At 49.8% G+C, this 144,179-nt stretch overlaps 4 protein-coding genes and 1 long non-coding RNA gene across 5 annotated transcripts in view; 4 read left to right on the forward strand and 1 right to left on the reverse strand.

Annotated features, from left to right (window-relative positions):
* The first annotated feature begins 19,185 nt into the window (after positions 1-19,185).
* LOC122371253 (homeobox protein EMX1-like) lies at positions 19,186-71,304 on the forward strand. Its single transcript, XM_043347428.1, has 3 exons — positions 19,186-19,860; positions 49,505-49,677; positions 68,646-71,304. Exons 1-3 carry the CDS (start codon positions 19,278-19,280, stop codon positions 68,862-68,864), a joined length of 975 nt encoding a protein of 324 aa, XP_043203363.1. The 5' UTR covers positions 19,186-19,277; the 3' UTR covers positions 68,865-71,304.
* An 8,081-nt stretch (positions 71,305-79,385) lies between these two features.
* On the reverse strand, positions 79,386-105,492 carry LOC122371255 (kinesin-like protein KIF9). The gene is made up of 10 exons (XM_043347430.1): positions 104,888-105,492; positions 104,409-104,584; positions 104,122-104,215; positions 103,481-103,663; positions 102,623-102,811; positions 102,090-102,206; positions 91,212-91,312; positions 88,667-88,811; positions 81,744-81,920; positions 79,386-80,837 (listed from the first exon to the last, which is right to left on the reverse strand). The coding sequence occupies exons 1-10, from the start codon at positions 105,119-105,121 to the stop codon at positions 79,758-79,760; spliced, it is 2,496 nt and encodes an 831-aa protein (XP_043203365.1). The 5' UTR covers positions 105,122-105,492; the 3' UTR covers positions 79,386-79,757.
* Positions 92,708-94,750, forward strand: LOC122371256. Its single transcript, XR_006254699.1, has 2 exons — positions 92,708-92,942; positions 94,635-94,750. It is a non-coding gene; the product is annotated as an uncharacterized LOC122371256 (long non-coding RNA).
* Positions 105,493-119,941: 14,449 nt separating the features above from the next.
* Positions 119,942-120,587, forward strand: LOC122371252 (T-cell acute lymphocytic leukemia protein 1-like). The gene has a single exon (XM_043347427.1). The coding sequence runs from the start codon at positions 119,942-119,944 to the stop codon at positions 120,419-120,421; it is 480 nt and encodes a 159-aa protein (XP_043203362.1). The 3' UTR covers positions 120,422-120,587.
* Positions 120,588-131,220: 10,633 nt separating this feature from the next.
* The window catches only part of LOC122371254, a gene marked incomplete at its 3' end in the record, with an annotated part of 13,607 nt that continues 648 nt past the window's right edge, over positions 131,221-144,179 (forward strand). The window contains exons 1-4 of the mRNA XM_043347429.1: positions 131,221-132,980; positions 133,236-133,483; positions 134,028-135,921; positions 136,335-137,182. Coding sequence (XP_043203364.1) covers positions 131,221-132,980; positions 133,236-133,483; positions 134,028-135,921; positions 136,335-137,182 — 4,750 coding nt within the window. The remainder of the gene's footprint in view (positions 132,981-133,235; positions 133,484-134,027; positions 135,922-136,334; positions 137,183-144,179) is intronic.

Consider the following 144,179-nt stretch of genomic DNA (forward strand, 5'->3'; position numbering starts at 1 on the left):
TCAGCCCGTGCAGGCCTGTGAGCACCGTCCGCCACCGTTTAGGCCACCCCGCCCAGCCGAGACCAGGCGTCAGGTCGGATTTAGGACCGGGGCACGATGTTCTGAAGACCCGCCCAGTAGCTGTCAGCAGTATGAGCGGCCCGCCACCCATCCAGTCCGAGCTGAGAGTACAGAGGGTCCACCCAGGCAGTCCACCACCCATCGAAATAATTCGTGCTAAGGGTACAGATAATTCGCTCAGCAGTTTGCTTCTTTTCCAGTCACAACTAATTGAAGCGAACTTAGACTTCCCGTCTCCCGTCTCTCGTCTCCCGTCTCCCGTTCTTCACTACCCGTCTCCCGTCAAAAGGCCATGCAGCCCGTGCCAACAGAAAATCAGCACCACGCCGCGTGCCCCGGGGCGCAAATAAAACTTGTCGAATTATGCAAATCACAAGCGTGCGTCTATAACATCAGTTAAGGCTTGTATTGTTAGCCTTCTAGGTGTAGTGTTATTCGCCGGCCATTTATTTCTGCCTGGCTCTGGACGGCTCATGTGCTTATTATGGACATTATGAGGTCATATATCTGGAAGGATTGTAACTAGCGGGTGAGGGGCGACGAGGCGCTCGCCGGTCGCCACCCACCGCACGCCGTCGGTAGTGTGAACAGCACTGGTCACCGCCAAATGCCGACCAAACGCACCGCAAACTCGGCTTTAATAACTGGCAAGGGGGTGAAGAAAACAGGTCAGACTCTGTAGGGAGAAAATCATTGCGGGTCAGCCTTGTTATAAGAAGGGTGCCTGACGGTAGTATCCGGTTCTAACATGGGCGGAGTGGATTGCGAGCATTTGGGTGATGATGCTCTCATGTAGGTGGACACTTATGCAGTAATGTGATTACCATGGGGTTGATGGAGACACAGTGTGCACCGCGCTGCCCACCTCCACGTCTTCACTCGAACTGAGATAATGGGTTGAGGTCAGTACGGGCCGTTATGATAACCCGGCCGTTAGTGCCGTAACCACCTCGGTGCGAACGACCGACAGTTTGTAGTCACCTGAACGGCCCGTGATTACATACAGCAGGACGGATATGGGTGGGCTCTTATCCAGTCTTTGAAGGGGGGGCTGTGGACCACGCTTGTGGGCCCCCACCGACCAACGTTTTCCAGTGATGATTAGTTCGTCAGTCCGTCAATTCTCACCTTCAGACTGTCAAACTAATGCAGCCTGCACTAGTCTGCAGTACTATATTCATTGCCCCGTCCTTCAAATTCAACTGTCCTGTCAAAACGCAGTCTGCTCAAGCTACTATCGCTTAATGGCTGCAAGAAGTGTTACTGGGTCCTACTGTCACTTGAAAAACATGAGTTTCTCGATGATTTATTTCATTTACAAATCACACGATGTTTGATTTGACTTCATTAACTGCAGTGTTTCGAGGAGATACTTAAGTGATAATGTAGCTACCAACCAATGTCCAGCCTATTTGTGATCGACAGATAAACATATCTAAGGCCAGCAAACTTTTATCAGTCACGCAAATAAGCACTGCAGACAAATTCAAACATAAACTGGCTCCGGACCACCCACTAAGCAGCAGACAGTTCAAACAGAAAATAATGATTGACGTTCAAACAGCTGCAGAAAAACGTATTTTTACCTTCAGTTGATGACTTTGTTACCGAGTCCCAAGCTCCAGGAAACTTTTCCCCATCATTTCACTTCACGAGCCGCGCCGGCTGTCTTCAATACACTAAACCATGTGATTTGAAAGACGCCGTCCACAATTACAACAGTCTGAGAAACACATCAGCTGCCGAATGCCTTGTAATTTTGTCGGCTGATATCCTTGAGCCTGCATGCAAGCGTCATGGTCAGCGCTTTTTGACTGGTACGGAATCGCTAGCGTGTCACTCATGGTTCGATTGGACCTCACGTGTTGTGTGGAAATCTATCCACATATTCGTGTTACTAGATCGTGTTTCTATTCTGCTAAAGGACACAAATAAGGCGTTGTTTCCATTACCATTTAGACACCCACGTGGTCAATAGAAGCGACTCTGTCACAATAAACCAGTCACGCTATCTTTGGTAATCAACAGGCGTACTTATGCCTCCAATGGGCCCCCTGTGAAGCGGTGGAGTCTGTAGACAGTGTCGCCAGGTGCGCTGAGGTCACAGCCAGGTCATTACGAACAGTGGGACCGTGACGGCTGCTGTGATTGGACAATACCGACACCGGCGCTCTCTGCGCCCCCCGCTGTGTTCAGTCCAGGGGTCACAGTCCAATAGAGTTGTCCACTCCGCCGGCTTCTCTGGGCCACCGCGAAGAGGGGGTCGGCTGCCACCCCCGCCGTCATCCATTACCACTGTGCGCTGGTGCGGCACAGGGCGGTGGGAGGGCCGACCCCGGTCAGATGGGCAGACCCAGCCGCCCGCAGTCACCCAGCAGGCAGCCTTTATTCGCGCGCCCAGTATTTGGCCAAGGTGGTCGCCGGAACAATGGGCCACCATTCAGTCGCGGACTGGCCAGTTTTGGCTCTGTCCGGGAGTGAGATATGCTCAGGGAGCCCCCACTGTGCGGGGGTGAGAGTGGGGACGGCGCGGGCGGGATCTATCTGGGCTCACCGCCAGTGTTGTATCTGTGGATTCTCCAGTTCGCTCTGGCACGCTCCACCATCTTGTATAGAACTAATGGAGCAGAGCCACAGTGCCCCGTTGTCCGGCATGGTGACCACCCTTTGTTGGATAAAAATGTGTCTCTGGTGGACCTCCAGTGTAACTATCTGACTGTGGCTGTGAGTCTCAACGACTGCGGTCGGCCCCCGGTGTGGTCCTACCGTCACCGCGGCCCCCCTCACCGTCAGCCGCCGTGCTGGCCGCTCCTGTCCGCCGGAGCCGACGTCCAGCTCAGTCGTCCCGGTCTGTCGGCACACAGCGACCCTCCCGTCACACACGCTGACGAATCACTCTGAGAACGCGACTTTGATGAAACGAATGATCGGTGAATGTGCTTTATTTTGCCGGGTTTAGTAGTGGGCCTTCATTTGTCATGTGGGTCTCGTTGGTGGCCGTATTTGGGCAGATCCACAGCATCCGCAGCATTGAGGAGAGTCCCAATCCATTCAGCGGAGTGGATGGACCTCACCCAAGTAAGGCAGGTATGCCAGCGACGTGCGCCGTGACTCGGGAGAAACCAGTGGCTGACGGGCTGCTGCCGTTCGGCTGGTCGGACAGGCCCGAATCGACGCAATTCAAGGAGCTTTGCCAGCAGGGAGAACGGCTATACCTATGACAAAAGTACCCAGTTAAAATGAATTGATAATGCGAGTTTGTAAGCCTCGATCTCTTTAAACAATAAAACTGCGATACGATTAGTTTTGATAGCCGCACAGATTGAATGCATTGTCCTGCAATGGCCCTATGATTGGTACGGTAAACAGGACAAAATGGAATAGCCGATATCATGTAAACCGTGACTGATCCGTACTCTCGCCCAGCGCACTATGCTGTCGCCTAAAGTGAGCGACGATGTGTTGTAATGGCGAATTCAAACCGGTCATAAAGGTGCACAGTGATGAGGCGTCGTCCTATGACACTCCCCAGCCCACCAGCGAACCCCCAGAACGGCGTCCACCGCAATGACATCTCATTTGCCCGCCTGTCGTATGTCGATTGGACAAATTTACAGCTGAGGAATCGGACGGAGGTGGGTGTCTCGTACTCAGTGACCCGGCTGGCCAGCCACAACCGTCTGGCACGGACACAGAAGGTCTCTGCTGCCTACGGGAGGGGCATTCTGCCTGGAAACAGGCAGGTCTTACTCCACTCGGAGGACAGTTCCGGCAGGGTTCTAGTTCTTAGATAGGTCGGGGACTTCCAAACAGGACGAGAGTCATTTATGACGCGAATAAACGAGCATAAAACACGTTTGTCACGGGTCGATTTGGCGCGCTGATTTTCAGTGGCCCCTATCCGGGGACGATTGCACACCCCAAACGGTTCTATTGTCATCGGGAAGTCAGGAGGGGGCTGCAACGATAGCTCATCGTTGTCTGATGGTGGTCGCCACTCAGCGAAAGGGGTCTCTGCCCTCAGCTGAACAGAGAATTGGGGTGCCAGAGGATATAGTAAAGGGGGGTGGGATAGGATAGGAGATGAAAGGGTTGGAGATGAGAGGGTAGGAGAGGAGAAGAGCAGCGAGGAGAGGAGAGGAGAGGAGAGGAGAGGAGAGGAGAGGAGAAGAGAGGAGAGGAGAGGAGAGGAGAGGAGAGGAGAGGAGAGGAGAGGAGAGGAGAGGAGAGGAGAGGAGAGGAGAGGAGAGGAGAGGAGAGGAGAGGAGAGGAGAGGAGAGGAGAGGAGAGGAGAGGAGAGGAGAGGAGAGGAGAGGAGAGGAGAAGAGAGGAAAGGAAGGAGAAGAAGGAGGGTAAGATTACCATAGACAGAAGAATTACATAATTGCCATTTTCACAACGGGTTATCTGGTGAACGCACCAAACTTGACGAAGTCTGCACTTGTCTCTTTATGCACATTGTTGGGGGGAGTTGGGGAGTTCGAGGCCCCAGCAGTCTTAATAAACTACATATTTGTGATCAATGGACTGACAGTTGGAATGGTATGCTCCGTTTTTCTGTTTGTACATTGAAACGGCATAATCAAGAGTGACAGAATGGTTAAGGAAAGCTATCATCAATTGAGCCGCACTTCAATTTCCGCAACCATCATTTGTCGTCGAAACATTAAAAATCTGTCTACCAAATTAATTGGTCCTTGAAACTTGATGCCTATTTTTCACATACTTGCTGTGACAAATTACTGAATAGCATTTTTTCCCAAGGTAAGCTGAATTATAACCTATTTGGAAATTGGAATTCACGGGTAGACTCACCCTGACTGTCGTCATTTTTAAGTGTGCTCGATTGAAGTACATTGTGTTGGGCTCCCGATTGACAAGCAACTCTAAATGATCACGTCACCGGGGTCTGGCGGCGGCTTATCACATCTGCTCTGAGTGACAGCGGCGGGATACTCATCAGACCAGCTGAGGACGATAAAAATTAGCATAAGGCTGCCAAATAGTATTGAGTGCTGGAGGAATGTCGCGAATGCGCTGAAAACATGTTTCTGTTGGTAAAATGCTAGAATATCGCCAATCCTGGTGTGCCTTCCAACCATAAGAGATTAAACTTTCACTGTTCAATGCTGTTCAAAAGGCAAAAGCATTTTTTGGGAGTACAAAATGCGCATAAAATGCATTTGCTAGTCCCTCACATTTATGTTTTGCAAGTACCAAGGCAAATATTTTCTCAATGTACATGGGAACACATCGGGGCATCGGCTGGCTATAAGCAAATTACAAAAGCTGCTGGAAAAATATCTGCATCGTGCTCAAGAACATAGATCAATCAATAACCATTCGTCCTAGCCAAATTTCTGTATCGCCTGGTCCAGTTCCCTTTAGTTTGCCCTTTAGTGTCCCATTATGACAATGTGTTTGCGCTCGCTCGTGCGCGGATTGTGGATCGATGCGTTGTTTTCAGGATCGGCTGGCCTCGTTCGCCGTGCCATACCGACCCCTGGAGGTGGGGTTAGTCGGCGCGCGTGAACGACCGGCCAAATCGCGCCACTGTTTTCCAATTCCCGCTAAATTGGCACCCACTTTGTTATGCAAAACACATAGCCTGGCACCGGCCGCTTTAATGGGTTTGTTTTACCTGTGTCGGAATTGTACAATTACCGCAGTGACGCGGCCAGGTCGGCTCGGACATTCCACCGGCACGGCAGGTGGCAAACAGGCACCTTCCCTGATCTCCAGTGTCAGAGAGGAGCGCGAGCCTTCCCGAGATTTGTTTTGGAGACCGCCGATCGGAGGGGGGGGGGGGGCTCACACCTCGCACCGTGTCACATGCGACACATACCGCGCATTGCCGCTGTTAGGGCTCGCCTGATTGGTCTTTTTCCCATAGGTGGGCACTGGTGGGGAGGTAGATCGTCCCCGATTGCCGCACTGCTGGTTCGACAGAGCGAGACAGCCCGTCGCGGTCCGTGCCGTGGGGAGGGAATACCTCACATGTCAGGGAGGGGGGGGGGGATAGGGGACTACAGAACGTCAACAGGGCTCGTCAAAGAGGCAATAAGCCCACGGATGTGATAGAGGTGTGTGATGTTTACATGATAATGAAATTGGACAATTTCTTAACGGCTTCAGAGTAGTTCGAATGATTTAATGCTACCAAGTTATACAAGAGGGGTCTGGTAACTGATATACGTAGGAAAAGGGGAAGGGGATATGTTGTCTTCTTTGGTATGGCAAGCTGAAGCGGTGAATGCTAATTGCTATCATAATGTATGTAGTAAGAATTAGGATTCATTCATCATATTGAAACATATTGTTTCAATGAAAACTCGCGAAATGCAAGTTTTCATTGAAGTCTATTTATTTGCTGTTGCATGGCTAACATCGGGACTTCTTTAAAACTTGATAAAATTATCTAATCCATTGGCAGATGCTTGGATCAAGAAGTAGGGCGAACACTCAACAACGGGGTATTCACTGGCGTGATCCAAAAAGGCAGTCTTTGAGACTGCGCAGGCATACATCAAAAAGTTTCTCCATATTATAAAACTTCTCGGATTAAAATATTTCTTTCCTTATGCAGGGTTCAAGACAAGGCTTTCCTGATAGAAGCTGTTTTCTATAGCCGTCTTTTTCTAAAAGGGGAAAAGTTTTATTCTAAAAGGGGAAACTGGTCGATTTCGGGCAGAGGCGGATCCAGCTCAGAGTTTTTTTTTTGGGGGGGGGGCAAACCATAACAATTTATCGATTCTTTCCATGCATCGTCCATAGGCGTAATGTTAAAATTATTCCGTTGGGGGGGGGGGGCAAATGCCCATTTTGCCCCCCCCCCCTGGATCCGCCACTGATTTCGGGTGCTGATAGGAGTGGAAGTGGCATTTCCTGAAGCATGTTAAGACACCTCAACTTTTTCAATGTTTTTTTTGCAAAATATTTTGATGCATTTCCTTTCGCGTGATTGAGTGAGCAACAGTTATTGTGACGAAGCTCAAGACCGTTTCAAATAATGTCTCGGTCCTAGCATTGACCACGCTGGATCCCATCAGTACTCACTGGACCGCGTCGAGTCTTTATCAGACTCTCACCTCGGTATCGCACACTCGCCAGTGAACGCTGACAGTACCGGAACATCCTCCTCAGTCCTCACTCCCTCCTCCCGCCCCTCGGTCCCTCTCTCCTCTCCCGCGGCTGTATCCATCTCATCCGACGCATCGAGCGCGTCTCTCCGCTGCCTCACCACGGGACACGAGATCACACGGACCAGCCATAAGACGCACAGCGGGGCGGCGACATTATGAAACATGCCATGACTATCAATTTGTCTTCATTCAGACGCGGAATTCAATTAAGCGCGTCGTGTCGGCTCGGCCGGGCCCCGATTGAGACGTGTTCCGTTAGGGCGGCGCGGCTCTCCAATAACTGCATTATGATGCGGCGCTGGCCGAGTTAACACGGCGTGATTGAGCGGCTTGTTTTGGAGTGTCGGCGGCGACGATAATTGATTGAGATCTCGGAGCGCGCCGGTCGCAGGTCGACCAGAATGGGAATGAGGCAATTAGATGTGGGCTGGCGGCGAGCCCCGGCAGAGACAGACTTTCTCGTGGAGATCAGGGAGGCTGTGTGACTGAACAAGTGAGAAACTGGAGAACATTGCCGACATTGCTGGGTGCACCTAGAGGCACCTGGGGATCTATGGCGTTCGCTGAGGATGGGACAAAGTAGCCGAGGACTGAGACGGTAGCTGAAGACAAGCGGAGGAGATGCTAAATTCAGATCAGAATGGATGAAGAGGGCTGAAAACGGATGAGGATATATACGTAAAACGAGGGAGAGTGGATGAGTACAGAGAAAAGTAAGAAGAGAAGAGTTAGACATTTTGTTTTTCTCGCAGACAATGACAATACAATACAATGATACAGACAATGACAATGTGGTCTCATTTATTTTGTTATTGTATTGTCATTGTCTGTGAGAAACACAAGAGTACATAGAAACGATTGAAGCAATTGAGGACAACAACATGACTTTGAGCTTGGAGGTTTTTTATTTTGGCTCAGAATGGCAGATGCTCAAGGTGACAAAAAATGATGTGCACTTAGCGTTGCAAGGTGCCTAAGGGCGACTTGTGACGAATATAAAATAAATACCTACAAAACCGAGTTTTTTAACAATATTCTTCTATGAAAAGTGCTCGGCTCGTTAATTAGTTAAAATAAATATAACTCGGCTTTTTCGACAAAGCCGAGTTATAAATATTCTTCTACATGTAAATAATACTTCCTCCAAGATGCTTCCTCCAGGCAACAAACGCAAGGCGTCGTGCGCGTCGAGGTGAAAGCGAGGTTCGTGTCGGCCGAGATTGGCAAGAACGGGCTGAATGTGCGCATACGCTGACCAGACAGATTGCGTTTACTACGTGCGGCTTATTCCGGCCGCGGATAATTACATTCTTTGTGTTTGGAGCGAGCCGTGCAAACATATCGGCCAAGTGCCAGTCCGATCATCTGATATAGGCAACATGCAATAAGGAGCATTTTACCGGCCGATATGCGTCGGCCGGCCCCGGCACGCTATGCTGGCCGTAATTTGCAGCCCTTAGGGCGTGTACTACATGATTTGATGATTCTGCACGAATAATCGATCATAAGCCATCCAAAAGCACCCTTTCGACGCTGCAGCCTGTCACGAAGGGCGCAATCAAACGCAGATAGCGTCGCGGCGAAAAAGCGATCGCTGAGGAGTCGTAATAGAAAGAGCGCTCGGGTGACGTGACAATGCCGGCTGGTGACACCTTGTGACGGGTCACGTGACACCCTGTGATGGGTCACGTGACGGCGGTGACGGACAGTGTCGCGCTGATACGGCGCCGGCCGGCGGTAAATGTGTCACCTCGTCATCACCAGTCACCGCTAGCTGTCAACACAGACCGGCCGAAATATCTACCGCGCTCCTTCCAGCATATAGAACGCTCGACATACCTGCTTACTGCACTCCTCCCCAATCACTCAGATGGTGGAACAATCCGCCGCCGCGCCCACACACTGTGGCAACACGCTAATTAGTGGAAGCTAAAAAGATTGTCCTGAAGACATGGTAAAGATCATTGGTTCCCTGCAGATTGCACATATCAGTCTGTAGTGATTGTGGGCTTCATTAAAGATACCTATGTCAATTTTTCTTTTGCCATAAGTCGTGTTTGCCCACATAAATGAATATTTTTTTTTACAAGGTATGCTATTTGAATACAAATGCACCACGTCATTTAAACCTGATCGAAGTTTTCCTGAATCTGAGTTTTGACACTTACCACTCAAACAGGCTGGCTTTTGTTTCTCTATTCACGAATCCAGAGGCCTCTGTATCCCTCTTTAGACAGGAGCTCTAATCTGAGATCGTTTATATCAGACAGCGGACCTTCTGAAAAGAACGGGACGCTGGTGGAGGGGGCTCACGTGCCGCCCGGCGGCTTCTTCACAGGGTTATACCAATATGGCGGCTGCCGAGCGAGCCATCCATGCTCAACTCCAGGCGCGGATACAAGGGGGGGGGCCATGGCCCCCCCCCCCCCTTGGCCGATTTTTTTTCAAAAATAAAATAAAAAGTTAAAAAGCTGAAAAGGGGGCCTCCTGAAAATAAAGTGGCCGAAATCCGAAAAATGTTGCCTGAACAGCTAGATAAGCTCAATAGACGCAGTTTTTTTTTTGGGGGGGGGGGGGCAACAAGTGGGAAGATGGGGCCTCCAACAGGTGGGATTATGTGGGCCTCCTGGTTTCTAATGGCCCCTCCCTTGGAGATTTTCTGGATCCGCCCCTGCTCAACTCAGCGCAGAGTATCTGCAGGATCAGGCCCGCATCCGATCCCAGTGCTGGCCAGATGACCTAATAATTACCGCCCCGTCAGCTGTGAATGGAGATTGGCACGCAACGTCGCGTGAGGAGAAGCCGTCAATGAAATAAAATATCCGTGCCCATACATAGCGCTGACTCAAAACGAGGCACGTTTAGGAGCATAAAGACCAGCATTACCGGTAAAAAAGAAACATGTCATCGATTACCGTCAAGGTCTGCATCGTGACAGAGCTTATCTGTGGCTTCCCAGTGCGTAGCAATAACATTATCTGGTGGTGTTTTTTTTTTGGGGGGGGGGAGGGCGGAGGCTTTCAGAGCGTTCATTTCTCATGTTCTGTCATACCTTATATACAGTCAGGTTTTCGCAAATTTGTAAAAATAGCAACGCGTCTTGTGTGCCTATTTGCCTATTCGGGCTATTTTGCTTTACAAAGTTAGCAAATATCAGCTATTGACGAAGCAACATTCTTGCATCGTTCTGGGGTAAAGTGGTAGTGATATTTTTCCTTTTTTCGTCTCGCGCTACTTGGTTTAAAAAGAAAATTATCGATTGGTTGACTGACTGTAAGTACCAGAGAAGAGGATGAATTACAATAAATCTCATTATAACGATACGCCTTGTTTAATACAAAAATCAGCTGGCCCTATTTAATGCCAAAGTTGTTAAAAGAGTTCACAAACGAAAATACTAAAGATATTCCAATGACCATTTAAATCTTCGCTGTATGTATAGGTATTCTATCTATCTATCATTATCTATTGTATTTAAAATCGTCGAGAAATAGTGGTTAAAATGCATCCGAGAACAGACGCCAGCCCAATGAATCATCAACAGCCGTTCATGAATTTATTGTTGCTTTATTCTGCAATCTTGCTTTAAACTGTATAAGTAATGTTGCTTAAGTTCCGTATGGCTATCGAAAAAGAATGGTTGACACATGCAAACATCAACCTATTTATTTTGAAGGATTATGCACACAAACTGAGGGCTATAGAAGGAACCAGACAGCCCCAATATATCTGAAATATGAGGCCTCTTTGAGTCGCAAGTAGTGCTAACATGTTGGGCAAGCCTCGAACAAGGCACAGTTATCAGGCAAGGAGGATGGATCACCTAGAGGCGCATGTACAAAGGCGGTAACCCCAAAACTTGCCGACAACAGATCGAAAATGTAAATTCAAATTTAGCGCGTCATTCTGGTGCTATCGTAATGTGAAATCGGGCCGGCCATGGACGGGTCGCCGGCGGTTGGTCGGCTGCACGTGTTCCCGAGTGTCGTACATGGGCGGCGGCGGCGGCGAAGCAGCTTGAACAGCTTGTGGTGGTCATCTGGCCAGCGGTGATTGGCCGAGCGGACACCGAGGAGGGGCGCAGCGTCACACGGAGATCGTCTCGGCGGCAGGAATTGATGACGACACCATGAGCATGGCAGTGTTCACAGCCGAGCCGCTCACCAGCACCAGGGCTCGGATCAGCGATCACCACTGTCAACAGCAGCACAGCAGGCACCCGTCACCGATCACCACTGACAGCACAACAGGGGTAGGGTCCTTCCAAAATGGCAGCCGACCAGCAAACGTGCATACCATTAAGGAGAGATGAAACTTTCTTATTCTGTGCTCCACGGGAGGGGTCGAATCTGTCCCCTTCCGTTTTTTTTTCGCCAATAGTTTCTTAACACCATGAGCAGCAGCGTCAATCTTTCAGTACCTTATCAGCATTAATTTGACGTGTTCCCTGAAAATTGAAACGAAATCTATCAGAAAGCCTTTGAGAACGTTATGTTTAGTTATGTCATTTCACGCCATTTTCGCTTCAAAACTGCAAAAACTCCAACACCTCCAATCCAACATCTTCAGTATTAACCCGCGCCGTTAGGGGGGGTGGGTGTCTGAACACCCCCTTCTAACTCGGCTCCTGGGTCACGTAGCGACACGCGGTAAGCGGCAATCGAAAGAACGTCCAAAATAAGGACGAAAACACTTCGGTCATTTTTTGGGTCAGGTCAAAGGTCAGGTCACCAGAGGTCACCAAAGGTCAAATGTCCACTATTTCAACATTTTGGAAACTGCCAACGGCTATCTCGGGAACCGATAGAGCTACAGCGCCGCGGAAAAGCGCATTCGATAGCCCTTTTACAGACCTTTCTGAGTAATGTTCTCAGATTTGACCTCAGGTCAACGGTTTAGCCTCCAGGGGGCAAAAACTCCAAAAATAGTCGTTTTTACGAAAAACGTTTTTTCGGCAATAACTTTTGACTCAAAAGAGTCATGACATTACTTTTGCCACCATCGTGTTCCTCTCGTCCAGACGCGTCGAATGAACTATAATTTGACCTTGAAAGGTCAACTTGAAAATTTGACCTCAGGTCAAGGTCATGACCTGACCGGAAAAGGTCATGTTGCATATCAGTCGATCCGCAACGTCGAGCCGAACACATCTAAGGCGTTTTCAGCGCTCTAGCACGTCTCTATCAGAAGTTATTAGCGAAAAACTGTTAGATTCTGTTCGTGACCTGAGATGACCTGGGGGACATAACGAGGGGTCACAGTTGCCATTTTCCGGTTCAGTGAGTCCATTTTACCTACATCTCGATGTTTGAGAGTGTCTAGAATAACGTTCGTGCAAAACAGACGCTTTTCAATTTTCTCCCATTGACTTATAATGGAGAGGTCGCAAAATTGACCTGACCTTAGGTAACCGATATCAAAATTCCGAGATAAACATTTTATAGATAATGTTGCTCTAATCAATTGCTGAAAGTTTCAAGGCAATCGATCAATCGGTATAGCTATGACGAGCATTCTTATTTTTTCTGAGGTGAGGTCACTTGGCGTGACCTGGTGACCTGACCTAAGGTGACCTGGGTCTGAAATTTTCACAACATGTGCGGGAAAAGATGCACAAACAGGTGTGCCAAAAACGGCGGCGCTCCGCGCCGCCGTTTTTGAGATATCTGCGAATAACCGCAGGGAGGGGTGTTCAAACACCCCCCCGGCCCGGCGCGGGTTAAGGAGTATTAAGGAGTCAAGGCGTAACAAGAAAAAAAAAATTGCACGTAATTTTCCTTTATCGCTCAAATCATTGTCTCGTTATTTTTAAAGCTTGGATTTTGGCCCCAAATAAAAAAACTGTTTTTTCGGATAATCGTTACATCAATCCAAAATCTGAGTTAATTAAAACAGAATAGTACATTCGAAAAACACGGTGTGTGTACCGACATTCCAATTTCTAGAAGAGTCGGTTCAAAATGTAGGTGTTATTCAAATTTTAGTGACTTCACGACACACAATCTTTTAGGTTTTTTTTTTTTAACTTCGGGAACTTTTACAAGAATAAAAATAGCACAATTCTATTTGCTGCATCAGATAGGCACCCGTTTTGTCTAAAAACAATCGCAAAATTTGACTTCACAGTTCACTTGACCTGACTGACCTTGACATAGCTTTGACCTGAGATTCATCCAAATATGGTCAATATCACTAACAGGGTAGGTCCATTGAGTTCTATGCATAAAATTACCGGTAAAACCTGAGTCGCACGCATCCTGTTCCGTAGCTCGTCTTTGGTGATAGATTCAAGTCTGCTTGCTTGAGATCCAGTGATATCATAAATCCTCACTTATTTTTGTCAACGCAGAAATACTAAAGATGCACTTATTGTAATTCACAGAAGCTCTGTTTTAGTACTTTGATGTGATTCATAATTCATGGTTTTGTGGCACTTTTGACATGAAACACTGAAACGCTTGGTTTCAAATGTTTTGCATGGTAGGATCCACTCGAAACAGAGATGCATGCTCTTGGTTTATTGTCAGATCATAAGAGCCATAGATCCAGGACCTGTACTTTTCACGCGGGATCCTGTGGGAAAATAGATCCCTAGCATGCAACTTGCTTCGAGATCCACTAAAATTATAGATCCATTACTCGGTTCCATCCACAATGCACATGTCTGGTGTCGACACCAGCTAACGAATATTGTATTCTTGAACATTTATTTTTTTGAGGTTTTTCTACTCAGTTGCTTAGAAAAAGTTGAAATTGTAAACATAACTCGCAAATTCATTGAAATTTTAGAGGACCTAACTTAATTAACCCGCGCATGACGGAGGGAAGGGTGGGCTCTACGGAGCCCCTCCTGTTTTTTTTAGCAATATCTCCTAAACCATTTGACAAATCAACACGAAAATTGCGGTAATTTCAGCGGCATCAATTTGACATCTTGTGGCAAAATTTAAACTTTCTAGCTATCATGATCGACCAGAAATGACGTCAGAGTAACGTCATGGCGGCCAATTTTGATGAAAACATTGAACCACGGCAAACACTCTCAAAAGCTCAGTTTTAAAGCTAGATCCAATTTCTCTGCATGAGTTGGCTTCGAATACACGTAGCTATCAAACTGTTATCTCGAAATTTGAAAATTTGAAATCTTTTAGAAAATATACAGGATGTCTCAAAAGTTTGTTGACACGTACCAGCCTTGCTTTTTCGTCAATATTTCTCAATCAACAAGGAATTCAATGACAAAATTTTGCATGGGCATTGATAACACCCATCCTCAAGCAATGTTATTGTTTCCAAATGCATTCCGCCCTTCAAGAGCTCACAAAAAATACCTCTGACCATTAAAGGGACAGTATCACCATTTTGATGAAATTTGACATTGCATAGGCCCCACCTTTCTGGTCCGGGAACTGAAGACCGATCCTCGAAGCTCCACACCGTTATCCCGCTATCGCCGCTCAAAGTACAAAAGGTGTACTACACTTTGAATCGTGCTTCACTATCTTCACTGTTTAAATGTTTGCGCCATTTTGAATTGACCGCCAGTAATAAAACTTTTACCCTGGTCATTTCATCAAATTTTATAAAGCCAAAACGTTTTTCGCACTTATTCATCACCGTTAAATTCATTAAATAGTCGTAGGCAATTTCCGCTGTTTCCTTCGGATTCTAGCGGCTCAACAAAGGAATTCCTCCAGCTTGAATCACAATCTCCCTCCAATGTATGACGTTTATCACGTGATTGTCACATGATATTTTCTCCCATTGTCAATTGTCACGTCCAATTGTCACTCCCTCCAATTGTCACGTGATATTTTTATAGGCAAACCTAAGGCTACCTCTCCCTAAGGACAACTCAATCAGAAGAACGACCGCGTAAGCGTAGCGTCAATAATGTATTATCTGCGCCAGTTCTGTAGTAATTTTGCATGCTTCCAAACTGGCGGCCATGCTTGTATAGTGGTGGTTCGCTCATGAAAATGAATCATGAAAATGAAATGTGGTTGCAATATTTTTCACGGAGTTCGGTCCTCAAACTATGTTTTTCTGATTCAGAAAAATAAGAAATGCTAGTAAAAAAAAAATCAGCTACATACATTGATTTTTTTTTTTCGATGATACTGTCCCTTTAAGGTCAAGCATGAAAATGGATGTCGCAAAATGCCGGTTGTGAAACTCTCCGTTTTAGAAGTAATTAGAATGATAATGTCGAAACTGAAACATGACAAACTGTCGACAAGGATAGGTACAACATGATGATCATCCACAACATAAGTGCATGGCATTTTGGAAGGACAAAACCATGCGAGAATATCAGCGTTTTGGACGACTAGCTGGTGCGACAGCCGACATGTGTGCCGGAAAGCAGCTGAAAACGCGCTCAGAACTATTAAATATTGGCAAGAATCGCAATCAAGAACTTTACTAATGATCTGGAATTGTATGTTATCATCGAACTTCATTTCAAATTATAGCAAAGCACAAAAGATCAGCGAAGTATTCCTTCTTTAGTATTCGACTTTAGTATTTAAGACCAATTAGTATTCACATTTCAGTATGATTCTCAAGCACAAGCGCAACTAACTACCTAATAGTCGCGTGAAGGTCGCTCTGTCCTTAAAACTTGTCTATGTCCTTTTGCTATTTGTCCGGTGCTTGAATGCAGAAGAGATAAGGTGCTCTTTATATCATTCATCTTCCCATAATCTGGACAAAACGATTAGCACGGAATTTCTTAAAACTTTTGTGGAAGCCTGGAGTATGTTGTCGCCTGGATCCCAGGCAGGTAAGAACGAGCGCGAATATTCCCTCCTTCGAGAAAACACCAGTGAATTTATTTTGCTCTACCTTTCCTTTGTAGAACGGCAGGCTTCAGCCAAAAAAAAAAAAAATGACGAGTTGCAGAAACTTGTTACATTTGCAACCAATAAACCCCCTTTTCTTAATCCCCATCTTTAATATTGATATAGAATCACTAAAATTGTGCCGGGTAAAAATATTATTTGGGTCCACCTGCTTTGGAAATTTGGTGTTTATAGTGCCATAAGGGCCGATCGCCAAGGGGAGGAAGTCAAGTCTACCTTGACAGTCGTTGTGCGACTCTTTGGTTAGTGGGGGTGGTTGGTTGGGGGGGGGGGGTGAGGTGGAGATATTGCAACACACATATGATGAAACAGAGGGGAGTCTCTGTAGTTTTCACATCTAAGGCTATTTGAAAGTTTTCCCTCCCTTTCAGAGCTATATCATGACCTTAGATGACCTCAGGTCAACGAAATACAGAAACCGGAACACATGTCGCTTGGACGCTTGGTGAGGTTAGCACAACCTGAAAGCTTGAATGAAATTGATGTAGAACTCTAGATTTTACAACAAAATAAGGCTGATTTTGGTGCTATTTTGACAATGTAGGTACCGGTTTCCGTGATCTGTTGACCTGACCTGAAGTCATTTATACTTGCAATTTTCAGGATATGTGTTAAAAAGAGGTTCCACAGTGTTTTGAAAAGTTATTGGTGCTACGTCCCACCGTTTTGCGTTATCTGCGAAAAAAAACTTAATTATTCACATTCTCATAAATAATTCGAATTTACCCTGACACTGTACAGTTATTTTTTCGTAGGCGGCGGAACGGGGAGGGCACCGGGGCACCGTGCCCCCTTTGATTTTGGCATTTTAACATTAGCCCTATGGGCGTTCCATGGAAAGAATGGGACCAAAATTCGGCAGTGCCCCCTTAATTGAAGGTGTTCCGCCGCTACTGTTTTTTTTTTTTGTGAACTGGTGACCTTAACTGGAAAGACTGGGACTTGGAATTTTCAGGAAATGTGCCAAAAGGATGCTTTATAGAATGGGTACGTCATATTAGTCGGTGCTATGTGCCGTCGCTGTTTTTTTTTTTTGCTTTTTACGAAAAGCCTTAGGGAAAGTTGCACCACCTCGGCCCTGGCCTGGCGAGGGCTAGTGCTCTTCCCTCCATCAGTATTTTGACATTCATATTTTACGACTTCAGGGTGGCCGCGACCAGTTTTTCTTATTTAAGTGACGCATCGGTTATGTGTTTGCAATATGTAATTTTTCCATATTGGCATGGTCAATGAAGTGACCAAGCTGCACAAAAACAATTATTTCTGTCATGGATCTGTAGTATTTTTGTCGTGCAAAATCGCTGGCGGATTCAAAAAGGCAGTCTTGGATGCTGGGGAGGGGGTGGTAGGAGCATGCTTACCACTAAAAATGTGTCTCCAAATTCAAAAAAAAAAAAAAAACTCATCGGATTTCGATTTTCTACGCAGTCCTGTGCAGTTTAAAACAAACTTTTCATTTTAAAAGTTGTTTAGTTTTCGGTTTATTCCCGAAAATTCGCAAATCTTCGTCGATTTCGGGCGCTGCGGGTGGATAAGGGGTGGAGGTGGGGCATTTTACCCAAATGCCTTTCCTTGGATACGCCATTGTGCAAAATGATCTTGCAGTGGGTCTCGGCCTGTAACTTTTCTGGATCCGCCTCTATGGTGCACTGCACTTTGAAAAAGCCAGTCAACAGACAAACATACTCGAAAACCGATGCAATGGAAAATGTAAAATAAGTGGATATTTGGACGACTTCAGCCTTTATGTAACACTCTAACTTACTGATTATGTTTTTCGTCATGCTGCAAAGAAATTCAATATAAATATGCAATCGACATTCGACTGGCACCTCGATGCCTAAAATAGCGTGCAATGCTCTCTCGATGAAATTAGTGCCGCCATAATGCAATAAGCCTATTAGAGGATGAAATACGCCCACAAAATCGAAGTTACAAGACTGCGTCTTATCATTTGTCTTGGTACACACACGTATCATTGCAGACGGCATATTGTTCATACGCTTACGTAGCAAATTAACGTCTTTGTCGCTGCTGATCGAGAGGAAAAATGATAAAAAGACATGCTCTGTTTCAACAGAGCCAAACCCTGTTTAACACTGAGCATTGAAAGCTCTGTTCACAACAACATATCAATATTTTGATCTGTAACTGATGTGAGGGTTTTATTTCGGAGGTCTGTTTGTATCTGTTTACATGTATTCCTGCAAAGCGTGATATAAACGTCAATCTTTGACCAGGGAACACCTCAGTAATTCGGTCTTTGTGGCTTGCATGCTTGTTACCCTCCGATGTTGGTGTCTCTGGTAACAGTTTGAGACATGTCTCTTATCAAATCCGCAAGATATTACATGTAGCCACTAAAACCACCTTGTTTGTATGTGTTCAATGTATGGCTAATTTTTAAACGACGAGCCGCTTTCGCGATAATGAATGATGCTTGTTAGCCTTCCTGTTAGATTGGAGTATATCTGTCGTAACTGACATCTAATATCTGTTACTGGTGATAACACCCGAGAAGCAATTGTGGTAACATATTTCCACCTATTCATTCACGCTAAAATAGCAGCTGTGAGTCCAATTTCGCAGGAGAGACGGCCGTTTTCCATTCCTATGCGGTGCGCACTGAACAGCGACCTATTGTGACAGTCGCCCGCATCAGACACAGCCAGAAAAACACGACTTATTTGCGTGGCGGCGGCTGTCGGCCTGACAGCCACCTGTTAGCCACCAGAGACTTTGTCATCGTGCTTTGACGCCCGGAAAGCCACTGTCCATCCCGGCTGCGCAGCCACGGCCGCTTTTTAGGTCTTTGATATCCCTAATTAAATAATTCGTTAAGCTCATTAGTGGTTTGTCGTCGGGCGCGGATACTTGAAGTGCATAGAATAGCTGGTAATAAGGCATTGTGGATGACATTATTCCGCTCTTTGACACGCACCAATCAGCGCGCCCCATTACAGGCCTGTTAGGGACGACACTGGCCGGCTCCGCCAATGGCTGCGCTCGACTGGCTATCATGGCCGCTGGAGCGGCGACTCGTCGTCCGGGGGGCGGGGCGTGCTGGTACGGCGCGCGGCCGCCGGGCGGCGCTGGCGGCCGGCGCCGGCCCCGCAGAGCCGCTCGGGCCGCTGTCGGCGGCAGAGCTCCGCGCAGGCAGTGCTGGCGGCGGCGGCAGTGCAGTGAAGGCGGCGGCGCGCGCGGCCCGCGTATGGTGCGCTGTAGCATGATGCCCGTCGCGTCCGGCCCTGGCGTGCCGGCTCCGCGGCCCAAGCTGGGCTTCTCGATCGACTCTCTGGTGGGTGAGGGCGCCGACTCGGCCCGCGCCGGCGGCCAGTCGGCCAGTCCGGGCCCGGCGCCGGCCAGCCCGGAGCCGCGCAGAAAGGAACGCTCTCCGCCCCGGGAGCGGCGTGACTCTCAGCCGGCCCAGGTGGCCGAGGCGCCAGAGACAGCGTTTGACCTGGCGCCCGACACGGACATGCTGCAGCAGCGGCTGGCGCACGAGCGCGCCCTGCACGAGCGGTTACTGGCGCACGGCCTGGGCGGCGGCCCGCTGGGCGCCTTCGGGCCGCTGGCGCCGCTGGCGCGGCTGCCACTCGCCGACCCGCGCTACATGAAGCTGGCGCAGCTACGAGGGGAACTAGCGCTGAGCCGGGCCGGCGGCGGCGTGCCGGCAGGCCTGCCCGGCCTGCTCTCTCACCCGCCGGCCGCTCCACCGGCGCCCTCCGAGATGCCGCTCTACCCGTGGCTCATGTCCCGCCACGGGAGAGTCTTTCCCGGACGCTATGCTCCAGGTGAGTCTGCTTGTCGGTGGTCTCGTGGCCATGCAGCATGTGGTCCAGTGGTTCTGTGTTCTCAAGATCCCGTCGTTGTGTGATGATATGGTCGCGTAGTCTCGTGGTCTTTGTGATGTTTGCAGCATCTTTAATGGGTCACTTGGTCTCATTGTCCCGTACCAATGGACCCATGGTCTCATTGGCCTTGTCTTTGTGTCCTGGACCAGGTTCTATAATCTCGTGGTCCGCCGCCACCGCCGCTCGGCCGGCCGGTGCCGCTGTGTCTACCGCGGCCCGTGAATGCCGGCCCGCCGCCAGCCCCGCCCAAAGTAACCCGTCCGTCCGCCCCAGCGAACTCGTCCCGTGAGGCTGTAGTGGCGTCGTTCTATGACTGTCGTCCTAACATGTACGTACAGAGCATGGTGTGACCTTAGCTGACCTAGCCGGCAGTGAAATTGTTAAACCATCCAGAAAGGTGAGCTAATAATGACTGTGGCAGTTATAGCGTTATCTCAACTCTCGGCAGCTGATTCTCGTTCGATTAGGTCGTCTTGTTATGGTTTCTAGCGTTATGTTGATAAACAGACACTCGTATCAGTATGCTGTGATTGGTCAGTGGGCAATGGTCATTAGGTATGTGGATCCCAAAGGACATTGGATCCTCATTCCTCAGTGGGGACGATGATCTGTTGGTTATTTCGGCACTTTGGGTACAGGGTGTTGTTGATATTGAATCTTGATAAGACCAGAAATCCGTTGGTCATTGCTTGAGGTGGTCACAGATCCACTGCTTCCTCCGTGTGGGACTTCCTCCGTAAGGAGGTCACACAAATTTGCCGGTCATTAGGTGACCTGGCCTTCATTGCAATTGGCCTTCAAACCAATTAGGTGCTTAGTAAGGTGGTCACAGAACATTGGATCACTCCGCGAAGGCTGGGTAACTAGCTTGATGCTGGGGAGAAAGCATAGATCCAATGGGAGATCGGTGATGGTAGCAAACATGCTTTGGTGCTCCGGAAAGCTGCTACAGTGTTGTTTATTGCTTGAAAGGGACTGGCAATGTATTGTTCATATCATGGGCATCGCAGTCATAGTTATGGGTCGATGAGGGAGGTTAGAGGTAGTCGCAGTTTCACTGGTCAGCGATCACGTCTTGAAGTTGCAAATGTGTTGGCCGTTAAATATGGTGATTATTTCCCAGGTCAACTGAGGTCACTTTTAGGGATGCACAGGTCCATATATGGTCATAGGTCCACGTGATATGGTCACCGATTGGGTGATCTCTCCAACAGTTCACATCTCCATTCTCCCAGAAATAGCAGGTCTACATTGGTCAACATTGGTCTGTATTGGTCAACACGTAGGTAAGGTAGCTACAGACATTTCGGTAAAAAACTGATTTGCCCTGATCTAGCCCTTGGTCAATACGTGAGGTAGTCACCGATCCATTGGTCAATACGTGAGGTGAGGTAGTCACCGATCCATTGGTCAATACGTGAGGTAGTCGCCGATCCATTGGTCAATACGTGAGGTAGTCGCCGATCCATTGGTCAATACGTGAGGTAGTCGCCGATCCATTGGTCAATACGTGAGGTAGTCACCGATCCAAAGGTCAATACGTGAGGTAGTCACCGATCCATTGGTCAAAACGTGGGGTAGACACAGACTTATTGGTCCGTCTCAGTGACGTCATGGACCTCCACTGGTAGCCCTGTGAGGCTTCAGAGGTCACCGTGAGGTCACCGTGAAGGACCCCCAGGTCCATTGGCCACCCGCTGAGGAGCTGACAGGTCAATCGGCCACTCTGGGACGGTGAACCCCGAAATAGCGTCACCCATTTGAGTTACGTCTTGGCCCGGTTTAATGCCGAGCCGGGTCGATGCAGGGTGCTTCGGAACGGAGCCAGTTCGCTGAAAGCCGGTGCCGGTTCCGAAAAGTACTTAGCTGTGACGGCACCTGATGAACGGGGCACTGAAGTCGTTCACCTGTCTGCCGGCGATGAGCCCGCTCCCAGCCACCCGGCGGCGGTGCCGGTCGATCGTGGCCGGCGGCGGTACAACAACAGAGCAGCACTGAGCAACACAATAACCAAGAGCGCGGCACACAGCTCAGCACAGTCACTAGAGACCATAACACAGCTCAGAACAGCGCCCAGACACCATAACACAGCACAACATAGATACCAGTGACCATAACACAGCTCAACGCAGTAGCCAGATAACATAACACAGCTCATCACAGCTACCAGAGACCATAACACAGCTCAGCACACCTACCAGATGCCTGAACACAGCTTAGCACAGCTACCAGACACCATAACACATCTCAGCACAGCGACCAGACACCAGAACACAGCTCAGCACAGCTACCAGAGACCACAACACAGCTCAGCACAGCGACCAGACACCATAACACAGCTAAGTTGGCTCCCAGCCACCACAACACAGCTCAGCACAGCGACCAGACACCAGAACACAGCTCAGCGCAGTGGCCAGAGATCACAACACAGCTCAGCACAGCGAGCAGACACCATAGCTCAGCACAGCACAGCTACCAGAAACCACAATCAGCGTTCGATGACGTGGACGACGAGATACACGCAGCACAACGACCAGCAACCAGAGCGCACTACACATCGACCGATAACAAGACACAGCACATCGACCAACGACCACAACAACTAACAAGTGGTACAATAGCGCACAGATGGCCGCTCCCAGCAATAGTTACAGCACATCAACAACAAAAATGACACCACATCGCAGAACCAACTCAGCAACAAAGCACAGCGACCGACGTCCGACAAGCAACAACAGTTTCATATGAATTAGCATAGCACAACTTTCGAGCACAACACACAAAACAGCCACAATCGATCACAGCCCACATCACACGGGCAGAGTGACCTTTGGCCACAATTATACACAGAATGTAATCAAAAATTTCGACCCAGGCCCAACAGCACACAGCACAGTAGCTTATTTGACGATCGCCTAGCATACAGATGAACGTCATCGCTGGGTCCTTATGCAGCGTTTAGTTCATTTATGCAGATTAGTGTCACATTGTTCGCCGCTAAAACTCTCCTCGTGTGCCACTTTTAGCCCTGCCAGTTGTCTATGGTCGACATATATGACTAACGACTGGTCACTGGATCAATGTGGCAGAGTATCGAATGGAACGCCGGCCTTATGACCTCTACGTAATTGCTCTATGCAATTAGATCTACAAAAAGTGATAATAGAATAGAAGTATGTACAAGCGCCGTGCCACTCCGAAGGCCACCTGGTGCTTCCCATCATCATAGGACAGTCTTCAGATGCCGCTTGGCAGTTTGGAGCTTCCTCTTCCATCTGTTGTCTTGCATTTCACATCTGGCTTTCCATTTCCAAACTGGCGACAACTATCAGACACATCTGATTTCCCTGTTCCATATGGTAGCTCCTCGGTCCCATCTGGCAGCTCCCCGTCCCCATCTGGCAGCCCTCCGTCCTGGGAGTGCGGGGCCCTGTTTCACCGGTGATAGCAGCACGCTGCTTTTACACGTGTCAAATTGGGTTTCCATGGAAACATCAACAGGCCCATTGCTCCAACACTACCACAAGTGTGACGTCAGCTCGCGCAATTTGATAGCAGCGTGGTAGCAGCGTCCCGTGAAACACCGCCCCGGCCCCGGCTAACCGGCCGACCGGGGATGAGAGACGGGCCGATTCATGGGTCGATTTGTCGGTCCGCGTCAGACCCGGCCGGTCCGTCATCTATGCGGCGTGCTTGGAGTGACCATCAGCCAACGTCGCTTCAATGCCGCCGCCGGCGGCCGGGCGCCGCTCGTGCATTGTTGCAGGACTGTGAGTGATGCCGCGCGACGCCGCCGCCGACCGCCGACAGGGGTCCCCGGCTCCTCCCCGTCGCTCTGATAGTCATAGTTCGTAGTCATAGGCAGGTTTGATGACCCCACGATCAGCGGCGACAGACTATTCAGGCGTCTGAACAGCCTACAGGAGCCGCCGAGGCTGGTAGAGTGTAATGTAATCGGCAGGCCATCATATTATCATATTCATCCGACAGCGCTGAGGTCTTTATTTGGATCCGGAGCTGATGTAGAGCGAGAGAGGGCTATATCGAGCCTGGCCGCCGTTGTCCTTCCTGGTGGTTACCAGATAGGCACGCGTCCACTATAGGTAACTGGCTGTAACTGGCCCACTGGGTGAAAATGGCTGTATGGCTCATCCAGTATCTGAGTAACTGTGTGTATTTGTGTATCTTACTTGCCGAACAACTGTGCGTCTGAGGCATCGTATGATCGGCCGCATATCCTTAGTTAATTTTAAGCATTTCAGTGGATGGTGCCTGGTGGATGAAATGCTGTAATCGAGACATCGCTATGATACCTATAGTGATGTCTGACATCAGCCGCGTGTGATGTGGCGACACCTGACGTCGACCGGCGGTGCCGCGTTCGGAAGCTGCGCGCGTCGACTCTGAAGCGCCTTTTTTGCGTACCTCCGCCGTGAGACGCATTGACAGACGGTGACACTAGTGACAGGCTGTCAATGGACTGTCAACACGGCTGTCCACCGCCAACCCGTAGCGGTATGTCGGCTGAGATAGCGGGCAAAAGAAGAGGTCAAACTCAGGTCACACCGTGGTGTGTTTCGGGATCACGCAGCCTCATTTCAGAGGTGCCTTGGGTACTCGCGGTGTCTCAACATTTTCAGGGACAAACTATCCAGCTAGTCGGACCTGTGATGACCTTCATAACCCGAAATAGTCCTTTCACCACCAAATCGAAAAACAGCCAGCTGCAAACTGTGACGGAAATACCCGGTCTGCTGAACCGTTTCTCTTAGAAATAACCGCCAACTGAACCGCTGGAGAGGGCCGCTGCCGCCCTCGCCTTTACCGCAACCCCCTTTCATCCACATCCCGAGTGGTTGCGTACGCACGGTACGTACAGTGCGTGATGCACGGCACGGGTATGAATGGTGATGACGTCTTTGGTTCAACGGGGCGGCAAGCTCTGTAGGAATCATTGCACGATAGTGGGATGTTCGGCTCAAGTCTGGGAGACGGGTGTGATGCAAAACTTGTCTTAGGGAAGGAAGCGAGCGGCAAATACATACACAGCTGAGCTCATAGCTCTCAGCAGGTACTTGCATTATAAAAAGTATACCGTATCCATAGGACTGCTATCAGCCACCCATATAAAATGCAGAACTCCGAAACACAAACTTTTCAACTTCCTACAAAGTCCCTGTCTCGTCCACCAAGACCGAGACTAGCGAACGCTGCAGCTATTTGTCACTTTGTCAGATTTGCTCCACGATTGTTGAGCACGGTCGCTTGAAACGTCAGAGTCTTTGTTACCAAACATTATATTTCTTACCTGACAGCAAATGGAAGTGAATGAAAATTTATTACTGGGCGTGGGTCTAGCCTTATAATGAGTTGAATGACTTCCAATTTCCTTCCAATTATGGTACGTGTCCACCACAACTGGCCAAGATTCAGTGCATTCCGAGAACAAACAATGGCTTTGCAAGAAACTGGCAACGATGTCTTCATCTGGTACTCAGTATGTTCAAAGCACTTTGTATATTTGAACAGTTTGGGTGGCTTTGTTGACTCTCTACCGTGTTGATTTTGGAAATATCGCTTGATATTTGTGCCCCATTTACGATATATGACATTTTCTGATAAAACGACTATCGAATTTTGCCGGTCTAAGTGTTTGCTGAAATCAGGTGAAGCAAAAACATTTTACTTTTTTTGCAGAAAAAAACATGCATGCTGCTAGTTTATCCTCAAAATCATAAGACGAGGTTTGAATCTCGCAAGAACAACTGTGCTGTATAATCAAATACCCTTCCAAGTTCCAGGTCGTTACAAAATGCATTTCATGTTTGTAATCGTTTTATCGTTCTTCTCGAAATGATATAAATCGTATTGCTTGTTTGCGATGTAACTTAATAGCGTATTAACTTTCTTGGCTATATATATTGCATGATTAAAAGTTGCATAGCAGTAGCTTGTTCTCTTATGCAATACACAATGTGATGCATTTAGCTGTGCCTAAATAGCACTGCAGGGAAAGCAGACATAACAGGGAATTCTGTAACTCAATGCATGATATCTTATGTAAACAATTATTTCGCGCTGGCGGGCATATTATCGAAGGTCTTGGAGACGCTCCAACCATATACGTGACAATGTCACATCATTTTTAGCTAACTTTTGCTTCGTTGTTCTTCGACGACCATATAAGACGATTATGAGGCTTTACTACAATATATAACGAGCACGTCTGTTAGCCCAAACATGTGAACCATCATTTATCGTCCAGTTTGTCAGTAAATGCCACTAACAAGAAAACATTTTCAGTGTGATAGTGGTCGTGCTCAAATGCCGAACAGATGATGTCCTCATACCCCATGTCTTCAGGTGGATCGATGGTTTAGTTGTATCTCTCAGTGACAGACTCCACAAGGAAAACGTGACCTTATCCATATGAAACGAAATATAAATTTACGGTACAATTTGTCAAGTATTGCGGTATATTTACAAAGGTGCAAAACAGATTTTGCCTGGATTCGACGGGCCTAAGCCGTCTTTGAGACAAGCGATGCCTTATCCCAGAAATTAGAATTAAGAGGACCAACATAGCCTTTACAGGTCCATATTCCTTTGCACCTCACATTGCTTAGATCGCTGGTGATATGAGTGGGCCAAAATGGCGTAAACCCTCAACGCATTGATGTTGAATACAGCATTTTGTCCACCAGGCAAAAATGAAAGTTGGTTGTTCGAATGTTGGCCTATACACATATGATGCAGCTTAGCGGCGAAAAAGATGCCATATCAGTGAGCTGTTTTCCGTATAGTGGCCAGTTCTCGACATGACTCCATTCACATGGTCCGTATCTATCTGCCGGCCATCGCCATGCCCCTCGCTACATCACGGATAGTAGTAAAATGCTGCTCCAAAGCCTGCACGACGTGACAAAAACATCCAAGAGCGACAAATATGGAGGCACATTACATGCGTGCTTTCCATGTGCAGCGAGTGTGAAAACATGTCAAACAGGTGCCTTTAAAATTTGAAACATTTAGGGACATTTTTTTCGTGTAAAAGGTGTTAAGCCCCAGCTTATCCTGGGCCCAGCGCGACGGGAACTGAGCGATGAGGATTGTTCGGCGCTCAAACCGCGGCCGGACAGACTTTTAGCATGTTCTTCGGCTGTATCGTGTACTAATTGCACTGGTGAGAGCACTTTCATGGCCGGCCGAGGCAGATTATCCATTGTTGAGGCCTCAGGTTGGCTGGTGGGACTGTTTTTCTGGCTCTGGCTCTGGTACCGTCGTCCATTGGTTGAGGAGCGGCTGTCCTGCCACACCGAACCGGCTCGAACGTCCGTGACAGGTTCACTGCACGGATTCTACCCATCACGCAGGTGTATTGTGCACTGTCACAAGGCCGGACAGCATTGCTATTTATATCCGAACGTCGACAAACAACCAAAACAATGGAGCAAGCACACCACTCACCGAAATGCATTGGAGATGATCGACAAAAGAAGTTTTAAAGTGTCTTTAAGCTAATGTTTTTTTTTTTTAATTCTAATTTCCCATTGCATAACATAATCGCAGCTTCGGCCGCTGCAGAGACATACTCCCATTAAAGCTATTCAACTTTCAAAGCTAATCACAATTCGTTTCCCTACGCAAAACAAATGTTATTTCCCATCGTTCGAGATTAAATCGCTGTTCGCTATCTTACATTTTTACTGAAACGTAGAATTGCTGGGAATGTAACACAAAATACTATAAGCTATTTTTATAGGAACCTTTCGTTCCTTTCGCTATGAGCTTGATTCGGTGTAATTCGGCATGTTTTACCGTTTGAATTCGCTAGCTACTGGTTAGCTTTCCAGCTGCGACTTAGCGCTAAACTCTTCCATTAACGGACATCGTATCTATTGGATTAGTGCTGGTTCTCTGAAAACCCGGCTGCAATCCGATTTCTCCATGATGTTCTTACATGTTTCAAAACTTGTGGGATATGTTTAACAAATCTAAGCGACCTAAGCGGCAAATAGAAGCACGGCGTTTAATTGCGACCAGTTGATGTCATCTAGCAAGCTGGCTTATGACTTATGATGTTTATTCACATGGTATTCAAGTGATAGCAAACGGTCCATAGGCAAATGCAGATGTTAACAATGGTGTAAAATTGGCACAATGCACAGGTACCCTTATAGAAATTTGAAAAGTGTAGAAAATATTACAAAATAAATATGACTTCCCAATCTCACGCACCCACGCTGCTACTAAGTTATTAGGCTAATTTGATTGGTGAAAATCTGTAGCGGCAATTACCAAGCCCTGTTCCCCCTGTCAGCAAACGCAAAAAACTGCAATTTTTAGCGCATGACCCTCGCCGGATCTATTGGTTTTCTACATATTCCCCGGCTTGGAGGGGGTGCTTGGTGGACCCTTCCCGCCATTTCGCCATTAATTTATTGAGTTAAAACCTCGCAAACTGTGGGAAAAACAAAAAGCGTATGCACTAGTGATGTCAATTACGAAAATTCGGAATACCGATACCAAACCAAATATCAACCAAAACCATGAGAAATACCGAAACCAAACCAAGTTGGAAACATGAGGGAAATACCAACTTTTTACCAATTTCTCGGCCTCTTATACATTAGTGAGGGCTCATGATACCAACAAAATACCAAACACATTAGGATTTAAATACCAAATACCAAGTTGGTATCGGTTTGGTATCGGTATACCAAAAAGTTGGTATCCGATTGACATCTCTAGTATGCACCGTTACGTCGTTATGAGATGCATCATGCAGCGTATGGTACCCGAGTTTAAGGTCTCAGGTCAGACGATAACCTCTTAGGTCAGGTCATGTGCCGCAAGGTAAGGGTTCGTTGTTAGGTGACAGGTCACAGTCTCTCAAGTCACGAAGCTGATTGAAGTAGACGCTATTGCGTATAATTCCGATTTGGCAGGTGTTTCTGAGTTCATTGGTGACCTTTTCAACTCGCCACCTCAATTTAATCGGAAGTTATTGACGAAAATATCTAATGACCTTAGTGATAACTTTCGTCGTGCCAACTTTCAGCTCTTTATCGCCACTGTTCCGAGCATTGTGAACATTTTGTTGGGGGGGGGGGGGGGGGTGATATCCAACTTTCCACCCTTCGGCCAATGAGAGTTAAAAGTGTACGTGTGACTTGGTCAAAAGGGAGAGCGGTGTGGTTTTAATACCCGCATGAATGCCTGGTGCATTGTTTATATGTGATAAGTATTTACTAGCTGAATTGATATCAAGCGTCAAACTTTACGAAAAATTGTGGTACGCTGATTCTCTGCGCTGTGTGAGGCTCGGTCAGATATTTACATATGTAGCTCTTGATACCCATCGAAATTTAAAGAAAACACTGGCCTTTCGTCGATAAATGCATCAGTGTCCCTTGTTTTAAAGTTTCTACCACTTTTAACTGAATGAAATCAGTTAGTTATCTAGTTTTCTTGGAACGTGGAGGAGCCAGCCGGGCCCTGGGGGACGCTGGTCATCTGACCGTCATCAAACTGCTCCGAGTGATGTCGCCAAGTTTTGGAGACAATCACGTCGAGTTGACCGCCGGTCATCGAAAACCGACCCGCGCCTTCCCAATGTCGAGTCCTTATGCCACCCCGGGGATCGTCCGATAACAGGACGCGTGATGACCTATGTGGACAGATCGGTCTCTATAATGGCCCCCTACGACCGAAGATAGTTACAGGGTCTCTAAGCCATCGACAGATTTTGCCGGCAACGGATTGCTAGAATGCTTTTTGGGAGTATAACTAACCCAGCCCAGTTCTGCTTAGTGTTCGAGCTTTTTGAGGGATGTGAACAAAGGAAGTGTTCGGATTCTTTGGAAAAAGGACATGCTCGACCCCTTAGACTAAAGATGTGTTCGACCAGCCAGAGAAAACAGAGGAGTGTTCGCCTCGCCACGTTGTCCGACGGTGCGTTCGGACGACCAAGCCGAGGTCATTTAGCGGGATTAGTGTCGCGTTTCGTGCTCGGCCCCGGCCATTGTGATCCGACGCCATTGGTTATTGTCGGCAGCCCGACTCGGCGTGGCGACTCACACGTACGACTGTGAGAGACGTTTGCGAGTTGCACGTCCGACTGTGAGAGACGTTTGTGAGTTGTAAGTACGTCCGACTCTGAGAAGCGTCTGTGAGTGAGAGCCCTCAACGGTGTGTGACAGACTTTGAGGGCCACGGACTACGGAGCCCGGATACACTGCGGAAATCATAGGCTTCTGGATTCAAGGTATGTGACAGACACAGAAAGTCGAAAGTTCACAACATTGCAACATTCCCGAGTCGACTACTGAAAGTCCACACAAGTAAAATAAAGCTCCCAGAAAATTGACGCCTGCACTTCCATATGTAAGCACTTCGAGTCATCCCCGTGGTCGGTTTCTTGAGACATGACTCATGGCCCAGATCAGATCAGATCAGATCGTGTATTCACGTCAATCCGCCCTGGGCGGCTTTTCATTAACGCTACGTCAGGTAAAATAAGACAATGGTTGCGAAAACATGCACTCATTCATCACTCATTCCACGTTCATCCTCCCAGTGTAACATCGCTAACAGAGGCGCAGTCAGTTCCACTGATTTTGTAACAAATACGCCCTGAGTGCTGATTTGAATGACGCGCTGCCGTCGTAGGTGGCACAAAACTCATTGTAGGCCTTCACACCACTGTAAACTATCTGTCTCCTGCCTGTTTCGGTTCGAATCTGCGGTAGCCTGAGGCGGCTGGCTCTCCGCGTGTCATGGCCATGGTCAGTCGCACTCGTCAAAGTACTGGCGATACTCTGCGGCTGTCCTGTCTCGACAATGCGTCTCACATTGCATATTCGGTGGTACAAAGTCAGGTTTTCTGCCGTCATCCACCTTAGCTCGCGTAACACGTCCGAGATGTGATCACTCCTGCGGCGTCCACTGATTACGCGGGCACAGAAATTCAGGACTTTCTGCAGCCGGCGCCGCTCGGTGGCTCCGCACGTGCCGTAGATTGACAGGCAGTAGCGTAACACGGACACTACTAACGATGTCACGATCGGTTTCACAGTCAGTACAGGTAGCACATGTTTCACATGGTTCAACGCCAAAAGTGATCCCGTGCATTTTGATACCACTTGGGTAACATGTTTCTGGAATGTCAAATTTTTGTCCATGGTAACGCCTAGATTTTTAACAATATCAGACTCATGCACAGAGGTTCCGGCGAATTTGACAGTGACAGGGGGCAGGTCTCTCAACATCTGCCGCGTGCCGAGCACTGTCAGCTGGCTCTTCGAAGCGTTAACTTTCATGTCGTTGACACAGAACCATGCGAATAGTTTGTCAAGCGCGCGTTCCATTTTTGCGATTAAGCTAGCCAGGTTCTCCTTCTTGCCAGATAACAGGAGCTGCGTATCATCCGCAAATTGTACGACGCAGACATCGGGCACGTGTAAGCTCAAGTCATTTGCAAAAATGGCGAACAGTAAGCAACTAAGCGACCCTCCCTGGTAAATTCCTGTTGTTACCGGCAGTGATCCTGAGTAGGCGTAAGAGCCGTCTGCGCACCTAGCCTTCACCTGTTGTGAGTGTCCGTTAAGATAGTCCTGAAACCACGCGGTGTGTATGTTGTAGAGGTGAAGTTTTGCAATCGGCAACCATGGCTGCAAGCGATTGTAGGCATCGATGAGATAAGACGTGAACGTGTTATCCAGACGATCAACATACACATATCATTTGCTTCGGAGAAAACTGAGCAGGCGAGGAAGCAACATTGAGCGATGAGGCACAGATCCCTATCAATTGCAAATTGCTTACACTACACGACGCCAGGACTAGGAGTCTGCTGGTCGCGGGGTGCTCTCTGGTGCCGGCCCGAGCCCGACGCTCGCCGAGAAGAGCTCTAGCCGTCGTAATCCACTTATCACCCGCAGAACATGCGGCTTGACCCGGGTGAGGCACGAACCGGCCGGCTGGCCGGCACGGACGCCACCTGGAGACTGACGCTCCCCAGGTGGGGGGCTCACGGTCGGACTGGCCATATGAGCGGACGGCCCACTCTGGACTGCTTCTACATATGTGTCCTCGGTCAGTCATTTTAGTCGGGATTGCTGAGTGCAAAAGTGAATCTGTGTAGGATTTTGCACAGATTCATAGAGCTTTTGTTGGCTTTATGCTTAGGGAAGCAGCTTCTGTCTTGTTTGCCTTTCTGAGCAATGTTCTTGAACAGCTAACAGGCCAAAATAAGGCATGCAAACACATTATATAATTGGAGATAAAAGAGAAAGCTAAGGATATTGGCAATGCGCTAGTGCGAAGAGGTACTTCCAACTGACTTGTGCACGGCACTGTACTTACCGGTCTCATACGGTGTGCCAAATTGGAGTGCAATTGACCCAGTCGTTCTCGAGATTTGGAAGCGTCCTACTGCACGTGCGCACGTGCTATTGCTTGCTTACCAATGCATCTTGTTTGCCAAATGTGGCCTAATGAATGACCCCGTAAAATAGGGCGGTGGGGTCACGCTGCAAATGCTCGCTGATAACCTGGCTCACAGTAATATGAGGCTCTGAGTCGTCGGGCTCCAGATGTCGCCTGAGATAATCCCGTGCAAAAATGGGCCCATTAGCCCAGACTGACGTCATATGCAGCACGTCCGAGTCTGTTGTCCAGTCCGGTCTGACCTGGGTTGGGCTGGAACAGACGGGCGAGATGTGGGGCCTGGACTGCGGATCTTTGGTGTCTAGATAAAGACGCTTATCTGGCCAACTAAGGGTGAGAGATGTCCGACCTTATCTATTGGGTCACCAGGTCTATTTTTCCGCCAACGGAGGCAGACAGCGATCTGTTTTTGCAGAGAAACCATGGTGCTAATGTTTCAGGATATGGTTCAACGCTTCGATTTATAGTTACTGCAAGAAATAAGCATCATTTAAAAACTGACTTGTCCACGCCATCAACGGTTGGTCTGTTAAATTTTCGTCTGTTGCTGCAGAGACAGGAACACAGGAACTGTGGTGAGCTTCGCAAGAGCACGACACCGACACTGATCATCAGCAGGCGAGCCATGCATGCAATGCCTCTTTTACACCAGCTGCAATTGTCGTGACCTTGACAAGGTCCGCTTTCGGTGCTGGGATAGACGCGGGACGTCGTCACCATTCTACCCTCTCCCTCTCAAGAACCCCCCCCCCCGTGTCACTGTGTGGCACCGACACCGCCCTGTGGTCCTAATGGAACACTTTTAATATTTGCAACGCGCCAAGTGAGTAATTAGTTTGTCTGGCCGACCTCTTTTGTCACAGCGAGGTTTAATCCACTCCTAATTACCTGACACCGACCCTGCAGGTCGTGACATTTGATCAACCGGCCGCAGGCGGACGGAAGGGCATGCTGCGGCGTATTCTACGTGCATGTGTACCTACATACATGCATGCATGCACACACGCGCTATTGGAGTTCCGCTCGTGTTGCTGGGGTCTCGGGTGGTAAGTGGGCCCTTACACGACACCCCGACAGCCATGGCACATTGTACGTACCACACACACGCTGACATAATTATGAGAATGGCATGTAGTAACCATTTGCCGGCCATTTAAACCAAGGTTTTGCAGTCGAGTGTCCGGGCGCCGCGGCCGAATGGAATGGTCCATTCAGCCCTATTCGGGCAATTGTACCGGTTTAAAGGCATTTACCAGAGTTAATATACGCCCGTTTGAAATCATTTGCTCTGTATTGTCCAATTGGATCAAGGCTTTCCGAGTATTCAACATATATTATCCATCAGTTCAGGCCAGCGCTGTCACTGTACAATGAAGAAATATAAAGAAAGTATCGTCATTTGGTCGCCGCTATCGCCTGGTACTGACGGTGTAGCCGGGTGGGCCACTGCCACTGGCTAGGTATTTATTTATCGACGGCAGATCATGGCGTATTGGCATAGGCGGCAGCTTGCTTGGTGCACTGGTACTTGTAGGTACTCGCTAAGGACAGTGGCGACTGGCGACGTTTAGAAACGAAGGGATTTGGCAGAAACTGGCTGAGTACCGCATACCCACAGTGGTACAGCAGCCTCTCAGTGGTACGACAATCCCTCAGGGGTACGGCACAGTCACCAGCTTAGCACGATGATAGTAATAAATTATACGTATCCCCTGAGCCAGCTACAGGTTACCGCAGCGGCAAAGGCTTGGCACGGTGGCTATTCGTCTGATGCGTCGTTCTTATACTGGGTACGGCAGCTAATGCCTTATCCGCCGTAGCCGTCGTTCTCCAGTTACGACGTCTTCGACTGACTACTGCGGCTTTTAGCCGGATACGGCCGCCGCTGGCTGAGCACGGCGCCGCGGCCCCTCAGAGGTCGATCGGCTGCTCTCTGGGTAACCGCGCGAGCCGGAGCGCCACGCTAATTTAACTGAGCCTCGACATGAGCCCATTTAGATGGCTATCCCGGGGCAGCAATAAAATATGCCCGTATTAGATTATCGGGCCCGTGTGACGACAAGTGTTGCAATTATCCCATCCGAGCGTCTGATGGAGCGGCCCGTCAGTGTCCCATTCAGCCCGAGTAATGAAGTGCTAACAGTAATTGGTTGTCTTATATTCCCGAGAAAAGATATGTGGAAAATGCCCTCGCATGCTAATAGAGTCTTATTTAGTCGCTCCTTCCAATGGTTATAGAGTTAATCTTTGTCACGTAGCCGGCGGGGATAATATAGTGCTCCAGTAGAGCCCTGCGAGGCCATTGGTTGCCATCTGTATGCCGCCTGCCGGCTGCAGCGCTTATCAGTTTCAACAGGCGTCACATAAAAGGGATATTTAGTTAGTGCTGGGCGGCCACTTGGTTCACGCCACCGGCCGCCCCGTGCAGTCCGCCGGGAGGAGTCCGCAGTCCGCACCGGGGCGGAGCGGAACGGGGCGGAACGGGGCGGAACTGGCAGAGCGTGACCAGGTCGGAACGAACCGGACAGGATAGGAATGGAACGTAGCGAGGGATGGGAAAGAGCAAGACGGTGCAAAATGAAACGGATGGAACGGAACGACAGAACAGATATGATAGGGGCGAATTGGCTGCATAGTGCATAGGAATGGACCGCGGGACTAGAAAAGAATAGGACCGGCTGCACCGTCAAAGAGCGGAATGTTAACGAAATAACATCTAAATGATACAGACCAAAAAGGAGCGCATAGAAGTTCTTGCCATGTTTTCGCCATTTTGATCAATTTCTATGTTTATCTGCCCTTACACTGAAGGCACGAAAGGGGTAGTGGAATGGAAATAATGTGATTAACGTTTTTAGGGGGATGATCTGTTATGGATCAGATGTCAGGGATGATTCTGAGAACAATGAACACTTCTCAACAATAAGACTACATGTTGGCCATGATATCTTCTTAACAAACACATGTCCGTCTCGCTGTGCTCACAGCAGCACAAAAAGCCGCCCATTAGCCGTGCACTTGAGCAGGTCATTAGCGATTCGGCGCACGTCGCCGGCCGGCCGGTGCACGCACCAGTGCGCGCGGCTACACGGCGCATTTGTCCGGCTAAACGGACGCAGCGCGCAACAATGCCCGCTGTCGGCGCGCGGCCCTGTTAACAGGCCGCCGCTGTCCCGATAGCCACTGGCAACACGCTGTTCGCAAACACTGATTGAAGCGTCTGGGCGCGGGCCGGCCAATCGCGGATGCCATCTGCGAGCCGTGTGCAGCGCCGCCGGCCGCACCTGGACCGGCCCCAAACCCACCTGGATGGGCGCGGGGGCCCGGCCGCCGAGCCCGCCTGTGCCTGCCTGCTGTGTCTGTCGGGGTTCAGCACAGACTGTGTCCAACCCAAAATGTGTCCCAGCCCAGCAGTCAGACTATGTGTCGGCCCCATACTGTCCCGATCCAACTCATTTGTTTGTCCACACCAGCCCTGGCCTTGTTCCAGTTCAACGCAAGAAGCCTTCGTCTCGATTCCACCCATATTCCGTAAAGGCTACTGGTCAAAGGCATGGATGGCACCCCAGTTCAATCCAAGATGTATCCTTCCCACGGTCCATATTCTCCATCTGCGTCCCGTTTAGTTACAACCCCCGCATATTCTGCCTCACCGGTCCTTATGCTCTCCCACAGTCCCTCCAGCATCCCCTTCCTCACCCTTTCCCATTCCAACCGCCCACCTGACACAGTCCCCGGCTGTCAGTCTCTCCAGCGCCGACCTGGCTCGGGCCGTGTTTAGTACACCTCGCTCGGGCCTGCCTCCTGTGCCGTCTTAATTAGACCATGTTTCGGCTGAGTTTGTCAGCCCACAGACAGGTATATCGGAGAGAGAGATCGGTCGGCCGGCGTCACCACGCCAGCGCTGGTCGACCACTGACAGGCGGTTTTTGCCGTGCCGGGGAGTAGAGCGTGGCCGCTCACTCGGTAGTAGTGTCAGCGTGAAACCTGCCCCAGCGTTATAGTACTTTGTCGTATTATCAACGCCTAACGGGTCCTAACCAGGACATGCCATTTGTTGGTATGTGTGTGGGTATCGGTGGTGGGAACTGGCGAGAAGTAAGCAATAAGCATACATGACACACACGGAGTTATGGCAGTTCCGTCATCGGTAAAAGTGCTAAAATGGGCGTTTATTTCCTTCCTCTGCAGTGTTTGACTCGCCGCAGCGGTAGGTCAGTTCGGTTCGGTCGGTTCGGTTCGTTCCGTTCGGCCTATCAGTTCAGTTCGGTTCAGTAAGCTCCGTTCGGTTCAGTCAGCCTGGTTTTATCAGCTCGGCTCGGTCAGCTCGGTGTGTTTAGCTCGGCCAGCTCAGCTCGGTTCGATCAGTTCGGTTTTGCCACCTCGTTTCGGTTCGGTCTGCTCGGTTTGGTCAGCCCAGCTCGGCTTGGTCAGCTCAGCTTGGTTCAGTCAATGATCAGCTCAGCTCCGTGCGGTCACTTTGGCTCGGTCAGTCCTGTTCGGTCTCTTTAGTTCGGTCGGCTCTGCTCGGTCAGTTCGGCTCGGTTAGCTCGGATCCTTTCCCTCAGCACCGTTCAGTCCGCTCAGCTCGGCTTGGTTCGGTCAGCTCAGTTTGGTCAGCTAGGCGCGGGCAGCTCGGTCCGACTCCGTTCAGTCAGCTCAGCTAGCTTGGTTTGGTCAGCTCAGCTCGGTCAGCTCGGTCAGCTCGGTCAGCTCGGTCCGACTCTGTTCGGTCCGACTCCGTTCAGTCAGCTCAGCTCGGTTCCCAGACGGGTGCAGACTGACCACGCCGGGCACGCCGAGAATGCGTCGTGCTGTCGGCGCACGGCCTTTGTCCGGCTGCCGGTGCCGCGCCTGTGCACAGGTTTAATATGCAGCGTGCACAGTGCACAGTGCGCGCCGTCACCATACCGCTCCCATCCGAGGTGTGCGCGGAACGACGATTAGTGCACCGTCCTTCAGTCAGTCCAATGTGTTAGATCGCTGCCATGGATCCCTGCCAAAGTGAACTGACAATTGCGTGGTGTGCCGCAGGCTAGATGATATTTTCTTTGACTTCCTCGATGGACTAACCAAATGCTCACCGCGAAACGCATCAGTGGTTTATCGATTATGTATGTATTTTTTTTTTTCTATGCGTGACGGCAATTGTATGCATAGCGATAATAAATTACAGAAGATTCGTGGCTCAATGTGTTTAGAAACCAAGCCCATGCTATGACAAGGAATGGCAGCCATAATTGATATTTGATTTTGGCTTTGCTGCAGTGTCTGCAGAACTATAATGGGAGGCAAATGAGGAAACAGGAGGATAAAAGTGATAAGGCTTCAATATTTCAACAAGCACAATGGGAACACTTTGTAGGTAGCAATCACAGCCAGGATATTTTACACGCGATGTGGTATTGGAATGCTAATGCCCTTCAATTGGGCACATTCTCCTCAAGTGAGTAATTTGCCGCTTAGATTCCTGATTGCATTGCCAATCGTATCCCTAATTTATACCCAACTAATATCTATTTCGAGAACACAGACCTTCCTCGCGGGACTATATATTCCCGACCGGGGCTGGGAAAATGCGTTTTATTCACCGAGGTTTTTGTGCGGAGGACCGAGTGCCGGTAGGCACGAGGTCCGTAGCAAAAAACCGAGGTGAATAAAACTGCATTTTCACAGCCCAAGGTTGGGAAGAGATTTACCACATGCCGTACCGGCGCACCAGTTAATATCATATTCATTTGACATTTTACACTTTAATATTAATATTTTGTTAATATTATATTAATACTATGTTCATATTTATAGTCACCGTGATTATTTGTTTGTGTTTTTCATTATTAGGCTGCGCTGCGTTGAGTATGAAAGATGAAATTCCTACTTCCCCCTTATTTAGGGTTTGAAAAAGCTGAGGATGAAGATGGTGAAACGCCAGAAGTTAGAATAAAGATATGGAGTCCAGCAGGAGTGAGGAAACCGTGAGGAAAACTAAAAATTGGGTGAAACGCTGAATCAAACGCGTCTTGGATCCCAGCTGGAACAATATCAAATGTTTCATTGTGGCACGTTAAGATGCTTCACGCATTTAAATTGTTCGTTTTTTTTGCGTGCATTATGTAGAAATAATGATTATTCCGACCATGTTGTACAGCAATAAATACATTGGTATTGGAACGATAACCTTGTTTAGTTGAATTAGGGTAGACCGGGGCAAGTCGCCCCGCCGAGGTAAAACGCCTCACCGATGTTTCTCGGAACTGGCAGAGTTCTGGGGAAACATCCTCTCTTCTATAAAACGTGCACTATATGATCATTATATGAGCAGACTGGGAAGAAATTGTGTTGACTCTTTCGGGAGATATAGCCAAAAATGTGTTTTTTGAGTGATTTTTATGTTTTGTTGTCAGATTATGCATCATGGCGTTCTTTTATGGTCCATATCAGGTTAACGACTTTTATGTATTTTGAACAACTATTGTCTAACGCTTATCATGCCGGGTTGGTTCGTGTTAAATTATGTCTTGCTGGAGTGCAAAGCGTTGTTCTCTGACCGAACTACGTGATGGGGTAAAACGCCCCAGTAGGTCGCGGGGCAAAAAGCCCCATGGGGCGTTTTACCCCATGTGTTATTCGGGCTACCCACTTTCTAATGTTCGGTAGCTGGCGAACAGTAAGTTTCTATGCCTTTATGTGTATTTTTCTCAGCAACTGGATGGCAAAGGAAGTATTCTGTAAACATTTGCATTGCAATAATTTATTATTTGGTCCTTTGAGGCAGGTGAAAAACCTGCTCATACAATAGTGTCATAGCTGAACACCTGATAGGATGGAAGGTGCTAACTTCAGTGCCGTGCCTCCAGAGGTCTAACGGACCTCTCATATAAGATTTAGCCAACTACCATGTTAAATCTTTAATCTAGAGTATGGGGCTTCTTGCCCCAGGCCGTGGGGCGTTTTGCCCTGGGGCTGGGGCAAAATGCCCCATTTGCAGTTGCTTCACAAATCGCTTCCTAGCTGGGAGTCCGATCATAGGTGAAATAATTTGAGGGGTGGAATTTAAAGTAAAATGTCCCAAGAACGCATTGAGCACAAATTTAGCCTTCCAGGTCATGTGGGACAAAAGTTACGTAGCAAAATAAATTATCTGGGGCGTCTTGCCCCAGGCTACCCTACGTTGACAGCAAAAGTATGCAAACACGCAGTCACTTACTTTTGATGTTGCTGTTAGTGAACACACAATCCGTAAAAATCTTCTTTGAAATTGGTTCTTCCGCTCAGAATATTCAGTAAAATTTTGTCTGGGAAAATCAAAAAGCCCTAGGGCCGAATCGTTTCCCAAATACCTTCAACATTAGCCGAGGCGGGCCGAAGCCATTTCCCAAATGCACGTGCTAATGTTAAAGGGATATCTCGGCATGTGGTAATACACAGGCTGGCCTCTTCGGTTGCCACGGATCGCTCTGGTGGGTTAGCTCCGAAAATGGACTGAACTCAGCATAGGGCAGCTATCATTAGCCTCGCGGCACAGTCTCAACCGTCTGAAAACACGAGGACGACAAATAGGTCCTGGGCGAGCGTGCCGGTCCTCGCGAGAGCTGAGCATTTCCTCCAGTCCCGGCGAGACAGTCCGCCAACTCGGCCAGTTTTGAGATTCCGCCCTTTGTCTCGACAATATAAATAACGAGACGACAATTTACAAAGCTGTTATGCTCCGTTGTGCCATTTCAGCGTCATATTTATGGCAGCACAGCGCTCATCTGAATACGTAATTTGCTGCCTTAAAATTGGGATGTAAAATGTGTAATTGTCTCGGAGCTACGACCATTGCGAGTGACAAAATGAAGTAGCTCAGTCAAAAACAACACTTTATTGCTACTATGAGAGAAAGAAGACGGTAGTGGCAGGAAATAATAGAGACAGGAAGTGATAATTGGGCCATAAATCATACTTGAATTGTTCATTCGAGCATGCAAAGGATGTGTGTGAATAACAGAGGAGACAGTGGCGACTACAGGCGCTGTTTACATTCACCTTAGATGCAGAACAGCAGGCTGATGCGTGGAACTGGAGCCTCTGTTAGTACTCAACATTGGGAGTCACACACTGAAAACAATTCAACCCGCGTACAGCGAGTAAAACCCGCTGCTGGCGGGTACACCTACCCACCACCTAATTTGACACTCTACCAGCGGGTGCGTTTACCCGCATATCGCAGGCTGTCAACCCGAGTATATTGTGTACCTAACCCGCATAGGATGGGGACTCAACCCACACACAGAAGGCAACCTACCCGTTCGCAGCGGGTACACAATCCGCACATGGCGTATTACCTGCGCTGCGTGGGTTGGGAACTCGCTTTCTGCGAGTACAAATATCCGCTGGTAGGGTGTCCAAATCAGCTGGAGGGTAAAGTACCCTCCAGTGGCGGCGTTCAAGGAGGAAAACGCCGCCATCGCCGGGATCCGAACCCGATATCTTTGATATTACAAACCGATGCGCTACCAACTGCGCCACAGGCGACCTGACGCAAAGCGACTGAAATGTCGGTGTATATCAGATTAAAATGAAGAACTGACGGCGGACTCAATACAGGTAAAAAGGCTTATCTTAGACAATTGACATGAATCCGCCTATAGTGTTTTAAATATTAAGGAATAGTTTGGACAAATATTTCATTTGCATCGGGAAAGATTTATTTATCCAGGCTTATTTTTACCAATAAAATGTGCTAAGAACGGTCTGCAAACTTCACCACAATGCGCCAGATTCGCGGACTGCAGAATATTCTGCTGAGCGTTCCAGCGAAATATTCTGCCGGCCAAGACGTGACGTCATCCAAACAATGATTCAAATGTCCCAAGCCCGTTAAGTAGGTACCCTCCTAACTCACAGAACGCAGCACCACAGCTGTTACAGTTACGATTACAATTGCCTTGCACATCTCTACCCCTGCACAAGGCCTGCACAAGCACGCAGCCGAGCCGAAAAGCGACTATTGTGGCGCGTCACATTTCAACACTCGTTTGAGCGTCGAAGTCAAAAGTATTAATTTCAAAAACAATGCCGTGCATCAGTGGGATATCTGCCATGACACATGCGTGATCAAGGCAACCTGCGTATAGCATGTCACCTACCTTGGCGCAGCGAATTACACGATGCAAAACCTGCGTGATGCGCTTACTCCGTGGGCGCGAGTAACGCCTGCGGCCACAACCCGCTGCGGACGAGTGATTGACCCCGCCAGAGGAGGTTTCATGTATCCGCGCATGACGGGTTGCTGTTTTACCCGAGTATAGCGGGCGTTGACACCCGTGAAGCGGGTGAAAGCTACGATGATAACGGGATGCTCTGCGAAACGCGGGAAGCTAAACGGGTAGTCAGCCTACCCGGCAGCAAAAACTCGCGCAGAGCGGGTAATTTCTTCAAAATACCCGCGATACCCGGGCCAACTCGCAATCCGCGGGTTGAATTGTTTTCAGTGCAGCGCTTTGCTGAACTCACAGCACCATGGCTTTCGTATGTTGGAGGCACACCTGAGTATTCCGCCCCAGGGTCGATGAGCAGCCGGATATTAACAGCCTCATTATTCAAACATTTAGCGTCACCCGGGGACGGCCCTGCACGCCGGCCGGTCCGAGGGATGGTGTTGAAATTCGGCGGACCGGCCCCGCCCCTTCCATACATTAACTGGCCACGTTTGCATCGGAGAAAAACGCCGCAGCTGAGCCGCCGGAACAGCTGTAATTAACAACACGAGTCCCGTTTGTGAGGGACGTAAATCAGGGGCCGCGGTATGCCGCGCGGGGCCAGCCACCGGTCCGCAGCTCAGAGCCGCCCTCCGGCGCTCTGTCGATAGTCAGTAGCTGCTGACGCCGGGACGCCGCGACGATCCGACGCCATATTGTGACATGCTTGTCCTCTGCATGCACAAGAGCTATTTAGGTACCGGCAAAGACATCCGCTCACCGAAACTTCAATAACAATGTAAGAAACGAATGTGACATACAACAAGGTGCTGTCTTTCACTGTTGATTCCAGTCATTGATACTATTTTCAGGATGTTCTCCTTAATGTTCACGCCAAATTTCACCCTGTTTTGTTGTTAAACATGTTTATGTGAGATATGAACAGTGTTTCCATACATGCACTTTGCTAGTTTCCTATTTTTATCAGGTATTTTTACTTAACTGTTTGACCTGGTCAAGCACATAATCGTTCCACCTTTTCTTTTACACATGTAGGTGTACCCTTTGATGTCTTCCTTCGGCGAACGAAAACCGGACCTACACTACGGTTTTCTGTGGGACAGGAGCTACAGCAGGTACAAAAAGCTGTGGGAGTCGGTGTCATTCCCACCACAGCGGGCACTTGGCACCGCTCGCGCTGCAGCGGCAGTGCTCACTGTCCAATCCGGGAGCGTGGGCCGCGCAGAGATTTCGGCTATGATCCCGGCAATGGTGGCCAAAAAGACAGTTTTGGCTCTGCTTTAAATCGGTTGGGGCTGCTTTTTATGTGTCATCAAAAATGTATGGTGTAGCTTGTTTGATGCCATCACTACTCACAAAGTCGAGAAAAAATTCGTTTTGTAAAGCTCTTTAGATAGGTTCTGTCATAAACAGCAAAGAGCAATGCCATCAACAGAGTGCTAGGATATCTGTTTCTCGATGCTTAACACATACGTATACATAAAGTGAATTCATCTGAATACTGAGGTGTGTAATAACTAATATGGCCGACTTTTCAATTGAAGCCCATCCTCCAATATTCAATATTCATCTGTCTCGATCGGTATGCTCTAGCAGACTTGCTCAAGCACATCATCAAAAGTTACGAGGTTTGGCCGGGTGCACTGATCGCCAAGTGCCCGTCTCTTCAGCCCCGTTCGATGCTAATAGACAGGCCTCCTTTGATTATGCATTCCATCGTCGTTCGCTGTGTTCGTTAACACGAGTTGGCTGTCAGGATACCACGTGACTGTGCACATCTGGCCAACAGCAGAAAGCCAGCGAACGATAGGGCTGCAGGGGTGCCTGACAAGGGATGATAGGACCAGAGGTAGGTCCACAAAGGGATGATCGGGTGCAAGTATTCCAGCCATAGGACGATAGAACCGGAGGTATGCCCACCACGGGACGTTAGGGTTACCAGTATGCCTGTCACGTGACGATACGCTATGACCTACATGTTGTGCCCTCCCGAGCTCTGACTGGGCCGGAAAAAGATCCAACCATATCAGGGTGCAGGGTGCATGGCGCAACACTGCGACCCCCGTAGCCGGGCGGCAGACGGTTGATCGGCACACGGCAGTAGGACACTAATTGGCCGTGTGTGACGTGGGTCCAGTCGGCACACTCACTGCTCCGGCCGCAATTAAACCCGTTATTACGGCCACTAATGACGGCCCCTATTTACACTGAGGTCCGGCGCCGGCCGCGGGGGCCGGGAGACGCCCCCAGCCCCGCGCCGACTGACACGCATAAAAATTACCTCCTGTTCCGACGATCATATCAAACATAGAGCCCGGCACCATTACCGCGGCGCGGAGGAAGCTGCCAACTCTGTGTCGGCCGGCTAATTGTTTCCAGCGGCTGCCGGCGGGGGGTATTACACCCAATTAGGGCCTTTCAAGATGACCGAATCACTCGCCGAGTCGCCCGGTAAGAGTCAAAGTCTGAACGCGCGGCCGCAAACTGCCGACACGTTGGTCGTTGCCGGCGGGCCGGGCGCGGGGCCGGGCCGGCCGCACCCCGCAGCACTGTCCGGCGCGGGGCCGGGCCGGCCGGCTCCCAGGCGCGCCGCGGACGCCGCAGGTGCGCCGCTGCCGTCGACAGGCGCGCCGGCCGCGGCTCGCAGCTCTCAGCGGGCGGTCGCCGGCTGCGGTCTCGGCTGACGGCTCTATTACCCGCATGCCGCTCTCAGCGGGACGCGCTGTTAATCTAACGACCATTAGTTTTTGCGGTCGTCCCGGGATTGGATCTACACAAATGTTTGCTTAGCTGGATGATAATTTATTTTGTATGTATTTACGAGACGGTCGGCCGGCCGGCCGGCCGGACGGCTGGCCGGACGGTCCTACGAACCGGTCGGTCGCCGCGTCCCGGCCATCAGTTCCCTCATCTCACCGTCACCGATCATGGCAGCGTACAGACGGCGAACAAAAGCTCGCTCCCAGCGGCGATGCATCACCTCTGCGGCTGGCGGTGCGTCGGTTTTGTCTCGGCGCGGCGGAGGCGTTTTTCGGCGTCCGTCCGTGTCAGGACGAGGACAGGTGACAGAGATGGACACATCCCGCGACCGACCGGACCGATCCGGGCGATCACATCGGCATCGCACGCCGGCATTCCACTGATCCGATAAACGCTGTAACTAGTGACATTTAGGCAGGTCAGATCGGTCAACGCTGTAACTAGTGACGTGTAGGCAGGTATAGGATCGGTCAGCGCTGTAACTAGTGACATTTAGGCAGGTCAGATCGGTCAGCGCTGTAACTAGTGACATTCAGGCAGGTCAGATCGGCCAGCGCTGTAACATATATGACATTTAGGTAGGTCAGATCGGTTTCAGGCTGATTAGCTGTTCTGACTGGTTCAGGTTGACATAGGCGCTACAAAAATGCACAGCTGGACATGAATATTGAAGAGCTCGACGGCATGCAATTATGACATGCTTGTTAAGCAGTGTTGACATTTCACAGCGTCTCATTGACCTTTCTAAGCCATCAACAGCCGATATAGGTAATTCAAAACCACCAATGCATTAATAATATCAGGCACTTTCCTTCATAATTCTTTTTCTGTGAGCCAGTACGTTTCAAAATTCCAACACAACCTTTTAACTGCATTTTCATACAACCAAGTTGTCCACCAAGATGCTGGACCTCCGTTATCTCTCGTATTTCACTGTCAGGTGTGTTCTCGTCTCAGGCTATGGTTACCTACATCTCACGTCCCACTATGTCCTCCGCTGTTCTGCATCTCTCCTCCCCGCTGTGGCATCCTTCTGTTGTTCTTGCAGCCTTCAGCAGCCTGCCTACTCCTTGTTGCATCCTTACACCGCGGGCAGTGCTAATAGCCGCCCATCTGGAGGCCAGCGCAGTCCCTCACGCCACAATCTCCTCGGGTTGTGTTATCGCGGAGCGGCCAGCACACGACCTTTCTCCTTCCTCCGTGAGCTACTCCTCGGATGGATGTCTGCCGGCCGGCCGGTCTGCCGAACTTAGCAGCCGCGTCGGTCCGCGGCCCGACCGCTCCGCCTGACAAGCAATTAATTGGCGCCGCTTTATCGCCGTATTAGCATGGACGAGACAGATGCGCGCGCTGAGCAGCCTCACCGACGTATGCAAACTCAGGTGGCCGGCACAGGAGAGAAGACAGAGGGAGGGAGGGGAAGAGGGAGAGGAAAACAACAGTGAGGGCATCGGGAGCGGTAGTGGGGCAAATTGGCTAATTAGGAGGCTGCATAGATGAAATGCGCACGTATGTAAGCATTTTCGCACATTGTCTGAAGTCTGATCTGTCTGGACTTAAATTTTCATCGAATATGGATGTGAAACTCTACTCATGTTTGCACAGATTTGGGATCTGCCGCAATGTTTTGGCGCACCCGGCGCGACCTCGGCGACGTCAGCGACCACAGCAGCTCGGCGCGCGCCGCCGCAGCCCTCCGGTCCGGGGCGGCGCCCGACCGCCCGGGGCCGACACCCCTTTGACGGGCCGGGGCAGGAAGACCGACATTTGGCCGTCAGCGCGACGGCCGCTCTAATTGAGATGATTGTCTGCGGCCGGACATCAGTCTCCGCCCACGGCTGATGTCAGAGACCCGCAGCACACTCCGCGGGCCGGGCGGACAGCTCTCGGCGCGGAGGTGCCGTGTCGAACTGGGCGGCCCGTGCGCCGGCGCTGCACAGTCCACGGAGCGCTAATGATGACGGATGGCCGCCGAAGTGCCGAGCTGTGCCAACCCGTAATGAGCTGACGCGTCCGCCGCCGGCCAACGTTGCACAAAGAGCGCTGGGCGCGTCAACTCGGCAACAAACCTCGACGGGTGCCGCCAGGACGCCGAGGCAACTTCGGCTAGCTGCTTAATTGCGTTTGGCTCTGCCTGGGGTTCGGTCTCTTCCATGATGGTTTTGATGCATTTTATCTGACATTTCATCCGATCTGACCATCCAACAGATCAAAGGCCCTGATAGTTGTTGACAAGTTTTAACAACTCTGGCTTTACGAGGTTTTCGCATTTTGGCAGCATGGCTGTGGCGAAAGCTGAAGATTGTCTGTCAGCTTGGCTGGAAGTCTCAGCTAGTCAGCTAGTCTGTCACCTAGGCCAGGCCGTCTCGCTCTTATCTCCGTCCTTATAGGCAAAGTTCGGGGAGTTGGCGTCTCTTCAGTGGGTGTCACTCACACAGTGTCTCTCTGCAGTGGGTGTCACTCACCCAGCGTCTCTCTGCAGTGGATGTTGCTCTCCCAGAGGCCGTCCAGCGGGTGTCGCTCTCGGTCGCTCCTCGCCCAGCATCTCTCTGCAGTGGGTGTCGCTCTCCCAGAGTCTGTCCACCACGGGTGTCGTTCTCGGTCGCTGCTCGCCCGGCGTCTGGGCGGAGGCGCGCCGCGGTGGCATCCGCGGTGTCCAACGCCGCCTCATCTGGCCAGACCGTGCCATCAATCTGCCGCCCGCGACGGTTGGGTTACCGCAGCTCCATAAACGTCGCAGAGACCCGATCTCGGCCCTGATTACAGGTGGTGGACCCGTGGGCCAGCGGGGGCCGGCGGGGACCTGTGGGGCCAGTGGCGACCGGCGGGGACCTGTGGGCCAGCGGGGGCCGCTGCCCGGCGAAGGGCGAGGAGCCATTGAGGAATGGGGATCACCGGTGCATCTGTAAGACCCATTGGGACCATCATGGACTGGCAGCGGGCAGTCGGAGCCAGCGATAAAGGTCAACCATTGTTCAGGCTTAGTGAACATCATCAAGGATTGACTTACAAAATGGAAAGCATGTAAATGTTCAAATATTGGGATCAAAGGAATATCAGGCTATTTGGCGATTCCTTTTCGGGTTATTTGTTGCATCAAACATGATCTCATGATAAATTATGGCGTAATTGTGATCGCTTGGTAAATAGGGTAGAAAATAGCGACCTCATCCAGAATCACTGCGCTCATAAGTTGCAGGATTGAGATGTCCGTGATGCCTTGCAATGCCGAGACTTCGCTTATCCAACCGGCGCGTAGGCTCGACGGTTGCCGCGCAGCCGATGCGGCCGGCCTTTCCGATTCTGCCCCATCGCCTCCGTTCAGTGGTATCCATGCACTAGTTCCCTCCACTCCCGACCTCTCTCCTCTGACGTTCGCCCCCTCTCTCCTCCCCGGTCACCCTCGCACGTTTCCCTGGGGCCGATATTTCCTCTCGATTCACCAGCCGATTCGATTAGCGGTCGTTAGGCTCAGCGGCCCGCATGTTGCATGTCTAATAGGAGAGAGCGCCGACAGCCGGTAACAAGAGCCGCCCGGCAGCGGGCCAGCCCAGAAGGGAGCGCTGAGCCCTCTCCGGCCGGCCAGCCCACAGACCTTGGAGATGATGGAGTGGGATAAGAGGGAGGAACAGATGAGCGATCCTCCACCGGCTGCCACCGAGCTATCACCGCGCCCCGCCCCGAATCTGCATAGATTACCTCCATAACGTCTTCATTAGAGAGCTGACCGGCCGGTGGAGCGGTACGGCGTGCCGGACGGGCGGTGTGGACTGCGGCCGGGCGCACCAGAGGGGCTGGGACGACCGGCGCTGCCGCCCAGCCGCCATTATACACCGGTCCCCCGGCACTATCATTAGCAGTGTGCTGCTCTGCCGACATGGTGCAGATTACCAGTGCAAACTCACTTGTTACAGTCATGCTAAAAAGCACATTAAATGTAAATACAATGTAAATGTTCATAAATTGGCAATTACTTAACTGATTTAGGGTCGTTATATATTACACTGCGCAGTACCCGGTAATTATTGACGGCTAACAGGCCCAGTCATTGCCAGCCGGACGCGCTTAGAGGCGACCGACACGCCTCGCGGCGCGGCCAGCGCGAACCCGACAGAACCAGTATGGCCGGCAGGTGGGATTATAACCAGAAGGCGTGGTTCTGAGCGTGGTTTCGCCGTGGTTCTGCCCGGGTCTTATCGTGAGTATGCGATGACGACGTAGTTTCTGCTGTAGCTTGATCATCTACCATGGCTGTGTAATTCAGCTCTCAGCAGCCAAGACGGGTCTTTGAGGCCAAGTGTGGGCGGGTCTGCTGTAGCGAAATGTCAAGAGAGGCATTCGACGGATGAACTGTCAAACACAACGGCAGCATCACTAGGCTCAACCTATCGCAGTACTGCCGAGCTGACAGACGTTTTTCCATCGGCCGCTCAGAGCCGTGTCTGTCAGTCGGACACTGACACCGAGGGACGAGCCTGACCTAGCCCGCGGCGGTCCGAGAACGACACAGAAGCCCACGCCGGGCAGCCAGAAGAACACGTGTTGGCGACGATCACTCAGGATTAGGGCCGCGCAGAGGTGTTTGAGCCCTGAGTGATGCTGACTTCAGCCGATAGAGATGCCATCATGACCCCATTCAGACTAAGCCGATCAGCACGCGCTGTTCGGCGGCCGCGTGGACACGTGATCGGCATCCGCCTTGTCGATCCGTGCCCCTCCCCTCTCACCCCTTCCCCTCGCCTGCCTGCAACAGCTGGCTGGGGTCTCCTCACGCCTCTGCTGACCTTAGCGACCGCCTCCATCTGTATATACAGCAGCTTGCGCGGAACTTGCTGCGGACTCGTGCGGAACATCGTGATATTTGTGTTTTATGCGAGGACTCGTAAATTGGGCATAGCATAAGGGTGCGTCCTCTCCATCACGACTCCGCTGTCACGCCCCGAACATTCCTCAGTACTCTCTGCCGAGGCCCTCTTTGGGATACCCTAAAACCTGATAAAGGTTCGGACTTCGAAAGCGTCCTGCTTAAATTTGTCACCCACAGGTTCTGACAAACCTCATTCTCCCTTCGGATTCTGATAAGTTCACGTTTCTCGGCGTGTTCTGACATTGGTCCTCGGAGTGTTTCTGTTCTCTGCAGTGTCTGACGGGCCTTCCTCTTCTGTTCTCAGGTCCACATCTCCCCGAGTTTCTGTTCCAACCGTTTCGGAAACCCAAGCGGATCAGAACAGCGTTCTCACCAACACAGCTGTTGAAGCTGGAGCACGCCTTCGAGAAAAACCACTACGTGGTGGGGCAGGAGCGCAAGCAGCTGGCGCAGACGCTGAGTCTTTCAGAGACACAGGTATGTCCATGGTCGGAACGAAGTGACAATCAATCAGATGGATTGCTGATTTTTCTCGGGCTTACTTAATCAATGGTACGGGTGGATGACATTCTCCAATACGGGAGACTTTTTAAAAACACATTTTTTGTGGTCCAGGTGACGCACTAAAAAAAAACATGTGATTGAAAAGCACACATGTCCTTCGTATCGCTTCGATGTCCTGTTGGCTCCGGCTTTGACGATGTCACAAAGAGCGCATCCAATCCATTCCATTGCCTGCTCTTACCGCGTCTTGTTGGCTGTCGGCTGTCGCCTGTTACGAAGTAGGGTTTCGAACATGTCAACTTCTCCTCTCCCGATTCCCTGTCACCAGAAATAGATCATCCATCCTTCCTCTGATACAAGTTCCCTGTTATCAGGAGTGAATATGTTAATCGCCCATCGGCCATTGTTCCCTTGACCCCTTCCCTGTTGCCAAGTGAGTACCTATCCACTGCGGGGGTTGTTTCCGTGACCTGTGAATAGGCAGCTGCAGCTCCGATTGCCCGCTGTTGGCGGAGACAGCTCGCTGCCACTGCCCGCCGCAAACACGATTTTCCCCGGAAATGCAGCCAGCGCTGACGTCACAACGTTTGCGGCCATTTTTTGCCGCCCGGAAAATGGTCGGTCTGGTCTGGTGCGGTGCGGGACCGCAAAGCGTCGTCAGGTGCACGGCGGCACAGACACGCTGAGCAAATAGAGTTGTCGTGTAGTCGCATGAAACTGTCGGCTTCTCTTATATCGTGTGGGATTCGAAAACTGCCGTCAGGAAATAATTCACGGAAGAAAATGCTGGATATGTTTTAATCGCGGCATATCACGTAGTGCATTAACATTCAACGCAAATAACTGAATAGATGGTAGCTGATTCGGCTAACAAAGCGGCTAGACAGTCATGAAGTATTTTCGGTCGTGACGGGATGGGCAAATGAGTCACGCTCAGCTCTGCGGCACGCAAATGTGACGTCATATTTGGACCAGAGTGAAACCAGACGTCAGTGACGTCATATATTACCAGCTACGACCTTCAGTCACTCTAAATAGTATACGTCACTACGTCAATACGAGCCATGCTGTCGCGCCGTGCCGTGCCGTGCCGTGCCGTCTTTACCGTATCCGCCAAGCCGCCGCTCTGTCCCGTTTTTCGGCGACGCCGGACGGCCGTGTCTGCCGACGCTGTCACGGGGACCGAGGGACGGACGACCCGTCCGGACGGCCCAGTCCCCGAGAGGTGTATAGTACGATGATGCATTGACTCCTCAACCAGCTGACGTTTACGACAGCGACAAAGGGCGCGGAACATGGATCGATTGGACATAGAATATATGTAATCAAGGATCTGAATCAGCGCCGGGTTTTTGTCGGCCTGCCGACCATGTCGTTTAACATTCCATGTCTAACATGCCAGTCGCGCTCGACTCTGTCTTTTTGTGACAATCTGTACAATTAAGGAGGTATGCTCGCTGGTTTGTTCCTCGGCCGGTCGGCTCGCCGCGAGCGCCGGTCGTTCTCAGTCCGCCTTACCCCAACCCTCCTCGGTCGGCCGCCGACTGACGTCATCACACCGGTGACGTCATCACCGCCGACTGGACACGAATGACGTCACTGTGTGAGGACTCAATCCCAGCCGGTGCCAGCTGTGGCGAAACCGGTTTTACGGTGATATCTGAAAAAGGCGGCTAAGGTCGCTCTCCCCAACCATGGCACGGGCTATTTTGAACGAATGCCGAGCTGGTGCTCTCTCAAAACCTAAATCTAGGTATCACGCACATATTATCATCCGTTCACACGCAGACTTCCTGTCAAAATTAGGGCAGCGCCGTTTGGCAGGGCTCACATGTTAGTGAAACATCTCCGCTCCAGGCTCCTTATTTTGGAATGTGTGTCTTCATTGCGAGTGCTCATCACGCAGCGCGTCACTCCCCGTAACAGTGCGCCACTCCCCAGAGTGCGGCACTCCTCGCCACCGGGCGTCGCTGCTCGCCACCGGCGCTGCTGCCGGTCGGCAGGCAAGATGGCGTCGCTGGGCTTATTGAAACGTCAGCCGGGGCGTTCCACGACAAATCGACAAGTGCCCTGCACCCTCATATTTTATTTTTTGCTTAAAATTGGTCTAATGGGTTGTGATGGGCGGGGAAGCCAGCTGTGACAAGGATTTTTTTCTTCGAACAACGGTTTCCGAGATATAGCCTCGGGCAATTCCTGGAGGTCGCGCTGCAGCCCTATGTTTGGCGGCCTATAACTCAAAAACTATTGGTTTTCTACGATAAAAACTTTATATGGTTCAACTCACAATCAGCCAACAAACATTTTGGCCATCTCGGATTTTCAATTTTTGAAAATTTTGATCACGTGACCTTTTGACCTATTTTTCGAAGAGTGACCTTGATATTTTCCCCACTGAAAATTGCAATTTTGTCTGATGACGATTAAAGCCTTATCAATTGTCATTCATATGCGAAAATAAAAAAAGTGGATATCGCCCTGCGTTGACCTCAGGTCAGGTCATTTTTATGACCTGTCCATTATTACGAGCGGGAGCGACAGCGAGATCTCGAGAATAAAGCAAGATAGCGACAAGCGGTAAACGGTGCAGGGTACACACGGATAAGGTCTATAATTTTTACTGAGGTCATTTTCAGGTCAGGTCAAAGATGACGTCACAGGAGCAAAAAGGAAGTCAAAATTGCGGCACAACATATATATGAAGTTTTTCTCGAATAACTTTCAAGGTATCCCAGCTAGGAACAAACCAATAGCACCATCGTGATCCTCTCGTCGATCCGCATCGAAACATATGTATGTTGACCTCGAAAGGTCGAAAGGTCAAAAGTTGACCTTAGGTCACGTGACGAGTGGGAGCGACAGCGAGATCTCGAGAATAAAGCAAGATAGTGACAAGCGGTAAACGGTGCAGGGTACACACGGATAAGGTCTATAATTTTTACTGAGGTCATTTTCAGGTCAGGTCAAAGATGACGTCACAGGAGCAAAAAGGATGTCAAAATTGCGGCACTACATATATATGAAGTTTTTTCTCGAATAACTTTCAAGTTATCCCAGCTAGGAACAAACTAATAGCACCATCGTGATCCTCTCGTCGATCCGCATCGAAAGATATGTATGTTGACCTCGAAAGGTCGAAAGGTCAAAAGTTGACCTTAGGTCACGTGACCTAAGGTCAACTTTTGACCTTTCGACCTTTCGAGGTCAACATACATATCTTTCGATGCGGATCGACGAGAGGATCACGATGGTGCTATTAGTTTGTTCCTAGCTGGGATAACTTGAAAGTTATTCGAGAAAAAACTTCATATATATGTAGTGCCGCAATTTTGACATCCTTTTTGCTCCTGTGACGTCATCTTTGACCTGACCTGAAAATGACCTCAGTAAAAATTATAGACCTTATCCGTGTGTACCCTGCACCGTTTACCGCTTGTCACTATCTTGCTTTATTCTCGAGATCTCGCTGTCGCTCCCACTCGTCACGTGACCTAAGGTCAACTTTTGACCTTTCGACCTTTCGAGGTCAACATACATATGTTTCGATGCGGATCGACGAGAGGATCACGATGGTGCTATTGGTTTGTTCCTAGCTGGGATACCTTGAAAGTTATTCGAGAAAAACTTCATATATATGTTGTGCCGCAATTTTGACTTCCTTTTTGCTCCTGTGACGTCATCTTTGACCTGACCTGAAAATGACCTCAGTAAAAATTATAGACCTTATCCGTTTGTACCCTGCAACGTTTACCGCTTGTCGCTATCTTGCTTTATTCTCGAGATCTCGCTGTCGCTCCCGCTCGTAATAATGGACAGGTCATAAAAATGACCTGACCTGAGGTCAACGCAGGGCGATATCCACTTTTTTTATTTTCGCATATGAATGACAATTGATAAGGCTTTAATCGTCATCAGACAAAATTGCAACTTTCAGTGGTGAAAATATCAAGTTCACTCTTCGAAAAATAGGTCAAAAGGTCACGTGATCAAAATTTTCAAAAATTGAAAATCAGAGATAGCCAAAATGTTTGTTGGCTGATTGTGAGTTGAACCATATAAAGTTTTTATTGTAGAAAACCGATAGTTTCTGAGTTATAGGCCGCCAAACATAGGGCTGCAGCGCGACCTCCAGGAATTGCCCGAGGCTATATCTCGGAAACCGTTGTTTGGAGAAAAAAATCCTTGCCACAGCTGGCTTCCCCACCCATCACAACCCGTTACACCAGTTTTCAACGAAAAATAAAATATGAGGGTGCAAATTTAATTTTTTATTTGTCGATGGAACGCCCCAGCCGTCAGTCTGGCACGCCGCGCCCCATTGGATGCGCCGCCGCCGCCGCCGCCGTTGCGACACAACCGGAACGAAGTGGCACGGGCGGCGCGGCGGCGGCGGCGGCGGTGTGCGAGCGAGTGTTCGCTCTGGGTATGTTGATGTAGATGAAGCAAGGGGCTATGCGCCGGACAGCATTTAATTGATCTACTCACAAGGACAATATCAGAAGGAAAAAAAACTGAGGAATCTTGCAAGATGTTTAAAGAAAAAACTAATTTACCTCATTGCAACAGAATGTGTCAATCAACCAACACTGACTGACTATATACAGCAGTTCCAAATGACACAACACAACAGAGCTAAATACACCAGGTGTATGACAGACAAAGCCACGCTGCGGCCAGCGTTTTTACCGACTGGTATTCGATCGTTAGCGGCGAGCTAACAGGAGCGTCACGGACTCCCATACGACCGGCTGCCGTCGGCGAGCGACCCTCCCGGACCGGTTCGCTGGGCTCGCCTCTGCGGCGGCACTGATGGATGTAAATTGAACAGATTGGAACACGGTCTGATCCTGTAATACAAAGCGGCTCGAATGTTGGGCAGCATTTTTACGTCGAATATGGGATAAATCCGGTGGCTGTCGGGACGTGCATGGCATCTGAGTGGTGCCCGGCGCTGGCCGACGCGCCGACGACCGTTAGACGCGGCGACGTTCGATCTGACTCATCGACATGTCCCGTGAGACGTACACACACCGGTCGAGGATACTAAATACGGACAGCTAAGGTGCAAGATGTCATGCAGCGGGTGGCACAATTTTGACCCCAGGGGGCGCCCCGGTATAGGCAGACTTTTCATCAGACGGCTTTTCTCTCCGCCGGGACAGCTGCCGGGGATACTGCACTGCCCAGTGGGCAGCTGCCAGGTAGGGTGGTTAGCTGCCGGGGAGAGAATGGTAGCTGTCAGACTGGAGAAGGAGTTGGTAGCTGCTGAAGGGGGCTGGCAGCTGTAGGAGAGCGATCATCAGCTGTTCAGCAGCTCCCAGAAAGGGATGTGAAGCTGCCGGGTGGGAGAAATCTGCACGAAAATTGGGCAGCTGCCAGCCAAGGAAAGGTGGAAACTGGAAAGAGTGGCTTGGACAGCAGCTTCTGTGGACTGTGGAGTCAGCTAGATATCTGGCTAGAGATCGTGCTCAACTGCTAGAGAGGAAAGATCATGGCTACCGGGGGATAAGCGTTCAGCTGGTCCTGAGCTGTTAGTTAGTTTTTAGGTCTTTAAGCGGGACTGGGCAGTGGGCTGTGGGGCTGTGGGGCGGCAGGGCGGCGCGGTGGGGTGGCGGCGCTGGCCTCAGCAGCGCTGCTCCCTCCACAGCCCCGGTCTGATTAACTGCTCTGCTAGAGCACCACTAACTGCCCATTGCAGCTACCATTGTGAGAAACCTAATTGGAGATCAATTAATTGTGGGCGGGCGGCGGCTCGATCGCTCTCGTCCCGCTCCCTGTTTGCTTATTGCAACGGTTGATTTTCTAATCCCACGCTAATGAAGTGAGTCGTTGAAAGCTAAATAATTTAAGACATGGGAGGCCTGATTGCAAGCGCATGTGACGCCTTTAATTGCTGGGGTCGAAATGCTAATTAACTGTTGCAATTCACTCGGTGCTTGAAATATGCAAGCCTGAGCGAGAACGTGTTATAGCGAGTACGGCAGCTGACTCGCCTGTTCTGCTGGCATTACCCGAAATGAGACATGTTTCGACGGAATGACAAATGCTCCAACCGCCTCGCCAAACGAATTGCCGTCGCTGAATGTCCAATGCTGGCTGTATGTTCTCGTGCTTAAATGAAGGACGTAATACACATTCCTACAGTCCGCACATTATCATAATGAGCACGAAACACGGGTAGTAATTACATTCTGTTGAATTGATAGCCGCAAATAATTCATATCGCTTTGCTTTGTGGTGTGCTTTGCGTTTAAATAGTCAGGAACTCCTTAACAGTGCATGCATTATTATGGTGTAGCACATAACTTACACTGTCAGAGAATGTTTATTTTTCAGCAACAGCTTTCTGACAATTTAACCCTCGCCGGCCTATAGGGGGTGCCGCCCCCCATAGTTTTTTTTTCAAGATAGCTCCGAACACGCTGACGATAGAGAGCTGAAACTTGGCATACCTGACCTTTGATTCAAGTCGGATCTTTTGACACCAACCGCATTTTAGGTCAGGTCAGGTCACTGTCCTATGACGTCATAAGTGAACCTCTGCACGGTCTTCAGATGTCGCAACTTCGCAACGCCCTCACTGCCAGAGGAGATGTCACAGGGAAATGAAACTTGCAGGATCTAGTATCCATTATGAGTCTCACAACTTGTATATCTCGGATTTTTCCTAAAGGTCCTATGAGGTCAGGTAATTTTCGTGACCTCACCATTATAAGTCAATGGGGAAAATGGAAACTGCTATTCTGGCGCCGGGAACGATCTCCAACTATCTCAAGCACACAGAATCGTGATGTGATTTGATGCAGTCCTTGCAAGGTTAAATGCGTCACTTTTGCAATGTTGACATTGCGTGACGTCATTTATGACGTCATCAAGGTCATATTAGTTTTTCGTCAATAACTCTGGATCAAATTGAGCTAGCGAGTCGGGAAAGCCACCAGTGGACTCAGGAAGACCTGCCGAATCGAATGATATGCGACATGATCTCTTTCGACCAACTTCGTGACCTGGGGGTGCTGACCTGATCTTGACCTGAGGTCAACACCCTAAGTTGACCTGACCCGAACAAAAAGTATATCATTCGACGCGCCTGAGCGAGGCGAACACGATGCTGCCAAAATCGCGGCTCTGCGGCCATTTTTGCGAAGTTATTCACCAAAAACTGAACCGTACCTTGGGGCACTTGACCTGAACTCAGAGGTCACCGGTTGACCTAGGACCTTAAAATCGGGTACCAATCTCTGCGTCTCGTAACGGCGCACACGCTCGTTTTTTTCGCGACGCGCTAGCTCCACCAGGGGCGAAACAGCGAGGGGGGGGGGGTCGTACCCCCCCCCCTCCTCGGCCGGCGCGTATGTAGAAAACCAATAGGTCCGGCGAGGGTTAACTGAAGGTGCGAAAGACATAGAATGGCGGAAGACACCTTCTGCACCATAACGTAGTAATCAGGCCTTTAGAGACCCATAAACTTCAGTATGTGGAAAAGCTCACAACGGAAGCCTTCACCCCTGCGTCCGGTCTCATCAGTAGGCCAGCGGTATCCCGTTGTCGTCGCGTCTCGGTGCACACTGATGTTGCGTTGCGGGCGTCTCGGCGCACTCCGGTCGCTCCCAGCGCTGAGAGACGACGCGGCGATAGTCTCCGGCGCGTCGTTTTTGTCTTCGCTGTGTTGTTGGCCGGCGCCGCGTTCGTCACTGTCGCCCACCACTTGTTGGCCGACCGTCACCTGTCGGGGCCGGCGGCTGCTGCGGCCGACACGGAGATGCCGCTATTGTAGAATGGCAGGCGCGCCGTGAGCGAGAAAAGTCAGTCTAGGACGGGCCGTGGACGAGAAAAGCCAGTTTAGGAAGGACTGTGGGAGAAGAGTCAGCCTAAGACGGGATGTGGACGAGAAAAGTCAACCAATGGCGGGATTTGGACGAGAAAAGTTCGTCTATGACGGGCTTTGGACGAGAAAAGTCAGCCTAGGACAGGCTGTGGACAAGAAAAGTCAACCTAGAGGATAGGCTGTGGACGAGGAGTCGAAAAAGTCAGTCTGAGACGAGGCCGTGGACGAGGAACATCAGACTGAGATGGATTGTGCTTTTTTTAAAAAGAAATTTTGTCCGAACGGATGAATGGGTGGCTATGGGCCCGGGTGCCCCGCTAAGCAGTGCTTGTTGCGAATGACACCACGGACCCACCACCCCACCTTGCCCGCGCCCGGTTCACCGGTGATAATTTGGATCGAAAGTTTAACGTGCCGCAGGTAGATGGCGGCACGGTCCTCCCGGGTCTAGCGTGGCCCTCTCTCGCCAGTTGCCAGCTGGCTTAATATAGGAACGCGGGTCAAACGACGTGGAGTTTCCCGGCCGCGAACTCGCTGCCACCGAGTTACGAGACGGACGCCTTATCCACTAGGCCACGGGGAGGGCCTACATTGAGGACATCCGTCAGTCCAGAGTGAGCTGGATGGGAACATGTCTGTCTGAAACGGACCAAAGGTGGAGTAGATAGCCGCAGCACATCCGGCTGAACCATGTCAGGACCCTAAACGCCGTCTGGCCCCTATAGCATCAGACCTGTCCTCACTCCCCAGCCATCTGGTACGAGCCATCTCGTAACCATCTCGTAGATGCGGACCGTCGTCCGCAATCGGCATGACAGATGTCGGCACTCCGCGTGTCTGTCATACACGGAGTGTCCGTCTGCAGCGCGGCCGACAGGTGCATTTAGCATGAGTTCCCGTCTATCTGACGCAACGCTACCGACCACCGGACACCTCTGCGCCCGTGCTGACAGTTTTAATGAATAAATGTTTAGTGGTATGACCAGCATCCCCTTATAGCAACCCTACCGCGGCTGTGGTAGACAGAGTTACATATCATGAGACATACCATACCATAGCAAGTAACAACCCGGCCAAACCATATTGTCTAGTTTGACCAATCACAAACTATGACCTGTATGCCACTATGCATTGAACTGTCCCTCTAAAAGATGACAGCCCTTGCTAGACCAACTAAAGACCATCGAACACTGAAGACCAGCTTTGTTGCTTGATAGTTCAGTGCCAACTCATGCCTCTCAACTCACACCCCGGACTTTTGAATTCCGTCGCCATCACGGATGGCCATTTCCAATTGCAGAGAACCGTCACCATCACCTGGGAGCCTCACCAGGCCATCGAGAGACCCATCCTCCAATATCATGGAGTCGGGGAGGATGATAACTCATAACCGAGGACCATTAGCTGGCGCTGTGAATTTTTCCCCCGCGACCTTTCCTCTTCCTGCAAAAGTCGTCTTTTATTGTCGAGGACAATGCCTCACTGCAGGACTCTGTGTTCAGGATAGGCGAGGACCGTCCATTACTACAGCAAACCATTTTTGCTGAGGACTTTCTTATCAGTGAAGACTATTTTATTGTTGAGGTTCCTTCTCTACCACCGAAGACTACCATCCGCCGCTCAGAGCCCTTATTTGCCGATGAGGACAGCTCACCTTCCACCGTGAATCCTCCTCGAAGCGTACCGCGGATTATTGCTTTGCACCACATACCACTGAGGACCGTCTGGCGTCTACACTACAGCCCCGTCCCTCCGCCCCGGACCGGCACGAGACAGACTCGGCGCCGGTCGCCGGCCGCTCACATCTCTGTCCAGCTGCTGATAGCAGGCAGCGATACGCTAAACGGCCGTCCACCGTCTGCGACGAAGACATTATTCGCGGCGCATTCTAATCGGATGGGACAGCGGGAGCGCCGCGCCGGTCCGCACGACTGGGTGCCGCTGACAGCGGGACGCTGCTGCTGCTGCAGCGGAGTGCAGGTGGCTGTGACCGGGAGGTAGCTGTGGACGGGGATGCCTGTGGACAGGAGGTGGCTGTGGACGGGAGGTGGCTGTGGACGGGAGGTGGATGTGGACGGGAGGTGGACGTGGACAGGAGGAAGCTGAAGAAGAAGGTGACTGTGAAGGCAGGGAGTGGCGGTGAAAGAGCTTGATGAGGAAGAACTGGTGAACATGGTCAAGACCTGTATCACTATTCACTTTATCAGTGATGACAGATGCTGTCTGTGGACCAGGGCCTCGGCTAACATGTTAACTACTGGGGCAAATGCCCCAGTAGAGTCGAGGAATGCCCCAGTAGTGGTCAGGCTTTGCCCAACCTCCACAAAATGAGAATATATCAATATTAACGTACATTCTTTCATTCGGGAGCGGTTGAAGACGTTTGTGGCAAGAAATCAGGGGCGGCGGAAGAGGGAGTGCACGGTGTGCAGCTGCACCCTCAATTTCCATCCAAAAACATAGGCGTACAGCCCACCGCTAAAGTAATGTAGGGTTTTACCAATCTCAACGATTGGCTTTGACTGGCGACTGTTAAACCCTAGAACGCCTAGGGGGGGGGTGTATCAACCCCCCCCCCTGGGGGGGGGGTTGTAAAGGGGGGGGGTTTACAACCCCCAGGGGGGTTGTAAAAACCCCCCTGAGGTTTTTTCGAAGTGCACGCTAAACGGCTTGTCGTAGCGGGCTGAAAGTTTCAATACCCTCTGGGGCAACTTTTGCGCATCTTTTGCCGAAAAAAAATTGATCGGGTCATGTCAGGTCACGGAGTTATGACGTCATAAGAGGTACAGCCTCCGGCCGACAGTTACCAAACGTGTGCGCCGAATCCCTAGGTTTTCTGCCGGTGATACCCACATTGTTTGATGGATCATGATGAAACTTCCCATGCATGTTGGGACAACCATTGGCTATCGTGTGGTGCAAGAAAATTGACCGGGTCAGGTCAGGTCACGGAGCTATGACGTCACAAGAGGAACAGCGTCCGGTACTATTTTTGAAAAGCGCCCGAACCACTATTTTGCTAATTCTTGTCACCTCAATGGGAATATGCAGCAATATTAGCTTCTATAGGGAGCAAATGGACCTCCCAAATCCAAAAATACAATCAGATTTAAAAAATTTAAATTTTGATTTTTCGCATTTCTGCCGCCGACTGTGACCTTGCCGACTTCCGGCGCTCCCAACGCGCCATTTTTAGAGCTAGGGAAACGAAATACATACCAAACGATAGAGAATTGATCAAGGAACACGATAGTGAAGGTTTCAAGTCGATATCTCCCACCGTTTTGCCGCAATCGCCGCGGAAAGTTGAAAAAGGTCTATTTTTCCGAAAATTTGACCTTTGACCGGTCAAAAGTAGGTCAAATGTTGACCTAGGACCAAAAAATATACCACCAATCGCGAGATCTCGTTGAGAGCAATCCGTTGGTTTTTTTTCCGCTAAGCTCTACGACCTTCCGTTTCGAAACGCCAGGGGGGGGGGGTCGTAACAACCCCCCCCCCCCCTGGTCGTTCGTGTTATGAGAAATGGCCTGGTCGTGCGAGGGTTAATGCGGAGTGATCGAAAAGAAGATGTCAATAGCTAAAGTTGCAGCTGCAAGGGTGACGATACATATAAGCTACATTCAAAGTTTCATTGTAGTCTGACTAATCGTTCCTAAGCTTCAGAAGCAGAACATACCCATGACTGAAACCGCACATTACTTCTGCTGTGGACTGTACAGTGTACATTAGCAAGCATATCTTTTTACACCCCATAATCCATCTTCGTTCGAAAGAGCGTCAAAAATAATGACGAAATTACTTCAGCCACTTTTTTGGTGAGGTCAAAGGTCAGGTCATGGTGAAGGCCAAATTTCGCCGATTTTCAGGTCGAATATCGACAGTTTACAAGATGCCGACGCTTAACTCGGGAACCAATTAGAGCTACAGCACCGCAGAAAAACGCATTTGATAGCCATATTAGCATGCTTTCTGGTTAGTTCTCTTAGATTTGACCTAAAGCCAACGGTTTTGCCTGCAAGGGGCAAAAACTACTAAAGACGATTTTGGGGGAACAGTTTTTCTGCAATAACTTTTGACTCATGCCTTGCACGAGCCAAGGCCCAATGCAAGCGCTTTCTTTTATCCGACATCGTGTTTCTCTCGTCAAGACGCATCAAATTAACTACAATTTGACCTTGAAGGTCAACTTGAAAATTCGACCTCAGGTTCAAGTCATGATCTGACCGGAAATTGTCATGTTGCATATCAGTCGATCTGCATCGTCTAACCAAACACAACTAAGGCATTTTCATCGCTCTAGCATGCCTCTTTCAAAAGTTATTCGCGAAAAACTGTTAGATACCATTCGTGAACTGAGATGACCTCAGGGACATAAAAAAGGTTCACGGGTGCTATTTTCATGTTCAGTGTGTCAAAGTCACGTACAATGTTTTATAGTGTTTAGAATAACTTTCGTCCAAAAGAGGTGGTTTTGAATTTCTCCCATTGACTTATAATAGATCGGTCGCAAAAGTGAGCTGACCTTAGGTCACCGATATGAAAATTCCGAGATATAAATTTTGTACATGCTGTTGCCCTTATCAATCGCTGAAAGTTTCAAAGCGATCGGTCACTCGGTGTAGCTACGGCATACATGGAAACATTTCATGAGGTGAGGTCATTTGAAGTGACCTGGTGACCTGATCTTGAATGACCTTGGTCTGAGATTTTTACAACACGTGTAAAATTGATGGGTGATGGAGCGCCGCCGTTTTTTAGATATCCGCGAAAAACCGCAGGAAAAACCGCAGGTGTTCAAACCCCCCCCCCCCCCCCAGCAGGGCGCCAACACACTTTGACGATTTGCCCCAGTAGTCAAAATTCCTTAGCCGAGGCCCTGCTGTGGACGGAGCTGGTTTGAGGAATTTCTGTTCCAAACGTCCGACGCTGGTCATCTTTGTCAACACTAAGGTAACGATACATCTCGGACAATCTGATGAGACGTATTTCATTTATGATTGCCGTCAGTTCGAACGGTGCTTAGCTCTGAACACAGCGAGGGGCGTTTTGGGAAAAAGGACCTGCCGCCTTTGCCCGCAAACCACGCCCTGCCCTTTCGTACCGCGCCGTGTCTTACCCTGAGGCGGCCGCCAAAGACGGCCTGCCGGGAATCGGGTGTCGTCGAGCTTTCGTGGCTGCGTACACGATCACACTCTTTGTTCGTTTTGCTGGTTACCAGTGCAGGGCATAGAACACGAGTTGTGAGCCACGACAGTAAACTCAGATAGGTACTCGTATTAGGAAGGAGAAGTGCATATTACATGACGGCCATGGGTCTAAAGCTAGACCAGTCATGGTAACGTCAAAGCAATGCCAATTTTTAGCGTCACTACAGCGCCTTGGAAGCCACAATAGCAGTCAGGGGTGGCACCAGCAGTGTAGCCTGCAGCAGCGGCGCCGGTAGTAGCGGCAACAGCATGCCAGCGGCACGGGATGCAGCGGCGGCGCCACGATCTGTGCCCTATCGGCCCATCTCACGGCCAGCCGCGCCAGCATCACGCCAGTCACGAACGATAACACCGCAATTAATAGCCGCACCGCTACTGATTCCGGCGCGGCGTGACGTCACGGCGACGCATCTGGCGCACCTGCGGCCGCCAGCGCCGCAGCGCCAAAAATGTCCCCACAAAACGTTCACAATGAGCCCGGTAATTGTCCACAATATGGACATTAATTACTATGGGCCCGCGAAAGCGGCATCATTGTGGCAGAGTTTTGTGAAGAAGACGGCGCTGCGGATGGTACCGGCGACGCGGACTGTAATTAAGAGTCATTATCGGAGCATATGCAGCGGACTGCTCTCCTAAACACATACATACGTACACACACGATTCAATGGTAATAAACAGCGGCGCCACAATTAGCCTCTGTGCCAGCAAACAAAATTATCCGCTCGCCGACTAAGTGGCTCAATTATGACAGTTTATGTGTCGGTCATAAAAAAGAAGCGGGAGCTAGAGCCCCGAACGCTTCATTTCGCCAACACCTCGCGGTCCATCTGACATTGTTCTGAAATGGAGACCGCGGCCCCACCGGCACGGCCTTCCGGTCGCACCTAAAATACACACTGGTGTGAAGCGTGGATGGGCTTAATGTGTTCAATTCATGATGACAATGGGTAGAGGATGACGCCGCGGTTCTCGAGCGTGCCCTGAGGTCGTTGGAAATCTTCCGAGTACAAGTTATGGTTCATGCGTTGGGTCATCTCACTCAAAAATGTCTTCCTCCTATCTTCTCATTTTTATCTATGCATTTTCATCCATTTCTTATTTCTGTCTTCCAAATACATTAAATCTTGACAGTAATTCTTTTTCTCTCCTCTCTAGCTCCTTCCTTTCTATCCTTCTTTCTGTTTTTCTTTTTTTCTTTCTTTCTTTCTTTCTTTCTTTCTTTCTTTCTTTCTTTCTTTCTTTCTTTCTTTCTTTCTTTCTTTCTTTCTTTCTTTCTTTCTTTCTTTCTCAAACCCCCTAAATACTTCTTGTCTCCTCCTCCTCTCTCTGCACAGTCACGCCGCATTGTCAGTCTCAGCTGGACAGAGGGCCCCGCCGACCGTCCCATCCAGCTGTCGTGTCGCCACGTCACCAATCCGTCGCCAGTGACCGGCTCAATTTGTTGTCTCGTTGGACGGAGCTCCACAACCACCAGACACCACTGACCGCCATCACACCACCGTCACTCACCAAGCTTCTGTCATCCTGCTGAGATCTGCAACAGCACCGCTAGCTCTGGGGCGAATGTGGCGCACAGGAGCTGAATTGGCGCAGCTGGGCCTCTGCGCAGAGGCTCTCAATTGAGACACGGCCGTAGTTCATTCACGCTGCAGTTGCTATTAGCCTAACGGCTGCAGCATCAGCGTAACGCCGTTTTGAATTCCCGCAATGCAGTCGTTATTTCATTGCGTGTAAGTAGCAACGAATTTTAACTGCCCCGTAAAGGTTATTAATTGTTGATTAATTCTATTACTCATTTTCGCAGTCGTCTTGGGATGGCGCATGCATTAATGCGCCGGCGAGGCGGTCCGGTCAGCTCTTAGTGTGGCCATTAAAAGCCGGACTTTGTGACTTAATGATCGGGCATGACTAAGGGCGTCACGGAATGGACTGCACAGTGCACACGCGGCACCAGTGGAATGGACCGGACGCAGGACCGGCGGAATGGAAGGGACACGGGACTGGCGGAATGGGAGGGACGGAGTCGGCGGAATTGACGAGACATGCATGACCGGAGGAATGGGCGGGACGCAGGACTGGAATGGGCACGGGGCCGGCGGTGCGTCCAGCAGCAGTCGTATGCAATAAGAATTGCCACTTGAGTAGCAGATACCGCGGGCTGAACAGCGGGCAGAGCTGAACAGATACGGGGTGTGTGTGTGTGTCGCTGAGCTGAGCTGGGGCTGAATACGATGTACGAACACATCTCCCATAAAACCTGCATGCTTCATTTGATTTGTCTACATATAAGTCACAAGTAACAACGCAAGCTCTGAACAGCATGTTAAGTGAAATGTTATTAATCGATAGGCATTCGACAGATTTTGTTAAAACTTCATGAAGACGTGCAGTGATCTACGGCCATGAACAAAAGCTGCATAACATTTGGTGCTATCACTAATTAAGCTCTTCATTCCATATCTCCTCACGTGTACTGAGTGGAATGGGCTGTGTGGTTACGTTTCGTATTTTATAACAGAGGGAGCGGGAAGGGAAAATTACTTCAGTTTGTCAATGCTCCATTGTGGTTTTAAAACTCCTTCATAACTGTCATGTTTCCTTAATTAACAAAAGTATCAGGCTTTCATTAATAAACATGGGGTGGAGATTTATCATCATATTTGATAAAGTGGCAATGCGGTTTATTTAATGTTTAAAGCTATAATGCGACTATACAAAGTCGTGCTCACGAGCAAAATATCAGTTGGTATTTATAGTTTTTATGAGATGATGTCTGAAACGAGCGTTTGCTGGAATATGGACTGATTTGGTGGATTTTCACGAGTTGTGTGGCTTCGAGGAAGTGGCCGGATCGAAGGCCGTCAGAGCGTGATTCTCCGGATCGGAGGCTGCGGGGTAGCCCGCTGAACGTGATCGAGCTGAGCCGATCGGTTCGATCACAGCAGTGGCGTGCCGAGGAGTCTGGTGGGCGGTGGTGACCAGAGGCACGTGAGCGTTGAACGCTGAACCCTGCTGAATAAGCAAAGATACTGGCCTGGCCACTCCGTAACTCAGTATCCAGTGCTCACTTGGCTGTTGACTACAGTTCATTGGACAATGACCATTGACCACTGACGACTGACCGCTAACCACTGACCAACTTTTAGTGACCACTGGCCAATGACCATTGACTACTGACTACTGATTCTGACCACTAGCCAGTAACCACTGACGGACTGACCACTGACCACTGACCAATGTCTGCTGACTGACGGGGCGTGCTCCTACCACCACACCTCCCCGATCCCCACCGTCCCTCCCTCTCGGTGCAGGACGCCCACCACCGTCCGCCCGCAGCCCGCAGCCGGCGCTATTGAAAATAATCGCCTCATGTCTTGGCCGTTAATCCAGTCAGACGAGCCCGCACCCCGCTGCAGCCTGGACGGACGGACTCGAATTAGCCCGTGGTGCTGAGACGTGCCAGATCGCTCGCAGGCGATCGGTTCGGCGGCAGGGCTGGGTCATGAGCGCCACGCCCCGTCTGACCGCTGACTCACGGTTGAAGGCGAAGCAGGAAGTCGCCAACTCTGGACTCAAAAGAGTGGTAGCAAAAGACCTATATTTCAATTCCTGGACCTCACGAAGGGACCTTTCGCACCTTAGTGCTCCGACGCGATCAGCTTTCCTAACCAATAATTTACCGATTGTTGTCTGACTTGTAATCCAAAGGAGAGGTGCAAAACTGCATAACTTGCGGGCTGAAAGCCATGGCCAATATCAAAGCATCGTACCTTTTTATTTGTGGCTTCTACCCAAGGAGGTTTATTTAACTATTGAATTATTGCTTTTCTGTGAACTATCATAAATTGCACTTAATGATAACAACAGGTCGGCGTTAGGAAATTATTTGCGCTTTGACTTATGGTCAGTTTCTCCCTTCTGTATGGCTGTCAGCATTAGCAAAGCGCACTACCCTGTCATTCTACCACCGCCACAATGTCAACAGCGGCGATATGGGTGAATTCTGCACCATATAATGGACAGGTAGGAGTCAAAGTAAAGGCAATCACAGCACACTGTGCGGAACTCAGGCTCTAATGGACATCCGGCACGACCCAAACGACCCTCTGCGGTCACTTAGACTCGTCAGTGCGCCCTTCCGTCGGCTGTCGGTCAGGTCACCGGTCACCGGACAGGACCATATACGCGGCCGGAATGACTTGACCCGCTGCTGCAGTGCCGAGCTGGCTAGTGCGTCTGTATTGCAGTGCCCCACTGTCTCACTACAGTGTCCCACTGCCTCACTGCAATAAGATTGCAGAGTTGAGTGCAATGCTGCGTGAGGCCTGCAGACAGTCAATGTGCAACGCTTATAGGTATAATGTCCGACCCCATACCTATGCAGTATGCTTGTATGAACTAACAGCGACCACTCAGAGTGCGTTACAGCGACCACTCGTAGATCTGCCCAGACATCCCCCAAAGTCCCGCGTCCCTCGGTTGCTAGCAGGTGGGAGCACCGCGCGATAGCAGCCACCCCCTCGCCGTGCTACGACCACCGCCGTGCTCGCCGGGTAGGCGTGGCGCTACGGCCCCTCGGTCACGTGATTCGGCGTGTCTTTACAGCGCGCTGCGGACACGCGAACTGTGCTCGCCGGCACTGCTAGGCCGATAGCCAGCCCCTGCCTGCTGCCGGCACGATGCGGACACCATTAGGACTCATTAGACTTGAAAGCATGTAGGAAAACACGCCGGTGGCTGTAGCGATGTGCCGATTGTGGGGCTCGGCTCGGCGGCTATTGGACAGTTTGCCATTCACGAGAGGTGAAGCCCGTCCACCGAGGAAGTTCTGTCTGCGACGGTCGTAGCGGGCCCCTGAGTAGCTGGGAGTCATATTAACATTACATTTGCTGAAATGTCTGATGATATGTATGCACTTGGACTGGAGGGAATTGTCGTCATTAAAGCCGCCAAGCATAACTAAATGAGACCTGCCGACAAAATCCACGCAGTAAATTTTCGCCAGCTAGTTATTTTATTATGCTGACTATGGCTGACTATAAAACTCTGAATGAAACAGCTGCAAATTGGCACATGATATTAATCAAAGTCTTCATGACTCGTGACGCCCCGCAATCATTTATTTCGCTCAGCATAATAATTTGCCAGTGTATTTCTGTCGACGGCAAATTATATCTTCCGGTCGTTGAGCTGTTGTAACGGTGGAATGTGAGTTTTTGTCCTACGGTTGTGAAAGATCTTTACATCGAAGTAACACACGCCTAAGGCTGAATTTGAAAGTAGCACACTCCTAGTGGAGAGAGGAGCACATTCCAATCGTTTCCTACTAATGTTTTTAAAAGTACACCTTCGTCCTTCACCCATTAAAGATCGCCTTACCCCATATGCCCTCGCACCGATGCCAATGCTCTCAGGATGATTTTTATCACGTCAAAATTTAGGATAAATAATATCGTAAATAAGTAATTACTAACCACTTCTTTTCAGTAATCGTTTAGAGTCGCCGCCTTCCAAAGCTAGCCACGAACAAAAGCTGCATTTAACATTTGTCATTTTCTACAGGTATTCGTTACATGAACCATATGCTTGCACTACAACCCCGACTCAAAAGAAAATCCAGGCATAAATAAACAGAGAATTGTCGACGTTGTGCACTCGAGATATGTCTTGCAGCATCTCGATTTCGATCATCGCAAAAGAGACGGAACAGAATGACACCTGTTTCTGTTGTTTTCGTTTCTGCGTTGTCAAAACTTTTTGGAACGCATGACACTCGAACCAACCCCTTTTAGATGTGTTGCATGGATATAAAACTACACTGAAACGCTAAACAACACTCCCCCATCGATATAATTCGTGACTGGCCGAGTCACTGAGCTGCTACCATTCTGCTCCTCCAGGTGAAGGTGTGGTTCCAGAACCGGCGCACCAAGCACAAACGCTCGTCGGACGGCGGCGAGGGCGGCGAGGGAGGTGACGCCGGTGACGCCGCGGAGGCCGGAGAGAGCAGCGAGGGTGGAGCCGTCTCAGAGGAGGGCGGCTCGTCGGCGCACCCCGCCGTCGACTCCGACTCTGACTCTGAGGATAACGCCGGCGCCGGTATTGACGTCACCAACTGAGACGACCGAGTCACTGGTATTAGGGATCGCTGAGTCGGGGGCTGGTGGTGCTGAACCACTGGTGATGCGCCTGGCTCCTACCGCACCAGGACGTGGCTGTCTGGACACTTTACCGGCACTCGGTGCCCAGTGCGCCTGTTTGGTTGGTGTTTGCGCGTTGGAACGCTTCCTCTTCATTTATGCTATGAATAGGCGATGCTGATTATTCGATATCGTGTAATGATTGACGCTCGTAGGCAAACCTCATTAATTTTGAAATGACTCGAGTATTATGTGATGCCGACAGGCGGCCCTTCGCGAGCAGCCAGCTTTGATGTGTACGTCATTCACTAATCACGACATCTGCCGGTCCTAAGCAGAGTTTCTATGTGCGCATAGCAGCAATCTTTTTCTAATGCACTTTCCTCTTTTCTGACGGCCCTTGCGACAACATCTCTTAGGATGCTTGGTGATCTTGATAAGTGGCCCATGCAGCACTCAGGTACAACTCTACTCAGCGCACCATGCACTATTACTATGCGGAAACGGTAAAGCTCTGCTGACGTAAATGAAATTTATACATAAGCCAGTCATTTCGCTAAATAGTCGACACCTGTTGGTTGCGCCGGGCGGTGAGGATGGCTCCGGGCGGGCGGTTTATGTGGGATGATAGGGCGGAGATACACCGCAGCTGATGGCACTTGCAGTTTATCCAGGATTTAGTCTGCATTTAGACGCATGACGGCAATGGCTGCTTCTTTCGGCGAAATCCGCCGGGCCCAGGTGTACGGCCGGAATCCTGAACTACACGATGGCAGGCCTGCAACTGCGTATTGCACTGCAGAGCCAGGATTAGCTATGGTGAAAGGCGACGGTGGTGGAACGACTGCACTCAATGCACCATTTCCATTCAGTGTTTTATGAGCGCTATGGCTAAGCACTTCCTATTCGCTGTAAAAAGAACAGCCACTTGAGTAGGTCATTGGTACTTCGGAATTTCGAAACCCTTGAATGGTAGCCTTTCACAAATATCGCACCCTGTGCATGCTCTTCTGAATGTATATCTGTTCATGATGAGTGATAACATCAGACTCTAATAACGTGAGACCGTTGCAGCCGTAATTTGTAAATGAGGTCGGAGGAATGGAATGAAAGGAGAACCAAAGTAATCGAGTATTTTGCTTTTGACAGCCCTTTTACACCATTATATGCCTGTCTGGTGTGAACAACCTTGCAGAGCGCAGAGCGCAGTGCCCATCCAATTCGTAATGAACGTCGCTTGTTGCCAGGCGCCAGCTATTGGCTAGGTTCGCAGCTTATTCGCAGTTCAACATTCTTTTCCTTATTGGCTTATTCTTGCTATTCTCGCCACATTCCGTATTTGAATGCACGAGGCCTTTTTTGTCTTTATGGCTGCTATTCTGTCAACAATACCTTTTCCATGTGTGTTAGTTGTTACAGAAAGCCCCCTTTTGGTCATGCTCACGGATGAGATTATGAACTTGCTTCCAGCCAGCTACCGAGCCATCCGTATGCCACTGACCTATTTCCTTATTGACTTTTTTTTAGCTTAGGTAGTCTTTTGAAAAATAACATATCGGACACCACATCAAAACTAACGTTTAGACAACTGCTTCTGCTAGGTGAGATAGGTATAGCGTCCCTTGACGTTACATACATACACTACATACATACATACATGTATGTCCATTCCTCAATACAAAACTGACTTCACCATCTTCCTTCACTGCCTCATCCTGGGTCTCAACCTTCAGCATCACTCAACCCACTTCAACCCGACCCAACTTCACCCGACCCAACATCCCTTCTGACCCGACCCAACCCAACATCCCTTCCGACTCGACCCAACCCGACCCGACCCGTCGTAGCCCTCCTTCATACTGTAGCGTTGTGAGTTATGACTGAGGCCAGATACCTACTGCGTGGGCTGGCCCATTTATTTAACGTGTGCTCGAATGGTGATATTGACGCGTTGTGCCGGCAACGTGCTGCGCGCATTTGCGCTCGTCTGCGTTTGCGCTCGTCTCAGCGCGCTTGTGCGCAGTTGTGCGCATTTGTGCGCGTTTGTTTGCATGCTGTGGCAGCGGCGTCAGGCGATGGTCGCTTATTCTGCGCTGCGTCGCACCGGCTTGTCTTTGGACCTGCGCCGGAGCGCGACTGTAGGCACTGTCACACAGCTCCACCGCTGTTTGTTAGGCGCCACCAGCAGTCACCGCGTCGTAGGCCGCTCCTGTATGTACCCGCGAGTGTACTATGTGTTTGTTGTGTCCCGCCTAGAGGGAGCAGAGAGGAGCTATGGCGTCGGCGGTCGCCACTCTGCGGGGACCCCTCGCCGAGTCACCGTCACAATTACTCGTGTTTGTTGCAAATAATTGATTGGAATGGAGCCGATACGATAATAAAGAAGGTCCCATTGTATGTCAGTGCAATGAGGCGTTTGTTTTGTGGTCTTCAGAAGATGGATGGTCAGACATTTGTCAGGTGGATACTGGATCGTAAGTGGGGTTTATCGTAATTATGGGGTGATTGTCGAAGGAAGGGTGGCTAGCGTAAGGAAGGTGGCTGTCGAGAGCTGGCTACCGTGGCTTGGCTGTCGTAGGGTGGATATCGTACAATGCTTCCTAGGCCGAATAGCCATCAGGGTACCTGCCACGGGGTGTTTTAGTGGTGAACTTTGGGTGCGCTGGCACTGATGGCCCCAAAGGCAACCCTGACCTGCACCACATTTCATGGTCGAGCCGACACTATCCCGTACCGAGTGACCGTCATCAAACAGGGGTATTGGTAAATGGCCTAGGGGGCAGACAGCAAGACACCGGCCGTAAATTGCCGTAATGACCCCCTATTCCATGCGCCGAAATCTGAAATCCCATAAAACACGACTAAACCCAGTTGTGACAGCCACATAATAAGGAGCCTCACTCATGAACCGAGCCGAGTGAGTCACAAGGAACAAACGACGGAACGGTTACCAACGGCTCGCCGCTTACAACTGGACCCATTATTAGGGTCATTCCTGACAAAAAAAGGATCCCACATATCATCCCCATTCCTTTGCCATGTTAACAAATTTAATAATGCCTAATCTAATGTTATTAGCCACTATTAACTCTTTCGAATAAATCATGGGTCACATCGGTTCACCACCGTTCTAGTTAGTGACCCGACGTCAGCGACACCACAGGTCAGCAGTGAATATGACGTCACAGATCAGCAGCGACTATTGGTGACGTTACGGGGCTGGGGGGACTGTCCATGACGTCACAGATCGGCAGTGAATATGACGTCACATATCAGTAGCGACCATCGGTGACATCACAGGCCAGCGGTGACCGTCAGTGATGCCACCGTCCGGTCGTCCGGTGGCAGCGCGGGTCGCCTGTCTCCCATTCCAATCTGTTCTCTCACGGCGGCGCGGCCGGTCGCCAGAAGGGTTGGCCGCCATTAATTTATAACCGATGGCGGCGCGTCGAGTGGAGCCCGTTCACATGCCGGAGCAGTGTTAACACGACATTCCTGGCCGCGACAGCTGGAGGGCCGCCGCCGCCGCCGCCGCCGCCGCCCGACTTCCACCAGAACGGGCCGGACCCGGCCGCCCAGCAGATCGGACCCAGCGGCACTAGCGCCAGCAACAGCTCTTGGCTCCGGGCATACGCACTAAGGTGGTTACATGGGAGCACATCAGTGGTAGATGCTGAGAGGGAGCTGTGAGAAAACTCCTACCAAGCTACACACAACTCCTACCGCAGTGGTTTTGTGAGAGCACAAAACGAGCTCACACTTGTAATACTGCCAAGTTAACCCTATTCCTGGCGGGGGGGGGCCTCAGGAGCCCCCCCCCCCTGAGGTTTTTTGGTTATATCTCCCAAACGCGTTGAGCTAGGAAGCTCAAATTTTCTGACTTTTCCTAAAAGGCTTCTACGCAACATGTCTGAAAATTTTGAGTTGATCTGACCTCAGGTCAGGTCACCAGAGGCGGTTTGGTGACGCTACCTCAGAAAAGTTTGCAATCACGCCAGAGCTAGAGTTTTTGACCGATCAATTTCTTCTCTTCAGGGTTTAGTTAGGGTACCAGTATGTGCAATTTGTATATCTCGGAATTTTGATATCGGTGACCTAAGGTCAGGTCAATTTCGCGACCTCCCCATTATAAGTCAATGGGGGAAAAATCAACTCCCTGTTTTTACCACTAAAACGGGTCGGAATGGCCCCATATACCATACATGACTTCCTATACGATCAACCTTCACTACCTTGAGGTCTGTTTTGCTGTTGGGCAGCTGTGAGGTCATGTGACGTCATCAAAGGTCACCAAAGGTTTTTGGCCAATAACTCCGTACAGGAACAAGATACAGACGCGTGGATGGTCTCATTGTGTTCAGCTCGTCAAGACGCATCGAATGATATACATGATGACCTCGAGGTCACGTGACCTGAGGTCAACCTTTGACCTTGACCTTTCGAGGTCAACATATATATCATTCGATGCGGATTGACGAGAGGATCACGATGATGCCCTTAGTTTGTTCCTATCTTGACTAATTCGAAAGTTATTCGAGAAAAACTCTCTCCATATCTAGTGCCGCCATTTTGACTTTTTCGACCCCTGTGACGTCATCTTTGACCTGACCTGAAAATGACCTTTGTAAAAATTGTAGATCTTGGCCGTGCGTATCCGATGCCGTTTACCGCTTGTCGCTATCTTGCTTCGTTCTCGAGATCTCAGGGGGGGGGCCGAATCGGCCCCCCCCGCCAGTTTCTTGTCCCGGCGGAGCCCGCCAGGAATAGGGTTAAAACGTAAGAAACTGGGCTATGTTGCCGGGCAACACGGAGAGCATAGTTTAAGTGCCGAACTTCACTAGCTGTCTATTCACTGTCTAGCCGCGGCACCAATCTACACCGGCTGTCCACTCGCTGTAAGGCTATGGAACAGAACCTCACCGACAGTCCATATTCACAGCCCAACAGCGGCGCCGAGCTACACTATAGCAGCGGCCACTGTCTGCCCGTTTCACTGTGTTTGTGGTGACCGTGGCGTGGTGTTTGTTTCCCTTGTCCTGGTATCTGATGGCGCCAGGCGGATCTGGGCATGACGGCATCGTTACACCGCCGACCCCGGCCCCGGTAGGCGGTAGCCAACACGACGGCGCAGCGAGGGAGAGAACAGGCGACAGCAGCTAAAGGAGCGGGCAGCGGCAGCTATGGAAGTGGATAGTAGTGAAGGAGAGGACAGAGGCGAGAACGGAGACAATAGGGAGGGGGAGGGGCCAATAACGAGCGGGGGACGGTAACGGTTAGGGAGAGACGCTACTGTCTGTCGGTATAGCCGGCCCGACGTCAGAGAACAGATAATATCTCTGGGCCGTCCGACAGTGGGAACAGAATCGTGCCATGGCTGATAAAAGATGCTGTTATGCCACAGCAGCGCTCACGTGAACAGGGACCTTAGCCAGAGCGACAGCACAGAACAGTGACAGAAGCTGCCCCGTGCACCGGGTGTTGCGCTGTTCATTTTCGTCCGGCGACCGGCGCCGAGCGTAATTACATTAAATTTATTTGATAATTGGTGAGAATTTTACTCTATTGAGCCATGATTAATATCACACCGCCACGCGCTGGCGATATCTCAACGGCTTTCACTCCCACTTACCGCTCACAGCAGCTGACAGCCTTTACTTTTAACCTGGCAAAATTCGTAACTTAGTAAGCAAACTTCAAACTTGACAGATTTAAGTCATCAGAATAAATATCATCAGAGTCAATGTAGAAACATTGAAGGTTCTGATAAGCACATTTGCGTTTCAAACGGGAACCAGTCGTAACCGATATGCTTGCAAAATTAAAATACAAAAATGGCGATGAGAACAAATGATATCGAGATATGTGACGGAATCATCAATTGACATAGGTCAGGCGGGCCCAGACACCTTTTTAGGTATGTAGACGTGCCTGTCGGTGGATTCTCCAGCCAGCGTCACAGGTGGTGGCCATTGCCAACACTGTATTAGCAAACACGGTGAGGACACGTCCGCGCCGCCGCCCGCCACCCCACACGTCATCAGACTCCAGAATGTCACGCGTAGTTTGCTACCGACCCACCGCCGGGTCGGGGCCGCCCCGAGGCGACCAATCAGCGGCCTCCAACGAGCGCCGCCGCGGGCGGCCCACGACCCGGACCACAGCGGCTCGGCGGCGGACGGCAGCCGCGCTCAGCAGGGGCAGCTAGCACCCAGCAGCGGCAGCCAGCAGGCTGAGAAGTCACTCTTAGCCCTCTAACAGATATGTGAAATATATTTTGTGTGAAATAAATTCAAAAAATAAGAAAGCAAATTCAACTGTGGACAAACGCACTCAGCATTCAATTACTTCCAGAGCTCCTTAGACACACCTGGCATTGAACAGTCGACATGCACTTCAAACTCATAAGAAGGTTTTCTCGGCGTTTCTTGATCGGAAATGAATAAGTCCAATATCGGATGAGTTCGCCGTAACCATTTACCTACCTAATCGTAACCATAACATCGGACATATTTCACAGTGACGGCTTTGGCGACTCTACTCAGTTTGGGGGTATTTTCTGATTGCGCTCTGACAGATTTAGTGATAATTTCAGCCTAGTAGCTCCATCCTGCACTAATTGCAGCCGTTAATATACCAATGCGTGAAATTTTTGGACAGTTTTCGCTTCATCCGCACTGCAGCATTCTCAGTGCACAGATGATCCCCCTGTTTCCCCTCCCACCCCCAGACTGACATGGCCCCCGCCTCCGCCGACGCTCTGACCTCGGCATAGTTGACCCGCTCCCCTCCCTCCCTTCCCCGCCCCTACCCCTGTTTGGACACGCTGATAAGCGGTCTTGCCGGCGCTAACTGCTCCTCCTATTTGAATAGAATGGTTTAGTGCTGAGGCCGCCGCCACACCGATAGATATCTCCCTCAACCGATAATTTTCTCCCGCCGGGTCATAAACTAAACTGACACAATGGGCTCTCATCCTCAAAGGATCACCGATGGCAATTACTTATGCGCTTGTCATAATTCCCTTTGTACCTAAATTCCAATTAATACTTCTTTAACAGAACATAAAAAGGATTTGTAGCGGGCAGGGTTTGTTCGACTCGGTGTTTCGACGCCGTAAACACCGCTCCTCACGTTCGCCGTATAATCTGTAGCACAATGAAGGCTGGGCCGCCGGCCTGCCGGCCACGGCCAAACACCTCGTTACAAGCCATTACTAGCGGGCATATTTCAATAGGCGTTCGAGCGTGTAATGCGGCGTCGTGGCCACCCGCTGCACTTTTTACTGACCCCGCCGAAACAAGGTGCACGGGTATTTGCATGTGGTAGCCTCTGCTGAACGCGTGTTATGCGTTAATATGTCCGCGTAAAATGTGAAAAGGAAAATATAACCAATATACCTGTCGATGCAAAACAATTTTTTTGCAGTAACTACTCTGATATATTTTACGTAAATCTTTCAGATGGAGCGAATGACCCAGACCAGTTAAGCAGAATATGGATGGAGATAGCCTATTGAGCATATTGTTTAATCCCAGCTCTTAGTACGAGATCAACAGCGCAGGAGCTAATGCTGATCCCAATTTTGGACCGATTTTATTCCTTCGAGTGTAATTACAGTTTTGACTCATCTTTCAGCAGAGGAAGGCAGATAGTTCAATTATATATAAGCAAAGCAATGAGGACATGCAGCCATACAGCAGTGCATCAGTAGCAGCGCAGGCAATAGGAAAGTTAGTAGCGCTCGCAGCAGCAGCATCAGCAGCAGCAGAACCACCCGGCACTGCACCGACTGCAGCCGACGATCCGCTGACCGCCGCCCTCGGTCCGAGCCGCGGGTCGTCGCTGGTGGCCGTCCGTCCAGCCAGCGTGGCGCGCCCGTAACCCGTCCGCGTCCGTTCCAGAGCGGTGACACGGCCAGGTGGACGAGCCACATGGAGCAGCCGGCCGGCCGGTCAGCAAAAACCCGCCGACCGGCCCGGCGACGACCCCAGCGCACATACCGGGGACGAGACGGTCCCCCGGGCTGGTATACTGACGGGCTCACAGGGACGAACAGGCCTGGTACAGACGGGGCCGACTAATTTTGGAAACACCCGCGGTACTGTATAACTTAGAGGACTTTGTTATACTTTAGATGAAGATCTCAAGCCTACTTAATGCTATTATTTTTTAGTAGCCGAATGTCTCCATGGTCATGCTTTAGTCACATGAACTGCTGTGCTAAGCGCTTAATATCCTTAGCATAAAGGCGCTTTGTCAAATTCCTGTCAGTCTCAACAAATGGCCATCTGCTGGAATTTTGTGTAGATTGCGCTGAACTCCGTGGTGGTATACACTGAGCCTATCTGTGTAAGCCGAAGCTGCTCTGTAGACGTGCTGGTGGATACTGTTCCCCCGCAGATCCAATCTCCGCGCATGCCTGGCCTCGGGCCGAGTCGGCCTCGTTTTCCTCCCAGAAACCGCGGCGGAAGGAAATTTGCATACGAATCCAATTATGGCTACACCCCTAAACAGCCATCTACGAATTTGGAGAGGCCGGCTAACAATTAGTGTCGGCGCGCGGCCACTATTGGAAAGCAAACAGGTCCGGCACTAATAATAAGGTGTGAAGAATGGAGATTGCGCCGGCTACGGTCATCGCTCACCGAACAGCCTCTAACGAGCCGCCCGGACCGCGCCGCCGGCCTCCCGGACACACCGCGGTCTTATGGATACAATAGCGGACCCCTGGATACAACAGCGGGCTCCTGGACACACTGCAGAGTCTATACGGACACACTGCGGTCTCCCGGACACAGCACCGGACCCCTGGACACACCAACGGACTCATGGACACAACACCGAATCCCAGGACACGTTGCTATAAGATGCACGCTTCCATGACAAAATATCGAAACGCAAAATATCGAAGCGCAAAATATCGAACGCAAATTATCGAAAGCAAAATATCGAAGTCGCAAATTATCGAAATTGCAAAATATCGAAATCGCAAAATATCGAATTGCAAAATATCGAAATCGCAAAAAATCGAAATCGCAAAATTTCGAATCGCAAAATATCGAATTGCGAAATATCGAAATAGCAAAATATCGAATAGCATAATATCGAAAGCAAAATATCGAAACGCAAACTATCGAAACGCAAAATATCGAAAGACAAAATATCGAAAGACAAAATATTGAAAGACAAAATATCGAAAGACAAAATATCGAAAGACAAAATATTGAAAGACAAAATATCGAAAGACAAAATATCGAAAAGGTAAAATATCGAACGAAGAATATCAAAAAGACAAAATATCGAACGCAAAATATCGAACAGACAAAATATCGAACGCAAAATATCGAAAAGGCAGAATATCGAACGCAGAATATGGAAAAGGCAAAATATCGAACGCAAAATATCGAAAAGACAAAATAACGAACGCAAAGTGTCGAAAAGGTAAAATATCGACTTGAAATGGCCCTCTGCGGACTCCTTGGAGCTCTGTCGAACTCATCGGGCCCTCTGTTATCTGTAGGCCTCAAAGAGCAATCAGCGGGTCCATGACAGACTTGGAAAACTCTGATATTTTTTGTATTTCGATATTATGCTATTCGATATTTTGCTAGTTCGATATTTTGCAATTCGATATTATGCAATTCGATATTTTGCGATGTCGATATTTTGCGATGTCGATATTTTGCGGTTCGATATTTTGCGATTTCGATATTTTGCGCATTCGATATTTTGCTTTCGATATTCTGCCACTTCGATAATTTGTCTTCGATATTTTGCTATTCGATATTTTGCTTTTCGATATTGTGTCCGGAACCCCCTCTCATTGTAAATTGCAGTTTAGAGCTCTTTGGACCTTTCTCCTTTCCTCCCCCAAACATTCCATAGCTGTTAACCACAGGACAGAAAAATCAATAGATCTAAGCTCTATATCCTTCATAACGTTATTGTCATACCATCAAGGACACAAACACACATCCTTTCTCATTATCTTTCCGTTTGGAAACTTTTCTGACTTAAAACTTCGTATGCCTTCTGTCATGTTCCTTGCCTGTCTCAATCCATGCGCAATTGCTCACCGGCTGTCTTTCTATCGGGGCGCTACGATTACTGAGTAGAGGGCCGGTTCACATCGAACCTTTATTAATCAGCCACAACTGGCAGCCGCCGCGAAATGGAGTGCACGACCGCGCCGGCAGTCGGCCGAGAACAAAGACCGAAGACGTATGATGAATGCCGCACGTATTAATTCCCATTAGCCGGGCGCACTGATTGATTCAATGGCTCAATTTGCATGTGGCGGTGATTAGGAGTGTGATTGAGCCGACTGGGGCGGAGGAGGCCGGTTAGAGGAGCGTCTGCCCAGCGCGGGCCGCGGCCGCCGGCAGTACTGCGGCGAGCCGAGCCCTGTCCGGGAGCCGTGATTGAGATGTGATCACCGGCTGTCGCTGAATCCTGCATGCTCGCCGCTGATGTCACCGGGAATGTCGTAAAATGGCCACGTCTTCGTTGGCATGTATTAGAGGCTCGGTGGTTACACGACTCAGTAGTCGATTTCGATAGGAGTTTATCGCTCGTATATCGGTATTCTGAGAGGCTAGTTAGTGGTATCAGATCCATCAGAAGCTACCGCTGCCCGCAAGAGGACACGGCTGTCATGTCTGACGGATTCCTCTCGGACATAAGGGGCCAGCCAAACAGGCATTTACAAATGCTTACCACGAGATTGATGAAACGGGCCACTTCAGATAGATTAGCAAGTTGAGCGGATGAAGAGTGATTGACTGCATGCTACACTTGAGGGACAAAAGGACAGAAGGAGACGGACAAATTTTCCAGTGTAGCAGCTGTTAATCCAAACGGGGTGAGTATCGGTTACTTTGCGCAGCGCGAGCGCCGTAGCTGGGCGCGCGCTCGTTTCTGGGCGGTGTAGTAGATACCGGGTGCGCCGGGCTCAGCTCCGGGTGGGTGCTGCACTCCAGCCGAGGCGGCCGTGTCACTGGAGACCCTGGCCGCTCCCGCCGCGCCCTGCTCCTCCGGCACCACGTTGTGGCGCAGACGGAAGTCGGCCAGCGCTGCGGCCAGCGCGGCGCGCCGCTCGGTCAGCTGCCGCTGCGCCTCAACCAGCTCCCGGCGCAGCGTCAGCTGGCTGTCCTGGCAGTCGGCCAGCTGCGCGGACAGCCGCCGCAGCCGGCCCGTCAGCTGCCGCTCCTCAGCGCTCAGCACCAGGTTATCCTCGGCGTCGTAGCGCTCGCCCTGGACGTGTCTCTCGGCCTGCAGCAGCTGCAGCTCGGCCATCAGGCTGCTGTGCTGGCAGCGCAGCTCGCACAGCTGCCGGGACGCCGCCGCGTACAGCTGGTGACGCTCTGCGACGGCGCCCTGCGCGCGGTCCAGCTCCGCCTGCAGCTGACCGCCGTCCGCCTCCAGCAGCTGGCGGAGCGCCTCCTGGCTGGTGGCCGGCGCCGTGTCGGTCGGCGGGGGTACCTCGGCCTCCTCGACGGGCTCCTCGGCCACGCTGGCTGGTGGAGAGGAGCTGGCCGCCGCCCGGCCGCCCGCACCCCTCCCCCGGCCACGGCTCGACATGGCCACGGCGGCTGCGTTCGGCCGGCCGTCGGCCACGCCGACCCCGAACCCGGGCCCGCTCTGGTCGGCAGAGGCAGCGCCGGGCGTGCGCTCGTCGCGTCGGCTGCGGTCGCCGGGCGTGCTGCGATCGTCGTCGGTCTCGCCGCGGCCGACGCGGCCCCGGCTCGGCCGCCGCTTGCTGCCGCGCTCCCTCCCGTGGGCGGGCACGCTGGGCCGCGGGTCGGAGGCCGCCACCGGCTGCGGGCCAGCCGTTAGCTGCTGCTGCAGCTGCTGCAGCTGCTGCTGCATCTGCTGCTGTAGCTCGGCAGTCAGCTGCTCGCGGAGAGTCGTCTCGCGGCGCGCCTGGGTCGTCTTCACCGCTTCGAGCACGGCCTGTGAATGGCGCAAAAGGCCCGTCATAATGCCCCTAATGAGGCGAATCGCATGCTAGACAAATAATGGCAGGCACGGCGAAGAACAGAAATACGGCCAATTTGTGGTTACGTGCTCTTCCACCATCAATCCAAGTGGAAGCTCCCAAGACATGAACTAATCTACAGTCACTATGCGAATAAAATTACTAATCAGACGCTAAACACTCCCCACTAAATTGTCTCGGCTTCGAAAACCGCTGCCCATATGTTTGCTATGCAGTTCTACAACCCCTAACAGTTGTTTTACCACGTAACATTGGAGCGCTATTTAATCGGTCAGCGTAGCGTGGATGCGGGCTCTACTAATTAGGATTAAAGACCTGCCCGTACACGACTTTTTAGCGGCATTCCAGTCCGACTGCCGCCACCGTACCGTACGAACGGTGCCAAGAACTAAGGTGCAGCCCGCTCATGTCGTGCCGATAGACTGTTTGCCGGCCCTCATTAGCAGCATTGATTGCAAAAATGGGGCCTCGTTTGACCCGGTCACGCAGCTGAGTGAGCTATGTGGTCAGTGGTGACGCGATGCACGGGCTCAGCCGTTGAAATTGTTCACGCCTGGCCGAGACAGCCCGTCCATTGAGGGATGCGTAGCACCGAACATACCTACCTATCTTTATCGAAGAAAATTATGTGTCCTAAGTCCTCACAAATTGACACTCAGGTAGTAAGCAAGGCATTTTGGAGATAAACATTTGTATAAAAATGTGCATGGTACACAATCTTGCTAGAGTTAAACAAAGCTGTCAACCAACAAACTCGGCCTGACCGAACTCAAGACGACAATTTTGTGTCAAGTTTTACGCTGAGCAATACAGGAACAATGAACATTCAGCCCATGGTTCGAGCTCTGCCACTGACGCACCTCGATCTGTTTGACGCTGACGACCTGGAGCTGCTCGAGTTTTCCGTCCAGGTAGAGCTCCACCTGGTCCTGCACCAGAGCCCGCTCCTGGTGCGAGAGGTCACCGTGCATCTTGGGCGCCCTGCGAGCCATCATATCCTGCATGTCCAGCTCCTGACGCAAGCACGTCAGGTCCTTCTGTGGACGGTAAAACAAGATGGAAAGGGCCACAGGAGAGGTCACAGGACGGTTCAGAGCATGGGCCACGGGTAGATCACAGGCACGTCAAGTCCTTCTGTGGACGACAGGACAGGGCGGGAAGGGTCATATGACAGGGCACAGGACAGGACGGTAAGGGTCACAGGACGGGGCACAGGACTGATCACAGGACCGGTTAGAGCATGCAGGCCACGGGCAGATCACAGGCACGTCAGGTCCTTCTGTGGACGACAGGACAGGACGAGAAGGGTCACAGGATGGGGCACAGGATAGCTTGGAGGATAGTTCAGAGAGTGGGCTGCAGAATGAGCCACAGGTAGATCACAGGCAAGTCAGGTCCTTCTGTAGACGGCAGGACAGGATGGGAGGGTTTACATGGGACAGGGCACAGGACGGATTATAGGAAGATTCAGAGGATGGGTTATAGGATGGGGAGCAGGATGGGCCACGAGTTGGACTGCAGGATGGGGTACAGGATGGGCCACCGGCTGGGCTACAGGATGGGTAACAGGCTGGCTCACAAGTCACAGGATAGGTCACAGGCACGCGAGTTTTTTTCTGCAGACGCCAGAACATTGCTTAGACCACCATTGATCAACTCAATACATTAATTTATAATTTGACGATAAGTCTTTTGCTGAAACAATTGCTACAGTACATATAACTAACCTATAATTTGGCAGAGAGCAGAGTACCCATGGAATACTCATACTCATTCATAATTCCATAGGTCACCAGCGAGTGAGCGATTCGGCTCAAGAAAGCACCGCCATACTGACTCTAAAGTTATCTTATACCTATCATCGCTAGTTTTCTGAGGGGCAAGAAGTAACCACTATGCAGGCCCAGGGCAACCCATAAACGCTCTCCCAGCCTTCAACACGTGAGCTTCAAGCCGAGCATCCAGTCCGAGATCACGGAACGTTGCTAGGAACTGCCGTTGATGACTACGTTCTCCAACCAGTCATGGCCCCAGAGTGGGACAAAGTGCAGTGAATTGTCCGGCCCGGGACGGAGCGCGACGGTCTCCCCCGTCCGTCACTGTCCGAACTCAGCGGGCGCAGTCCCGGAAATTCCCTCCACCGACCGCCTACCTGCCTGATTGAGACCTCAGCCTTTTTCCGATCGATCGGATTCCAGCTGACATGTTACATTATTTTGGTTTTAGTGCTGCAAATCATGTTCCTCTTTTGCAAGCGGCCTGCGAGTGTCAGTCCTAATGAAAACGTGGGGCTGCCGCCGCTGCAGCTGGCCCGGTTGCAGGGCAGCTCAGTTTCAGCCGTCTGCCGGTCCGGAAAAACGGCTAGCGAGGTAGGTGGGCCACCGCGCACCGACCGGACCGAAAGAACGCTTTATGTGCCTTTGTTCACCCAATAATCGGGCTTTAATTGCCAACTACTGGTCTTTGAATGCAGTCACACACGGCAAACTGAGCAAAGCTTGCATGATATGACATTTTTCTTCAGGTAACCAGGAGGCAAGTCAGCTTTTGTTAGGAAAACTAGGCCTTCGATGGGTCTTGCACACGGCCAGAGCAGTTATGAAATCAAGTGTGTCATTTTGAGTGCTGAGCCGCCAGCCGGCGAGGGTCCATGGCTGGACAAGATGGAGTAAGCGCCATGCCATGTATTGTAAGGTACATACTTTCATGCATGAATATATCAGTCTTAGAGGATTAGATTGTATCCACCTACAAAAAGGCGGTTGAAAGCATATACTATTTTTTTTTCAGAGCAGCATCTAAAAAGTGGTTCGATTCCTCACATTTCAGAGAAGCTGGATTGCTAAACCGAAATGTAGCTCACATTCCGCCTATGTGTAGCATGACTCGCCACAGCCAACTTAGCCCGATGTGAACGTTTACTAACAGTGAATGGGTGCAGGCTAACAAGCCAGCCCGGGCTTGATAAGGCTCTTCATTGGTGACAGGTGAGTGACACGCGCAAATTGGCGTGACGTTCAGTTGACAGCATTAAATAATGCCGTCCAAAGCAAAAAAGGGGATAGCTTCTGGAATGCCGGTAAGGGTGGGGCTTACATGGTGGAAGCGTAGACCAGTGGCAGTAACTGCCACGATGACTGGCTGTCTGCAGAAACAAACACCTGACGCACATGTTGAAAACAAAATAATTAGCCTCGCGTGATCCCACAAGTCATTTGGGCATTGTGTCAAGACCAGCTAGAACTGGAGACAGGTTTTGGCTCAGTCTCCGACTCAGTAGTTTGTGCTCTGGTTTTGCCTGTGACTCCGGCTCCGGCTCTGTCCATGGCTTCAGTTCTAGCTTCGGAGATGAGCAGCGGCTAAGCTCGGTGCCGCATCTCGCGCGCTGGCGCCGCCTGCTGCGCTATCGGTGGCCGTTACAGCTCTGACTCTGACTCTGACTCTGACTCCAGAGATGATCAGCGGCTGAGCTCGGTGCCGGAGCTCGCATGCCCGCCGCGCTATCGGTGGCCATACAGCTCTGACTCTGACTCTGACTCTGACTCTGACTCTGACTCTGACTCCGGGGATGATCAGCGGCTGAGCCCGGTACCGGAGCTCGCGTGCCCGCGCGCTATCGGTGGCCATTACAGCTCTGACTCTGACTCTGACTCTGACTCTGACTCCGGGGATGATCAGCGGCTGAGCTTAGTACCGGAGCTCGCGTGCCCGCCGCGCTATCGGTGGCTACCATCAGCACAGCTCGGCCGCTGGCTCGGCTGAGCTCGGATCAGTCCTGTTGTAGCTGGGCGCTGAGCTCGCAGTCGAGCACGGGCCGGCAGATCCACGGGCGGACCGCCCAGTGCCCATGCAAGTGTACAAATTATAAATAACTAGCTGCGGGGCATTAGTCCACCTTGGGTCCTCAATTTGGTCCAAAAATGCCCTCAGATCCTATATTGGGCGGTGGGCAGTCCGGCTTCAGCTGAAAAAGACGAGTTCGGTCCGACTGAAATCGGACCGAACTCGTGAGCCAAGGAGCAAATTTAGACTCATTGGTCGCTGTGGTCAGGGTGTAGTCATCAGCCGGTGGTTTGTGTGGTCAGCGGTTAGATATTTCAGAGCCTAGGTCAGCACAGAGCGACCAGGTGGACAGAGGTTGGAGATTATTCCACTAAATGGTGTAGGTCACCGGATACAGAGCATGCACAATACCAACATTTTATAAATCCGTATGATCATTCATCGGTCTTACCAGTAGCCTTTTCTGACTCCTTTGGTATTTGTGCTCGTTTCAACGTTGGTCGTTGATTCATCCAATAAACTGTCTCATGATTTTTATGTCCTCGTCCGTTAACAAGCATCTGTTTGAAAAAGCTTCATTCGCCCATCGGACCCTAAATTCAGCGGCCTTTTTCAGTGCTGTCATTCCGAAACATTTTCAAAAAAATCTTAAAATGCCATGGTAATATAGGTGCGGCAAACGAAATGTTTGGATGCACCTGGAGCTCAGGTTCGATGTGGCCAGAAGTTCGAATCGCTTTAATGCTTTATTATCCAGCGGTTTTTGCACCCGCCTGATATGCGTATTCATACCTACCTTGCATCAATTCTTCATCGTTTAATTCAATAACAATAGCCAGGCGTCCCGATTCCACTTTCTCGAGAACTAGCGGACGAACATGGCTGGCACATGCCTGCGGTCAGCGTGTGTTGGTGCGTGTCAGCCGCCGGTGACCGCGCCGCCGCCGCGCCGTGAGGAGGCGGCGTTCTCCTCACCCGCCGAGGACCGCGAGCCGACGGCATACCGACCGGGCCCGGATCGAACCAGGGCCGACAGACCCACGATGGTGCGATAACAGAGATGTCCGAGTCGGCCCGCTGCTCTGAGTCGCTGAACGTGCGTGCTGTTCGAAATGATTTTCGGCCGGCCCGACAGCCGCCGCGACCGCCGACTGACCCGGATAGGAGCCCTCAGCGACATCTGTGAGATAGGCTGGTGAGCTTTGGTTCCAACAAGGGGTGCTACGAGCGCTGTGGTAGCCGCTTACGCCGATAAAGGGACACATGCTATTGGGGTGAGGCGAGACTGAGTCTGAACTTGTGCATTTAAGTTATTTTATATTGGGAGCTGGCGCTCTTCTAAAAATGAGCGGTCCACGGTAAATAGTAGGCACCTCGTCCTCATATCCTCTTGGCTTTGCAAAACCTACAAAAAAAAAATCGTTTAAATTATTATTGCACCAAGGCAGATCAGTACCAAGTGGGGCATTCCACGATAGATCGTACCAGGCCCGTCACCCTCATCTCTCAGATTTTAATGAAAATCGGTCCTAGGGGTAATCATAGGCCCCAAAGACGCCTGGCAAAATATCAGACTTCTCAGATCAAAACTTTTTGAGTTATATTGCATTACATTTTTTTAACTTCGGTATGTAACGGTGAGTTTGATGGCCTATAACTCAAGAACGGGTTAAGCAACCAACACAAAGTAAACAACACTAAGCTTGCGATGAATCAAAAATTAATATTACTATTTGAAAATTCCAAAGAAAAAAGTTCATTGTTGAGCAAAAACCTTAATCTTTTTTTATTTGCCTCTAATGACTTTTGGGACCAAAATTTTTCACATTTTTATTTTTTCAAAATAATCTTCATGTCATTGCAAATCGACATGCAAAAAATTAGAAAGGTGTTCTTTCTATAAGTTCCTCATTTTCCCGCAAACAAAATGGGTTTCGGAGGGGTTGATTCGACCCCAGCACGCCGTTTCGCTTCTAATAGAGCTAGAGCCTCGCGGAAAAAACGAGCGTATGTGCCGTTACAAGTCGCAGCGATTGGTACCCGATTTTAAGGTCTCAGGTTAACCGGTGGCGTCTGAGTTCAGGTCACGTGACTGAAGTTACGGCTTCGGTTTTTAGTAAATAACTTCGCAAAAAATGGCCGCAGAGCCGCGATTTTGGCATCATTGTGTTCGCCTAGCTCAGGTGCATCGAATGGTATACTTTTTGCTAGGGTGAGGTCAACTTAAGTAGTTGACCTCGGGTCAAGGTCAGGTCAGAGCCCCTCAAGTCACGAAGCTGGGCAAAGGGTATCATATGGCATATCATTCGATTCGGAAGGTCTTCCCGAGTCCATTGGTGGCTTTCCCGACTCTCTAGCTCCATTTGATCGGGAGTTATTGACGAAAAACTCGTACGACCCTAGTGACGTGCCTCAAGTAACCTTGAAAAATTCCCAGATATACAAGTTGTGAGACCTCTTGAGGACACCATGTATGCGTCCTGTAACTTTCATCTCGGACAGCTATGGTCATTGGCGTCCAAAACAATGTCAGAACCAAACGGCCTTTTTCACCCTCGCGCTTATAGGAAAGAGGGTTGAATGAACCCTCTTTTCACTTTTTTCAGATGACTCAGACTTGAATTGAAGTTTCAGTAACCCGTGATGTCACTAGGCAGCTTTACCACGCCATTCGTAAGCTCCCCTCCCGAAATCACTATTCGAAACCGTTATCGTGACGTAAAATAAATACATTTATTGAAAGAACACCTTCCTAATTTTTTGCATACTTCTTAACAATTAGCCAAATATTTTTTTAAAGAAATAAAAATTCCAAAAAATTTGGTCCCAAAGTCCAAAAAATACAAATGAAAGAAAACTCGATATGTCATTTATCAAAAAAGCATATTTTTCGAAATTTCAAAAATACATATTAATCTCTGTTTCATTGCAAGTTCAATGTTATATAACATTTGGCATTTGAATAATCCGTCTTAGAGTTACAGCCCGCCAAACTTAGCGCTGCAAAGCAAGATCCAAAAAATGTTATACACCATAACTCAAAAAATACTTATCTGATAATCCTGAAATTGTTACAGGTGGATTCAGAGCCCCTGATTACCCCTGAGACCAATTCTCGTCAAATTCCGAGAGATGAGGGTGTCAAATTGGAAAAAAGTGGTACGATCTATCGTGGAATGCCCCAAGTACCTACCAACAGTTCTCTACATACATACCGTGGCACCTGAACCTCCCATCGAGCAAGAACATTTCAACGGCAAATTGACAAGACACCCGTTCCGTGCTTCTATCCTCAGGATACTGAAATCCTTCTCCTCCACGCCGCACCCCCCTCCGGGCTGGACAGGCAACTTTATCTCATGCGGGCTGCTCCCTTGGAGCGGCACCGCTGCTCCCGAGGGAGCGCACCCCGTAGCCGGGTGCAGTCTGCACCCGGCGTGCAGTGAGTGCCTTGGGGCTGGGTGGCCTGTCCTCTGGACGGGCTCAGCCCCGGCGACTCACTAGGGTGCCTGCCCAGACCAATGTCTCCCCCTATATCCTGTCATCCTCCCGGCTCTGAAATGGTCTCATTGGACCGAAAGGGCCTAACCCAACAAAACAAAAAAACAAAACAAACAAACAAAAAATTGACAAGAAGAATAGCGATTATTAATTTGACGTTATGAATTACTTTTGTCCGCGAATAGGCGATATAAATTTATGTTGAGTCAAATTAGGGGCTCCGCCAAGGTTTCAGAATTGGAAGGCGATAAAAAATGCACACCCGCCTACACTAGGATGCATTAGGGGAAGTGAAATTATTGGGGGGGGGCTAGACCTCCGCGAACCCCCTCCCTGGTGGCGGAGACCCTGGATGAAGTAGTAAAATAGCTGCATGCTGCATGCTTAGACAACACACAAGCCTACACCTACAGAGGAGGGCAAGAGCGTGACACTCCTGGCAATGAGGGGGACAAGACATTCCTCTAACAGCAATATAACTGCTGTGATATGAGCTGACCTTGAGTTTGGAGAGCAGCAGCGTCGGGTCGTCGATGACCTCCTGTTTGGGTGCGCAGATGACCCCTCGCAGACGCACAGCGAACCTCAGGGTGGCCAGAGTCTCCGCCAGGTGACCCTGCTCACCACTGACACAGGCCACCAGTCTGCAACAAAAGAGACACCATGAGAACTAAGGAGTTTACTCCACTGACATAGACTACCAGTCTGCAACGGGCACATCCAAGATTGAGCAGTATCCCCTTGCATGTGCCTGATGCTATGTCGACATTCGACAGACGTTTGATAACTACTATCGGATAAGTCAGTTTATTTGCAATGTTTTTGGGCTGATGAAGGAGTCAAAATAATCAAGATAATAGAAAAGATGATGGTCAATAGAGGAACATATATTATGCTCATCGGCAGGGGCGTCGCCGACGGGGGGGTCGGGGGGGTCGTGACCCCCCCCCCACTCTTGAAAACTGGGGGTGTCGACCCCCCCACTTTTTGCGATGCTGAGTATGCTTTTTTAGCTTTTATGTCAGTGAAGCAGGCGTCAGCAACACCACCAAGTACATCAGATTCAGAATCGCTTCAAGAGCTCCCTAAAGCCAATTAGCCAATTACCTAAAGTTCAATTAGCTGTGGGCGGGGAACACCAGCACAACAATATTTTTAAGTGGCCAGTGGCCACCATTCTAGTACCTTTTTATCCCTCAAAGGATTGGACGCGCCAAAACTGCCCCGAGCGTTCGTCTGATCGTTTAAAAAAATGGTCGCAGTCGATTCGTCGGATCAGTACCTAACTACAAAACTACAAACTAGCCTCAGCCCCATGGCTATCGGCACAACTAGCTGTACAGTGCACATGTAGGGGAAAGGGAGTCAGATGAAACCGTCTCGGGCTTTCGCAAAAAAGTCGCGCAAAAGGAGCCGATTGCAACGAAACTTCCGGTGCGCTCGTGTTAATCACCTACTTAAAAATAAATCGATATCCCTGATTCGAATAAAGATGACCTTGGTTCACTTTTTCATAACATGCTTTTAATTTAGGTAAAGGATAGTTTTTGGAGCTGATTTTGAACTTAGCGCCCATCTGAACATTTAAGAAGTAGTTGTGTTGCTTATACATATGTATAACATGTTAGGAAGCAATGGGTGGTGGTCATCCACTATTAGGTACTGGTCGATCTGACCTGACCTGACCTGATCTACCCCAAATGCATGGAGTCATCATCTTCGTTCAAAACTAAGATAACATTCGTAATCAGAACCTCGAAAAACCATCACAACTTACATTCGCAAAGTTCTAGCAGGTCCCGAGTTTCCCTACGTATTGGCGATGACCTGAGTCCTGAGATGACCCGAAACCTTGTAAATGGGTATCATCGGCTTTCTCTCGTCACGGGCAGCATACTCTTTTTTCCGCAAACCTCTAGATCGATCAGGGGTCGAAAGCATACATCAGCGTTACTTTAGTATACGTTATAAGTTAGCGACTGGGAGCCCACCAATAGAAGGGCTACAGTGAAGCAGAAAACATATTTGATAGCTCTTTCAACGCTCTTTCGCTAGCTTCGGGTCAGATTTCATCTCAGGTCTATGTTTTGCCCATAGAAGGCAAACAGCTAACTGGACAGATTCTGCCGAAACATTTGCTTTGCAATAACTTTAGATTCCGTGAGTTTGTATGGTACTTACATATGTTGTCTTGTCACCACTGTGTTTATCTCTTTGAGACACGTCACATGAGTTAAAATTTGACCATTCAGAATTAACGTTAAAACGACCTCAGGTCAACGTTATGTCCTGATCGAAAAAGGACCTCCTGCTGCATATGAATGGATCTGTGTTGTTGAGCTGAACTACGAACACCTTCCAGGTGCTGTCATCGCTCTACCGCGTCTTCGTCAAAAGTTGTAGAAAAAAAAATGCTGGTGGCCATCGATGGACATTTCCACTAATGACCTTTCGAGTCATCACTCGCCATAAGTTGCACCCTGTCCCTGGCAATGATGAGCTGATTTGTCACGGCTCCAAAGATATTTTGCGTTTCTGACGAACTTTTTCAAAGCAGGAGGCATTCGTGCTTTTTATAATTTCTCATTATTTTCTAATGATGAGGTCACGTATTTGACCTGCCTCCATTGCAGATCATAGATGTAAATCCTCAGGATCATGAATTGCTGACACGTATAACCCCATACATTAGGTATACAGTGTACCAAATTTCGAAGTTATGGGAGAAAAGCTACAAGAATGGCGAGAGGGGAAAGTTTGATAGAGGTATACCGTATAACTGAACTTGACATGGCGACCTGACCTTAAGTGACCAGTGATAATTTTTACGCAAGTGATGTAGGTAGGTATACCTACCTAATAGGTTATACCAAATTTCGCGGCGCTGCGCGCCGCTTTGTTACACGCGCACACATGCACATACGCACGCACAAAACTGGGAAGTGTGGCAAAAAAAACACCCCTACCCATCGGGTGAAGACTAGAAACCCGACCCCCCCACTCAAAAATCCGTGGCGACGCCCCTGCTCATCGGCTATACGAACCTTGTGTCTCGTTGATTTCCAATTTTGGAGCGAAGAATGTGAGTCAGCTTGGACACTCGCACCGGCATGTAGGAGCGGTTGTCGGCCATGGACATAATCAACTGGAACACATCAACAGTATCCATATAAATAACAAAAATGTGAAAGATCGCTTAATCCGTTCATGGCAGGGGCGTCGCCGACGGGGGGGTCGGGGGGGGGGTCGCGACCCCCCCACTCGTCAGAACCGGGGGGTCGACCCCCCACTTTTGGCGATGCTGAGTATGCTATTTTTAGCTATCATGTCAGGGAGTTGGCGTCAGCAACATCAACAAATACAACGTCAGATTCAGAATCGCTTCAAGAGGTCCTTAGTCCCTATTACTTATAGGTCAATAAGCTGTGGGCTAGAACATCAGCATGACAATATGATTCTAGTCCCCTTTTACCCCTCAAATGAGCGAGCGCGTCAAAACTGATCCAAGCCTTCGTCTGATTGTCAAAATAATGGTTGCAGTCGATTCGTCGGATGACGTATCAGTAACTACGAGGTACCTGGCTAGCTCAGCCCTGCTACCCTCGGACCTGCCTGCATAGGGGAAATGGGGTCAATGGTGGATCCCTCTGGGGCTTTCCTAATAAGACGCGCTAAAAGGAGTATATTGCAACGAAACTTCCAGTAACCTCGAGTTAATGAATTTTACACTTATCCTGGTTCGAATATGGATGACCTTGGTTAACTTTTTTGAGTTTTATTTGCTTCCACAATCCACTTACAAGTGTGGTTTTTGGGGCTGATTTCGAGTTTAGCGCCCGTTTGAACCGTTTGAAGTAGGGGAGAGTGGGGCAAAGCGGCCACCCGGGGCAAAGCGGCCACCCATCGTTTTAGCCCTTCATAGCTGGCGTCAGTTCCAATTTATGGTTTCCAATTATACTTCTCTTCACGGTCGTTCGAATGAGCCAGACCGGGGTTTCAGGCCCATCACCATTGTTCTGTGAAACACGGAAAAGCATTTCTTGCCAGGTTACCAACTATGTTTACAATTTTTAAATGTTATGTTATTCCATAACCGTTTGGAATTTTTATAAGCGTTCTTGTCCATGCATTGCATGGTTATCGTACATGTATTCTACCAATTTTAATGTTTTTCACCCCACTAATAGCTAAACTGGAATATTTTTGTCTCGGACGGTATGCGCGGGGCAAAGTGGCCGGGGCAAAGTGGCCACCCCCCAATTGGCCATAAGTTGCTTCCATCTGGATAAAAAACATTATTTATATTCAAATGTGTTGTCATGCATTCATCTTGGCCACTTTTCAGTTGCATGAGTTACCAAATAATGCAATTAAATGTTTTTTTCATGAAAATCCTTTCTTTGTTTACCCACAGATGGAAGATGATAAAGTAAACATCCATCCTCGCTTAACCTTGTCACCATCAAATACCCTAGTCGTACACGAGGCACGTTAGGGTGCAGGCCCCGTGTAAAGGCGGACATTTGGCCAGATGGGGATTAGAAGAAAAAAAAACATGTTCTTGATATTATCAAGAGCTTTGGAAACTGCATACGTTCCATGCGCTTATGAGACATTTGTTGCGCAGTGTGTCCTCCCTGTATAGTGTATATTGCCGCCAATTTCTCGGCATTTCCAGCGGTTCAAACGTTTCTTCTGAGTTTCCGTTATTTGAAAAAGGTGTTTAATCGCCCGATCAATGTAGTGGAAGGGGTGAGTCGGCCAGTGATGTCGAGGTAAGCCACCAATTATGTGCAGCCTGCTCTTCAGTCTTCATTGACTAGACTGAGATGCTTTTTATTTCTGAGTATAATTATAGCCCCACTGGTGTGACATCAATCCTCACTTGTTGCAACAAAATTTGTTACTTCTTTATCAATTCATATTCTTTTCCTAAAGCTGCTGTTATTTTTTCGCAACTTGTTAGGTCACAACCCTTTCACTAAGCCTTTACGCAAGCCCTTCGTAACCCTTTCGCAGCCTTCTTATAACTTATTCGAAACAACCCTTTCGTAAACTCATGGTAACCCTTTCTCAGCCTTTTATTAGTTTATTCACAGTAACCCTTCATAACTTATTTTTAACTATGTGCAATATTTTCATAGCTCATTCAAAATAACCCTTTCGTAAATTATTTGCAACCCTTTCGCGACATTTTCCTGACTCATTCGAAAGAGGCTTTTCATTAACTTATTGTAACCCTTTCACAGCCCTTTCATAATTCATTCAAAGCAAATTTCTCATAGATTATTTGTGACCCTCTGACAACTTTTTCATATCTCATTCATAAAATCTCTTCATTAACTCATTGTAACTCTTTCGGAACCTTTTCGTAACTCTTTTGAAGGAACCCTTTTGCAAATTCTTCATAACTTTTTCACAGCCTTTACATAACTCATTTCAAACAACACTTTTGTTAACTTGTTGGAACCCTTTGGCAAAATTTTCATAATCCCAAAATTTGTCAATTTGGGTGGAACAAGACATCCAAATGAAAATATTTTTCCACTCCCACCTCCAACTTTCAAGAGCAATTTACCACTCACGAAAGAGCATCTACTTGCATGATCGCATCAGATTCTACCATTGTACAGAAAAGTGTGCAATTTTTCCTTCTTCTGTTCTTTATTTTTTTTTTTGGGGGGGGTGGGGGCAGGGCTAACCTGATCAAGAATATACTACCCTCATCCCTTTTTTGGAGAGGAATTTTCCCCTCTAATACCCAAGCATTAATGTAATTTTGTGACACTGCAGTCATTCGACACTGCCCTTTTGTAAAATATTTGGAACCCTTTCACAACATTTTCATAACTTGTTTGAAGTGATCTTTCATCACTACCTTTGACATCAGCTTCCGAATTATGTATTGATCTTCCCTATTTAACATTGATGTAACAAGCAGTGCTTACTAAATTTATTAGTATGCCATTACCACCCAATGTCATTACAACATGCTGCTGAAATCAGAACATGTGTCACTCATGTGCAGTTTCAAGAATTGTTGTGGTGGCTCTGCAGTCTGCAACCCACTTCATTAAACGGCTGCTTGTTAACTCCTCAGATAGTAGGCATATGCTTCTAAGTCTAACCTGCATATATTAATTCAGGCTGCTTTGAAAAATTGACTTACTTTCTTTGAAATTGGTATCCCATTTGTCAAGTACCTAGGTAATATGCTCTTTTTTTCTGGGCTGATTCATAGTAGTGGCAGTGTCAGTTATCAGTTTGTATTTATTGTTTTACAAATTAGAATATTACCATCAGGCTGCTCAGTGCTCACGCATGAATGTGAAGTTTCACTGGTGGGGACCGAAATTCCTCATAATATCTATTTACCTAGGGCTAAGGGGTTTTAAATATGAGCCTTCGGGTGAATGACAGTGACACTGAAGAAAATGTTTTTGTGACAATTTGGCTTTTCTTTCCAGATGAGTGCGATGCCTACGTGCATCAACGTTTAGTGGACCTAAAGGACATCGTCAGCACCGAGATTTGCCAGCTGGAAACGCAGTGGGGCTACACGCAATGGAGGCACGCGTACCACTCGTCCTAGACAAAGAAACGTCCTCCGTGCTTCCGACGAACTTCAATCGGCGCGAAATTCCTAAACCTCGAGTCACGAGTTCATTCAGAGTAAAATAGCATGGCGAGGAAAAATCACTGTTCGGGACGAAAAGTGGAGTTCAGCAATTTATATAAAGCCGGCCGTCACAAAATCATATTGTTCTTGTTTTTGCCCTCCTGCCATGGATTTCCTCGGCCTCCAAAGCGGGATGCAGCTGCGACTGCTACTTCTAAAAGTGTGTAAAAGTCATGAACCTATCGGACGATAAGTCGTGATCTCGATTAACTTCGCCACGAGGTTGCGAACTTAATGAAAATGTTCCTGTCGGTGTTCTTGTCCATGATCGGTCCGTTGTTTCTTCGTATTCAGTTATTTCATGTTTGTGATTTAACTACTGGGCGGGCAGAATCTATGCAAGTGTTTACCCAACAACCTGTTGAAAAACAGGACGTAATGCGACATGCCTTGACGCAGGGCGGCCGGCGACTGTTGAAGGCAGCTAAAAATTGTTATGCGACTTGAATTGCGAGCGAATGTGCACCTATCAAAATGTTGGCGCATCAGAATCTGGTGCGTGAGCGTGCGTGTCAAAATGTGTTAATGTGACTGCATTAGATTTGTGATAAATGTATTGATATGCTACTTGCGAAGAATATACATTCTATGTGTACGCGACGTTGATTGCGTCAATATGACGAGATTGAACATGAAAATAACTGGCCCGCACCCTGACAGGTATCTCCCATCGCCGCCATGCCTAGGTACCTACATGTTTGGATCATGCCTACTGATACTTTGATTAGGTAGTCAATTTTTAAGATAAAGTAAATTATGTTCAGGTAAGTGAAGTTCTCCAATTTTACTCTTATTTGAAACGCTTAAGTAGCCAAATTTGAAAGAAATAGCTTTAGCGTTTGTCCCCTCACCTTAAAAATCAGTTTTGCCTGGATAAGGCCTGAGACCGCTATTGCACCCAGTGATTGGCAATGAAGACACGGGGTAAAAGCAACTTAGGCTAGGCGCAATGGGGGTATGGGTACCATCATTCGAACAGCAATTAATTGCTGTTTGATTATCTACTGGGGCATTAACGTAATATTCAAATTTGACTGAGTTGTAAGCATTGAAATATAGTAAAAGTGTATGTTATATCGACCGATAACGAAAACAATCGCGTCAAAAGTAGCATAAGCCATCACTGACTTGTGACTAATATGCATTTTTAGAAAGCTTACTTTGTGGGCTATCGTATTCTGGTGGGGCATTTATCGAAGGTGTCATTTATTCATTAATTTTATTAGCTAATTATGGTGATACCACAATTTTGCCTAGTGCTTGCTTATCAAGACACGAGAAAAAAGTAGCTTAGGGTAGGCACCATTGAGGCATGCGTAACATCATTCGAACGGCAATTAATTGATGTTTAATTATCTACTGGGGCATTAACGTAACATTCAAATTTGACTGAGTTGTACGCAAGGGCGGATCTAGGGGAACGTTTTGGGGGGGGTCACCAGTCGGCCGACATGCCAGGTCTGATGAATGAATTCTGACGACCGGGGGGGGGGGGGGGTAGGGAGCGAGTATGTCGAGATCAAATGACATTTGATCTTCGTCGTTTCTGAGTTGAAGTTTTATCGTAAGTCACTCGGCTCAGTAGTTTTAGTTAGTGAAACCCACCTATAGAGGAGCGTCGCCACGGATTTTTTTACTGGGGGGGGGGGGCGGATCGACCGACTTAAAAACCCAGAAGTAGTAGATATAGTTACCTCACTTATGCATTAGTCTAATGCCCAATGCATTAGTAGCATACAGTCACGATCTCTCTTATTGACCTGTGTATGAATCGGCGGCGCGAAGCGCCGCAAAAATTTGAAAAAAGTTGTCAAAACACAGCTCTAAAACACAAATATTACAACCCTTTTAGCATGCTAGTACAAGCCGGAGTTCCTTCACAGTGCACATATGAATTCCGATTCAATTTGACACGGTTGGTGTTATTACAGTCACGATCTCTCTTATTGATTGGTGTATAAATCGGCGGCGCGAAGCGCCGAGAACATTTGCAAAAGAATGTGTCAAAACACAGCTCCGCTCCAAAACACAAATTTTACCACCCTTTTAGCATGGCAGTACAAGCCGGAGTTTCTTCACAGTACACATATGAATTCTGATTCAATTTGACACGGTTGGTTTATGTAATTACAGTCACGATTTCATATTGACCTGTACGTATGTACATGAATCGGCGGCGCGAAGCGCCGCGAAAAATTTGCAAAAACATTTGTCAAAACACAGAGGGGGTCTCCTCTCTACAGAGGACCACCGATCTCTACTGCGGGCCTCCTCTTTTCACAGGGCCTCTTAACTACAGAAGGCTTCCTCTCTACAGAGGGCTTCCTCTCTACTGAGGGTCTCTCCCTTTCAGAGGGCCTCCTTTACAGAGGACCTCCTCTCTTCAAAGAGCCAGAGGACCTCATCTCTGCAAAGGGCTTCCTCTCTTCAGAGGGCCTCTTCTCTACAGAGAGCCTCCTTTCTTCAGAGGGCCTTCTCTCTACAGCGGGTCTCCTCTCTTCAGAGGGCCTTCTGCATTCAGGCGGTCTCCTTTCCACAGAGGGTCTCCTCTACAGAGGGCCTCCTACCTACTGAGGAGTCAGAGGGGCCGACACAGACACTAGCGGTTATTCACTGGAGGCCCCAGGAAGTAAGAAGGGCCCTAGCTGTCAGGCTGGTCAGAGTGCCCTGAATGTCCTGACGTGATTTTTGGGATTCCCGTGAATTTCTTTCGCCTCCGACGTGATTTTGACCTGCCAGGGCCCAGGGGCACTAAAAATAAAACAAACAAAATAAAAAAATGGAAATAGGACATCACCAAAATTAAGTGGCCGAAATCCGTTGAGTTTTTAATTTTGCGTATAGGTAGGGGCACCACGAATTAAATTCATGACCATCCCCTTGGAGTTTTCCTGGATCATCCCCTGGTGCTCGCACGGTTGAGACAAAAATGAGTAAGATTCTGGCCTTCAATACGCCTTTTCACGCAACACGATCCAGAAAAACAAAGGTATTAGCTCAGAAGTGTTTGACATGTGATTTTGAGCATGCAAGACGGCGTCTATAGCGCATTTAGGTCTTCGGCTTTTGGGGGGGGTCAAATGACCCTCTCAGACCTTTTGGGGGGGGTCATGACCCCGTGGACCCCCCCCAGGATCCGCCACTGGTTGTACGCATTGAAATATAGAAAAAGTGTATGTTATATCGACCGATAACGAAAACAATCGCGTCAAAAGTAGCATAAGCCATCACTGACTTGTGACTAATACACATTTTTAGAAAGCCTACTTTGTGGGCTTTCATATTCCGGTGGGGCATTTATCGAATGCGAAATATGTGCAATGATATTATTAGTTAATTGAAGTGATGCAATTATTTACTTATCAAATTATCCATTGAAATACCTATTTACATCGCGAGATGTATCATGAAATTAAGCTATAATACGAAATGCATTTTTCTTAAATTTTCAGTAAAGGTTTCGTTGACGCATAACGTATTGTTACTAAATAATTTGAATTAACGTGCGATCCGTTGCGATAGTTCCGACCGCCCGCCGATGGTGGCGCTGGTGTCGCTCCGGCCGTTATGGCCGCGGCCGCCGCCTATCGAACTATTTTGTTTCTCATATCGGGACTTAAGCAGACGCCGGTGGCCGCTTTGCCCCAGGGTATGGGGCAAAGTGGCCAATATGCATAGGTTTAAAGTTTTGTCAATATCTTTCATATGTGAACGCCTTTGGAAATAAAACGCAGTTGAAATAAAAGGCAACTTAATAGGGATCACATTGGTATAGAAAGAATCTTTCCAAGTTAAAAAATGAAGCGTTGGCATCGTGAGAAGCGTTAGGGTGGCCGCTTTGCCCCACTCTCCCCTAGTTTTGATAAATGATGGTTATGTAACATGTTACGAAGCTATCGTTGGTGGTTGTCAGTCATCCACTCTACATGGCCGGCAGGAACACTGTAAAAAAATGTCACGAGCCAATTCTATGACAAGGGGTGGGTTACACGGTCCTCCATTGTACCTTGCTGTTATATATAGGGACATTATCAGCCTGAGGGTTGTTAGTTAAAGAGTGGCCTCGTGAAACAATTGGTTACAAACGGTAACCTAATAACTTAAATGCTTCTCTAACACCCCTTCCTGCTTATCAACAGATTTCGCGCTGTGTCGGAAAACTACGCATAGTCTCATAATTAAATCCGCCAGAAGCTTGTTGCATGCTAGTTACATGCGTGTTTCATTATCGTGTCATATTATGATTATGTCGGCTAATGAGGCACCGCCCTGCACGTGCTTTAAATATAATCCTGCGCACACGCCACCTAGTCGGAAACTCATCATCGGACTAGTCCTGGTAGGGTTTTCGTGTTGCTGAATGAGGCGAAACGACTTTGATTCGGTAGTGCCTCATAAATCCCTGCTACGGTGAGCAGCGACGAGTCTGAGACTGCTTCTAAAACGCGTCCTTCACTTCCGGCGCGGGGCCGTCATTTCCGGCCGCCATTGTTCAGTTCTGCGGCTGCCGGCGGTTGGTGCGGTTGTGTTGTGGCACGGTGCGTTGTGAAGTTCTCGGGCTGGGATATTTCGAAGGTACGTTATATTGTATGATATTTACGTAGCAATGGGGGACATTTTATTTATTTTGTAATATTCTGAACACATGTTGCGTCATAGAATTCACCCCTTGACCGTTGTGGGCCACTGTTTCGTTTGAATTCCGACTGTTGGAAGACGGACTTTCTTTCAGTTGCTGTCTAGCCTTTTTTTCCAAATGTGTAAGCTACACATATTGCCTCACATTGATGTATCTTATACAAAAGTCAGTTGATGTAGATAATAAAGCCATCCTCACTGATATTTTAAAATCAGCAGTTAATTTTCTTTTCTGTTTGCAGAGTTGCTTAAAGTTGTGGAAGACTGAGGCATGAAGGTATACCGGAAGCCAGCGATATTTCTGTTGGTAAGCCTCGCCCAGAAAAAAAAAACTTGCTTGAATCTGCAAAGTATGGCAAATATTTGATGGACTGCACAGTGCACAATGTACCTGACATGGCAGGATCAACTTGCTCACTCGCCTGTTGTAAGTGCCGTTGCGTCAAAGCCCGTGGAAGTGCCCGATCGTGTCTCATGCAACCGTATTATTTTGTGAATGTTATTGGTGGTGACTCGAATCAGCTTTTGCACCACTCCGCTATGATATTGTAATATGTATAGCTTTAGATATTTTGTATCGTATGCTAATAAGTAATAAACGTTATTTTTGTGTATGTTTTTTTGTAACGTGGCTGGCACGCTGTCGTGGCTGTCGTTAGCCGGGTCGTCCACCAGTCGGAGGGGCGGCTGGGGAAAAGGAGGGGGGAGGGGTGACGCAATTGAGCTAGTATTACTACTGGGCAGCAATAGCAGGCGCTAGCTGGTTGGGTTACCAGGCGAGTCCTGCTAAGGAGCCTAATCGGCGTACCGATCTGCTGGTTTTGCCCTCGTTTTCAAACGAGGTACCGAATAACGAAACGAGGGGCTGACACGGGGGTGCTCGGTTTATGAGGCGTGGGCTTGTCATTTACTAACGAAACAAGCTTGTACCCTCTTACTAGCTAAATATGAGGCGATTTTTACACGTCGCTGCATGCTCATTTTTGCGCCAACGGTTTTCCTACAAGGGGCTTGTAAGATTTTTTTACAGTGAAGCCTGCTGGTCGACCTGACCTGACCCGACCCGATCTACCAAAAATGCATGGAGTCATCATTTTTGTTCAAGACTAACATCAAACTCGTACTCGGGACCCCGATAACAGCTACGGCTCACTAAGTTCTAGCAGGCGGCCAGATTTGTCCTACTTTTGGGCGTTGACCTAAGATGACCCGGCCAAGACCTTGAAATTGGGCATCATTGGCTTTCTCTCATCACGGGCAGCATTCTCGCTCGTCCACGAAGCTCTACCTCGATCAGGGGCCGAAAGCATGCCTTAGCGTTACGTTGGTAAGCGTTTTACCTTAGCGACCCGTAAAATACGAATAAGAGCTAGCCTACAGCAACACAGAAAGCGTATTCGATAGCTTTTTTAAAGCTCTTTCGCCAACTTCGCCTCAGATATGACTTCGGGTCTATGGCTTGTGTACCATAGAGTCCAAACAGCTAAACGGACGGATTTTGCCGAAACATTTGTTATGTAACAACCTATGATTCAGTGAATGTGTATGATATTCATGTATCACCATCGTTTTTGTTTCGTCGAAACACGTCGCATGGCTTACAATTTGAACTTGAATAGAAAACTTGACATCAGGTAAAGGTCATGACCTGACTAGAAAAGAGCCTGCTGCATATGGATCGATCTGTGTTACTGAGCTGAACACACTCCAGGTGCTGTCATCGCTCTACAACGTCTCCATTAAAAGTTGTTGTCGAAAATGTGTTAGAGACCTTTGATGACCTAATCACTGACCATTCCAGTCACTGCACTGGTCATTAGCTGCACCTTGTCTCTAAAATGAGCAAGGTGCCATGGCTACAAAAGTATCTAGCGTTTTTAGCATATTCTTTCAAAGCAGAAGGCATCGTGCTTTTTCCCATATCTTATCATGATTGGTGAGGTCACATACCTATTTGACCTGACTTCACTTCTCAGATGTAAAATCCCAGATCCATGAACTGTTGGCACTTATAATACCATTCATTACACCAAATTTCAGACTTATAGGAGTCAGGAGATAATCTATAGGAATGACAAGATTGCAGTTTTAAGAGGCATTAAAACTGAACTTGACATGACATTGTGACCTGACCTCAGGTGACCTGTGCTTGATTTTTATGCACGATGCAAAATTGATGTACAATAAGATATACCGCTGCTTCCGCGGCGCTGCGCGCCGAGGTTTTTCTCCGGGCACAGGAAAAAACCGGGAGTGTAGCTAAAAACACCCCCTACCCATCAAGACAAAGACCGGAAACCCGACCCCCCCACTCAAAAATCCGTGGCGACGCCCCTGGCTTCATGGACTTAGTGGTTCATGCAGTAGATAAAGATTGACGTTTAATGAGGAGACTTTCCATCGAAATGAACCGGTCTTCCCAATTCACTACCATAGGGTAATTGAGAAATATAGATTGCGGCTTAAATTGATATCGAGACATCGGCATTCGGCATCGATATTCGGTATAGAGATTTATGTAAGAAAGGCGGTACATGCCTCGTTTTACTGTAGCCCAACTCTCTCCCCTACAGAAACCCGTACCAGCAGAGACACTGACACCCACCTGTTCGAGGAAGGTCATGGACTTGTTGACGTCGACCAGCACCCCCGGCCCGGGCCGATCGGTTCCCGACTCCCAGCTACGTATCTTCTCGAACCCGGCCAGGTCCACGAACGACAGCTGCCGGGACAAAGATGGCGGTCATGTGATGGCCAGACTGCAAAGTTTATCAACTATGACCTTCGGTTATGAGTTCAGGCGGCGAGCTATCAGACAGCAAAACATTGAAGGCAACAACAAAAATACTAGAGGCGAAACAAACGGCATGCCATAGAGGAGAGTAGCACCGTGGTTGAGTGTTGACTGCTGACTTATTGATATCCGTCTTCTATCGCCAGTGTACGGCAGCGCTTAGGCGATTGTCAATATAAAGGAGCAAAATGAAATGGTAGAGTGAAACGCCTCCAAAGAAGCTAGAATTGCTGTTTTTCCTGCGCTGCCGATATTCCTCTCGATATACCTGTTGCTGTTGCTCTTCCCCTCATGACCAGGCTGGACCGGCCTGTGGCACCATGAGGTCCCATATCCCCACATACCTCGCCGTGTCTATCGAACGGCTCCGTCTCCACCAGGCTGCGGGACTCGATGCCCACACTGAGCAGCGCGTGGCCGGTGGAGCTGCCCCGCGCGTTCCTCGGGTGTGGGTGGCTGGTACGCAGTGCACAGCCCCGGAACAGAGCAGTCAGCGCCAGCTCCGCGGTGATGACGCGCAGACGGGTCATGCCCTGGGGGGCAGAGAGTAGTGGTGGTCAAACCGCATGTTTGATACACCGAGTAAGGCATGTTGACAGTTGTTCTCTCCTCTTGTTAAAATGTCGAACAGTCATGAGTCATGACATTTGACCCATAGCTTCTTCATTGGCACCTTAATTTTGTGTACTGATTTTATCTTTCATTTTTTAGCGTCTGTATGAATCATATCCCTACATACTGTACAGTCCTCAGCAGACTGCGTGGTAGGTATTCTTTTTTCGACAAAACCAGTAATAACTCAAAGACTATGTTGTCAGTCGGTCGGAACTCACTGAAAATAGAGGCACCATGCTCTACTCCTTCGATTGGGTATATCACTAAACAAAGTACATGCCTTGTGTATATGCCTTGTGTATATGTCTTGTGTATATGCCTTGTGTGGCAACAAAATGCAAAAGTTTGTTTTGGGGGCAAATATAAACTTTTGGGTTTTGTTGCCAAACTGGATGGAAAATGAATGCGATGGTATAATGCCAATCTAAGGTGCGGAGTCTCGTGCATCTTGCTGTTATGATTTCCGAGCGACCGATAGCATAGTATCCGCGTTATTCTCGGTTTTGTCGAAGAAAGAATACCTACCACGCAGTTTGCAGAGGGCTGTACATAGCAAAATGTCTTTCGGAATGGCGATTCCAACTAACCTTCAGTTCAAACGTTTTCCCATTATCCACGATGGTGATGGGTTTTTTCTTGGGCGAGAGCAGGTCATAGACGTTCTCTCCGACGATCTCGATGAAGGAGATGGTGACGGCCGCTGTCCGTTCGTCCCATTCGCTTAGCGTCTTGAACACTCGCTCAATGGTGCGTGCCACCAGGCCCCGGTACTGCAGGAAATGGTAGTGGCTTAGGTCAGAATAAAGGCAGTGCTGGCGCAGCTCAGCTACCAACACAACCGCAGCTCGGGATCCAGTGCAATAATAGCTGAGCTATGAAAAAGGTGCAAAAGTCGAGGTAGCTGTAGATTGTGGTATGACAGTTTGACGTTTGTGAAAAGCGATAATGTGAACACATATATATTGCACAAACAGGTTTTGATATTACTTCATCAGTGTAATATCTGCTGTACCTATTTCGTCTCCGTTTTGTATTTTGTGTGTTTTATTTATATATTTGCACACTGATGAAGTAATATCGAAACCGGTTTGTGCAATATATGTATATGTGTTCACATTATCGCTTTTCACATAGCTGTAGATTGTACTGCGGCTGTAGACTGTAGAAGTGTCGCTGTAGACTCTAGATACTGTACTGTAGACTGTAGCGATGAGTGTGGCTAACTTACCGGGTACCTCTCTCCGGGCGAGAACAGTGTGTACGTCTTCCCGGCGGCCACCGGACCGCAGGCCATCATCGTACCGCTGAAGCCGTTCAGAGCCCTGACAAACATAGATCGTCAGTGGTACGGCAATGTGCTGTCCTATGTTATATCGATTCGAGGTCGGTGCTGCAACGACTTTTTCAAATGATATGAAAAGAACGAAAATCGATCGGTGAGAACAGTTTTCACATCGGCATAATTAGGTATGTATCATATAGCCAACTTCAGTTCCCCAGCGCCATACCACTTACTTGTCGACCATGTCCTCCATTGTATGCGTAAAAAGATAATCTTGGCTGGCGTTGAGAAAAACCATATCGGCACCAAATGATAAAAACTTGCGATTTAGAGTGGTAGACGGAGCCTTGAATCCCTTCTTGGAGCACAGAAGCTTCCCGTTGGCAGCCCCGCATTCGATATCCACCGTCTGAAATAAAGGCGAGTAATAAACAACGAGGGCTTGTATATTAACATAATACGCAAAAGACTGCAAGAGGAATTAAGTGTGCGATAAATATGTAAACATGTATCTTACATAATATTGCTTGTAGCGGTACATACAGTCTTTTAGATTGTGTCATTTTATGTCAATCCCCACTAGTTGTTTTAATATATAACTATATGATTATACTAATAAGTAATAGTTAATTGGTATTTCAATTGGCAATTTCAATTATGAGAGTCAATTGGCATAATTGCATTTCCATTGTTTTACGTCATTCATACTTACACTATTTTCTCTGTCAACTTTGATGCATTCATGGTCGAAACAGGAAGTAGGTGCAAATCGGACGAAGGTGGCGACTGGCCTCGGGCCAACAGGATCGGGTCTGTACGGCTCACATTTGCCCAGCTTCGGGCCCCGTTTTCTATCAGCGGCTTGTCGAAATGTTGATTCCGGTGAGTTATATTCGCGAGCACTCAGTCTTGTTGGTTCCTTGTCGGTTATAGGCTGATCGGGCATTTTATTTTTGTTAGTATGATTTTCAGGACGATGGTAGGATTGTATTGTCTATTTCACTTGAGAGAAATTGCTTTGCTGATAAAATGAATGTTTCTGATAATGGCGTAGCTATAAGATTAGGTATAAGTGCAGTTATTTGTGCGCCATTTCAGACCTGTACCAAAATTGTAAGCAAATCATATTTGTTTTATTTTCTAAACCATCTTACAGCGTTGAACAAAATCAAGCAATATCTGAGCTGCCTTTTCATCTTTGTGGTGCTTTATTTCAATACGTTATTTGCATTGCTTGTCAAATTATCCACATAAAAAGATAAACAAAACATAAGGATGAATATTTTTATGTTCGTGATAAAAACAGTTCGTGATAGTGATGGTTGCCATGGTTACTGTAAAGGACCTCCGATGCGATGCACTTGATTACATGCCATGGGAAAACGTCACGTTCTTGCATTTTTCGTTCCATTTCATTCCATATCAGTCTTATTCTAGTCTGACATATTTTAAGTTTATCGATAAGATCGTAGGGGAGAGTGTGGCAAAGCGGCCACCCGGGGCAAAGCGGCCATCCATCGTTTTAGCCCTCCACAGCTGGCGTCAGTTCCAATTTATGATTTCCAATTATACTTCTCTTTGCGGTCGTTCGAATGAGCCAGACCGGGGTTTCAGGCCCATCGCCATTTTTCTGTGAAACACGGAAAAGCATTTCTTGCCAGGTTACCAATTATGTCTACAATTTTTAAATGTTATTTTATTCCATAACCGTTTGGAATTTTTATAAGCGTTTTTGTCCATGCATTGCGTGGTTATCGTACATGCCTTCTACCAATTTTAATGCTTTTTACCCCACTAATAGCTGAGCTGGAATATTTTTGTCTCGGACGGTATGCGCGGGGCAAAGCGGCCGGGGCAAAGTGGCCAGCCCCCAATTGGCCATAAGTTGTTTCCATCTGGATAAAAACTATATTCAAATGTGTCGTCATGCATTCATCTTGGCCACTTTTCGGTTACATGAGTTACCAAATTATGCAATTAAATGTTTTTCCAAGAAAATCCTTTCTTTGTTTAGCAATAGGTGGGAAGATAACAAAGTAAACATCCATCTTCCCTTAAACCTTGTCACCATCAAATACCCTAGTCGTGCATGAGGCAACTATTCTGTTTCTCATATCGGGACTTGAGAAGTCGCCAGTGGCCGCTTTGCCTCAGGGATGGGGCAAAGTGGCCAATATGCTATAGGTTTAAAGTTTTGTCAATATCTCCCATATGTGAACGCCTTTGGAAATGAAACGCAGTTGGAATAAAAGACAATTTAATAGGGATCACATTGGTATAGAAAGAATCTTTCCAAGTTTAAAAATCAAGCGTCGGCATCGTTAGAAACGTTAGGGTGGCCGCTTTGCCCCACTCTCCCCTAAATGTGCTCATAGTTCCTACAAAATATTGCATTTCACTTATGGTAGAACCTCACCGGACGCCGCTCGACTGCTGCATGCACCAACCGTGAACTGCCCCCCCCCCCACCCCAAAAAAAAAACGTTTGAATAGCTTCGTCTGTAAGTAAAAATGCCTTAATGCAAAATATTTTGAATTGTCCGACATCTTAATTGTTTGGTGTTTAATAGGTTACGAGTGCCACAATGTCAATAAGTCATTGGCAAACATTAACAAAATGAGGTGCGACATGTGTCATAGTTGTTTGCTAGTCGCACAATAAACAAGTGCAATTTTTATTGTTTTGTTGTCCTTTTGTAAGTGCGTCTCTGGATGACTACTCTTGTCGGTGATTGTGGCTGGGAGAATGTTACTTTCGGTGACTGAATATATGGTTTTTACGTAATGGTGACTGAAGCTGGGCTGTTGCTCTCCCTGTGTGACTGGGCAGCTGCTACTGTCAGTGCCTGCGTGGCTGTGCCGTGGGCGGCTCCCGCTGCCACTCCTGTCACCTCACCGGACGCCGCTCGACTGCGGTGCACCACCCGTGAACTGACGGCCGTGCGCCTCCTCCCCCTCCCGCCCGCCTCTCACTCCCTCCGAGGGGTGTTATCTCTCGCCTCCAGCCGCCGGGACGGCCGCTGGCGCCGGCTGATAGCACTGCCATCGAACCGGCTGAGCGGAGCCGACCGACCGACGGCCGCGGGCCGCTCTCTCTCGCTGTGCTGGGGTCGAGCTGCAGAGGGTCTGTCCTCAGCTACTCCCGAGCTGTTTCAGAGTCTCAGTCCCCCAGCTGTTCAGAGTGGCGGATATCCAAAGGCCAGGTTGTGGTTAGTCAGGGTCTCAAGGCAGGTAGAAAATGAATAAACAAATGAATAAATAAATTGATAGATAAATAAATACCTATAGGTCACACAAAAAGCGTATTTTCTGACAGTGTTTTTATTTTTTATTTTATGTAAATGTTTGTCCGCTACCATTTCCCTCTTACGATGTTTTTAACATTGCTTCTGTTGTGATAATTTCACAGAGTTGCAGATCCCCTTCCTTCTATCTATGTGACTTTTTATCTGGTGCCGTACCTATATTGATTCAACCCAAGCCTCAAATTCCACACGTTTTTAACGCACCCCAACCCCCGTAGTTATTCGACTAATTCTGCATCAACAATCGCCTTCTCCTATCGTAATTCAATTCAATAACGTCTAAAATTCCCCTCTGCGGTGCCCGAGCGGCCCCTGACGACATGAGCCGGCGACTAAACCGATTAGCGCGCGCTCCGTTCACGTGGCGCGCCAATAACGGGCGGCGGCGCGCCAAAATTGGGCGCGCCGCCGGCCGCCGCGCTGTAAGTGCCGATTTTACGCCGCTGCCGCTGACCGTCGCCGGCTCATGGATCACCATGGCCGGCTTATTAGCGGGCAGTGGCGCGGCAGTGATGACACGTGACCAGAGAGGGGGCGCCGCAGGAGGGAGGAGGGGGGGGGGGGGTGACAGGGGCGCGCGGGGCGTTGAGGGAAGCTGTGCCCTGCTGGAGTGTTCAACGAACTACAGGGTAAACATTACACAATGCAGACCACTGTAACGTATATGCAGGCAAATAGTTTAGATAGCTATGGAATTTTGTTCCACCCTTTATTGGCCACCGCAGCAGTTGACTGGCATGACACTGGCTGACTGTGTCGCTTATCACGCAATATTTCAGCATGCTCGTGCTTGGTATGAAGATTGAGGACATAGAGCGGTACAGTCTGTCTTAAAAGTACCGCGCAAAGTGGCGGTGGATCCATCGAGCCTGACTGAGGAAGGGCCTGCTAAATTTGGGTCACCGAAGCAATGGACATCCTCGTCCATTCCCCAGCTCAATTGGTTCGGTGACTTTCAAATTAAAGCAGACCTTTCTCGGTCAGGCTTGATGGATCCACCGCCACTTTGCGCGGTACTTTTAAGACAGACTGTACAGCATGTCACCTATGGTTTGCAAAGTGTATTGCAGGACTGATGTCCCCTCCAAAGTGGTTTGCAACGTCCGATTTTTTTTTTTATAATTAAAAGTTGGCCAGTTACTCACAATCCGCATAAAACCGCCATTCAACTCGTATCAAAACAATTACGATCTCTTTTTAGTTGCACCGCTATACATACATCAGCAAAGGAAAGTTTTGGAATTCGGAGAAACCCTTAACAACTCTGCCATCCCCTATGTTCATATATCCACCTTTGACCTTCCTACATCCCCCAAATTGGCTGACGGTGACGGCTGTCACTTAGCCTGCGTGCTATACGGGGCTCTGTCAGTGCATATATTCGTAAGCATAAAAATTCGGAATGTAATTTTATGTTGTACATAATTAGTGTCCAATTTGGTAGGTTCTGAGAACTGTAAGTGGAAAATTGGACGAAGTTACAGATCGCTAATATTCGCCCTTTGTAACCAGCACTCTGCTAGGAGCTAGGCTTATTTGACATTTAATTTCTAGCTGTCGGCTTTAACCCGCGCCCCGCTGGGGGGGGGGGGGGCAGAATCTGCCCCCTCCCGTTTTTCGCCAATAACTTCTAAACGCGTTACGCCAGCGACGTCAAACTTTGAGTACCTTATCATACATCAATTTGACACGTTCCCTGAAAATTTGAGCAAAATCCGTCGGAATTTTTTTGAGAAATTGACGTTTTAGTGACGTCATGTTTGCCATTTTCGCCTCAAAAACGACAAAATTTCAAACGCCGCTATATCTTCATTTTTAAAGGAATCAAGACGTAACAAAAAGGTTATACGTGATTCTACTTTGTATATGAAATGGCTGTCTAGGTTTTTTGAAATTTTTGGGTATTGGCCCAAATTTTTTCAAAAACTGCTTTTTTGGGAAAATAATTCTAAAATCCAAAATTTTGAGTGTAATGAAAAAACCGAAATATATGTCATAGAAGTGGTCTATGTGCACCTACATACCAATTTCTAGAAGAATCGGTTCAAAAATGTGGGAGTTATTCAAAATTTTATGACGTCACGACAAACAAAAATTTTGAAACATTTTTTTTGACGTTCTAGACCTCGTATGGAAACAAAAATAGCACCATTCGATTTGCCGTGAAAAACTGCATCAGATAGACAACTTTTTAGGCCTTAACAACCAACTTCAAAATTTGACCTCACTTGACCTGACCTTGACCTGACCTTGGCCTGAAATTCATCCAGAGGTGGTCCATATCACTTATTGAGTGTGCCTATTGAATTCTATGAGTAAAATGACCCATAAAACATGTGTCGCACATGCCCTTTTCTATATTTTGTTTTTGGTGACCTGACCTGACCTGACCTGACCTTGACCTTGACCTTTGAATGACATTGTATGCAACGAATATTGTCTTGGTAGTCTAAGAACACGTTTTGGGCAATCAGACTCAGTCCATTTTTCGGCAACTACGGTGCAAGGCCGATACTGTAGAAACTTGCATTTTGTACCCTTGACCTGACCTTGACCTGACCTCTGACCTACTTAAGATAAAAAAATTAGGCTCTTAAGATCCGCTTTGTTGAGAGCTTTCGATTGCCGTTTTCCCCGTCTTTCTACGACCATCGGTTCGGAAGTAAGACAGGGGGGCAGAATCTGCCCCCCCCCCCCCCCAGCAGGGCGCGTATGGCTGAATAGCCCAGCGGGGCGCGGGTTAAACAACTCTTGAACCAGCATCATCTTTGAAAAGAAATGTTAGCTTCTCAAACCTTGCATGGTGCATACCTGATGGCCATTATGTTTTGTGTGTTTGGATACAGGATGATCAGACATACATTGGATGAGCGTTGCCCGCAATACATCAAGCTTGACTCACATACCTTGCACCAATGGCTCCCAAACTGTAACAATTCAAGCTCACCGTATTCACAGAACACTGTACCGCATAACACGCGCCAGCTCTACTCCAGTGCTATGCTTTGCTACTAGCACGGCGTTAAAGGTAGTGTGCCACCTTCCAATGATTTCCCATATTATTTTTCCTAGGATAAGAAGCTTCTGTTTTTACCTAATATCGCAAAAAAAATCAAAAATGGGCCTGGAATAGTGCCTTTTTCGCCTAAAAGTTTATCGGTTTTTCGATATGTATAACAACTGTAGTGGGCTGACCTGCAAATAGGCGTCGGCAACAATCGCGAATGCGGCGCACATGTGACAATAAGCAAAGGTCATAGAGTTACGACGTACGGGAATGAGTTATCAGCTGTCTAATCGTAGACAACACAATGTCGAACCTTAAACTGCAAGCCTGTATTGGTATTGTTTCTTTTATTTGGCTGTCGAACATTATTTATTGTTTGAAATATGATTTTATGTAAAATAATTGATATGAAAAAGCCGTCTCTTAAGTTATGACCCCATTTCACCACATGCAAGTGGCAGAAATGACAATGATCAGCTGACGCATTTTTCTTGGCCGAAGTCAGAGCGCGCGGCCCGACGCACCACCACCGCACCACAAAGTATGAGCAAAAGCCGCGCCCAAAGCCAGGGCCCCGGTAACGTGAGGTAGCCGAGTCGGGGCAGCGTGCGCTGACCCAAGCCGGGGCCGCGGCTTTGGGCGCGGTCTACCGCATCCCCGCGGGCAGCCCCGGGCTATCACATGACACCGGGAGGACGCGCGGCCCCGGCTTGGGTCAGCGCACGCTGCCCCGACTCGGCTACCTCACGTTACCGGGGCCCTGGCTTTGGGCGCGGTCTACCGCACCACCTAACAGGCGTGTTCGAAACCGCAGGAGATGATGATGAACGGGTTTATCGAAGCTTGATTGGATGAGCCTATCGGTAATAGCGATTTCAGTGTGTGCATTTATTGTTCATAGTGGTGTGAAATGTGGTTGGGGTACGACCGACAACCCATCGGGGCGAATTTCGCACTGGGGTACTCAAAATTTGAAGAATTTAAGACGTTTCCATGAGTTTTGAAGGTATGGATAAGTTCTAAAAATCCGGTTCTCCTTATCTGGGCCATTAACTCCATACGGTCCAGGAAAGCTGGCACACTACCTTTAAGGTCTCCCGATACTGCACCGCATCACACGCGCCAGCTGCTGCCTCAATGCTATGTTTTGCTGTCGCGTCAAGGTCTCTTGATACTGTGCCGCATCACACGCGTCAGCTGCTGCGGTGCTATGCTGTGCTGCCGGCGTTAAGGTCTCCTGATACTGTGCCGCATCACACGCGCCAGCTCTGCCTCTACTGCGTCACAGGGGCGGAGCTTCCTATGCAGTTGGTGGGGCGGCTGCCCCACCAACTTGGTATTTTGCCCCACCAATAAGCGTTTTGCCCCACCAACTTTAGGTAGCTAATTTCTAAGACTTCGTTGCTTTGCAAATTAATCTTTTTTTCGCATTGAATGGCTTTGGAATGTCTGTTTGATGCAAAATAATATGTCTGTAATGATAGGAATTGATTCAGTGTGGCATTTTATTCAACTTTATAATCGGACATTGTGGGTTTGGCGACTTTTTGCCCCACCAACTTCCCTGGAAAAGCTCCACCCATGCTGCGTCAAGGTCTCTTGATACTGTGCCGCATTACACGCACCAGCTCTTCTACAGTGCTATGTCTTGCTGCCGGCGTTAAGGTCTCTTGATACTGTGCCGCATTACCGCCCTGCTATGCGGGTTAGTTGTCCTCTTCATTCGCTGAATTTATATCAACCGATCCGTCTCTTCTAATCGAGTCCCGGATGATGAACAAGGACTGAGCTCCAGTAAAGGTGCCCTGACACTTGCACGACTTTCGGTCACGATTTTGTCGTGGCAAGCCGTGCCATTTTCGTGCACGAACTGTGATGGCTCCCGCACTGTTCATGACTAGTGCACGACCAGTTCACGACGATTTCACGAATAATTCACGAATGCGTGCCCATCAGTGTCCTCATTGACACGGACTGATACGACGAGCTCACACATAGTTTCCGCATAGTTTGCGCATAGTTTACGCACTTCCCGCATTGGCACGACAAGTTTGCGCAATTTGTGCCGACTTGGGCATGCCATATAAAAATGTGACCTCCCATTTACCTATTTCTCCGTGTCCTGGCCTGACCCATCGTGAGCTCCAGTGACGCAAATGTCCTGACCGTACCTAATGTGACCAGTTTGACCTGGACTGACCTATCGTGACTTTGGCTGACCTCTGTGACCTGGCGTGACCCATCGTGACCTCTGTGACCTAACCTGACACCGTGTGACCTAATTTGACCTCTGTGACCTAACCTGAGCCCGTGTGACCTAGTTGGACCCCTTTGACCTGAAATGACCCATTAAATACATTTTCGGTCATAACTTCCCATCTAGGCGTCCAATCGACTCGGGAAAAACACCAAACAATCCCAAATTTCGCGCTACGAAGCAAGCCGAGATCCACACATTGGCAAGGGCTGGTACGACGAGTACACGAATACTTTTCGCATAGTTTGCGCATAGTTTACGCACTTCCCGCACCGTCCCGACAAGTTCACGACGAGTTCACGAACAGTTTGCGCATAGTTCACGATCCGGTCACGAAATTTTGTCGTGACCAAAACTTTGAACATTTCAAAGTTCTCACCCCGACATGGCACGAAGTCACGACGAGCTAACGCACCCTTCACGTCAGTTTACGACTAGTATGCGCACGGGCACGATTCGATTCGTGCCAATGCGTGCCACAAAGTCGTGCAAGTGTCAGGGCCCCTTAAGTGATGTGTATATGTCTCATGTGTATGTGCCTCACGACTCAAGCATTCAGACTCATTGCAGCTATATTGATTTTTCTCCGCTGGAAAGCTTCGCCGGCGGTGACGCCTCCGCGTCAAGAGGCCCCGCCCACCGACGATGGAGGGCGCCCATTGGTCGTGACATCAGTCCCAAAGGAGGAAAGACTCTCGGGTAAGAAAGCTTTCATCATTGACGCTGTGGTGCCATACATAGGAGGATACATTCGTGGTCAGGCAAGTTACATAATTCACACTCATAGTCCACACAGCATTGTGTGGAATTCATGCATGTCTGTTGCGTCTTACAGGTATCTACCGGTACCGCAGTTCAGTGGACTGAAAATGCGCCACTTGACTGTTAAAACCTGTCCCTTTTTATTTTTAGCCGACATAGTTATTGTGCTGTGTATCCGTTCACCTTTTTAGTGGCAGGCCGCATGGGGCCCACTTCTTATATTTGACGTTAATTGCTTGAAGAAAGCGAATGGCGAAATGCGTTTTTTATTCCCTAAAAAGTTATTATAATAGCACATGCATTATTACGGAGCGAGCGAAGCGAGCGGAGTCTTACGTAGAATAACGGAAATTTCTTAGTATGAGCGGCCGGCCGTGGTCACGATTCTACGACGCTTATATCTCAGCAACCACTTGACCGATTTACATGCGGTAATTTTTGTAGGGTAGCTTTATTCCTTCTACCAAGTATTGGACTATTCCCGATGCATGTGGGTGACCCCTTATGCACGTGCCACGTGCAAAACGAAGAGGTGTCACTTTTGTAATTGTTGCAATATCTCGGTAACTACTAGGCCGATTGCGCTGAAAGTTGGCATGCAGGTAGGCACCCACTAGGCAATGCATATCCATGTGCCGGAGTTGGGGTGCTGCTGCACGTGCGCACGTGCAGGGGTCGATTCCAGATCTCGAGAACGGCTGGACCGATGGCGCTCAAACTTGGTACATGGCTAGGGACCGGTTAGTAGGGTGCCGTGCAAAAGTCAGTTGGGACCCATTTTGCACGTGCGCACGTGCAGGGTGCCGCTTCCAGATCTCGAGAACGGCTGGGCCGATTGTGCTCAAATTTGGCACATCGCTAGAGACCGGTTAGAAGGGTGCCGTGCACAAGTCAGCTGGAGGTACTCCCTCGAAATTTCGCACGTGCAAGGCTCACCCTCTCGCTCGCTCCGTTAGTCGCCCCAAAAGGCGTTATACTGGTATATGCTGTAGAAATGGTGTTGATAAATTGTGTGGCTCCAGGGCCAATTTTTTGGGATCTTTTTTTTCTTAGATGTTTTACGGCGATGCGAATGTGCAGGCTGCAAATATATGTAATTTCCTCCCATTTCAAGCCATTTTGTGACCTAGCACCAGCAAATGCTTGTAAGATTAGGCTGTATAATTGACATGCAAATAAAAAATCATGTCACATACTGAATCTCCAGTGGGAAATGCATTATGCATATAATATAAGGACATTTCGAAGATGTTTGTTTGACGAAGCAATACGGTTGATGAACAAAGGAAAGGAACAAGCCGCAGAGGGTGAACTACTACATAGTTCATCTGTGGCTTAACGGAAAAACATCAGTTTTTAGCGCCCGACCCGACCCGGCGCGACTCGGCCCCATGACGCTTGCCTGACATACATATCGGCAACCGCCCGGTATATTCTATTCATCCTTAAACCCTCTATCTTGATTGAATATATATTCCTACATGCCGGGGTATGTCTTAAGCACAGCACGAGCCAGGCAGTAAAACTATGACCAAGAAACTGTCGGTGTCAAAATACCATGTTATTTGATAGGCCGGGCAGGAAACAAAAGTTAACTGCCCGAGTTTACTGCCCAGGGCAATGACCTCTAAACTACAGTTTATCGCATTAGCCCAGAGGTATAATTGATAGGGAATGTATAATTGACATCATTATTGCATGATATTTGCCGCGTAAAATCAGAAAACTAACATTTTTTGGTAAAAAATATCTACTCTGCTTATCAAGGGTTTTGAAATGCTTAGTATTGGTTACAAAGCCGAAATTATGGCAAGATATGCTCCTATTAATCGAAATCCGTTATCGCTTGTTTCTTATCTTTGTTTGATATGTCCACTGATACCTTGGGCCTAAGTTATTGCGGTATTATTTGACAGTTGTAGTCCTTTCCTCGAAACAAACATGTAAAATATGGAAAATATAATGTATTTCACGAAAGTTTAGCCATAGGTCATCAACAAAGTATGATTACATAAATAAAGAAAAGATTTTTGCAAGAGCACTGGAAAATTCACGTTTAATCACTAGGAACATTATACCTTCTACCTTCTTCTTGTTCTTATGTCGTGGCAAATTATTCATGCATGATGTTCCTTAGATATCCAATTGTTGTGCCATTCTGAGTTGATATTTTCAGACGCGATTCTTTTTGAAGTGAGCCGAAGTATTTTGATGCATTTTCTTCTATAAATTTCCTTTAAAGCTTTGTCCACAGCAGTACGCAATCACTGTTCGGAAATTATGGACAAAACAATTGTATAATAAAAGTGTCACCAAAACCTGTCGAAACTACTTAGCATGTATGCGGCATGTAGGAAAACAGAGTCATCACCATGGCCTCATAGCACAAGGCCGACAATATTGCGCTGAGCTGACGCGGGCCACCGCAGTTGATGTGCCACCGTGGTCCCAGCCCCGATCCGTCTCAAGGAACAAGCCCTTCAGGCGCGCAACTGGTCACTTCATGAATCTATTCCAAATGAGTGGGTCTCCGCTTCAATCTTGTGGTTTACCGATTTATTCGTTTCGCCCAAACGTCTCATTTTCCATGTTTTGTTTTGTTTTGTAAGAGGAGCTGTCATCTGAAAGTTGATGCATTTCGGGATGAGTTGGGCTGTACCTTTTTATATCATTGTTTTTATTACTTATTTTACCTTTACCTTAATGACAAAGGACTTGCTCGAAAGATACAGTGAATGAATTAAAAAACATACTTAATTTACATTTACCTTTACGGAAAAGGGCCTCCTAAAAACATAAGATAATTAGATAAAAAACAATGATTTTTACGCGGATCAGGATGTGCATTTTGCACTCTTTTCATGTCGGCTTTTAGCCTCCATTCTATCAAACTTGTTTGCTGATATTCTTAACCCGCGCCGGGCCGGGGGTGTTTAACCCGCGCCCCGCTGGGCTATTCAGCCATACGCGCCCTGCTGGGGGGGGGGGGGCAGATTCTGCCCCCCCTGTCTAACTTCCGAACCGATGGTCGTAGAAAGACGGGGAAAACGGCAATCGAAAGCTCTCAACAAGGCGGATCTTAAGAGCCCAAATTTTTTTGCTTAAGTAGGTCAGAGGTCAGGTCAAGGTCAGGTCAAGGGTACAAAATGCAAGTTTCTACAGTATCGGCCTTGCACCGTAGTTGCCGAAGAATGGACTGAGACTGATTGCCCAAAACGTGTTCTTAGACTACCAAGACAATATTCGTTGCACACAATGTCATTCAAAGGTCAAGGTCAAGGTCAGGTCAGGTCAGGTCAGGTCACCAAAAACAAAATATAGAAAAGGGCATGTGCGACACATGTTTTATGGGTCATTTTACTCATGGAATTCAATAGGCACACTCAATAAGTGATATGGACCACCTCTGGATGAATTTCAGGTCGAGGTCAGGTCAAGGTCAGGTCAAGTGAGGTCAAATTTTGAAGTTGGTTGTTAAGGCCTAAAAAGGTGTCTATCCGATGCAGTTTTTCACGGCGAATCGAATGGTGCTATTTTTGTTTCCGTACGAGGTCTAGAACTTCCAAAAAAATCATTTTTCAAAAAAATTGTGCGTCGTGACGTCATAAAATTTTGAATAACTCCCACATTTTTTAACCGATTCTTCTAAAAATTGGTATGTAGGTGCACATAGACCACTTCTTTGACATATATTCCGGTTTTTTCGATAAATTCAAAATTTTGGATTTTATAAATATTTTCCCAAAAAAGTCAGTTTTTTGGAAAAATTTTGGCCAAAATCCAAAAATTTCAAAAAACCGAGATAGCCATTTGATAGACAAAGAAGAATCACGTATAACCTTTTTTGTTACGTCTTGATTCCTTTAAAAATGAAGATGTTAGCGGCGTTTGAAATTTTGCCGTTTTTGAGGCGAAAATGGCGAACATGACGTCACTAAAACGTCAATTTCTCAAAAATTTTCCGACGGATTTCGCTCAAATTTTCAGGGAACGTGTCAAATTGATGTATGATAAGGTACTGAAAGTTTGACGTTGCTGGCGTAACGCGTTTAGAAGTTATTGGCGAAAAACGGGAGGGGGGGCAGATTCTGCCCCCCCCCAGCGGGGCGCGGGTTAAACACCCCTCCCCCCCTGCGGTTTTTCGCAGATATCTCAAAACTGTTTGTGAATATTGTCCGCACATGTTCTGAAAATTTCAGACCCAGGTCGCCTTAGGTCAGGTCACCAGGTCACGCCAAGTGACCTCATCTCAGAAAAAATAATAATGCTCGTCATAGCTGCACCGATTGATCGATTGCCTTGAAAAGTTCAGCGATTGATTAAAACAACATTATCTATAAAATTCTCATCTCGAAATTTTGATATCGGTGACCTAAGGTCAGGTCAATTTTGCGGCCTCTCCAATATAAGTCAATGGGAGAAAATTGACAAGCGTCTGTTTTGCACGAGCGCTATTCTAGACACTCTCAAACATCGAGTCGAGATGTAGGTAACATTGACACACTGAACCGGAAAATGGCAGTTCTGTTATCCCTCGTTATGTCCCCGAGGTCATCTCAGGTCACGAACAGAATCTAACAGTTTTTCGCTAATAACTTCTGATAGAGGCGTGCTAGAGCGCTGAGAACGCCTTAAATGTGTTCGGCTCGACGTTGCGGATCGACTGATATGCAACATGACCTTTTCCTGTCAGGTCATGACCTTGACCTGAGGTCAAATTTTTAAGTTGACCTTTCAAGGTCAAATTATATTTCTGTCGACGCGTCTTAACGAGAGGAACACAATGCTGGCAAAAGTAATGTCATTGCTCTTTTGAGTCAAAAGTTATTGCCGAAAAAAACGTTTTTCGTAAAAACGGCTATTTTTGGAGTTTTTGCCCTCTGGAGGCTAAACCGTTGACCTGAGGTCAAATCTGAGCACAATACCCAGAAAGGTCTGTAAAAGAGCTATCGAATGCGCTTTTCTGCGGCGCTGTAGCTCTATTGGTTCCCGAGATAGCCGTCGGCAGTTTCCAAAATGTTGAAATAGTCAACATTTTACCATTGGTGACCTCTGGTGACCTGACCTTTGACCTGACCCAAAAAATGACCGAAGTGTTTTCGTCCTTATTTTGGAAGCTCTTTCGATTGCCGCTTTATGCGTGTCACTACGTGGCCCAGGAGCCGAGTTAGAAGGGGGGGGGGTGTTCAGACACCCTCCCCCCCCGGCCCTGCGCGGAATCTCAGAGCAACGGCCCGGCGCGGGTTAATTCGACGCCAAAAGAACTAATACCATTTTCGGGGCCAGATATTCAAAGAAGTCTTCATATACAGGCCACATTTTGGGGAGAGTGTTCCAATAATAGAATGCGTTATGTGCGCTACCGAGAGACTCCTGACATCCGCGCCAATAAGGGGCCTTCCGAGCTTCTTTTAAACGCCCATTGCGGGGGTCTGTGAAGTCACACCGTTCCGTCTTTTCCATCCCCAGGACAAGCAAAACCTTCTCCTCCACTTCCCAACCCCATGTTCCGGGCTGGACAGGAAACTGTATCCCATGTGGGAAGCTCCTAGTGGAGCAGGCCCGTAGCCGGGTGCAGCGAGTGTGTTGAGGAATGGGTGGCCTGTCCTCTGGATGGGCTCAGCCCCAACGATTCACTAGGGTACATACCCGCCCAGACCAATGTCTTTCCCTATTTCTTATCATCCTTCCGGCTCTGGAATGGTCCCGTCAGACCGAAAGAGCTTAACCCAATAATAAAGAAAAACTTTGAAGCTAATAAATTACCCCCGAGAGCCTTGGAGTCATCTGACTGTCCACCTACCTTTAGGGCCATTGAACACATAACGGACTGCTGCGCTACCGAGGCCCCGATAAGTGCTTGGTGGAGGATTTCTGAGCAGGTGGCAGATACTATGTAAACTACATGCAGGCCCTTGGGTGCATTACCCTTGACTTGAGCTGCTGAATGGACACTGAGATACCAGCTAACAAACCACTGAGCTACTAAGGGGTTCTTCGAGCCGCCAAAGAGCCCTTGAGCACCTGACGGCCCCTGAGCCACTATGGCATCAAAAGGCTCTCTGAGCTTAGTGTGGAACTCTGAGCTATTTGGGAGTTCTTGAGCTGCCAATGGACTGCTGAGCTACCAAGGAGCCCTTGAGATACCGAAGGAAGGACCATGAAAGCTACCGAGGGTCAGCCCGAGTGGTTGAAAGAAGACTTTACAGGCGGATGGCTGAGCCTTTTGAGCGAGTCACTGATGACATGTGCCATCTAAAGCACCAAAGAGCCCTAAAGCGCATGGTGAGGTCTCTTAGCTACCGAGGGGCTCTTGAGCTAACGAGAGACCCTCCAACCATACTACACTGCCCTTGATCACGGATATGAAGTGCTGGTAAGGACTCATTTATCTACCTCATCCCAGTTGTCACACTCCACTCCCTCTGTTTCAGCATGCTGACGGAGGAGCAGCAGGACTCGTCGCCGGTCGAGGCGGCCGCCAGTTTCGAGTCGGAGAGCGAGCTGAGTCTCTCCGACAGCGGCTCCCCCTGCGGCTCTCCCTCAGCCAGTCTCCAGCTGGACGCTCCACCGCCTCTGGTACCGTCACCCTACGGCGCGACGCCAGCGCCGCCCACCGGCGTGCGGCGGGTCATCAGAAAGCTGTTTACCAACTCGCGCGAGAGGTGGCGCCAGCAGAACGTCAGTGGGGCGTTCGAGGAGCTGCGCCGCCTGGTGCCGGCCCACCCGCCCGACAAGAAGCTCTCCAAGAACGAGATACTGCGCCTGTCGATCCGCTACATCCGACTGCTGACTTCGGTGCTGGAGTGGCAGGAGAGTCAGCTGGAGAACACGCCGCCGACAGCCCGGGTCAAACAGGAGGTCACCGAGACGGCCGGTTCGCCGCTCTGCCAGGACCCGCACCGCTCCGGCTGAGACCGGCTGAGACCCGCAGGGCGCAGCGGGCAGCCCGCACCGCTCCGGCTGAGCCCGGCTGAGACCCGCAGCCCGCACCGCTCCAACTGAGTTCGGCTGAGACCCGCACTGAGCCCAGCTGGGACCGGCTGAGACTTGCACTGCTCAGTGCTCCGGCTGAGTTCGGCTGAGACCCGCACCGCTCCAGCTGAAACCCCACCTGAGCCCAGCTGGGACCGGCTGAGACTCTCACTTGATCCGCAGCGTTCTGGCTGAGCCCGGCTCAGACCTGCACCGCTCCGGCTGAGCCCATCTGAGACTCGCACCGAACCCCTCTCGCTCCGGCTGAGACCAGCTGCTCCGCACCACTCCGGCTGAGCTGGTCTTAAGCCCGCAGCAGGCTGAGGTCCAAACAGCCAGACTGAGGCTCTCACTACTCTCCGACTGAGTCTCGGATTAGACCTGGGCACCGCTGTGGCTGGAATCCAAATAGACGGCTGAGTCCAGCTGAGTCCAGGCCTCAAATAGTCTGGCCGAGGCCCACACAGGTTCTGCTGGGTCCTGAGGCCCGTGCAGCACCGGCCTGAACAACAGCACAACAGCTTAGCCCAGCTGAGGCCTGAGCTGTCGTAACTGAGTTGGGTGGAGGCTCACAGTGCACCATTGGAGGCTGGCGGATAAAATTATACTGCAATACCTATGCCTAAATGGTGTAGCACCAGCCCAGTACATTTGAGGAATAGCTGATGTCTCGGCAGCCTCAGCTGGGGATATTTGGTGTGTAAGAGTACATTAATGTGTGTACGACTACACGTATGGTAAATGTTTGTTCTTGTGTGCATTCAGTGTAAGTACCTAATTGTAACTGCTGTCAGCGTGATATTTGATGTCGGTATTTATTTATGGCTGAAGCAGCGTCATTAACAAGTCGTTCCCTATAGTGATGACGGAAATATTCGGCGATGACGCGTTTTTACGGCGTCATTGTCCGGTGCCGATCGCCCACCTGGCCAATGTGACGTCATCGTCAGCTGGCGCGGAAGGCGGTGCTAAATCGATCGTCATTGGTTCTGTGTTCTGTGGTTGGTCATCGTCATTGGTTCTGTGTTCTGAGATCTGTGGTGGTTACGGGGAGAGGGAGGGAGGGGAGAGAGGGGAGAGGGGAGAGGCAGATGGTGGCCGGTAGCGCCTGACAACGCGTCCACCGGCGAAGTTCCGGTGGCACGTGCTCCTCCCCCTCCCCCGTCATCAATACCCCCTGGGGAGGGGACGGTCAATAGCCGGGTTGGTTTGGACTTTGGACGGTCCTATGTACCGCAGTACTGGCCAGGGACCTGCTGGTCGAGCATCGGTCGATAGTATAAATGATGATAGTTATGAACTGACATTATCCCGCACAACTGCAGCTCATTCCAGTAGCACGGATAAGGTGCAAATGCTTGGAGCAGTTGAGTAAATCCTGCAGTAACGAAATAATGCAGCAGTTCGCTAGGTTTCGTTGTAAAAAGGATACGCTACGACATGGAATAGGATTATATTATGAAAGTCAATGAAACATATCCAAAAATATCAGCCTGTATCGCATTAACAACAATGATTGATTAATTCCCATACAATCGCACGTTAAGGCGTCGACTTTAAAACACAAGTAGTCACCTAACAAAAGGATACGTGAAAGTTTGTCTCCAATGCGCTTTTCAGAAACGATGCTTAGTGATAATAATACATTAAAAAGTACTGCTTTTAATAAAATCTTTAAGATAAGAAGGTATATAAAGAACGTATATACTGCGAGCATGCCAATCCGCAGATAAACGTTTCTCGTCTTATTAGTCGCCTTCTGGCCGTTTTTCTTCTAGCTGTTTTTCGTATAACTATTATGTCGCACAGGAAGAGTGCCACCAATCATTCGGTTTTCCGTAAACACTCTGGTCCGTATAATAATAAAAAATATTCGAAATGGTGCTTACTTTTGTCAATGCAATCAAATAAAGCCATTACTCTTTTCAGGCAAAGATAAAAGGGGTCTTTTTAGGACACATTAGATGATGTAACTGAAAGAGATGGAAAAGGGCGCGAAAAAAGTATTTGATAGCCTCAAAAGACTTCTTTCATAAATATTTAGGTCCTTCCTAGCTCAGGCTACAAAGTCTTCTAAATGTTAAGAAGGTCAAATGTTCCCCATTCAGCACTTTTTAGTAAATTGATGAATAAGTCGTAAGCAAACATGCCCAAAAATGCTATACGAGGTAACTTAGCCTGGTGACCGTACCTGAGGTGACCTGGGTTCGGCATTTTAGCGCGGCCTGTCCAAAATATTTTTTTATTCACGATGTTCATTCGCGGCGCTACGCACCACGTTTTTCTAATGCATTAATATGAAACTGGCAATATGGCCTAAACACTTCTCCCCCTCTCACCCTCAACCCGCACACACACACACATATACACACCACATTTAAATTCGAAGTAAAAGTTTGGTATCCTCAGGGTATCTAAGGCATATATCAAGGAGTGCGTAAACCAAAAATGAGCCTGATCGGACTTGTCAGCCGGCGGCCAGAGCCTAAATTGTGAACAAGCAAAAATGCCGATAATTTTTTCTTTGACCTAACCTGGGACGTCATCGGTGACCTGGAGGTCAATGAAAATAGGTTTCGCTCGACAGTTTTTCCAGGGCTATCAGACGCCGTTTGAATTTTGACGATTGGCCGAGTAGTTTCGGAGAAAGGAGGTGGGGGGGGGGGGTTCTGGAGAGCCCCCTCCCCTCAGTCACTCGCGTTATTACGGAGCGAGCGAAGCGAGCGGAGTCTTTACTTAGATTAACGGAAATTTCTGAGTATGAGCGGCCGGCCGGCCGGCCGGCCGGCCGTGCGGACGCTTTTGCGAGGCTTATATCTCAGCAACCACTTGACCGATTTACACGCGGTAATTTTTGTAGGGTAGCTTCATTCCTTCTACCAAGTATTGGACTATTCCCGATGCATGTGGGTGACCCCTTATGCACGTGCCACGCGCAAAACGAAGAGGTGTCAGTTTTGCAATTGTTGCAATATTTCGGTAATTACGAGGCCGATTGCGCTGAAAGTTGGCATGTAGGTAGGCACCCACCAGGTACTGTATATCCATGTGCCAGAGTTGGGGTGCTGCTGCACGTGCGCACGTGCAGGGGTCGTTTCCAGATCTCGAGAACGGCTCGACCGATTGCGCTCAAATTTGGTACACAGTTAGGGACCGGTTAGTAGGGTGCCGTGCACAAGTCAGTTGGGACCCATTTTGCACGTGCGCACGTGCAGGGTGCCGCTTCCAGATCTCGAGAACGGCTGGGCCGATTGTGCTCAAATTTGGCACATCGCTAGAGACCGGTTAGTAGGGTGCCGTGCACAAGTCAGTTGGAGGTACCCCCTCGAAATTTCGCACGTGCAAGGCTCACCCTCTCGCTCGCTCCGTTAGTCGCCCCAAAAGGCGCTATACTGGTAGAAAATACCCCAGTCATGCGCGGGTTAATATTTGCATTCATGAAGGAATTTTGGCGCAAGGTCAGACTGAACACAACTTAGTTACATGCTCCGGAGACTGCTGCGTAGCAGTCAGTGTCCAAATAGCGAAAGTGAGCCGTTAGTTTTTCATGAACCATTTTTCCTTTTGATGGCAGCGTTTTCCTTGTTCTTCAGAGTAGCCACCACCATGAACTGTGATTGTTCACCGATGATTATCATTTCCCGGAATTCAGCTAAAAGGGTTAAACCGAGCACTGCTTGCCACACAACTCACAGTCCCCTAATGCTGTTATTTCGCCGGGTGTCGGGCGATACCAGAGCGCGCAGCCAAACCGGTCCTCAAGCGATTTTTGACAGTGGCTTGCAAAGGGGATTGTCCTGCATCAGTGCAGTGGTCAATTACTATGGCTCGCTGTCTAGCCTGCAAGTGTTAGCATGCAGACTGCAGAGCATTGTGCAATATTGAGCCCCGCAGAATAACTAATCCGCCTAGCGGAATCGGTCCTACGGGTGTGGGCGCAGTAAAAGCTGAACTGATGACAGCGGATGATTATGAAATGGTGCATCTCTGTAAGAAGGCCTGGCTCGCCACAATGGCTACATCAAATCGCATTTGACGATTCGAAGCAATTCCTGTGGCAGATATCGGTATGAAATTAAGGCATAAAAAAACAAACTTACTTTAATGAACACTTATCATTCCATGAAACAAACCATCAATCACCTAGCGAAACTCCAAATTATCTTATATCGAACTGCTTATGGCAGCATGGCCAATGCTTCTTCGTCAAATTTTCCGTTTCGGAGTCCACCACGCGCTCGTCGCCTCTGCCGCCTCCGCAGTCGCCGGCGGCGGCCGTCGTGACGTCAGCGACTCGGCGCCGTGACGTCACGGCCCGTTCTCCGCGCCAGCTGACCTCGCCGGAGCGGCGGCGGCGGCGGTGGCGCGGTGGCGGCACAAAGACGCACGAGTCGGTGAGGGCGGCGGAGCGCCGGCGGTCGGTGCGCTGCGGGGGCGGCTGCAGTGCGCGTGTGTCGGTGCGTGTGTGGTGTGCGGTGCAGAATGGCGAGCTGCTGAGCCGCCTGACGGGCCTCAGATGCCGTCGGAGATGGTGCAGCGACGGACCGCACCGCCGCTCGTGCTGGTGCTCGTGTTAGTGCTGGTGCTTGGAGCGAGCGTCAACGTCGCGAGAGGTGAGTCGTCATCCGCTGGGCGCTGGGTCCATGTACTGGCTTTGTTGATCTTCATGGTCAAATGTGGTATCCTGTGGGCTAGGAGTAAGCATTTGATAAGTATCCCACTTTGTAAATCTGGTGCTGGATCAGCTGTCAAATAAGCATTAGGTTACTTTGCATCCTTAGAGATCTACATGGTTGAGATATGTGACACCTCACTCCCCGAGTGGAACATGGGACGGCCAGCTGGTCTTTCCGACCATCCTGCCTATCGCAAAGCCTGCAGAGTGCACACAGAACGTCATGCTTGTTAGAAAGCAGCCCTCGGTCAGTCCCCGACTGGTTCTGCGGGCCGGCCGAGGGTGCGGCTCGCGTCACACGTATCTCCCCACCTATCAACGTGCATCGTGACCGGATCGGATCGGAACGGACCTTGGAGCCCGACGAGTCTGACCTCGGGATGGGGTGGACTGTGTGCCCACTGTGTCTGACCTCGTGGAGAAGACTGTGGGCTCAAATGTCCACTGTGTTTAACCTCGGGACACGGACCGGGTGTCGAACTGTCTGCCGAGTTTGACCTCGGTACAGGCCGTGTGTCCACTGTGTCTGACCTCGGGACAGACTGTGTGTCCACTGAGTCTTACCCCTGGACAGGCTGTGTGTTTGACCTCGGGGCAGATTGTGTGTCTACTGTGTCCAACCTCGGGACAAACTGTGTGTATCACCGGTCATTCATCCAAAAATGAGAAATGCTCATGTATCTACCCATCCACATACGGTCCGATCGTCCATCTTGCGAGTAGCATCCACCTTCGATCTCCGTAGTCACGGCTACATACAGTCTGCATCCGACGATCACGGACCGACCTAACTAGAGATACGCTCTTGTGCTCTCGTTAACGTCTCTATGGCAGCCGCCGGACGGTCGGCCGTCAGCCTCTGTCGGGCTGTGCTATTATACAATATTCATATTCGAGACGGCACGATATCCTATTAGTTTACTTGTCCGTCTGTCCGCCTGTCCGTCTGTCCGTCTGTTCGTCTGTCCATCTGTCCGTCTGTCCGTCTATCCGTCTGTCTGTCTCTCCGGCTGTTCGTCCGTCTGTCCGTCTATCCGTCTGTCCGTTGGCCCGTCTGTCCGTCTACCCACCTACCCATCTGTCCGTCTGTCCTTCTGTCCGTCTGTCAGTCTGTTCGTCTGTTCGTTGGCCCGTCTATCCGTCTGTCCGTCTGACCGTCTGTCTGTCTCTCCGTCTGTCAGTCTGTCAGTCTGTCCGTCTGTACGTCTGTACGTCTGTCCGTCTGTCCGTCTGTCCGTCTGTCCGTTGGCCCGTCTGTCCGTCTGCCCACCTATCCATCTGTCCGTCTGTCCTTCTGTCCGTCTGTCCGTCTGTCAGTCTGTTCGTCTGCTCGTAGGCCCGTCTGTCCGTCTGCCCACCTACCCATCTGTCCGTCTTTTTTCAGTCCTTCTGTCCTTCCGCTCGTGCGTCTGTCCTGTCCGTTTTTCTGTTCGTCCGTCTATCCTCCTGTCCGTCTCTCCGTCTGTTTGTTTGTCCGTCTGTATGTCCATCAGCTCGTCTGTCCGTCTGCCCGTCTGCCCGTCTGTCCGTCTGTCCGTCTGTCCGTCTGTCCATGATTAACCGACCCACGGAAAGCCTTTGGAAACCTGTGAAGTGGTGATTCACGGGCTAACTCGTCCGATTCTGGCGATCGGCCAGCGGTTGCAAGGGGTGCGGCTCCCTTCACTGACCAATAGCTAGTGGTCAGCCAGCGCACACTATGTAGATACAAATAACGTCAGCAACCTAAACAAAAAAAAAAAAAAACTGAACCAAACACCACATGTATTACAAGACCCAGATCTGTGGGTCCCGTGGCCGGAGTTCCCCCAGTGCCATATCCCGTTCGTGCTTGTTTCGTCGATACCACCATTTCGACCGCCATCGCTGCTGACTCATCGTCAATGCTGCGGCACCAAATCGCCCACAGCTCAACACACATAGACCTGTGACTGGGTCCACCAACACACCCGAACGGGGCCTCCCGCAAGGACCGGTTCTGTTACACTGACGTACAGCGCACACTGCATGGGTTTCCTGGTTAGGAGCGAGGCCGGCTCGTATCCTGTCCGTGCTTTGCCTAGAGTTGGCTAATGGCTCGTATGTCCTGGTTATGCTTTTCTTTGGCTTGTTCCCTGTCTTGAAGTTGGGTATGTTCAAAGTCGGCCGTATGTCATGTTCAGTGCTCTTGTCATGCTCTGAGACAACAAGAACCATGTGAGGAGACTCAGGGCCTCGGCTAAGGAATTTTGACTGGTGGGCCACTTGGGCAGCGACATGGACTGACCTTCGTAGCCATAGCCCCCCCCCCCAATTTTCGATTTCTCCCCAGATTTCGGCCACTTTATTCTGCAAAAAACGTCAGGATGGCATTTAAAAAATGAAGAAAAAAACGGGGCTCGACGCTCCCCCCCCCCAACTCTTCAGAGAGAGGAGAGACAAGGGACCCACAACCCTCTCAGCGGTGATACTCCGGCAGTGCACATAAAATTGCACAAGTATGCACAAAATATTGACGCAGATTATAAAACTTTGGACGATAACTTTCGGCCGGTCGGATGTTAAAAATCAGCGAGCCCTGAGAGGATCACTCGCCGACTAGTCGGAGATTCGGAAGCGGTCGGAAGAGATCGGGCGTTGCCGGGTGGATCGGGAGGAATTGTGAACAGCACGAGCGCAACTTTATATATAAAGTGGGTTGTAGCAGGAACCCCAAAAGAGGGTTGTAGCAGCAACCCCAACATCTCTGAAAATGATCATTAAAGGGACTATCCCACCTTTAACATGGGGTTTGAGTTGAGATAGCCAAGTTTGCGGCGAGGTTCAGAAACCACTATCTATCTTGGTTGGAACCCCCGCGGCCTCTTGGTGTTGAAGAAATTCGTTCCCTTCATTTGAAAATGGGCCTTGTACAAGGCCCTATCTTCAACATGGAGCGACCGTTAGTGTGACGTCACCTCGTTTAGTCATTCTGATTTAAATGGGTTTGTCCGTTGAAAAATCGCTTAAAACTTGGTCTGAACTTTGTTGTGGTACCTACAGAGTAAAAAGAATCAGCTTTATGACAGTAATGTGGCCTGGGGAAGGAGGTAATTTTGGGCTGTGACGTCACATATTTGAAAGTTTGTGTTTGGAATATGGGAAGCCTAAGATGTTTAATGAAAAATAAGTGCCAGAACCGTGTTCCTGGTCATCCAATCTATAAAGTCGGGCACAATTTAACTGGTTTTAACAACATTTTAGAAGGTGGGATAGTCCCTTCAAGCCTATTGGTGTCGCATGGAAAAGAATTGACTCAAAAGCCCAAGCGCACTGCGCGTGAGTGCGCAACCCTAATATTTTCTTTAAAAAAAAAAAAGTTATGTACACTTCTGGTGAACACTGAACAGTGTCCCAAACTTCCGATTTGTCTTGGGTGTCTGAGTGGAAAATTCTAGCCACCCAAAATGTGAGAGTGGAAAATTATCTACTATTATAAATCTTAAAAAGTCCGCCGCCGTCGGGGTTACGCAGCCGGCGTTACTCCCAAAAACGCCTATTGCGGCGCCGTCGATTGACGCACGTGGGTGAAATTTTCACGACTCGTGGGTCACGTAATTCAACAGGTCGTATAAAATTTTGGGCACGATTCGGCCGGGGGTGCACCCGTGGCGCGTGCTCATGTGCGCCATAGGGATAGCATTAGAATCGCGACCGGCGCCGAGCAGAGGGCACGTGCTTTAGGCTCAGTTGTTCGCTTAAAAAACTGAGTGAAAAGCATCAGAGCCGGCAGGTCGTTGACCTTTGACAACGAAGGCCGACACAGGGCACCGCTCGCCAAGGGGATTCGCCAGTAAATACAATTAATTTGTTTTTGCAATATCTCAGCCGTTTCTGGGCCGATTTAGCTGAAACTTGGACGGTCGATAGACAGTCACCGAACGATGCATTACGATGCATTACCAAGTGTGGGGTGCTGTTGCACGTGCACACGTGCAGGGAAATGATCCTACATCTCAGGAACGGCTGGGCCGATTTCGCTCAAATTTTGTGCGCCGTTAGGAGCACTTTTGAAAGGTGGCTGGCTCAAGTCATCTGAAGTCTTAGTTTGCACGCGTTGGGACCGTTTTTTATCTCGAGGACGACGGCTAGATTCAAGATAAAGACACTGATAAGAGTCCTGTGCCGTGCTAGATGGCCAGCATTACACGTTGCGTAATTTATGTATCGGTGAAAATACGGGAGACAACATTTTCAAGGGGTGGTGCTCTATCGCCATCATTGAAGATATGGACAATGACATCATTTAATATTCCAGCTACTTCTTCCACCCAGATTCCTTAGTAACAAGATAAACACCGACACATGCTCCGTTAATATTACGCGCAATAATGCTGGGAATTCAATCGATGGCCGCAAGCGTATCAGCAGCAGGTAGGTGTGGTACGTAACGCTACAACGCGGCCTACAGCACGTCCTTTGTGGGCGGCGGCGGCCTTGCGGTAGAGTATACATTCAGGCGTTCGCCGCTTCTGCCATCTAGCGAGCAATAGAAAACTAGGCACCGAAACAGGCGAGTTGATATATTGGTGGGCGGCGGCCTTGCGGTACAGTATGCATTCAGGCGTTCTCCGCTTCTGCCATCTAGCGAGCAATATAAAACTGGGCACCGAAACAGCGAGTTGATATATTGGTGGGCGGCGGCCTTACGTTGCATGCGAGTTGATATATTTGTGGGCCGTGGCCTTGCTGTACGGTATGCATTTTGGTGTTACGCTTCTGCCATCTAGCCAGCAAGAGCAGTCACACGTTTGTGCACTTTCGTCATTGTCCTTCTTTTTCAATCCTAACATACAGTACAAGCAATTTAGGGTCTCCCCTATGCTACACAACAGACGTATGCTTAACAAGATATTTCTAAATGCCAGGGTGCCCTATGCTACACAACAGACGTATGCTTAACAAGATATTTCTAAATGCCAGGGGTAAAGGCATGGCTACACTATGCGTTTTCTGCGGGTTTGCGGGTTTTGCGTTACATCGTTCTACAAAAAAAAGATATTACGTCTTTAAGATTTGTTTTTATGTCAAATTTAGTTAACATAAGAGTTATATTAACTTTTATACACAACGAATGTAAAAGTTATAACTTTCTTTCGAGAACGATATTACGCAAAACCCGCAAACCCGCAAAAAAAAAAACGCACGCAGAAAACGCATTGTTCAGCCACGCCTTAAGTCATTGCGCTCAACACAGATGATTTCCAAAATGGCTGGCTTTCAGATATATCTGCACGTGACATGTGAAAACGTGTGAAAACATATTGGAAGTAGACAAAAGCGCAGTTGACGATAGTATACGGTGGCTTCAGCTGAAGTGATAATTCTGAAGTGATAGTTTTTTTCCCAGCTTGTGTTGTATCATATCAGGTTTTATTATTCCTGTGAGTTTAGGGATCTCTAATTAAGGTGAGTCCATCTATGTCATTTTTTCGATTGAACAATAATATACCGCAAGAATTGTGTTATGTCGGCCCAGCGGGTAGTAAGAATGAGGTAGGAATTTTGCCAAGAACCATGTTGATATCCTTCGCATAAATGTGTCAAGTAACGTACGTACTGACAAGAACAAAATTTGAGCTTCGTTAATGGACTGTCATGAAAGGCTCCCTGTAAAAGAGGGGGCTTCACAAAATTTTAACATAAAATAGACAATTATGGCGCATATAACGTACCAAACGTCGCATACTGTGTTTACGTCGATGTTACCATGGCAACGGTTTTGTGTGCAACACCTGCACCCCAAATATACGTTCGGGATATAACCGGATATACATATACAAGCGAATGTACATATATAGCCCGATACAATATACGTCATACAATACACGTCAAATATACGTCAATATAACGCTCTTTTTCCGGAATACACGTTCGGAATATAACCAGATATACATGTACAAGCGGATTCTCATTTAAAAGTTATTCCAAGTTTATTTTGAGATAGTGGAATGTTCACCATATGGAAATGCATTCACTGTTACCCGCGATCATAGTCTTAGTTATATAAGATACGATTATTTCAGACCTTTAGTGGCTTCCCGCTATGCCGAGGGCGGGTCCGCCAACGGCGGCCGACCGCCGGCGTGCCGCCGAGCGCATGCGTCGGCTCAGGGCGAGACGCGCCGAAGAACAACGCCAGGCCGAGCTGGAGCGACGCAGAGCACAGCGGGAAGCCGACGAGGAGGAACAACCTGTGCCGAGGGCGGGTCCGCCAACGGCCGCCGAGCGCATGCGTCGGCTCAGGGCGAGACGCGCCGAAGAACAGCGCCAGGCCGAGCTGGAGCGACGCAGAGCACAGCGGGAAGCCGACGAGGAGCAGCGTGCAGCCGACGCAGAGCGCCTCCGTCGGCTGCGTGAAGACGAAGACTACCGCGAGCGGGAGCGCCAGCGGCAGCAGCAGCGCCAGCTGGACGAGGCGAACCGCGAGCGAGAGCGCCAGCGGCAGCAGCAGCGCCAGCTAGACGAGGCGAACCGCGAGCGAGATCGAGACCGGGCAGACCGCCGTCGCCGGGAGCGTCGTGACCAGTCACCGTCTCGCGAGGCGCGCCACACCGCCGCCGTCCTCTCTGGAGAGCAGGCCGTGCCGCTCAACACCGTCGGCGACAGAGACCGCGGCTGCCAGCACTGTGGAGCGCTGCTGTGGCCAGCCGAGCGACCCAGCCTCTGCTGTGCGGCCGGCAAGGTCCGGCTCGCACCTCTGCCAGCTCCTCCACCTAGCCTGCGCCAGCTGTGGACAGACGACTCGGCGGTCGCTCGGATTTTCCGCAAGCATGTCCGACATCTTAATTCCGCCCTGGCACTGGCGTCACAGACCGTGCAGGAGGTGCGGCCACCCCCCGGTCACGGCGGTTACACGCCATCTGTTGTGATACAGGGCCGGCTGTATCACCGACTGGGACCGCTTCGTGCTCGCGACGGCGAAGTACCGAAGTTTGCGCAGATTTATGTGCAAGACCCGCTGTGCGAAGACCCGGAGGCGGAGGCGGCGCTGCGCCTGGGTCATGTCCGGCTAAGCGCCAACACCCCAGCGGCGACACAGCGCGCTCTGCGTGACATCCTGCAGCACCTGCAGCAGCTGCTCCGGGAGCACAACCCGCTAGTGCAAGATTTTATCATGGCCAGCGAGATCCCAGAGGACCAAGTGGAGCACCGGCGCCTGGTCATCAGCGCCGACGCGCGGCCAGCCGGTGAACACGCACGGCGGTACAACCGACCGGAGGGGCTGCAGGAGGTCTCAGTGCTCATCGGCGAGGAGCCCGTGCACCGGGACATCGTCCTGCGCCGGCGCGCCGCTGGCGATGGCGCTGATCTGGCCACCATCAGTGAGTGTCACCGGTCCTACGAGCCCCTGCATTTCGTGCTCCTGTACCCGTTCGGGACAGACGGCTGGCACCCTGAGCTGGCGCAGCAGCGGCCCGACGGCGATGGTCCGGCGCGACGGGTGACCGCTCTGCAGTACGCCGCCCACCGTCTGCAGACGCGGCCAGTGGACGACGACTCGCTGTTGCGGGCTTGCCGCCTGCTGCAGGAGTTCTGCTGCATGGCCTTCGCCCGGGTCGAGACGCAGCGGCTGTTGTTCCTGGCCATGAACCAGCGTCAGATCCGGGCGGAGCTCTACCAGCACCTGGTAGACGCCATGGCCGGTGACCTGGAGGACGCCGCCGCCGCTCCCGCCGCCGCCGACCAGCCGGCGAGAGACGGTGCCGGTGACGCCGGAGCCGCACCAGCACCTCCGCTCGGCGTTGGACGCCGCGTAATCCTACCGCCGTCATTCATCGGTGGACCGCGGCACATGCAGACCAGGTGAGTCATTTTAGAGTACATATGTTAATGCAAGTTTTCTCCATAAATGTGCCTCTGAAATACATAAGAACTTACTGCAACCGAAAAAGTGGAATATCAAGAAATGAGTAAGCATCATGGATTTTAATAACTGTTGAAAACAATGGAGAAAGCTAACTGAAACAAAACACCTGACAGTAATCCATGTACCAAGTGAGCATCCTTAATGTTTCTTTTTCTTACTTTAACATTATACATTATTTCCGTTCTTTGCAGGTACTTGGATGGCATGGCCATTGTCCGCAGCTTGGGCAAGCCGTCCCTGTTTATTACGGTGACATGTAACCCGGCTTGGGACGAGGTCACCAGGGCTCTGCTGCCCGGCCAGAAGCCAGAGGACAGACCTGACATCTTGGCCAGGGTCTTCCGCCTCAAGCTGCAGAGCTTGCTGTCGGACCTGACGAATGGTGGTGCCTTCGGCCGCATCATCGGCTATCTGAGTGTCATCGAGTTCCAGAAGCGTGGTAAGTTTGCGCGTTTCTTCAGGTGTTACTTTATTTAGCTCTTTCTTTTCATACGACAAATTTCACAGTCGCATGAAGCCTATCGCTCCTGATCGGCGCAGTGACATATATATATATTATTCCTAAATGATATTCGGCAATAAATCATTGGCCACTAATCTAGGCTGAGCCTGCGTCCACCTAGAGAAACACATAAGCTACTATTTTACTATCACTAATGCTATGTATAAATTGGCCACCGGCCGATACGCCTGTCAGTTAGACTGTGCCGCATCACTCGGCCGCCTTGCTGAACACCGAACAGTCCTTATAAGGCTCCGGATAAATAATCAATATTATGGAAATGGCGGATTAAGACATAAGAGCGGTGTGAAGAGCTATAAGGATATAAAATGAAAGAAATTAAAGCATTTCTAAACCAAACACACCTAAATAGTTTACATATGCAAGTCACAGCCAGACAATTACTGATACATCTATATCAGAACGTCCACAGCGTGCAATATTGAATATATTAATGTACAATAAAATGTCTCCTTTTCAGGTCTGCCACACAGCCACATTCTGTTGATCCTCGACCGTGCCGACCGTCCGACCACCGCCGAGGACATCGACGCCATGGTGTCGGCCGAGCTGCCGGACCCGGCGACATCGGAGCAGGCGCGCCGGCTGCACGACATCGTGCTGAACTGCATGACGCACACGCAGTGCGGCGCAGCCAACCCGGCAGCTGGGTGCATGAGAGACGGCAGGTGCTCCAAACACTTTCCGAAGGAGTACGCTGGCCAGACGGAGTGGCGGGACGACAGTCCCTATCCGGTGTACCGCCGGCGGGCTCCGGACGCCGGCGGCCAGCAAGTGGAGCACCGCGGCCGGCTGGTGGACAACCGCTGGATCGTCCCCTTTTCCCCGCTGCTCTCGCTCCGCTACTGCTGCCACATAAACTTGGAGATCTGCTGCTCCGTCGAGTCCGTCAAATACTTATTCAAGTATATCTACAAGGGCCACGACCGCCAGATGGTCCGGACCGACGGACAGCGAGCGGCAGCAGCAGAGCGCGACGAGATCGGCGAATACCAAGATCTGCGCTCGATCGGCGCCAGCGAGGCATGCTGGCGTCTGTTCCAGTTCGACATGAGCAGTAGGTCGCCAGCGGTTGAGCCTCTCCAAGTCCACCTGGAGAACCACCAGGTGGTGCTCTTTGAGGACGGCCAGGAGCGCCAAGCCGCCGCCGCCGAGCCCAGAGACACGCCGCTGACCGCGTGGATGCGGTACAACCGGGAGTGTGCCGCCGCCGACCCCGGCTGCCTGGCGCTGCTCTACCCCGATTTCCCGCGCCACTGCCGCTGGGATAAGGGCCGCCGGAACTGGGTCAGGCGGCAGAACCACCAGGCGGCACCCACCATCGGCCGGGTGGTGAGCGTCTCCCCACGACAAGGAGACGTTTTCTACTTGCGGCTGCTCCTGCACCACGTCCCGGGCGCGACCAGCTTCGCGGAGCTTCGCACCGTGGCAGGAGTAGTCTGCGCGACCCATCAGGAGGCCTGCCGTCGCCGTGGCCTGCTCCAGGAGGACGCCGAGTGGGACGTCACCATGCAGGAAGCGGCGCTGGTACAGATGCCGCGCCAGCTGCGCCAGCTCCTGGTCACCATCCTGCTATTCTGTGAGCCGGCTGACCCGGCAGGACTCTTCGAGCGCCACTATCCAGCCCTCGCCGAAGACTTCACCCGTCGCCACAGGGAGCTGGACGCCGCAGTAGCTCGCTCGCTAGCGCTACTGGACGTCGAGCGGCGCCTGCAGCGCGCCGGCAAGGAGCTGGCCGACCTGCAGCTGCCGGTCGTGCCGCAGGAGCACCGTCTGCTGGCCGCCCAGCTGGAGGAGGCCGCCGAGCTCCGCCGCCTGCCGCCCGTCATCCAGGAGGAACTGGCGTACGACCGGGAGGCCCTGCGCGAGCAGACGGACGCCCGGCTGCCCACGCTGCTGCCGTCACAGCGGGCCGTGGTGGACGCCGTGCTGGACGCCGTCCGGGAGCGCCGGCCGCTGGCCGTGTACGTCGATGCCCCGGGCGGCACGGGCAAGACGTACACTTTCAACGCCCTGCTGGCGGCCGTGCGGGCGGAGGGAGAGGTGGCGCTGGCCGTGGCGTTCAGCGGCATCGCGGCCACCCTCCTGGATGGCGGCCGCACGTTCCACTCTCGCTTCAAGGCGCCGCTTCAGGTGACAGCCACCTCCACCTGTAACGTGCCGGTGCAGAGCCCACTGGCCGACCTGATCCGCCGAGCACAGCTGATCGTCTGGGACGAGGCTCCGATGGCGCACCGCCACCTCCTGGAAGCCCTTGACCGGACCCTTCGGGACGTCACTGCCACCGAACAGCCGTTCGGCGGTAAAGTGATGCTGCTCGGCGGGGACTTCAGACAGATTCTCCCTGTGATCAGGTGAGTGTACGTTTCGCCGGCCTGTCTATATTGATGTCATTACACGGATTTTGTGACGTAACCGTGCTTACAGTCTACGCTGGTAATGTGAAGTATTTTTCTGTAAATGCTTGCTCGAACTGCGTATAGCTGATCATTTTCCTATACTTTTTAGACAACAATTTATATCGAAGTGATGTGTATAATACATATCTGATATGAATCGGCAGAAAATGTGATAGCGAGCGTTTTTTTTTCTAACTCTACATCAGTATGTGGCGATTAGCATTGAAATTCGGACATCTGGAATATCAGTTAATGTGCAATGACCATGAAACTTTTAATATCATTCGAATCTGATAACAGCATTTCTGAAGAAAACATTAGACATCACTTATTACGCACTTTTCTTTATTGGTGTGTTCCCATTTTAGGCGCGGCTCACCGGCCCAAATCATCGACGCCTGCCTGCGGCAGTCTCCACTCTGGCGGCACTTCCACTACCTCAGGCTGGAAGAGAACATGCGGGCCCGCCAAGCAGCCGACGGTCTCCACCCTGAAGACGCCGCGGCTTTCTGCGAGTGGCTGCTAGCGCTCGGCGAGGGTCGCCTGCCCACCGACGACGACGGAAATGTCCAGCTACCGGCCGGCCTGTGCATGGACGCTGACCTGCCGGAGGTCATCCGGTGGGTGTTCGGTGACCTGCGCGCCGCCCCCGATGACCCTGACTCGATGGCCTCTCGCGCCGTACTGGCCGCGAAGAACTCCGACGTGGATGCCGTGAACGCCCTTGCCACCGAGGCGTTCCCCGGCGAGGCGATCCACCTACGAAGTGCCGACGCGATGGTCGGCGAGGGAGAGGAGGTGCTGCAGGTACCCCAAGAGTACCTGAACACCCTGACCGCGCCGGGATTCCCACCGCACCAGCTGACGCTGAAGCCGGGGATGCCGGTGCTGCTGCTGCGCAACCTGAGCCCGGCAGAAGGGCTGTGTAACGGCTCGCGGCTGCTCATCCGGCGCGTGGTCAGCGGGCGCCTGCTGGAGGCCACCATCGCCTGCGGTCCGCACCGAGGGCGACAGGTCTTCCTGCCGCGCATCACCCTCCGGCCACCTGACGACCTGTTCCCATTCACCTGGGCACGTCGTCAGTTTCCCATCAAGCCGGCCTTCGCCATCACGGTCCATAAGTCGCAGGGCCAGACTCTGGGACGAGTGGCCGTCTTGCTCACCGAGCCGGCCTTCACCCACGGCCAGCTCTACGTCGCCGCGTCACGGGTCGGCCGTCAGGACCAGCTGCGGTTTGCACTGCCAGCCCAGCGAGACCGCCGGACGGCAAACGTCGTCTACCGCGCTGTCCTGCGCTGAAGCCTCCAACCACTGGCGGGGCGTCGCAAGCGACTGACGGTACCCCAGTTTCTCTCCCCTCTTGCTTCGGTGTGCTTTGCACCACCTGAGGGGTCTCTTCTGTAAAAATGAGACGCAATTCATTGTGGCCGCCTCCACGTGGCGAATTGTGGTAATGCTAAGTGCCACACAAAGCACCCGTAAGTAGAGGAAACCGGGGCGGTGGTTTTCTTTTTTGTGGCGTTTGCGGTGTAGTTTGCGGTTTGCGGCGGTCGGGCGCTTAGATTATTTTTTGTTTTAGTTTTTTGTTCTTTTTTCTACGTTTTCGTTGGTGTTTCGGGCGTGAATTTTCCGCGTTTTTGCGGTGTTAGCGTTTGGCTGCGGGCGGCCGTTTTTTTCAAGGTTTTTGCGGTTGGCGACGGGCGATGTTTGTGATGCGGGCGGTTACGTTTGCGGTTTGCGGCGGTCGGGCGCTTATATTTTTGTTTTTTTTTCTATGTTTTCGTTGGTGTTTCGGGCGTGCATTTTGCGCGGTTTTGCGGTGCTAGCGTTTGGCTGCGGGCGGCCGCTTCTTATTTTTTATTTTTTTTTAAGGCTTTTGCAGTTGGCGGCGGGCGATGTTTGCGCGGGGTTTGGTGCGCCCGGTTTGCGGTTTGCGGCGGTCGGGAGCTTAGGCTATTTTAGCGATTAGCCGTTTCTGGGCCGATTTAGCTGAAACTTGGACTGTCGGTGGTAGTGTAGTGTAGGGTAGGGTAGGGTAGGGTAGAGTAGGGGTATGGTAGGGTAGGATAGGGTAGGGGTAGGGTAGGATAGGGTAGGGGTAGGGTAGGGTAGGGTAGGGTAGGGTAGGGTAGGGTAGGGTAGTGTAGGGGTAGGGTAGGGTAGTGTAGGGTAGGATAGTGTAAGGGTAGGGTAGGGTAGGGTAGGGGTAGGGTAGGGTAGGGTAGGGTAGGGTAGTGTAAGGGTAGGATAGGGTAGGGTAGGGGTAGGGTATGGTAGGTTATGGTAGGGCAGGTTAGTGTAGGGGTAGGGTAGGGTAGGGTAGGGTAGGGTAGGGTAGGAGTAGGGTAGGGTAGGGTAGGGTAGGGTAGGGTAGGGTAGTGTAAGGGTAGGGTAGGGTAGGGTAGGGTAGGGTAGGGGTAGGGGTAGGGTAGGTTAGTGTAGGAGTAGGGTAGGGTAGGGTAGGGCGGGGTAGGGTAGGGTAGGGTAGTGTAGGAGTAGGGTTGGGTAGGGTAGGGTAGGGGTAGGGTAGGGTAGTGTAGGAGTAGGGTAGGGTAGGGTAGGGTAGTGTAGGGGTAGGGTAGGTTAGGGTAGGGTAGGGTAGGGTTGCATTGAGTAACATCCTAACTTACAAAGGGCTCGAACAACTCGCATGCATCACCATCATACTTAGCAGTTCAATTAAAAGCAGTTAACCAGTTCTACACAAATAATACCAATAAAAATGCAAGTTTCTACACCCAAACTAATGCATCCGTTAATCATACGTATCAAAACATACAGTTATCGCGTAAACCTGTACCTCTAGTCTACTATTATAAATCTTAAAAAGTCCGCCGCCGCCCACGCCCACGCCGCCGTCGGGGTTACTCCCAAAAAGGCTTATTACGGCGCCGTCGATTGACGCAGGATGGTGAAATTTTCACGACTCGTGGCTCACGTAAATGAACAGGTCGTATTAAATTTTGGGCACGATGCGGCCGGGGGTGCGCCCGTGGCGCGTGCTCATGTGCGCCATAGGGTTAGCATTAGAATCGGCAAAAACAGGCTATTGCTCGGGAACGCGGTAAGGGCTACGGGGGTGAAATTTTCGCTGTAAGTCGATCGCGTGCACTCATTTGTCGTATTAAATTTTCGACGGTGTGGGTTCAGCGGTGTGCACGTGGTGGGGCCGCGACCGGCGCCGAGCAGAGGGCACGTGCTTTAGGCTCAGTTGTTCGCTTAAAAACCTGAGTGAAAAGCATCAGAGCCGGCAGGTCGTTGACCTTTGACAATGAATACCGACGCTGGGCACCGCTCGCCAAGAGGATTCGCCAGTAAATACAATTAGTTTATTTTTGCAAAATCTCAGCCGTTTCTGGGCCGATTTAGCTGAAACTTGGACTGTCGGTGGTAGTGTAAGGTAGGGTAGGGTAGGGTAGGGCAGGGTAGGGTACGGTAGGTTAGGGGTAGGGGTAGGGGTAGGGTAGGGTAGGGTAGGGTAGGATAGGGTTAGGGTAGGGTAGGGTAGGTTTGTGTAGGGTAGGGTAGGTTTGTGTAGGAGTAGGGTAGGGTAGGGTAGGGTAGGGTAGTGTAGGGGTAGGGGTAGGGTAGGGTAGTGTAGTGTAGTGTAGGGTAGGGTAGGGTAGGGTAGGGTAGGGTAGGGTAGGGGTACGGGTATGGGTAGGGTGGGGTAGGGTAGGGTAGGGTAGGGGTAGGGTAGGGTAGGGTAGTGTAAGGGTAGGGTAGGGTAGGGTAGGGTAGGGTAGGGTAGGGTAGGGTAGGGTAGTGTAGGGTAGTGTAGGGGTAGGGGTAGGGTAGGGTAGGGTAGGGTAAGGGTAGGGTAGGGTAGGGTAGTGTAAGGGTAGGGTAGGGTAGGGTAGGGTAGGGTAGGGTAGGGTAGGGTATTGTACGGTAGGGTAGGGGTAGGGGTAGGGGTAGGGTAGGGTAGGGTAGGGTAGTGTAAGGGTAGGGTAGGGTATGGTATGTTAGGGTAGGGTAGGGTATGGTATGGTAGGGTAGGGTAGGGTAGGGTAGGGTAGTGTAGAGGTAGAGGTAGGGGTAGGGTAGGGTAGGGTAGGGTAGGGTAGGGTAGGGTAGGGTAGGGTGGGGTAGGGTAGGGTAGGGTGGGGTAGGGTTGAATTGAGTAACATCCTAACTTAAGGGCTCGAACAACTCGCATGCATCACCATCATACTTTACAGTTCAATTAAAAGCAGTTACCCAGTTCTTCACAAATAATACCAATAAAAATGCAAGCTTCTACACCCAAACTAATGCACCCGTTAATCATACATATCAAAACATACAGTTATCGCGTAAACCTGTACCTCTAGTCTACTATTATAAATCTTAAAAAGTCCGCCGCCGCCGTCGGGGTTACGCAGTCGGCGTTACTCCCAAAAACGCCTATTGCAAAGCCGTCGATTGAACCACGAGGGTGAAATTTTCACGACTCGTGGGTCACGTCAATCAACAGGTCGTATTAAATTTTGGGCACGATGCGGCCGGGGGTGCGCCCGTGGCGCGTGCTCATGTGCGGCATGGGGTTAGCATTAGAATCGCGACCGGCGCCGAGCAGAGGGCACGTGCTTTAGGCTCAGTTGTTCGCTTAAAAAACTGAGTGGAAATCATCAGAGCCGGCAGGTCATTGACCTTTGACAACGAAGGCCGACACAAGGCACCGCTCGCCAAGGGGATTCGCCAGTAAATACAGTTAATTTGTTTTTGAAATATTTCAGCCGTTTATGGGCGCCCGATTTAGCTGAAACTTGGACTGTCGGTGGTAGTGTAGTGTAGTGTAGTGTAGGGTAGGGTAGGGTAGGGTAGGGTAGGGTAGGGTAGGGTAGGGTAGGGTAGGGTAGGGTAGGGTAGGGGTAGGGTAGGGTATGGTAGGTTAGGGTAGTGTAGGGTAGGGTAGGGTAAGGTAGGGTAGGGTAGGATAGGGTAGGATAGGGTAGGGTAGGGTAGGGTAGGGTAGTAGGGTAGGGTAGGGTAGTAGGGTAGGGTAGGGTAGGGACTAGGGTAGGGTAGGGTAGGGTAGGGTAGGGTTGGGTAAGGTAGGGTAGGGTAGGGTAGGGTAGCGTAGGGTAGGGTAGAGTTAGGTAGGGTAGAATTAGGTAGGGTAGGGTATAGTAGGGTAGGTTAGGGTAGTAGGGTAGGGTATGGTAAGGTAGGGTATGGTAGGGTAGGGTAGGGCAGGGTAGGGTAGGGTAGGGTAGTGTAGGGGTAGGGTAGGGTAGGGTAGGGTAGGGTAGGGGTAGGGTAGGGTAGGGTAGGGTATGGTAGGTTAGGGTAGTGTAGGGTAGGGTAGGGTAGGGTAAGGTAGGGTAGGGTAGTAGGGTAGGGTAGGGTAGGGACTAGGGTAGGGTAGGGTAGGGTAGGGTAGGGTAGGATGGGGTAGGGTAGGGGTAGCGTAGGGTAGGGTAGAGATAGGTAGGGTAGAATTAGGTAGGGTAGGGTATAGTAGGGTAGGTTAGGGTAGTAGGGTAGGGTAGGGTAGGGTAGGGTAGAGTAGGGTAGGGTAGTAGGGTAGGGTAGGGTAGAGTAGGGTAGGGTAGGGTAGTAAGGTAGGGTAGGGTAGGGTAAGGTAGTAAGGTAGGGTAGGGTAGTAGGGTAGGGTAGGGTAGGGTAGGGTAGGGTAGGGTAGGGTAGGGTAGGGGGTAGGGTAGGATAGGGTAGGGGTAGGGTAGGGGTAGGGTTGAGTTCAAAAAGGGCCCAACATACAAAACACTTGAACACTCCGCAACTATCACCATCCCTTACAGTTCAATTAAAAAGAGCTACCCAAATCTACCCAAATAATACACCTAAAAATACAAGTCAATCACCCAAACTAATGCGCCCGTAACATAACATAAATCAAAACATACAGTTATCGCGTAAACTTGTACCTCTAGTCTACTATTATAAATCTTAAAAAGTTCGCCGCCGCCGTCGGGGTTACTCCCTAAAAGGCTTATTACGGCGCCGTCGATTGACGCAGGAGGGTGAAATTTTCACGACTCGTGGGTCACGTCATTCAACAGGTCGTATTAAATTTTGGGCACGATGTGGCCGGGGGTGCGCCCGTGGCGCGTGCTCATGTGCGCCATAGGGTTAGCATTAGAATCGACAAAAACAGGCCATTGCTCGGGAACGGTAAGGGCTACAGGGGTGAAATTTTCACACCAAGTCGATCGCGTGCACTCATTTGTCGTATTAAATTTTCGAGGTTGTGGGTTCAGCGGTGTGCACGTGATGGGGCCGCGACCGGCGCCGAGCAGAGGGCACGTGCTTTAGGCTCAGTTGTTCGCTTAGAAAACTGAGTGAAAAGCATCAGAGCCAACGAAGGCCGACACAAGGCACCCCTCGCCAAGGGGATTCGCCAGTAAATACGATAAATTTGTTTTTGCAATATCTCAGCCGTTTCTGGGCCGATTTAGATGAAACTTGGACTGTCGGTGGTAGTGTAGGGTAGTGTAGTGTAGGGTAGGGTAGGGTAGGGTAATGTAGGGGTAGGGTAGGGTAGGGCAGGGTAGGTTAGGGTAGGTTAGGGTAGGGTAGGGTAGGGTAGGGTAGGGTAGGTTAGGGTAGTGTGGGGTAGGGTAGGGTAGGGTATGGTAGGGTAGGTTAGGGTAGTGTAGGGTAGGGTAGGGTAGGGTAGGGTAGGGACTAGGGTAGGGTATGGTAGGGTAGGGTAGGGTAGGGTAGAGTTAGGTAGGGTAGAGTTAGGTAGGGTAGGTAGGGTAGGTAGGGTAGGGTAGGTTAGGTAGGGGAAGGGGTAGGGTAGGGTAGTGTAGGAGTAGGGTAGGGTAGGGTAGGGTAGGGTAGGGTAGTGTAGGGGTAGGGTAGTGTAGGGGTAGGGTAGGGTAGGGTAAGGTAGGGTAGGGTAGGGTAGTAGGGTAGGGTAGGGTAGGGACTAGGGTAGGGTAGGATAGGGTAAGGTAGGGTAGGGTAGGGTAGGGTAGGGTAGGGTAGGGTAAGGTAGGGTAGGGTAGGGTAGTAGGGTAGGGTATGGTAGGGTAGGGTAGGGTAGAGTTAGGTAGGGTAGAGTTCGGTAGGGTAGGGTAGGGTAGGGTAGTAGGGTAGGTTAGGGTAGGGTAGGGTAGGGTAGAGTAGGGTAGGGTAGTAGGGTAGGGAAGGGTAGGGTAGTAGGGTAGGGTATGGTAGGGTAGGGTAGTAGGGTAGGGTAGGGTAGGGTAGGGTAGGGTAGGGGGTAGGGTAGGATAGGGTAGGGGTAGGGTAGTGGTAGGGTAGGGGTAGGGTTGAGTTCAAAAAGGGCCCAACATACAAAACACTTGAACACCCCGCAACTATCACCATCCCTTACAGTTCAATTAAAAACAGCTACCCAAATCTACCCAAATAATACTGCTAAAAATTCAAGTCAATGACCCAAAACTAATGCACCCGTAACATAACATAAATCAAAACATACAGTTATCGCGTAAACCTGTACCTCTAGTCCTTTCTAATTCTTGAGTGTCATCTTCAGCCCAAATGAGAAATTTTGGGAACGGTGACTGTGAACGGTTCGAAATTTGTCCAACTGGTCAGATGTGTGACTGCAAGCATCATACCGGTCGTGAAGACGCATAAAGCCGAATTTTGGTACACAAATGTGCACGAATATGCAAGTCATCCTATGTCGCGGACCGATTCGGGATCTTTCTTCCACGGTCTTGGCATTTCGCAGACCAGTCGGTGTCCACCGCGTGACTTTTACGGTTCGTCACGACCGCCACGAATATGTCATGAAAAATAAAAGTTTCGATGCCGTTAGCCGAATTTATAATAAACGAACATGATCGCCAAACAGTCGCCGAGTCGCCGCCGACATGTCGCTGCGTGCCAAGGCATCGCCGACTATTCGCAACAGATTCGCCATTCATTCGCGATGTTCGCCGAAACATGGATCAGCTTCGACCCGCGCACAATTAGGGGGGCCCCACCCGTTTTCTGCAAATCGGGCTCTGTCGGCGAACTGTTCGCCTCTGTCGGTAAACTGTTCGCCGATTTCCTACACGACGTGATTCGGCGACAGGGTCGTGGCCAAAATTCGGCAGTATTAATATCGCTTGCAGACTTCAATCGGCTGGAAGTCGCCGACACTACCTCTAGTTTGACTCTGGCTTATATCGTGTCTATCGGCCAGCCGTCTGAGATCGCTCGCAGGCTTATCCCCGACCGTCTGAACTGGTCTGTTCTTCCACTTTTTACCCCAAGAGGATATTGCAAACAATAGGTTGAAGTTT

This window comes from Amphibalanus amphitrite, unplaced genomic scaffold, assembly GCF_019059575.1.
Source record: "Amphibalanus amphitrite isolate SeventyFive unplaced genomic scaffold, NRLGWU_Aamphi_draft 001222F_arrow, whole genome shotgun sequence".
Classification (NCBI taxonomy): Eukaryota; Metazoa; Arthropoda; class Thecostraca; order Balanomorpha; family Balanidae; genus Amphibalanus; species Amphibalanus amphitrite.

Excerpts from the sequence above, each read along its gene's own strand:
- LOC122371253 (XM_043347428.1), top strand. The coding sequence starts at position 19,278 with ATGGTGCGCTGTAGCATGATGCCCGTCGCGTCCGGCCCTGGCGTGCCG. Across the intron at positions 19,861-49,504 it reads TCCCGGACGCTATGCTCCAG|GTCCACATCTCCCCGAGTTT; the intron begins GTGAGTCTGCTT and ends TTCTGTTCTCAG. Across the intron at positions 49,678-68,645 it reads TGAGTCTTTCAGAGACACAG|GTGAAGGTGTGGTTCCAGAA; the intron begins GTATGTCCATGG and ends CTGCTCCTCCAG.
- LOC122371255 (XM_043347430.1), bottom strand. The coding sequence starts at position 105,121 with ATGCCCGATCAGCCTATAACCGACAAGGAACCAACAAGACTGAGTGCT. Across the intron at positions 102,207-102,622 it reads CGTTCGATAGACACGGCGAG|CTGTCGTTCGTGGACCTGGC; the intron begins GTATGTGGGGAT and ends TTGTCCCGGCAG. Across the intron at positions 80,838-81,743 it reads TCAGCGTCAAACAGATCGAG|GCCGTGCTCGAAGCGGTGAA; the intron begins GTGCGTCAGTGG and ends CGCCATTCACAG.
- LOC122371252 (XM_043347427.1), top strand. The coding sequence starts at position 119,942 with ATGCTGACGGAGGAGCAGCAGGACTCGTCGCCGGTCGAGGCGGCCGCC.